Source organism: Centroberyx gerrardi, chromosome 7 (assembly GCF_048128805.1).
Source record: "Centroberyx gerrardi isolate f3 chromosome 7, fCenGer3.hap1.cur.20231027, whole genome shotgun sequence".
NCBI classification, from domain to species: Eukaryota; Metazoa; Chordata; class Actinopteri; order Beryciformes; family Berycidae; genus Centroberyx; species Centroberyx gerrardi.
Window position 1 is genome coordinate 24781431 of NC_136003.1, and position 144179 is coordinate 24925609.

Below are 144179 nucleotides of genomic sequence, written 5' to 3' on the forward strand. Positions count from 1 at the left end.
TTGGAGGAGAAGGAGGGAGGGAGTGATGAGGTGCCTGGACGGAGGAGAGGGGAAAACGTTTCCACTTAACATGAGGGAATTGGCAGCCTAGCAACACAAACTAAGTGAAGACATCCCTAGCAACAAGGAGGTGGTGTTTGGCCCCACCCACCCCGCATCCCTCATCCCTCATCCCTACATCCACTTTATTCAAGGGGCTTCCACAGGGCCGGACATCACTTTCCACGCAGAATGTTCACACCCTTCAACCCCCTCCATCCCGCTAGCAACAGACTTCCTCAGAACTTTCTCCCTTTCAATTAGATTCCTCCTGAAGTCGCCTCGTTATTAGACGATCAAAGCGCAGTGCGTAAAAAGGGGTGTGTTCCTGTGTGTGTGTGTGCACAAATCAAATGGCACAAATCAACATAATGGGGGAAATTACAAGGAGAGTAAGTAATAAAAGAAGTGCGTATCTGAGAGTGAGAGAGTGTTTTGGATGATAAGGATCCTGAGAGAAAGAGAGAAAGAGCAGGAGGCCATGTTTTGATCTTAAGGGGTTTGCCACCTGTGGGACTGTTAATCACACACAGGTAAATACAGTCATTAATTACACACGGATACAGATTGCAGAGTGGTGCCCCACATCAACCCCACACCAAGCAACCATCAGTCATTAAAGTTATTTCAAGGAGATAATGACTTCATTGCAGGAGGATAGTAGACTGTGTGTGTGTGTGTGTGTGTGTGTGTGTGTGTGTGTGGCCATGGACACTTACTGTGGCCAATCTGTTTGAATGCATGGTGAAAATCTGTTTGTCTGAGATGCACATTATGGATTTCATGCAGCTAATTGAAGGAATTTCTGTTCCGTCTTCCAGTGCAGATGTCTCACACGCTCCGCCAGCCGCTACCCACTAACCTCCTTTACATTTAGACTCAACTACACATCTCAGCGATAGTCTGCCATCATCTCGCTCCCTCCTTATTCCCTACATTCAGCCAGTTTGTCTTATTAGCCTTGTTCATCTTGTCTTCCTTATGTTTAACAGCAGGCTCCATGAGACAGCCCGCGGTGCCAAAGTCTCGATGTACTTCATAAAAAAAAAAATAAAAAAAACAGTGAGAACAAAAATTGCTCTCTCTCGCAACCTTTCCATTCCTCCATCCCTCTTGTCTCTTCGGTTTGCGAGTTTCTCACTTCCACCGCACAGAAGCTGTCGTCCCCCGGAGAGGGAACTGTAAGCTCAGATCCAGAGGAGGCAGGTCAGATGGCAAAGCGTCACAACACAAATAACGCGTTGTCCCACGTCAGCGACACCGGGGCACATTTCATAAGGCAGCCAACCCTTTACCTGAGGAAAAACTCATATCCCCACTTGACCCTCTCGCCCACCAGTTAAACCCGGCCAAGCAGGAAAGGGTATAAGCCGGTTGTGGTTATCCAAACACTGATTTTGTCTGGGAGCGGTTGCGTTTTGATATTGGCTCTCGGTGATTGCATTCTCAGACTCAGTGAAAAGCTTAAAGGCCCCCGGATAGATCTGTGACACAGGTCAGGACCCCTCCATCCCCCCCCCCCCCCCCCCCCCCGCTCCTCTTGTTCAGTCTTAATTGGCTGCCATCTGACCCAGTCTCCGGCTCTTTTACGCAGCACAACTAGCGCCACGCTCTTCCCAAAATGCCATTCTTTCGTGGGGGTGGAAGCTGCAAAAGGCTACATGGAGCCAATAGATCCAATCATTAGCAAGGCAGCCAATATGGGCAGTGGTGGGGAGGGGAGGGGAGGGGAGGGGATGTTAGGGGTGGACAGCCCATGGAGTATTACCTGCACCGTCCACCTACACCCATGAGCAATCACAGCTTAATGCCAACGGAACAGCTGACTATTATGGCTTGTCTACTTATTTCTCTATTTCTGTCATTTCTTCTTCTAGCCGCAAATCTTGGACTCGGGTGGCAGTAGCTTAGCAACCGGCTAGAGAATGAGAATAAGAGCAGGGCAGAGGGATAGAGATTCAATAAATGGACAAGTGCAGAGATCAGAGGCACTGTCTGCTTCCACCACCACCACTCACCCCCCTCTCCCTCTCTCTCCCCCCTCTCTCTCCCCAAAGTTCATTTCTGTAGGGTGACGTCCAGGCAGAAATGGCAGAGTAGAGTGGCCATTGATCTAATCTTGCTTTTATCCCCTTTGCTGCCTCATTTTCTCTTTATGTCTTTTCTTTTTTTTCTGTTTTAGAAGCCAGCAATTTCTCCCTTTGCTCCAGTCATTCACTGGAATAGGAAGAGGTTTGCTGTAGCAGGCACATATAGATTCATAATGTAGTGAGGAAGACAGACAGCTTGGCTAGAAGCTGTTTTTATGGGACATACATAGAATTGTATGTTGTTTTTTCCCACTAGGGGTCCTTCCACCACAACTTGTCTGAACTTCTCCCCGTCTCATTTGCAGCTTTAAGGAGTTACAGCGGGACTCTACCTGTTCAGGTGTTTCTTGACTGGAACTTCAAATAAAAACGTACTACCTGTATGTTTATTCCGTTCGTGCATTGACTGTCTTCCCTTGTAGCCCACGTGCAAACGTAATGGACTTATTCTGGGATACATGGCAGTTATTTCAGAATCAAATAAACTACACGGTATTTTTACCCACTTAATGTTTTCTTTAAAAAAAAAAAAAAAAAAAGTTGCAGGAGAATAAGTTAAATAAACCACAGATGATTTCCCTGGTAGCCTATAATCTAGACTAGGAGCTGTGAGGCGGGCTGTATGACCTAACTCATCCAGATGAGCCATGCGTTTTGCAAGAATGAGGAAAGGCGTTCAAGTTGCGGTGTGAAGCAGCGCAGAGGGAGACGCACAGTTCACGCTCCAGCCATGGGAACTTTTCTAGACCGACTGGTGATTTTGTTTCTTTTACTGTCATCGGCATCAAATGTTTTCGGTAAAGTGGATTTTATTCTATATGGGCTATTATTAAAACTTTCACCTGCTAAAACGGCTTAGGCTTTGAGGCGTTATAGATCATGCCGCCTATGTTTTTTTCATATGTCATTTATCTGCCGGCTGTTGATCACAACTGTTCAATGTCATGATCGTAAGAGGAACATGATAGTTCATTGTCATAGTCGACTTGAGTTGTTTGTCTCTTGTCATTGCGCTGCTCGACTGGAACTGTGTCCATCTTACCTTATAAGGGAGTGAAAATACTCGGGATGTTGTAGACCAGCGGTTCCCAAACTGGGCTCCTGGGGCCACCTAGGCGGTCTGGAGAGGGTTCCAGGGTGCTCCTCGGCGAAAAGAGGATTCGTTTAATTTCACAGTAATCACCATAGAAGTTAGTACAATTAGAGAATGTAAGGATGCCTGTTTTGAAACAAAATCAACCATATGTAACATCAAAGTTAATTTAACTTCTTCAGATAGTTTTGAACAGCCGATCCAGAGCCACATCAGCTCTCTATGAGTGGACAAAGACTCCAATCTACACTTGCCAACTCAGAATAATTGTCACAGACAAAACAAACCCTTATTAACACTAACAAACTTTCTGTGTGTTATCTCATCGCCTACAGTTATACAATTCTGTAAGGTTCTCAGATGGGCTTCTTTGGGGTGTGGTCTTATCAAATCCGTGATCTATTGTGTACTTATTTAGGGGGGCCTTGACATGAAAAAGTTTGGGAACTCCTCAGAGCAAATTTCCCAGTGTTAATAGGTGCTGATTTTTCATTTCAGTGAGACAATTACTTGGAGTTTAAGCGCTGACTGGAGAGTCGTTTGTCCACTCTGAGAGCAGATATGGCTCTGGAGCAGATGTTCAAAACTAACTTAACTCTGATGGGTGTGGACTGATAGAAACAATGTCACAGTGTTGACTTTACACACTTTTACACCTCAGAGGTAGATTAACACTGAGAAATGTTGCTGTGCTCATTGTAGGTTAGTGGACCACACCTTACAGGTTGCACTAACATGGCAGGGAATGAAGGGTCTTGGAATTACTTGGAATTAATTGTCGACTTATGTAGGATCTGTGCAAGTCCGCCAAACATGGTCAAATGTCTCAGTGTTTGTCTCCTAGAACAGGAAGAGGATTAGCATCATCAATGTTTTGGGTAAATTGCACTGAGACTTCATCAAGCATTTAAATGTTTGCACTGCACTGTTGTGAAAGTCGCAGCTTGATGGTTGTGGTATCTGTGTTCATGGGAGTGGAGCAGAACTGCCGACTGATTGAGAAACTGTGGTCAACAGTGGCAGCGAAATCTCCTCGCTCAATCAGAGTTGCACAAGAGCCAAATGGGAACTGTGTGACAGATTCTAACATGCTACATGCTTCACTGTGTTCTGTCTGTGTCGGTGTGTGTGGATCTCAGGTAACATCTGCACCTCTCGAGGGGTGACCACCTGTCGACAGTGTTTGTCCGTTCACCCAAGTTGTGCGTGGTGCTCTCTGAAGGTGAGAACACCCACCACACACACACACACACACACCCATTCTTAGTTCAGTGCTGCATGTTAGAACACAAGCCCCATTTCCCAACAGCATGCCTCTTGTTGTAACAGCTATGCCACTACTCTGTCCTCCAGTGCTTACAGTGTCTGGCAGCTTTACTCACACTGTTAGTGAGGATCACATCGGTCCTCCAGCAGGCTCATGCTGAAGCCTCTGCCTCCTTCAGATTGAAAACTAGAGGTGATCGGGCCCAGGCTTCAGGACTCCTATATTTGGGGATGACCTGCCTGAGCTTGTTTTTCGGCTGCTACATCAGTATCATCTGTTAACTCACTTCCGGAAGCTTGCTTAGACTTGCTTTTAAGTCATAGTCTTTTACCAATTGTACGTTACCATACTTTTTATATTTTACTTTAATGTTTCTTGCTTTACTGACATTCATTTTTACTTTTACTGTTGATTTGATCTTTTTTTGTTTGCTTGTATCGTGCTTTCTAGCTGCATTTTGATACAATGACAACAAAATCTGACCGCAGAATTATGTTTACTTCTGAGCCACAAATCTTTCCAGCAATGCCATTGCTAGATTGTAAACAACAATTTAAAAATCTCATTACAAAGTGCAAATAATATAGTTTGGATGGAGAGGTTGTGAAACTGATGGGCAAGCCGTCTCATTTGTGATTACCACAGCAGAACAAACCGTATCAAATCATTCAACAATTCATTTTTCTTCCCCACGATACATATTGTGACATTTTTGTATTACCGAATTTCGATATATTGTCCCATCCTTATTATAATTGTTGTATGTTTACTGTAATCAAGCTGTGTTTTGCTGAGCAATTAGAGTGCTGAGCAAAAGTGACCTGGTTGTTTCATGGGGTCAGGAGTTCGGGAGGGGGGGCTCCAGCGTGTCCCGCTGTGATCTGAAGCAGAACCTGCTGGATGGGGGTTGTGAAGCAGCGGCTCTGGAGTTTCCCTCCAGCAGCCTGACGGTCCAGGAGGACGCACCTCTCAGCGACAAAGCCTCTGGGACAGCTGATGATGTCACTCAGATAAAGCCTCAGAAACTCCATATGACGCTGAGACCAGGTACGCATACACACTAACGACCTTATAAGACCAAGTACCACCTATTCACAGTATTCTGTTCCATCACCACACGGCCATCTTGGTAGGAAAATAACAGGTGATTGTAATAAATTAACAGGTGATTACAATCAAATGACAAACACAGCCAATGAGCTGTGTGTATTGTCAAGTGCCATATGAGTAGGAAATGCATGTGACGTCATGGGAATACTATGAATACACACACTTACAACCTTATAAGGTTTCCAAAGGTGGAGACTCGAGTCACATGACTTGGACTTGAGTCAGACTTGAATCACAATTTTAATTGCTTGAAACTTGATTTGACTTGACTCTGGTGACTTGGGACTTGACTTTGACTTGTACTTTGATGATTTGAAAAGGTTTCTAAAGTCTGGACAAAAGATCTTGTGTTTGTGTAAAATGACTTAGATTGAAAGTGATGAGATTTGTTCCAGCAGACGACTGAATTTAAATTCTGTTTTCTGAATTTGTATGGAATGATTGCATTTATTGAAGCTGAAACTCATGATGCTCTTACCAAGTTTTTATCCTATTAAAACCATATTGCATTGAAAAGTCCTAGATATTTTTGTTTTCTTTAAGATATTAAATTGATACTGAACTTGATTTGTTCTGACTTGACTTGAGAGTTGACTTGATACTTACTTACACTTTTTTGTCTGTAGTGACATCCTGTAGATGCATGCATCATCATCACCAAATGCTAAATCGCACACTCATCACTGTAGCCTTAGACTTAACTACATAGGAAGCTTCATATGTATCTTTTCATCTACAAAGCTGTTTTTGGTAAGCTTCCTTCCTGTCTCTGCAACATGCCAGAGCTTCCTCAAACAGCTACCGCACTAGATCGACAAGGTGGCTGCTCTGTAATGAGCCCAGGGTCAAGTCTGATTTTTGGCAAAACTGCCCTCGCTCATTATGCACCCGGGGCATGGAATAACCTACAGGATAGTATTAGATGGGAGACACTGCCCCCAATTAAGTATTTTAAACATCTTATTCAGGAATTTTTCCAGGAACATTGTAACTGCTTTTAACAGATTAGGCTGCTCTATGTGACTTGTTGTAATGTATATCACATGTGTTTATGTGTGATATGTGTAATGTGAATTTGCTTTTAACTTTTTCATGCTGCTGCCTTGGTTAGGTCTCTTGTAAAAGAGACATTATATCTGAAGAGACTTCATGGTTAAAGAAAGGTTAAATAAAAAAATAATAATAATAAATAAGACCAGGTATCACCTATACACACACTAACAATCTTATAAAACCAGAGCTGGGGGCATAACTATGACAGGCTGATTTTTAATATTATCATCACTTGAACGACGGATGAAAGGTCAAGTGATACATATTGATCTTTCTCCATCTGCCCTCTCATTCATCCATTCATCCTCTGCTAATTTTGCTTTATTGTCCTCTTCTGCTCCTCCACCTCTCTTTGTCAGGCGATGCGAAGCGTTTCACCGTGTCGGTGAAGCAGGTGGAGGATTATCCAGTGGATCTCTACTACCTGATGGATCTTTCTTATTCAATGAATGACGACTTGGCCCGCCTTCGCACTTTGGGAAATGAGCTTGCGGTGACCATGGGCCGCACCACAAGCAACCTGCGCATGGGCTTTGGAGCCTTTGTGGACAAGCCCATGGCCCCCTACATGTTCACCGCTTCTGAAGCCGTGATCAAAAACCCTTGCCATGAGTAGGTGGACAGATTATGGTTAGAGAGATTGTTACATCAGAGGAGGAGGAGTTGAGGTGGACATTTCTAGTATTCTATCTGCAAGTGCTGACTCAGATATGAGAGCTAAACGTCATTCTACTCCTGCCGTGATGAAGTTTAAAGTCTGTGAGGTTTGTCAAATTGTTTGTAAGAACTTTATGTTGATATTTTTCCTTTGTTGACTCCCTTACCCTATGGAATATATCTAGAATTCAACGAACTTGCTTGGCTCAGTTTGGGTACAAGAACGTGCTGTCGCTGACGGAGCAGGTGGGGCGCTTCACTGAGGAGGTGGAGAAGCAGCAGGTGTCCAGAAACAGAGACAGTCCAGAGGGCGGCTTTGATGCTGTCATGCAGGCAGTGGTGTGCAAGGTATAGAAACATTTAAACAGACACACACATGCATACTGAAGAGGACTGGGGCCGCCTGTGAAAAATGTATTTGAGTTCTGAGTTTAATCTCAGAATTCTAAGAATGAAGTTAGAATTCTGAGAATCACATGTGCCCCTAAATCCTAATTCTGACTTTAACCTGAGATTCCGACTTTAATCTCAGAATTCTAATAAATTCTTCACATGTGGCCCTAATCCTCTTCCGCACATGCTCACCGATGTGCATAACACACATAGAAACATGAGCATGCACGCACGCACGTCGTTCTTCCCTTCTCTCGATGCTTTTGTCTCATCCTGGCCTGTGTCTGTCACCGTTAGGAGAAGATCGGCTGGCGTCCGGACGCCTCCCACCTGCTGGTGTTCACCACCGATGCCAAGACTCACATCGCCCTGGATGGACGCATAGCTGGCATCGTCCATCCCAATGACGGCCTGTGTCACCTTGACAGTAACAACAATTATGACAAATCTACTGTTCTGGTGAGGAGTGTTTGTATCAGAAATTAAGCTTGTGTGAATCTGCTTTTGAGGAAAACCATTTAATAAGATGCTTGCTGTGTCTTTCAGGACTATCCCTCTTTGGCACTCATGAATGACAAAATCTCTGAAAATAACATCAACCTAATTTTTGCCGTGACCCAGTTCGTGGTGCCCCTCTACAAGGTAAACACACTCCAATGCTTGTGTCACAGTGTGCATTTATGAGTTATTATTGCGAAAACTGCAAAAAATTGGGTCATCATCATGCTGCTGTCATATCTCCATGGTCTCTCCGCCCAGAACTACAGTGAGCTCATTCCAGGCACAACTGTGGGAACGCTGTCCGAAGACTCTGGGAATGTTATTCAGCTCATTAAGGAAGCCTATGAGGTAAGGGTGTGGTTAAGGCCATCTGTGGCAAAATGCTTTCCCAAATTATCAGCTTATGGTACAAATAAATGCCACCTGTGTTATCTGTTACTGTATCTTTACTGTTTTGTGAATCTCTGGTGAATTGTTTAATCGATTCGTTGTGAGCAGAAGATCCGCTCTAAGGTTGAGCTGGAGGTGGTGGGAGTCCCGGAGGAGCTGTCCCTGTCCTTCAACGCCACTTGCCTAAATGGAGAGGTCATCCACGGACTCAAGTCCTGCTCTGGCCTCAAGATCGGAGACACGGTAGCTACCTGTTTAGACGATGACCGCTGGCACAGCTTTTAACTAAAGTGTAGGGCAACATGGAAAAACACACAAACAGATCACAGACACTTTTCCCCCTCAGGTGTCGTTCAGTGTGGAGGCTCAGTTGCGTGGCTGCCCCAAGGAGAAGAGCCGCACTTTTACCGTCAAACCTCGGGGCTTCAAGGATTCCCTGGAGATCACAGTGGACTTCGCCTGCGGGTGCAACTGCGAGGCTCAGGCCGAGGCCGACAGCCCCTTCTGTAACCAAGGCAACGGGACCTACGAGTGCGGTGTGTGTCAGTGCCACCGGGGGCGGCTGGGCCCACACTGCGAGTGTGCAGAGGGGGACTACAGCCCGTCCGACGATGTGAACTGCATCCAGAAGCCAGAGAGTCCCGTCTGCAACGCGAGAGGGGACTGCGTGTGTGGACAGTGCTCCTGCCACAGCAATGAGTTTGGTCAAGTCTGGGGCAAATTCTGTCAATGTGACGACTTCAACTGCCTGCGCTTCAAAGGGGAACTCTGCTCCGGTGAGTAGATACACTTCTTTCTGCTAGATACACTTCTCTCTGCTAGATACACTTCTCTCTGCTAGATACACTTCTCTCTGCTAGATACACTTCTTTCTGCTAGATACACTTCTCTCTGCTAGATACACTTCTCTCTGCTAGATACACTTCTCTCTGCTAGATACAGTTCTCTCTGCTAGATACACTTCTTTCTGCTAGATACACTTCTCTCTGCTAGATACACTTCTCTCTGCTACGATTAGTGTTTTGATGTTCTCAATCTCTTATCACTGCACTGCGAGTTTGGCTATCAACAATCTGACACGCTGCTCTTTGTCTTTGAACTAAATAATTGCTATGAGAGCGTCAGTCACTGGCCTTTTCTTCATGCTGAGAGTTAGCAGGGAAGATGAGGTTGCCCTTCCCTTCCTCTTTCCAGCTCCGAGGCCTCAGCTGACCTCACTGGAACTTGCCGCGCCTGCCGCTCCCGCTCACTCTCAGTCTCTAAACACACCACAGTTAGTTTGCACAGTTTACTGTTACTTAGCTTGACAAATCAAAAATCCACCTCAATTCTCAAACATAACATTCCCTATTATGGCAGCCCTCACTTGCTTAAAAACGACATGTAAATATTTACATCTTTGTTATTGAGCACAGAAAGTAAATGTATACAAATGACCAGTGCTCTCTCAGGCTTGTAAACTGTGTGTGTGTACTCGATAAATGGCTAGTGGGAAAAACACAATTACCGCTTCCTGAACTTGATTGGTGTTCTTACCACTCACAGCAATGCGGCATAATGTGCTATCACTCCCTATTACAAGTCTGCACAGCTCACCAAGCAGTTACTCAATCACAGTGATAAAACTTTAATAGGTTTTGTCATTGGGTAATTTAATGTAACAGCAGTTTGGGCTTGTGTGTGTACGGAGGGGGGCTGAGCAGTGGAACAAAAGGAACAGCTAGTCCTACACTCTTACATTAAGGAGAGCAAACTTTAGTTTTTGCTCACTCACTCTGCAATTTCTGCAAAGCTGGAATATTTAGCTGACTGGGAAATTTGGATAAAACAGGGTTATGATGTTTCCCATCAGCACACACAAAAGCAAGTGGGAATACGAGAGTCTCATGTTATAAAAATGTCCTACTTATGCGTCTCCAACGTAATAAGGCCGCCAAACGTTTGAGTGAAAACGTGCCGTTTCAGCACAATAATAGAGTGTGGTTTTCAATGAACCCAAAGAGGAATCCTTAGAAGACGGCTGTCATCGGATCTGATGACAATCTATGACCTGACAATCTGAAATAGCGTGTATTTACCCGCCACAGACCCATAAGAATTTCAAATTAAGGGGGTATCTAGGGGCAATATATACTTTTTTTAAAATCCAAAACTAAACAAAACCAAAGGCATCAGTTTTGAGGGGAGCATGGCAGGTCAGGCGTGTGCTGGCAGGTTAAAAATTATCCAGGAATAGGACGTGCTTATATCAACAAGTTTAGAGTCTTTTTCAGTGGGATTGTTTCGCAGGTATTGAGGTGTAGTGCTATTTTCATTTAATGACACCTCGGGTTCACACACTGACACCCGCCCACCCACAAATACACACACAAGTCCACAGAGCTCAGTTTGAGACTTGTGCCTCCAAGTCGCCGTGTGTCTGGATGGAGTTGTGCGGTCGTGACGTCACTGTCTTTGAAGCGCGAGCGTCCCTTGGCCCCAGCTCAATTGGAGCTACCATGAACCCCAGGGCCCCGAAGAGCTGCAGCGCTCCCACGTTCCCTGTGGGCGTGTATTTCTTCCTCTGCTGCGGGGCTGTGGGACTGGTGCAGGGGCAAGGAGCAGGAGTCAGCAAGCACACCCCCAGGGCCCATGAATACGAGGAGAGAGAGAACAGGAAAGTTTGCATTCCTCTGCTGGCACTTTGCCCCTTCTCTCTCTCTCTCTCTCTCTCTCTCTCTCCAGCTTGTCTCCACCACTTGATTCCCCTCTCTCTCTTCATGTCTTCGTGTCTCTTGCCGTCTAACCGTTCTGTGTTTTATTACACTGTACTGTCTTTTTTCCCCTGTTTTCATGGGCCCCATGTTAACCTCCTCTGAAGCCCAGGCATGTGATTAATGGGCAGGATTATAGTGCAGCCTCAGAGAGAGGGGCTGATGATATAAGCCCAAAAACTCCCCTCTTACGTCTGTGACTCAACTTTACAACAAATAAGGCAATGAGAACAAGACAATTACTCACTCACGTCCAGCTTAACTACTCTACACTGCAAAAAATGTCGATCTTTACAATACAATTAGTCTCATATTCAGTCTTCTAATGATTGTTTTTTTCTTAAAACAAGTGAAAAATCTTGCCAACAGAGTGAGATAATTCCACTTGTTTCCAATGCAGTTCCGCATGTCTCAGGAATTCTCTACAGTTTCAGTATCTTGAAAAAAGGCAGAATGAGTCATATCTCTCCACCAGTATCAAGAAAATAACAAGAAATGTCTTGAAACAAGTTGATTTGCATTGGAAACAAGTGCAATTACCTCACCCTATGGGCAGATTCTTGTTTTATCTTGAAAAATACGATTTTAAGACTCAATACTACATTAAATGAGTTGCTGAGGTGGATATTATTTGCAGCGTAGGTAGAGAGAGAAAATGAAGGATGTTTGCCAAAAAAGGCAATGTTACTACAGAAGGGGACACAAGTTTTCTTTTGGCCATGCTGTTGTATACTTCACTCTGCGCAACAGTTATGATATGTGAGACTGTTAACCATTAACCAGTGAGAGCGCCACCCTTGACCGTTTCCAATCCCTCCACCACTATAAACTTTATCTAAAAGCAATGACACAGCGATGGGGCGACGGGGGGGTAACTGGAGAATTGGATAGAGCAGGTTGTTTCTCTTGAGCTTAACAATAGCAGATGATTGTTTTGAGCCTTGAGACCCTTGGACCCTCTGTGATATTTCACGACCAGCCACTCCCCCGGCTGGGCTCTGACTCACCCATTTTGCTCTTAGTCACTCATTTCCAAATCCTGTTTGGCTTCCTGGTAGGAACCCTGTTGTCTCTCGGGCTGTGCCAGTGTTTCTAAGGTAGCTCAACATGCTGATGTGGGCCGTGTCTCTGTAATCTGGGGTCAGACGCACGCCCACAGACTCTGTCATCACACATCTGTGTCACTGTGATAGTTCTGCTAGCATGAGCTGTCTGTTGTAACTCCTCTTCAAAGGGAGTCTAAGCAATAGCCTCCGCCAGGAAGTGGTCACCACAGTGGATTGTGTGCGTGTGTGTGTGTGTGTGTGTGTGTGTGTGTGTGTGTGCGTGTGGGTAGGGCAGTAGGAAATCATCAGTGTGTATTTTTCAGTACAAAACATTTCTCCCCTTTGTCTGAAGACAGGAATGATGAAGTGATACATCTGATGACCCCTTTACTTTAAAAGTAACTAGTTACTTTACTAAGTTACTTACCTTAAAAACTAACAAGTTACATTACAAAGTCACTCTTTATTAAAAGCGACTCATTAGAATACTTTTGCGTTACCCATTTCAAAAACATGCTGTAGCAATATGGCTTGTGCTGTCGAGTGTGTTGTCAATCATTGTTTTAAAATGCAATGCAAGACTGTTGATCTGTTTTTATAACAGTGAACCAATCTCATTTATATCAAGCACATTTTGTTTACGATTTTTCAATCAGCAGCATGTTGTCGTTTTTTAAATTTGCACTATAACAAAAATGAAACAATATGAAAAAAAAATAGGTAATGACATTCTAATTTTTAAAAGTTAGTGAATATGCATTATAAAGTATTGCGTTACCCCCAACACTGGTGATGTCATGGGTTTTTAATCCCTACTCATATGAACTCACACACCAGCACTCTTGCCCAGACATGCAAAATACATTAAAAAACACTCATGTTCAGGGAACCAAGACCAACTCACAGACATTATGGAACTGAAACAAGGAGAAAAACACTCTCAAACAATGACTCATGTTGCAGTTGTGCAAATACATTAGTTTGCTCAGCCCCACCTATGTGATTATGCACACTGACAAAAAAGGTAATTGAATTTTACAACTTTAATACATGCACTTGAATTGGGAAAACAATGAATAGCAAATGAAATTTTGAAAGACTATTAGATTAACCTTCTCATCCTTTTCCACCCCTGTGCAGGCCATGGAAAGTGTAACTGTGGGTTCTGCGACTGTGACTCAGGCTGGGAACGAGAGAACTGCAACTGCTCCACCCGCAAGGACACCTGCACGTCCAGCATCGGCCTGTCTGGCCCCGGCCTGCTGTGCAGCGGCCGGGGCCAGTGTGTGTGCGGGGTGTGTGAATGCACTCAGCCCGGCGCCTACGGAGCCACCTGCGAGAAATGTCCCACCTGCCCCGACTCCTGCACTATAAAGAAGTAATTCCTTTACTTTGTGTTTGGACAGACAAGAGTTACAGAGGGTGGACAAGGGATGGTGAACTTTGGTAGTGCCTTCCTGGCCTTGATATCGAGGGCTTGGAGCCAAAGGGGCGTAAGTGTGATTTTGGGCGAATATGAGTATTATATATCAATTGAAAGGTCTCAGTGAGATCTTTTCAGTGCCAAAAGGACACAACTGAAATCATGACCCATAAGTTTTAATTAAACATAAACTGAAAGTCGTAACAGTAAAAGTAGGGTTTTGTTTGCTGCCAAAAGGGCGTAACTGCACTTAGGCCGTTTTGACACCTAGCAAAACCCCACTTTTGACACTGAACAAGCATTGTGGGTAGAGGATTCTAACAGCACTTAGGTCAACTCAAAATGCATGCTGACGTAAGTAATGCTAGCATGGCAGCATGATCACATCATTTTTAGTATCCTATTCATATCCTAATTCATATTCTAGGTCAATATTAGATGAATGTAAATATGTTAATATTCCCATGAAATACTTAGGTCTATAGATTCAAAATGTTATTTTATAATGTTAGGAGTGTGAACTGGTCAAGATGAGCTCTGGTAGTAAGACTGCTGGTAGCTGAAGTTCTCCCTCAGTGTTATGAGGTGTTTTACAGGTCTTTGAATGTGTCCCAGGACACATCAATAAGTGATGTGTCCTGGGACACATACAAAAATGTATTATACTAGCAAAAGAAAAAAAAGTTGTAGTTTAGAATCAAAAGTAGTTTCTTATGTCTATAGAGGTTTATTAAAAAGGTTTATTAAAAGTTTTTAACAGAAAAAATGTATCAATCAATTTGATATGTTCCATGTAGCTACAATTTTAAAGGCCTTGGTGAAAGTTGCTGAGTTACTTCAAGATAAAGATATTCATTCTGATCTTGTTTTATATTTCAGTGTTGATTGAAGTGTAATTGCTAGATTTGTATTAAAATGAATGTGTTTTACAATTGTTTACTTACATACGCCCATATTCTGCATGGCTGTATTGGGACAATGTTTGTGCCAAAAAGGCGTATTTCACTCTTTTGCCATTTTTAAAAAAGTTAACAAATATAATTCAACTTAAATTGTAGCAGTATTGTTTTTATAGTAATGCTCCATCTGATAACACAAAAAGTTAAAATATTGAGCTTAGTATGTGGTAACGGCAGCTGATCCAAGTTTGATCAAAAATTGTTTTGGCTCTCCTGTAAAATCTACTATAACGCAGTTACGCCCCTTTGGCTCCAAGCCCTCGATATATAAACCCCAAATTGGCGATTCTCTGTTTGGTTGAGACAATTGGAGAATTTTATTTTGTTCTCTCTCCATTCACTGCCATTATAAGGCAAAACAGGTCTGAAAATCACACTTTTAGCACATGAACGAGCGCGAACAAAGCAGATCCTGTCAATATATTAAAAAAAAATAGTAACCTTGCTGAAATTTTTGTAAGTGAATCGCTTTCTTCATGGTGGCTCAGTGGTTAGCGCTGTCGCCTCACAGCAAGAAGGTCGTGGGTTCGAATCGCCGCCCCGGTCCTTTCTGTGTGGAGTTTGCATGTTCTCCCCGTGTTTGCGTGGGTTTCCTCCCACAGTCCAAAGACATGCAGGTCTGGTGGAATAAAGACCCTAGGCATGAGTGATGTATATGATGTAGTTAATGATATGAAGAACGTATACGACTAGAAAAGCATCAATAGGCTGTACAGTGGGTGTAACGGTATGGCGTTGTGTTTGCAGGGACTGTGTGGAGTGTAAACACTTCAAGAGAGGACAGCTGGCCGAAGACAGCAGTTGTAGCAGAATCTGCAGAGACGAAATTGACCTAGTGGATGAACTGGGTGAGAACTTTTCCATCTCTATTCTCTCCTCACTACATACTACTGTTGTTGTTGTGATGCTTGATGTTTTGTTGTTGTTGATTACACACACCGAATGCCGTTAGAACCTTGAATACCATATTGCGGTCAAAGAGCAGCACTGTCCAAGTCTTTGAGCTGCATTATATACTCTTTATATGCTTAAACTACAATATTTTTCTTACCTTTGTTTGTTGTTTCTTTTACCATCTGTATCCCACAGTCTTCCACTCTGAGAATGCAGTGAACTGCACGTATAAAGATGAGAACGACTGTGTGGAGCGCTTTCAGTATTACGAGGATGAAAGTGGCAAATCCATACTGTTCGTGGTAAAAGAGCCAGGTAAGAGCGTCTCTGTGTGTGTGTGTGTGTGTGTATGTGTGTGTGTGTGTGTGTGTGTGTGTGTGTGTGTATGCATCTGACAGACACACAGACTGACAGAAAACTGAAGATTAGCAGCTAGATGCAGGGAGAGGCTTCATTATTAGCTGAGAATAGCATGTTCTGTGAATGTCACTGTCATCTCAGTCTGCGTCTGGCAGGCTGGAGCGGCACAGGAACAGCGTGTGCATACGATAATGGCTGGTTCTCTATGGCAGAATACACCCACCGGCTAGTTTACCGCCGCCACAGTCTGCAGCACCACGGAATGATCAGATGTGGTGGAGACGATGCACCGAATCGTTGTGCAACAGGCTCTCTGCCACTGCGTTTCAACACAAGCGATTGCTTCATTTCACGAGTGTGCCAAGATTGTCTTCATAATGCATCACTGGAAACAAACTTCACCTGAGATATCACCTATCATGTCTCACTTTGTCTTCTCACTGGCTTACTCTCTTCTGTATTCTTTCCTTTTTCCGTATTTCCTCTGCTCTTCTCTGTACTCTCTCAACCTCTCCTTTCGTATCTTCTCCTTCCCCTCTCTCTCTCTCTCTGTCTCTCTCTCTGGCCGCCTTCCTGTCTCTCCTCCACCAGACTGTCCTAAGGGTCCTGACATCCTGGTGGTGCTGTCGTTGGTGGCCGGAGCCATTCTGTTACTGGGCCTGGTCGGCCTGCTCATCTGGAAGCTGCTGGTCACCATCCACGACCGCAGGGAGTTCGCCAAGTTTGAGGAGGAGAGAGCCAAAGCCAAGTGGGATACGGTGAGAAATGCTGAAATTTTGACAGCGTGCAGTGACAGAAAGACTGAAGATTGACGACTGGACGTCCCTGTCGAGAGGGGGGCAAGCGAGAAGATGAATTTCTCCTTCAGGGATCAGTGGAGTATCGTCAAAAAGAGCAGAATAGGCTGCCATCTGATGGAGAAAATCTAAATTGTCCTTGGAAAAGTTGTGTATCAATGTGAGATTGAATTCAACAAATCTTTAAATGACTGTTTTCCCTCTGTTTCCATTTCCCAGGGTAACAACCCCTTGTACAAAGGAGCCACCTCCACTTTCACCAACGTGACGTACCGAGGGAACTGAGGACTAAACGCAATGAGAAAAACTCAGGGGTCTGCGACAGAGATGCAATGTAGCAACACAGAAATAGATGGGATGAAGAACCCTTTACACTGTCATGTGACCAGCTACTGTGGATGGAATATGGTGATTGTTGTCAACAAGACAACAATGCTGTAATTGTACATATTGTAAAAAAAAAATAAAAAAAAAGTATTACTATAAACTACTCAAGTGGGTCACAAACATGGTTGCCTGCTTTTAGGCTATATGGCCTAATGTGGCCATGTAGCCTAAAATAGCCTGGTCTATATGGTTTTTTAAGTACTGTACATGCAATCAGGAGTCAATTAACTTACATAACTGTAAAGATAGAGCAGATGTTTTGTGGCCATAAATTAAGAAAATAATTAGAATTTATAATGTTGCGAGTAGTTCACAGTGTTGGAGTCTGACTGTTTGAATTTGACCAGACTGTTAGTTTGAATCTGTCCAGTGTGTTATCACTCCAAAGTGACTGACTGAGAAACTTTCTCAAAATATATTAAGGAGAGAGGGAAACTGCTGCTGTTTGAAAATCTGTCACTTTTGTATTTGTCTTGGGAGGCTTTTCTATCTGTCAAAATTAGGACAAAATGCCCACTTGTCGTGTTTTTATGTCGTTGAAATGCCACGGTTTTAAGTTCTGGTACTTGTTTTGCTCACTTGTTGAAATCCTCTCTCCTGCCACCCATGTTTGGTGTATTTTTTTTACACTAAGGCTTGTTTTTGTGAAGATGTTTGAAATGCGTTTTTGAAATAAAACTATTAAAAAGGCGATGAGTAATGTTCATTCTTATTCAGCTGTTGCAGGATATACCAGAAAACTTGAATGGATAGAAAAAGGAAATGCCTGATGAATCACATGAAAGTCATCAGTATAAACAAGACGTTTCCCATAGAATTTTAAAAATGTTACCATGGAAGTGAACAGTGTCCCATGGATGGATGCTGTGTGCGACTCAGTGGGAGGAGATTGGTCACGATGGGCTCCCGTCCTATAACTGTGGATAATGAACGTACTCCTTTTGCATCCCCTATGGGACATGAAAGCTACAATGACTTATTTCCGTTTCTCTCGCTTTCTTGGTTGCATTGTTCTATTCTGTGGAAATGGCCTAGTCATTGTGTTGTTCTCTGTTTTACGCTCTCTGTTTTTAATGATGTCTGGGCGTTAGTTCCTCAGAAAATAATGCTTTACAATTAAAACTCAAAACTGGCACAGAGAGGGAACTCGTAAGATTAATTTTGCATGACTTCACCAACTTTTGTGTGACGCTTGGGGCTCCTTTGAATTAATATCAAAGCTTCTTTTACCCTGTATTCAGATCAGAATCGCAGAAGCCTATATAAAAGGTTAACAGGTCGAAAAAGAGTTAAAAGTAACTTAAATTTGACAGATCTGAGATAGAACTATTTCCCTCGTTCTAAAACTGTATCCACTCAGTGAGAAGTCTGTCTTGATAATTCACTCATCTAACGGTGATGATGTGGATCAACCATGATGTCTCACTGATGTCATAGCTCCATTCAGACAGTCACCATGCTGTTTCATAGAGCTCTACACAAAAAACACTGAAACTGTGCCTTAGAAAATTATTATACAAAACACAGGGAGACAAAGAGCTTCAAACACAAATCCCCCTCATGGACCACGACAAAGTTACTGCTGGGATATGCCTCCCTCTACTGTATGAACACTGCATTGATCATCTGCTCCATTATTGAAGTCAATCCTAAAATATGCCGCGAGTCCCTGCGCAGGTCGTTTTACTGTTAAGCACTATAGCCCATGTGTACAGAGCTGGATGACCGGTCTAGTCGGACTATGGAGAATTAATTCATAGAAGCAGAATTTATTATTTAATTTATTGCAGTCACTTTGTTGATGAACATGTTCTATGCTGCCTTAAAGTACTTCACGTAAGCTTCGACTTTGTATTAGTTAGTCCTGAATATGTCTTGTCGTGCATTCTGGTACTTTTAGGACCCTGTAACAAAAGTAGATTTTTTGATGGCTGGTGTCTTATTTCAGAAATCAAGCAGCATCAAGCAGCGGCTACTTTGTGTTTAAAGAAAACAGAAACGTACAGCAATTATTTACACGCCAGTTGTACTTACCGCCTTGTTGAAGCGTTCATGAGCGCTCACCTCGTCATTACAATTTTCCCGACAACACTTGAAGGCAGCACGCGTCCCTTCCGCCGCGTCAGTCCAACATGGCGGCGCCCCATGCCGTTGTTGGAGTGGAGGGAGAAGGCAGGGAAACTGGACAAATTCTGCCAGATTCTTCTACCGGAGAGGTGAAACGACCTCAGTTCGGGACTCGTTTCCTCACCGACCCGCGTCAAGTCTTCCAGCACAACGCATGGTCGGTACAACATGAAGCCACAGCAGGACAGATGCTGCTGATGTGTCTCTCTGTCAGAGCCAGTGTCTCCTGGCTGGGAAATTAACATTAGTTCAGCAAGTCATCCTTCTCTTACTTAGTAATGGACGCTATTTTGTTGAATTGCCGTTAGCTAACTATAGGCCGAATTTATTTGGTATAGTTATTGATTGACACTTAACAGTAACACTTTACTTAACAGTAACCAATTTTGGCCTGGGAGTGAAAACGTCCAGGTGAAACTGGAATACATGGTTTGGTTCTCTGGTAGTAGGCTAGTTACACCGATATATAGTACAAACTATATTAACAATGTTGCCTTATCGGATAAGATTGTTTTCTGAACCGTTAAGACCCTCTCTCCGATTCGTTATACATATAATCCGCTGAGCAGCACTTGAAATCTGTTCTAACCGCTTGCTACCGCCCACTACGTTGTATTAGTGGAAGATGATAGTGGGAATAACGGGCGAACCACTTATAAAAGTTGACATTTTATTGAGACATGTGCTGATTGACGGTTTATATGTACGCCGAATTGAAGAGTAGCTCCTAGGGATTCAGAAAATGTTTCGAGTCATATTTTATGTGGTATATACCTTTGCCAATACGCAAGGCAACGTCAAATTTGCCACATTTTAATGGAGTTTGGCGTAATATTCTCTTAACGCAATAGAGTATGACAGTAGGACTTGTTTCACATTTTGGGCAAAATCACAACCATTTAACAAACTCATTAATTTAGCACTAACTTCGTGGTGGGGAATCTTTGCTGATGTTTGTGTGGCTACTAACCAAACCATGTATTCCAGTTTCACCTGGTCCACAGACTAGTCTCAGGTCAAATAATCATCTGAACATCACATGAAAATAACAGGAATTATCACTGCATGTTTGCCCAATTGTCGTTGCTGTTATTTGCTGTTTTCCACCAAGTCACTTTACCCACAGTAGGTAATGTTCTGTTGTCAACAGGGACAATGTGGAGTGGACAGAGGAACAAGAGGCAGCTGCTAAGAAGAAGGTCATAGAAAACAGTCAGCCGCTCCCTGCACAGAAACAAGGTTGTTATTGTAGTTTAGACTCATGGCCCATACACATAAATAAATCATCTCAGAGTATGATTGGCATTAAAGATCAATTTTAGTCACTATTGGGTCCTGGACAGTGGGACAGCATTCCTCAATTTTGTATTTGCATTAATTTTCATTTCAGTTTTCCAGTTGTTTTAGTTTAGTTTTCATGTGATCAGTGCTAAAAAAACATGCACAAATAGACCTAGTCATTGCTGGAGAATTAGAATATCCCTGCTGGGCATTAATGTATTCACTGCAAATGTGGCTCTTATTAATTTCTAAATGGTTTTCTTCTGTAATTGGCTTTGGCCAAACAACTAAAATGGAAAATAATGCTGGATGTCATTTGTTTTCTATTTCAGTCAAAATTTGAGTTTCACAATAATCTGTTTCATGCTTTGCTTATGCTTAATATTTGTTTTAGTTAGCGGTATTAAACATGGTTTGAGATAAATATATGCTAATATATGTTAAATTACCACTCACTCAAACTGTGACTTACTGTTTTTGCAGAAGAATACGACAACCGGGCGAATGAGTACTGGAATGATTTTTACACAATCCACGAGAATCGTTTTTTCAAAGACCGTCACTGGCTCTTCACGGAGTTCCCGGAGCTCGCCCCGCAGTGTTGCCTCAACCACGAGTCCCGTCCTGAAGTCTCCGGCACAGACGACAATCAGCAGCAGGACAGTCTGGACCACGAACCAGGCAGGGAGGTCTCCTGTCCGCCTCACGACGACGGTGACTTCCCCGGCTCTTCTGCCACATACCGCATCCTGGAGGTCAGAAATTAGATTGGAGACGTTCTCCCAAGCAAGTTAGACAAACTTTTACCATAAGCATTGATGACAAAAAGGCAAAAATCTAGGTGGTAGAATTCTTGCCAGGATTCATTCTCCTGAGACAACAGCTACTTTATGCATTTAATGTTTGTCATTGGCTGGAAAATGAAATGGAGTCCACAGAATTAATGCGATATGAATTGAATTCACCTGACAGGTTGGCTGCGGTGTCGGCAACACTGTTTTCCCTATCCTGAAGACCAACAAGTGAGTGCAGGCAGGGCATTTCCATGTATAAGTTTCAGTCCACGTTTGATAATGACACACATTTCTTATGATGCACACTTCAAGCTCTAACTGCAGCGTCGTTTTTTTTTGCAGCGACCCGGGACTCTTTGTTTACTGCTGCGATTTTTCCAGCACCGCTGTGGAGTTAGTCAAGGTGAGAGATGAGGGAGAGGGGGGAGGAATGAAAGGATGATGTGGCTGATAGATGTATTCATCAGTAGAGCTGTGGGCTAACGGATGAATTAACATCGGCCTTCTTGTCATCAGACTAATCCGGAGTACGACCCCGGGCGCTGCTTCGCCTTTGTTCACGACTTGAGTGATGTGGAAGCCAATTACCCCGTCCCCGATGGAACCCTTGATGTTGTCGTGCTAATCTTCGTGCTATCAGCTTTGCATCCTGACAAGTAAGACCCCCCCCCCCCTTCCTCCCTCTTTCTTCTCTCTCTATTTCTTTCTTTCTCTCTCCGCATTTGTCACTGAATACAGTTTGTCTGCTGATTTCAAAGTTTCCCCCCCTCTCTCTCTCTCAGAATGCAGGCGTCCATCAGCAGATTGGCTCGGCTGCTGAAGCCCGGGGGAGCGATGCTGCTCAGGGACTACGGCCGCTACGACATGGCGCAGCTCCGCTTCAAGAAAGGTTAGACTGAGACCAGGCCGCCATGACGCAGATCTGTGCAGTTCCAGTGCCTTAAAAGACAAGTTATAAACTGAAACGCCATCATAGATATGTGTGTGTGTGTCAAATTGTGTTGAATGTTGATTTAGATGTCTGGGATTTGTTGTAGAATAACGTTTTTCTTTCCTCCTCTTAGGGAGGTGTCTGTCGGAAAACTTTTATGTCCGCGGTGACGGGACACGGGTCTATTTCTTTACTCAAGGTAAAAACTGAAGATTAGAAATCCTGTGTCCGTGTTTCTAAATATCTATGCGTATATGTATTTATTTTTCAATTGTTTTTGTCTCCAGATGAGCTCCATGAGATGTTCTCCGAGGCAGGGCTGGAGAAAGTGCAGAACCTGGTGGACAGGAGGCTGCAGGTGAACAGAGGCAAGCAGCTGACCATGTACAGGGTGTGGATCCAGTGCAAGTACCGCAAGGCTTTCAGTCAACCGCCGGAGACGCAGGGCTGAGCCCGGAGGAGACGACTCGGCCCGGTTTCTCCTCAAACCACGACCCGAAACCAGGTGCTGGAACTCGAGGCGGTGCTGTCTGAGGATGTAAGGAAGAGACTCTACTGTGGTTGAGATAAAGGAGCTGGAACTGGATGACAGTGTATCAGCTGCTATAATGTGGATGGAGTTGTTTTATGGCCGGCGTCCTGATGGTGCTTGCAGCCTCCCTGACTCAAAAAAAGTGAAAATGACAGCTGATGAGTTCAGTAATCTGGGAAAAAAAAAAGGGCTGGTTACCCCTCGTACGAATGTTTCTATTCAGCCAAATGTTATTTGTAATGATCTAGTGTTTTAAAACAAATGGCAAGAGACCATCACAAACCTTTCTTACCTTCAAAATGAATAAAACTGTAAATCTTCACCCCAGAATTTTCCTTTGGTACTTCAAAAGTGCACTCAGATTGATGCCGTGTTTGTCTGAACAAAGGAATAATCACCCATCATCTCATGATATGCTGTAAAGTTCAAGACATTTACAGTCAGTTATACACTATCAGTGATTAAAACCAATGTGGTACAATGTTTGCGCAATTATTTTGCTTCCAATCACATGCTTAGCCTCTTGAACTCCTGTTGATATGATGGAATGGATGCTCTACAATTGGCATCTAATATGTAGCCCACAGAAATTATGTATTTTCGCCATTTATTGGGAATATAATGTAAATGTGTGGATATGGTCATCATGGGTATGGCAACTTTCTGATAAGTGATCATTTGTCGGGTGGGTGGGCGCTGTTTAATTGTATTGTATTAAAGGATTTGCCATTGGTCCAGACAAGAGATTTGGGGGCAGGCGTGGACTGAACGAAGGTGAGCAGCCAAATACTTGGAACAATCTCACGAGAAAATATGAGATTTTACTGATTATTGTTTACATTGCAAAAACATGAGAACCGAACCGAATCGATCCGGATTAAACTGAAACGATTGCAACAACAGAACTTCCGTGGCAGATCGGTTTTTTTCCCCCACGGCCAGGAAGGCGACTGGAGCCGAACTTTGTTTTGATCGAGCTGAAAAACCCGGACCCGAATTCATCTCACAGGGGGAGAAAAGACAGGGAGTCGCTTAAAGAAATCATTTATACCGGGAGAAAAACGGAGAAACTACAGGGTCGCCATTGTGTGGAACGAGATAACCCGACATAGGCACGGTATGGTCCTCGGAGAAAGGAATGTGATGGTGGGGATCCCCGCCTAAGGAGTACAGAAAGGCGGGTTTGGGATACCCGAGGTTCTCGGGGCCTCCGAGGGAATCCTCCGTCGTCTACTGTGAGCCACACCGCGCGCTCCCGTGTCTTGATCGTTAACAATCGGCACGCGAGGGACGCGGCTGTGGATGCGGCCTAGCCTGGGAGGGTCTGCTGAGCACCGGGGAGACAACGGGGACTATTTCAGGGGCAAAAACAGGCCCTCCGGAGGACCGCGGAGATATTTATTACAGTAAGTAGCCCGCTAGGCTGTCGAGCAGAAAGCGGATCTGTGCGGCTCTCTCGGTGCTGCCTGAGCCCGGGCGTCGTGGCACGACAACCGAACAGATTGACAACACAGAACCGAGAAGATGCTTCTTTTTGACAGACGAGTGTTAGCCTGTTAGCTAACTAACGCTAGCTAGCTGAGGTGTGTGGCTGGTGACATTATTCACTGTGGTGGACAATAGCTGTCAGGTCTGTTAGTTGTATTTCTTTACCTAAGTAGGTAATGATAAATGGCCAACCTTAATCAACCTTTGTCTGGTTTGGTACCTGACAAAATCAGTCTGCTAGCTAACCTTAGCTCAGATTGCAATGGTAACTGGTAGCCAACATTGGCAAGCTTGTTAGCTCATTTCTGTAGCTAGCTTGCTGATCATTCACTGATGATGTTTCAGGTCGTTACGATGGTCAGCATAGCTGAGCCAACAAGCTCATGTCTGAGAGTACAATCATTATGAGCCACCATTTATCCCTAAATGTTAAACAAATACAGCAAGTTACTCTATTCAGTTAATGTGTACAAGACATAGGTGGACATAACAGTAAACGTTGGGCGTGTAACCTTTGCCCAAGCTAGCAAGCCAGGCACTTATTGTCTAATGTGGCCTTTTCCATTGCTGTGAGTATACTTGGCAGTTCCACCATTAGTGACCTTTCGTAACTCCAGCGCCATGTACGCCTATAACGTCAGGGCTTTATCACATGATGCTATAATTTTCCAGGCAGTGACTCTACACATCTGGCCTACATCTTTGATGTACATTCAATATCCCACATGAACTGTCTTTTTGTCCAGATTGTGCATTTTAGGGTTACTGCTTATTGGACACACATGATATTGGCAAACATCTTCCCCTATTGTCAGGCTTATTGATGAGTCACAACAGGAATTTTCCACATCCATATAGCTAAAAACAGCCATGACTCATCACAACCAGCACCTTTCGAAATGGTGATCTGTCACTCCCACTGAAATATACCAGACCCTATAACCTCTTCCTTAATCTCTCTCTGCTTTTGTCTCTGCAGCCATGATGGAAGAACTGCATAGCCTGGACCCCCGACGGCAGGAGCTGTTGGAGGCTCGCTTCACTGGGGTCGGCGTGGCTAAGGTTTGTGTTACAGTAGATGTCGCGGAGGTGGAGCAAGGGAGCTCCCTCCTGTCAAAGAGCTCATAATCACAGATTTTCTTGATTACACATTTTCTTTGTGTCTGTCTTCCTTTCTTTGTCTCACTCTGCCTCAGTATCATTGTGCTGTTTGGCCTGGACAAGCCTGGCCCCACTCCTTTTTTTGTCTCTGTCTCTGGAGAAGGTTGAGCTGTGTCTGTGTTTTTTGGCTGGTGTGATATGGCATCTCTCCCTGGCTCATGATGTAGTGGCTGTGTATGCAAGTGGTGATGCCTGCCAAAAAGGCCACAGACAGGACAGGGGTGGTGGGGGGGAGTGAAGGCAGGGGAGGAATGCAGAAATAGTTCTTGACCAGGTGTGAGTGGAGGCAGCATTTAGTCTTCCGCCTCTCTAGCTTGCTACATGGATGGAGCTGCCTTTGCGGAAGGTGATCTTGGAACAGTGAGGGAGCGAGAGTCAGCGCCAGGAGTGGGCCCTGTGCCAGCCATAGGCAGAGCTGAGCCCAGAGCATGGCATGGCTGCTGCCGCAGAGAAAATGGCGGCTCCCACTAAGGCATCATGCCACAGCCGCCCTGTATGACAAGAGATGCAATGTGGAGGGGGGGAAGCGAGAGAGAAGTGTGTCAACAAATGGGCTAGAGAGAAATATGGGTTGGTGGTCTAAAAGCCCCTCGGATGTCACAGAGCAGCTTAGTGTTTTTTCTTGACCTTGAACAGCCCCGTGGCACTGCTGCTCTCTCTGTCATCACTGAGTTGGCATAAAAGTAGCGGCGGGGGAGGAAAATTGATATCCTGTGAGGACAAAGAGCTAGCACACCTTTGGTAGTGGAACAGAGAGGGGCCTGCTCAAATTGTTGGAAAGTGCATTTCCCTTTGAACAAGCCTGATCAAACAACCAAGATTTTGTTGGGTAAAAACAAGCTGTCACTCTTGGATCTAGCATCTTTCATTGGCTTTCTCCGGAGACAAAAGAAAAGAACGGTTAAGACCGCAGTGAACGGGAGAAAAATGGATGACATTATCTAAAGGTGACAGACAGAGGGAGGAATACATCCCCAGCAGCATGCCTGATGTTCAGCCATTTTAGGAGGGTTCAGTGAGAGAGCTCTTGTGTGCTCTGAATGACTAAGTATCTCCCCCTGATTGGACAGTGCCTGCTGAATTCTGATGTGATTCATTTGACTGACAGGCATCACCTAGGGAACCGGCATTAGGACTGATATAGGCCTAGATGCAGTGTGAAGCCAATGGTGACGGTGCTCAGCCAAACCTCCTTATCTCTCCCTCCGTTTCTCGCCCCTTTTTTCTTTTTCCGATTTCCAACTCTGTTTGTGTTCCCTTACCGCTGCCTGCAAACACAACAAATACATGTTCCAACACTGTCTTTTGTGCCTCCTTGTATTAACTGTTCCTTTTTATGTTTTTTTAATTTATATATTTTTTTTTTTACTTAACAGGGCTCAGGTCAGAATGAGTCATCCAATCAGAGTCTATGCAGTGTGGGCTCTCTCAGCGACAAAGAGCTAGAGGTTAGTCTCTGTCTGCCGCGTGCGGAACAGGATTTTTTGATGCCAACCATCTCGCCACGCTACCTTATTGTACATGCAGCCGAGTCACTTTTTCCTCATTACTATTTTGACAGACTCCAGAGAAAAAGGCGAACGACCAGAGAGCGAGAAAACGGAAAGCAGACCCCTTTGACAGCAGCCAAGGTGAGATTGCCGGCCCCTCTTCTGTGATCCTCTCATCGTGTATCCCGCGTTCCAGCCTCTCTCTTACTCTCCACCTCTGTGTATTTCAGGCAAAGCAGGAGCAAGGGGACATAAAATTAGTGATTATTTTGAGGTGAGTGGCAGCAAGTCTCTTTCTCTGTTTCTGTGTGTGTTGTGTGGAGCATGTATCCAGCGGAGTTGACGTCTTCTAAAAAGTTTGCTTCAGTATTAGGTGCATAACTTTCCATCCTTTCTTTCTAACAAAAAGGCCTTATGTGCTTTTTTTTTTGTGGTCCAGTGGTTCTCAAAGTGGGGTCCGGTGACAGTTTATTTGCCTATAATTCAGTAGAAATGATCCCAATCCCACAATAGACAGTTCTACAATTCAACACTAAATCTAGAACAATAAAAATCGTCTGGGGAAAATCTTTTAAAACAGGGGGGAGGGGGACAATGTCATGAAACAGTTTGAGAACCGCTGTTTTTTAGTCATTTTGGTCTTTCCACTGAATTGCTTTCTGTCTCTCCTGTCTTGTTTGTGTGTGTGTGTGTGTGTGTGTGTGTGTGTGTGTCAGTTTGCGGGAGGTAGCGGGCCTGGTACCAGTCCCGCCAGGGGGATTCCACCAGTGGTCCGCTCTTCCCCACAACACTCCCTCTCCAACCCGCCTGTCACGGTGAGCATGTTCACTCTCTCTTTCAGCTCTCAGCACTCTGTCCTGCCATTCTCAGCTTGTTATTAACTTTTATAAGTGAAGTTCCTTTTTTTGGTTTGGGAAAACTTGATGTGGTCTGTGAACACGGTCTATACAGAATCTAGAGCGTCTGTAGTTAAGTTTATTTATAAAGCACATGTAATACTATGATCATTGACCAAAGTGCTGTTGAAAAGATAAAACCAAGAAAAACAATGAAGACAAGGAACACAGAGCAGAAACAGTAAAATAACTTTAACACAGACAAAGCAAAAGTATAGAAACCGGTTTGAGACAAGTTTTGAATTAGTCAATTGTGGGGATGGACCTGATTTAATGGAGGAGACTATTCCACTGTTCCTTTGGTTTTATGTAAATGCCATTTTAGTTTTAGAGGTCTTAAAAGTTTGCAGTTTCTGGTGAGAAATCAGCCTAGTCACACAGACTTATGTTCTGATAGGTTCTACAGTTGTTTTTCATTTTCACGCTTATTTCATTTGCCAAATTGGTCGTATATTCTATTCTAACTGTCTTTAAAAGCTCTTTAAAGTGTCTTAAATTCAACATGATGAAATATGCAGACACCCTAAGTATGTAAATAGGTTTTTATTGGTTGGATGTGTCTGCCTCCTAGGTGCAGCAGGGAAGCCCGTCTTCTCTAAGCTCGGCCAACACAGAGCACTCGTCGTGTTCGCTGAAGCCTGCCGCGCTTCACATGCTCCACAAAGCCACACAGGTACTTGACATCCCATCAGCTAGCTGGCCATTTATGTGATTTAATACTGCAGTAACACCCGAGAGGGCGTTCTTGAAGAGTTGGCCTAGAAACCAATAAATTGGGGGAATCATCAGCAACGCATTTGCTAGATAGAACTACCTGTCATATTTCTGTTGTTATTGATACCTGGCATATAACTCTTTTTTTATTTTTTATTTTTTTTTCTAAATGATCAAATCTTTTTTTCCTCACTGTGCCCTGTAGTCTGACCTTACCATAGAGAAACTAACAGCAATGGAGAACAACAAGAACTCTGACCTGGAGAAGAAGGAGGGCCGAATAGATGATTTGCTGCGGGTACTAATCTCATTACACCTCCAACCGTTTGCCATTATGTTTTACTTTGAGATCATGTTCTCAGTCTTGGTTTTTACACTTAAGGCATGTTAGACTTGTCACATTCCTTTTTATCTGTGTCAGTACGTGTATAAACAAGCTTTACTTATGTTCAAGTTGTTGTTGTTTTTCCACCTAAACCTGCTTTTTTTCCTGCTTGTTGGTATGTTTTTTGCTCCAGGCAAACTGTGATCTGCGGAGACAAATTGATGAGCAGCAGAGGATGCTGGAGCGATACAAGGAACGCTTAAACAAGTGTGTGACCATGTCCAAGAAGCTGCTGATCGAGAAAGTATGTTCTTCTGATAGCGTGATGACTTTATGTTATTTAAGCTATTAGTTCCCAAACTACAGGGGTCCTTGAGGGGGCGTTCCAGGGGGTCACAAGCAAAATGAGGATTGGAGGTTTAGTTAGTAATTTCACTATTATTTTTATTAGTTATTTAATTACTAGAAGTCGGCACTAGGTGAGACTCCATTGTTATCTCCCCTTCGCAGAATGGGGTCTCTAGGACAAAAACACTTATTAAATGGGGGTCTAAAGCACCTCTACTTGTTGATTTTTGACATGGAAAAGTTTGTGAATCCCCTGATTTAAGTCACTTGAGATCAACAATTGTTGGTCGCCAAGAGATTCAACCTGACCTGTTTGTGTTTCTCTGTGCTCTTCCTCCAGTCCAAGCAGGAGAAGATGGCGTGTCGGGACAAGAGCATGCAGGACAGACTTCGACTGGGCCACTTCACCACAGTAAGACACGGGGCCTCTTTCACCGAGCAGTGGACGGACGGATATGCCTTCCAGAATCTCATCAAGTGAGGATCTCCATGTTATAACTTTAAGCTCCTTCTCCTTTCTTCTACACGCCCTCCCTGTTAGTCTGGCCTGTTTTTTTTGTTACCATGCTGTGGTCTTCAAGAGACAAAATTGGACTATTCAGAAAGAATGAGGCACTTCATTTGTCTATATGGGACGGTGTGGTGGAGAAACATACCATGCCTGTTCTGGATTGTACAGTGTCTAATTAATTAAAAGGAAGTAAACCATTGTTCATAGAATGAAGCTAAAGGAGCGCTGCTTTGCTTACCAAGTTTCAAAAAAGGTGCTCGTTGGAGTCAAGGTTTAGATATCAATAGACAGAGAAGGGAATACAGCTCATCTCTAGTGGCTGGGATGGCTGATCCTCCAAAAAAATTCCAAGGCACACTTTTTTGCTGAAAAAGTTAAAAAGCCTTTATTGTATGGGCTACGCCAACGCGTTTCATCAGCCCTGATGAAGACTGTATAGTTGAAAGGTTTTCCCTTCTCTGTCTATTGATAAGTAAACCATTGTATTGGGAAAATGCAACTTAAATATAAATCTTAACATCTTAGCTGCGATTTTTCACAAGACTTCCTTAATCATCTTCATATGTAAATGAGATTCAGTGACATCACACAACAGGAGAACTTACTTCTGGGTTCCTCATCTATTAGTTTGCATGGACTAAGACTTCCTTAATCATCTTCATATGTAAATGAGATTCAGTGACATCACACAACAGGAGAACTTACTTCTGGGTTCCTCATCTATTAGTTTGCATGGACTGCTGGGATACCGTGATGTCTGGCTAAAAGCGAGCTGAGCTCACATTCAAACAAACTGATTATTAACTAGGTCTATTATGTCATCACCACAAATGTGCGATAGAATCTGTACTTATTTCCTCTAACATAATCAGAGCTGAACTGAATAAGGAACTTGACTGAACAGGCTCTGACTTCCTCACCACATGTCCGCCCGTGTGTTTCCAGACAACAGGAAAGGATCAACTCCCAGCGAGAGGACATTGAAAGGCAGAGGAAGCTGCTGGCCAAGCGCAAGCCGCCCTCCATGGCCCAGACTCCACCGCCGAGCCTGGAGCAAAACAAACGCAAGAGCAAGACCAACGGAGCAGAGAGCGAAGCGTATGCTGTTTTTTATTTGTTATTTGTCTCCTCTTGGATGTCAGTGCTGTTTTTTTCCCCCTTGCATCCATTTTCGCTCAGGCTGGTTGTGTGTCCTCACAGGTTATCACAGGCAGAGTACCACGAGCAGGAGGAGATCTTCAAGTTAAGACTAGGTCATCTTAAGAAGGTAATGTCTGACATGTTTGTTACTGATTGGCCCAGAGTGGGACTGCATCACTTGTGGGGGAGGACATGTTTACTGCTTACTGCTGACTTGTTTCCAGTCTGTTAAAAGTTTACTTTTTTGTTGATTGCACCACTTTTTGACCTTTTTGTTTTTCTGTCTGTCCTTTCGCAGGAGGAGGCAGAGATCCAGGCGGAGCTGGAGAGGTTGGAGCGAGTGCGGAACCTGCACATTCGCGAGCTCAAGAGGATCCACAACGAGGATAATTCCCAGTGCGTTTTATGCTCTTTACCACTCCTAGATGCCCATCGTGTTGGCTGCACTGGTGTGTCTCTGTGCTCTGTCTAAATAGGCAATTTAATCATTTTTTTTCTCCCCCCATGCAGATTCAAAGACCACCCTACGCTAAATGACCGCTACCTGCTACTCCATTTACTCGGACGGGGAGGTTTCAGTGAAGTTTACAAGGTGGGAGCGACTTCATATTTCCCACAGATAACCTTATAGGCAAAAACATGCATTTTGCATAGTGTGATGTAGGGCCTTGTGAAATTTTTGTTTTCGCAATGTTTCCTCTGCTGTGCTTTTACACTCAAATGTAATTGTACGCTGTTGTTGCTCAATATGTATATGCTTACAGTAGACATACAACACACTTATCTTTTTCACCAAGTATCTTAAATCATAATGAGCACTGATATTATGCGGCTGATTGATGTGTGCCAAAAAATATATATTTTTTGGTGAATGTAAACCTAGACCAAACCATTTCATAAATCAGAAAGAGAAGAGACAGCATTAGGCTTTAGCCAAAAAGTGACACACACACACACACACCCATACACACATACATATACATACATACACAAAACACTTCCAACACACAGGACTGGTCAAAGCTATTCACAGATAGTCTGAAAGTGACTGGAATGGCTGCACATACTTTGGAAAATACTTGCGGTTGCTTGTTACATTACGTTGCAACAACATTTTGAAGTAAATGATTGTGCCAGATTTTGAGAGTCATTCCAAGAAGCTGCTATCATCACTGTAAAAATGATGAATGAGCGCAGCCCTTTAATGTGCAGCAGAGTCTCTTGGCCATCACAGCTAGAGCAAGGTTGTGCCAAGTCTAATTCCTAACTAATAGGAGATGCTTCTTTTCCAGGCCTTTGACCTAACGGAGCAAAGGTATGTCGCAGTCAAAATCCACCAGTTAAACAAGAACTGGAGGGACGAGAAGAAGGAAAACTACCACAAGTGAGTGTTGTGCTATTTTTAAGCAATACCGGCTATTTCCATCATGAGTGATATTCAATTTCAATTCATGTACCCATTACATTATTCTCTGCATGTATTGTTTATCATTTCACTTTAGTGAATTGCCACATTTAAAATGAATAACTGAGGTAAAATACATAAAATGTTAATAATGGTCTTTCTGTTGCAGACATGCATGCCGAGAATATAGAATTCATAAAGAGCTGGACCACCCACGGATAGTCAAACTCTACGACTACTTTTCACTTGACACTGACTCGTAAGTCCTTTCCTTTCAAACAATTGCCTGCCTCTTTAAAATTTAAAGCTCATGTCAAGGCAAAATATTTTTAATGAAAACCAGCACACTCATTCGTCAGTGTGGAGCTCCTGACTGTCTGTTTTGACTGGATGTGCTAAATCTTGCTGAAGTGATTCAGTGCCTCTCCCTTGTTTTGGAACAGGTTCTGCACAGTCCTGGAGTACTGCGAGGGCAACGACCTGGACTTCTACCTGAAGCAGCACAAGCTGATGTCAGAGAAGGAGGGCCGCTCCATCATCATGCAGATTGTCAACGCCCTCAAGTACCTCAATGAGATCAGACCGCCCATTATCCACTACGACCTTAAACCTGGTGGGTCTCCACGCTAAAACGGCCATTGTGCCATTAGAGGCATGTTGTTGTTTATCAGTTGTCTTTGCACAGCATAGTTACCCGATGACATTATAAGCAACATGTCTCAGCAGTAATTATAATTAAGCAACAAGTGGGTGGTGGAGTGAGGGGGCATGCATGATTGGAGTGAATGAAGCTACATTGACTTTAAAAACTCCATCTGTTAACACCAGAGTGCTGTGATAGGACAGTGTTGTTGTAACGAAGATAATCGCTGAACAAAATATTTAATTCATGCATTGACTTAGACTCTACAGTTAGAAAATAACCAAGCTGCTTCCTAGTATATGGATGTACAGCGCACCAGACTCCAGTTGTTTGATTCTTGTGTGACTTCTATCGTACTGCCTGGTGCTTGTGGCTCTGCACCGCCCTAACAGTTCATTCTGTAATTCCCCTAAGTAGTGCGCATTGCAAAATGTGTTGCACATGAACATCCAGGAGCAACACCTAATAAACCACTTGATGCACTGCTTTAGTTATTTTAGGACAGCTAAGAGGGTTTCACTCCACTTCGTCTCATGTCTAACAACGCGTCTTAGCTGTTCTAAAACCAGTCAAGCACACTTGTCAAGTTGCTTATTGCTTTTATCAAACAATAGCTACAACAAACAACGAATACAAATGTTCAGTGAATCTCATTTTTATTTTTTAATTGGAAATAATTCAGTGTTATTCTTCTGCCAAGTAGCATAGTTCTTGAACAGTAGCTGAACAAGGTGGTTGTGTATGCACCAGTATGCAGAATCAGAATATAAATCTGAGCTACAATGACTGACTTCTTTTTTTAACGCCTGTGAAACCCTTCCTCGCCCTCATCAGGTAACATCCTGCTGGTGAACGGCACCGCCTGCGGGGAAATCAAGATCACAGACTTCGGCCTGTCGAAGATCATGGACGACGACAGCTACAACTCTGTGGACGGGATGGAGCTGACATCACAGGGAGCGGGGACATACTGGTGAGCTTTACACCGGAATATGACACTCTGCCGCAGGGGTGCAATCATCAACGATATGATAAATTGTGCTGTTTATTTTTACCGCGGCGCCTTGATCTTCAAGGGGCAAGTTGAGGTCAGGCAGTCAGGGGTGAGACGGTGCACATCGAACGTCCTCACAGCAGAAAATCATGTCTGCTCTAAATTGAGCAGCATATAATGTAAAAAAGGGGATAAAATTATTGTATTATTGTGAAAACTTTATTATTGTGAATGAATTATGAATCTTCACAGCTGCAAGATATATGTGTGTATATTCTCTTTGCATATGCAAATGCAGGTGACATGACATCACCCCACAGGAGAACGTACTTCTAGATTCTTCACTGATAAATTTACATTGACTGATGCAGTTTAGTGATTGGTTATCTGTTATGTTTATAGCTAAATCTCTTTGTGATCATAAGGAAACACATACTCTAGCATTTTATAAATAAACACATTGTTGTAGAAGTAGCGCTTCTATTTATGTATGTATGTAATACTTGGGGCTCCATGCTGCCTAAATAATGCAGACTGTAATTCACCTAAGTAGTGCGCATTGCAAAAAGTGTTACACACGAATGAACAAACAAACCAACAAACACACAGAGCCCGACTCTCACTGGGGTTCTCAACTAGGGAGCCGGAGAGCTGAGATCACATTCAAATAAACCGATGATTAAATTGGTCTATACATCATGGCCCCAACCGCGCCGTGGGACTGGACAGAATCTGTGATCATTTGGTTTGTTGAATGTGATTAATTTTACTTTTGCTCCCTTTGTCACTTTTTAGGTATCTGCCCCCAGAGTGCTTTGTGGTCGGGAAGGAGCCGCCCAAAATCTCCAATAAGGTGGATGTGTGGTCGGTGGGAGTCATTTTCTACCAGTGTTTGTATGGCCGCAAGGTAAGAGACACACTTCAAAAAATATATCTAGTCATTTAATCTATTATTGAGTCTTAGCATTTTATTTATTTACAACTGAAAAAAATCTGCCAATGGTTCCAATGCAAAACAACTGGTTTCAAGAATTTTTGCATCAATTGTTTTTTTTTTTTTTGTTTTGTTTTTCAAACCAGATGAGTGTGTGGGCTCTGCTTTGACTCATGATATTAACATTTGTTTCTGGAAAATTGAGCAAGTGAAACTTCATTGGGAACAAGTGGAATTATCTCAACCCCCATTGGGAGAATTTTCCACTTGTTTTAATCAAATAAGATTTCAAGACTGAATATGAGACTAAATGACTTGTTAAGATTGACGGTGCACACACACTGATTTAACTGTTCATATTTAGTTTATTCATTTGGTTCACCCTTCAGATAATTGTCAGTTGTTTGAACAATACTTGACCTCCTTTTCTCTGCCTCTCCAGCCCTTCGGCCATAACCAGTCCCAGCAGGACATCCTGCAGGAGAACACCATACTGAAGGCAACGGATGTGCAGTTTCCCCCCAAACCAGTAGTCACACCTGAAGCTAAGGTACTGCAATCTCTCTCCTTACCGCCTTATTTTTGTCTATCCCATTTGGCTGTGCATAAAATTCTCTCATTCATATTTAATGGCCTCCACCTCCATCACGTGTTTTCACATATTTCTCCCCCGCACAACATTTCTGTGGGTGTCAGGCGGTGAATTGAGATCAGTCAGTCAGACATGAGACGCTTCACTTCACTAAACTTGAGCGCTATCAAACTTCAGCATGGTTTACAACACATAAGATCATCACTTAGTACAAATTGTATGTGTTGTTTACTCAATAAACGGAAGTAAAAGACCTATGAAAATTTAATCTTCACACCACAGCTATGCATTTTCATGCAACTCCACAATACCATCCTTGTATTCAGAGAGAACTACCTTCCATCTACTCTGACAACTCATGTTAACAAATGATGTGTATATACTTTAGGAAATGCAATTCACAGCCCTGTCATGACATGGATTATGGCTGTTTGCTAGGGATGGGAGGATATATATCGAAATTCAATATACACTCACCGAGCACTTTATTAGGAACACCATACTAATACTGGGTAGGTATCAGCTTTCAGCTCAGTGTCAACCGGTTACCAAAGTGACATCCGCCTCCAGGTTCGACGTGTTGCATTCTGGGATGCTTATCTGCTCACCACAGCTGTAAAGAGGTTATCTGAGTTACTGTCGCTTTTCTGTCAGCTCCAACCAGTCTGGCCATTCTCCTCTGACCTCTCTCATCAACAAGGCGTTTCCCTCCGCAGAACTGCCGCTCACTGGATGTTTTTAGTTTTTCGCACCATTCTGTGCAAACTCTAGAGACTGTTGTGTGTGAAAATCCCAGGAGATCAGCAGTTTCAGAAATACTCAAACCAGCCCGTCTGGCACCAACAGCCATGCCACGGTCAAAGTCACTGAGATCACATTTTTTCCCCATTCTGATGTTTGATGTGAACATGAACTGAAGCTGCTGACCTGTATCTGCATGATCTTATGCATTGCACTGCTGCCACATGATTGGCTGATAGGATAATTGCATGAATAAGCAGGTGTACAGGTGTTCCTAATAAAGTGCTCGGTGAGTGTATATCACAACACAAAAATGAAACTGTGCCCATCACAATTTCACAAGCTCTCCATCGAAACTATATTATTTGCACTTTGTAATGACATTTTTAAGTTGTTGTTTATATTCTAGCAATAATAACAATACTTTATCGATGTTGAACTTTTATTTATAACATCATATTGTGGTTGTATCGAATTGGGAACTCAAATCGTATCATGAGATCAGCATATCGTCCCATCCCTACTATTTGCACTTTTTACAATGTGTTCTGAAATCATTTTTATCTAGCCAGGTCTGTCTTGCAGAACCATGAATACGCCATGAGACTGTACAGAACCTGTATTTGCTTTATTGTCCAATCATTCCACTCTGTTCCCCCTCTCTCTCTTCCTCCAGGCCTTTATAAGGCGCTGTCTGGTCTACCGTAAGGAGGACCGCATCGATGTGCATCAGCTGGCCAGTGACCCCTTCCTCATGCCCCACATCCGCAAGTCGGTGGCCTCCTCGGGCAGCTCGGGCATGGCCATGGCCTCCACCTCCAGCTCCTCCAACAGCAGCGCCTCAAACTGAGCCCGCGCCCCTTAACAGACTGACCGAACCGATTGGAAAGGGTGGGGTGGGGGGGGGGGGAGCGAAGCCCGATGGCGTTCCTCCTCCCCTCCGCGAGCATCCCACCTTGCCATGTAGAGCCCAAGAGAAACTGCTGGGACACCGGCAGGGGGTGGGTGAGGAGTCATGGACAGGGTGGGGAGGGGGACACCTGTCGCCCCTCCATCCCCCCTCATGTTCCACCCACCCCGACCTACCTGTCCTTCTCTCCCAATGGGGCGGCATTGTTCTGGGGGTCAAAGCCCTAGACGACTCACACAGCGAGGAGCGAGGCTTGGCGCTGCGTTGATGGTGTGGGGGGAGAAAAAAAGTGGGGTTCAGCGTTTTGGGATTTTTTCTTTTCCGCTAAAAAAAAAGAGAAAATAAAAAGTACAGAACTGCTTCAGCTTGGCCAGATGGAAAGGACTGTTGAAGGCCCCATACACACACATGCACACACACACTTCTACACACATGCATGAACCATTCTGGTCCAAGGTAGTCTGAACTCCCTACGTTCACAGCTTTGGGTTGTACTCGTCCCCCCTGAACCTGACTGAGAGTACCAGTCCAGCCTGTTATTGTACTGAACCTAAATATCTACGGCACTATGTCATCCAGCCCGCCCGGTCTGGGACCCCCAGCCCCACTTAAATTCCAGACCCAGATAGTTTGTGACGAGGACGACAAGAAGCTACAACCCCCCCACCCCCCTCCACCATCCACCCATCCACCTCCCTCCCTCACGTCTCCTCGTCGAACTCCTGTGACCAAAGCTTATAACTTCCAGTTGGTGGCAGTGTTCCACCTCCAGTTTTTATAATGAATGGTTTTAGAGTCGTGTTACTTGATATGAAGTGGAAGCTGTTGACGAATGATCCCTTTTACATTTTTTTAAAAACTTTTCAATTTAACCAGTTTTATGGAGAAAACTCTTGTTTGTGTTTTTCAAGTTGCCTTTAATTAGAACTGTTATTGTTTTGAATTGGCCCCCTACCATAAACACACATATTTATTTAGGTATGTTTGAATTTATTTTTTGGCCAATAAAATGCAAGGGACTGGTTTACCTAATAGTACTGTTGGGGGGAGATCGGGCCTTAGCAGAGAGTTGCATAAACCATTAAATACTATTGGTTAAAACTTTGTGTTCTGTGGTCTTGGCTTTTATTAGACTGGGTTTACCATCACTGCTTTCTCTGAAACAGTGTCTTGTGCTTACTACACAACTGAGTACACCTGTATGCACGTGTCTGTATTTCAGTTTCTCATTTTTCAGACTGGATTAGTGCAAAACTGACTTTACTGTATAGAAATTGAAGGTATGGTCAGGAGAAGACTTCCATTCAGTCCGACCAAGATGGGGAATATTGTTCATTTTCTGTATTCAAATCTGTTATTCTTAGATAAATCAGTATTTGCATGAACAACTCCCCTCAAATTAGGAGCCAGGGAACTGATGCCACATTGCCTGGCGCTGCTCCATAAACAATGAATAGGAAGCCGACTTTGCGGGCTAGTACAATGCTGTTGCTGTGCCAGCAGTCAGAAAATTAGAAAATCATCCTAGGTGCTGCCTCGTTCCCATTTCCTTTCTTTTCCCCATTCATTTCCATTACAGATTACATTTCATCTTCATCACCACAAGCTTCCCTCTTTCAGGAGATGAACGACGACAGTAAAACGTTCACTAATACAAACATTTAAACGCTGACATTCATTATGTTCCATTAAGCTCACTTGTAGTGGCACGTCTTATAAGATCAGACATAGTTTCATCATTCTACTGTAAGCACACAAAGTTGCGTGCATGTGAAACTATGTATGAAGGGCAATAAATTGAACATTTTAGAATTGGACCGCATAATGTAGCAACAGACCTCAAACATTCATTTTTGCATTCTTTATCTGTGTAGATGCCAAGAAGCTCTCACTTTACACATACATGTCTATCAAGGAGTTCAGACATCCAGTTTTTGTCTTGATTTAATTTGTCCTTATGAAAAAGACCTATAGCAAACATGCAATAAATATTTAGGATACTAGATAATATCATGAGTGACCTACAAGTCCCCAAAATTATAGTGATACCATAAAAAATACCAAAAAGTATGATAAGGTCACTATAAAAACTCTATTTAGGAGCTGACCACAAGCCCTTATTGGAATATTATATGAATATTATAGGGATTTTTTGGTTGGGGTAATTGCGCGTCACCAAGTTTGGACTCTTGATGGGTCGGCCATACTGACCTCTTTGGGTTTCTGACATACTTGGCTCAGCTGTGGGTTTATGCATATGGTCTAACATCAGAGCAGATGTCAACATTGCTGCAGTGGAACTTTACACCGTGAAGAAATAAACTGATAAAAGTTACGCAAGGATAGAGTTTTTGTAGGGGAAGAAAAGCAGGAGTAAATGCTTTTCTGAGAATCTAACTTTTTAATGATGGTTGTGACGCCTTATGACGTTCACCGGCTGGAGGTCAAAGGTTACCCACCTTTACCTGACAACGACCTTTTTCGAGGGTTTGGTGCAATAGGGGCGTAAGTGACATTTTGAGTATTTATATTTTAATGGAAAGCACTTCTTCTTGAGCTTTATCAGATGGTCATAAGAACAGATTTGGAATCACAAACACAAATAAAGGGGGAAATCCAAAAGACTGCAAGTTAAAACCCTGGATTAAATTTGGTGCAAAAAAAAAATGGCATAACTGCATTTAGAATATACATTTTCTGAATCTTAATCTCTTTAAAAGTATGAATCTTTCCCATGTTATGTTGTAAATTTTTAAAAAAAATGATGCAATCATGCATCATCAAGTTTTGTGAAATCACAGTTTAAAAAAAAAAATTTTTTTAAAAAGAATGAAATAAAGGTTTTGTCCCAGGTTTCCCCATCTGAGAAGATTTCCTTCTCTATATACTGTAGGAATGAATATACCAGAGTGGAGAATAATCATCCATATATATTCTCTCACTAACCCAACTTCTAATGAATGAAATAAGTGTGAAACTCAACTAATCCTCATTTTAGTTGGGGGGGGGGGGGAATTCTCTTGGGGGCCCCTGGAGGTCCCCGGACCCCAGTTTGGGAACCATTGAAGTGGACTACAAACACTGACGCCACACAGTCAGTCAGTCAGTCAGACAGACAGACAGACAGACACTCAGACAGACAGACAGTGTGTTGACGCTGCTCCATTCATTTCGCTCTCATCTGACTCAGTGGGAGACAGACGGAGCTCTAGTGGTCAAACTCGCAGCCCAACTCTGCATTTATCCGTCCCGAAAATAAAACACTCTGTCGGCTGTTGCAGCTCCGGGCTCACAGCTTTTTGTTTTTTTGTTGTTTTGTATGTGTGTGTGTTGCAGTTGTGAGCATGCAGGACAACGACCGCCACCGAAACTGGGATTCAAGGAGAACATGGACAAATCGCCAACATTTATTTTACAAATGCACTTTATATTTATTCATCTTTAGTCTGGAACTGAAGAGGAGCGTTGCGGGTGAGGAAAAAAAAATACCAAACTCTCGCTGCATTTTCATTCATGTAAACTCGAAAACCGGCCAGAGCCTGAACCTAATTTGGATGCTTATGTTTTAATAGCGACTTTTTCAGTCAGAGTTGGCATTGGCAAATTGATGCTGAAAGGTATTTTTGACGTATCTGTTTTGGGTTTTTTTTTTGTGCTGGATTTGATGCCTCGGTATGCCACGAACCAAAAAGTCCGAATAGTGAGTGGAACCAGATGTGGAGGGAAGGGGAGGAGGGGGGAAGGGTCTGCTGCACGGCGACTTTTCCTATTGTGATTTCTATTTATGCACAAAGTTTTCTAAAGTCTGCAAAGGCAACTCATCCATAGGCTTCTTTCTTTTTTCTATTTTTAGTGCCGGATGTTTTTTTGTTAGCCTACATTGTAAAACTGGTGTGGACTGACGCTGCATTTGGCACCCTGCGGGCAGATGTGACCTTTACATCCTGTTATAGGCTGCAATTAGCTCGTGCAGTCCGGTCCACACCATCTACATTGACCACTGGATATTATGGGATGTAGCGGAGGGTAAACCCACCTAAAACTCAGCCTTGCCCACCTTTTAATTTGGGGAAGAGTGTTTAGTGTGACTAAGTATTTTGGTTGACCAAACATTTATGAGGTAAATTCAAAGTAAGTAGTGTTAAACTGAATGAAAAGAAGATATATACATGTTGTTTTTTGGAGAATATAGTTAGATTTTTGGTCATATTGGTGGATGTGATGCCTGTTGACAGTTTTCATAGTTTACTCACTTCTGTATTTATCTGACAGTGACCTTTTGCTTCACCACTGGAGTGAATAAAGGGAAGCGAGTTGCAATAGGAGTTAAATAATGAAATCACAGTTGATGTGTTTTTTTCTTTTGCGAAACTCTGTTGGCACAGAAATTGGGTCAGAAGGAATATACAGTATAGTGTGATGAAGTGGTAAATCAAATCTGGGTAAACTATCACTCTAGTCTGTGATCATCATAAGGCAAACAGCCACTAAATCAATTATATTTTCAGCAAAGCATTAATTTATGCTTTTTTTCCCCCTTAAAAAACCCAATCCTCCTATTTTCCATCAGTCTGATACTACTTAGAATGATTTCTCCTATGAATTTACCTCATGAAGTTTTCATTTCATCCCTGTCAATATCACAAATTGCCAGAGACGCAGCTAAAATAATCTGGAACTGCTTCTTGACAAGGTTTCTAGATTTTAAAAGACTAGTAAACGACTGCCAACACATTGTCATGCTGCTGAAGTTGAGGGATCCATCGGTGATTTGAATGGTCAGCTTTTGCCAAACTGGATAAGAAGCAATGGGGAAAATGGAGTTTTAACATTTGGAAAGCATCTATTCTTTGACCTGGGACACTTTAGTCTGTTTTGCATTCATTCACCTCTGTTTAACCCAATCAGAACGCCCCCTAACATGCATTGTCACAGTAATCATTCCATCATTGCAGAGAAAGATTAAGGAAAGATGGAAAAATGTACACAGGAGGATTTATATGGCTTAAGAGTACTTTCTTGTCTGGTTCATGATGACTGGCAGCACTGCAGTACCACAAAGCTTATTTGGGTGTAAAAGTTCAGGCAAACATTGTATGAGTTTACAAAGCAAGTCTCCCATTCAGCGTCAATGGACTCAGCTCCGGCTCTGCAGTGAATCTTGCTTCTCTTGTGTTCAGCTTTGGAAGGGAGCAGTTTGTAAATGTCACACAGAATAGCCTGCTCATTAGAATAACATTTGAAATGTTGAATTGAGTGGTATTCCCCTTTAACAGCTGAATTGGAAGTAACTCTCATCTCAGTAAGTTTCAAAATTTTTATAATTTACCAGTAAAATGTAGACAGCGTTGAACTATAACCACCATTATACTGTGCAGAAGTGTGGGAGTCATGGAAACTATTGACAGTGCGCAGTTGTCTTTCTCTCTCTCTCTCTCTCTCGCTCTCCCTCTCTCTCTTCCCTCTCTCTCTCCCCACTCTCACACACTCTCTGGTTTGTAAATGAGATACGCAGTTTCACAGAGGTTCGAGCTGAGTGTGTTTCTGACTGTGGCTGCAAAATGCAAATATGCACTTCTCTCAGATATCCCATCCGCTCTCTCCCTTCTCCCTTCTCCCCTGCTCCCATACGGCAGGTCTGGCTGCCTCGGAGGCCAGACCACCATAAAACACCAAAGAAACAAACACAACAGGCTGGAATTTCCTGCCTATTTGTTGGTTGCCGTTTTATAACACTGACCAGTTAAAGGCCTCGTTTTCTTTCTTTTTTTATCTCGAACATCTGTCAAAATACGAAAAAAGGTTCCCGGGAAAAGTCTTTTGCCTGTTTAGCTCGTATCTGCAGTCTAGATTTTTGAATTTAACATGAGTAGACAAAGCAGCGTGTTGCCTATCTCATCTCCAGTTCTGATCTGGAAGCAGCAGTGAGTCACGATTAGCAGTGACCCACGCCGATATTGAAGAGTTGGCTGAAATGTGAATATCTCAAGCCAAATAGCACCCAGTATTGGTTAGTCACCCACGATCCAAAGTACTGTCCTCCATCCCGTTAGTGTCCGCACCCAACGCCCACTCTCAGGGAAACCTGGTCCAGAAGCTGACCTGATTAAGGAGGTGGAGATTCTGGGAAGATCTGCCTCTCTTGGCTCGTGTTGCCGGTTGTTCTTGGCCGCAGGTTTAAGCCTCTCTCTTTCGGCAGGAAACTGGCTTCAGAGCCGAGAAGGGGTGACAGGGCAGAGGAGAGGGGGTAAGAGTGGATGAGATCACAGCGGGGGAGCTGTTGTGGCTTAGCTTTCACAGGGCTCAATGGCTTAAAGTTAATCTGGAATTCTGCACTCTCTCTGATTTCCCCGAGAGTTTTCCCAGATCAAACATCGAGTCATATCCCCTCCAGACTGGAATTAAATCTTCTGTTGGTGTTACTTCTTGGTCTGTGCAACTTCAGTTTCAGGTTGTCTGGAGGTTCAAAGGCATTTGCCAGGATATATTGTGACATTGCATCACATTAGTGCTGAACCTATATGAGCATAATTCACATGCTGGGTGAATTCACAGCATGATGTAATTGATTTTACTGGCTTGATTCTGACTTAAAAGGATTTCTGTGGCCATTTTTGAAATGGCTTTGATTCTCATCATGCAAATGACAAAATGGCATCAGACTGATTTAATAGCATTAAGCCTTGTTACCAAACTGCTGTGTATTCCTAAAACAAAGTCAGCATTGTGTAATATACTAGTAAATCAAGTGTAACATGGCTTTTATTTGTGATGAATTGAATCTGAGCTAAGAGAAGTCTAGTATATCAACTTTTTTTCATACGTTTTATTGATTTCTGTGGCATAAATCCTACTGTAATTGCGTAGCAGGGGTAATTACTTAACAACAGAGAAGTGAGGACAAGTCTTCAAGGGTTTGATATAAAACTGTATAGGCTACTTTTGGAAAATGTTGAAATAGTTGGGTGCAGATGACGAAAACCTGGGAAGTCACTGAATTGAGAAATACTAAATGTGACAGAAATCAATCGGGACACAGACTTCTTTGGATTCAACCCTCTGATCGTTTTCGTCCCTTGACACTTGACTGGATGGATACACCAGACAGTGAGTTTCCACAGAAACAGGTCTTCGCAAGCCGTTTTTAATTTCAGCCTGCTCTGGATTATGTTGCTCTAATAGGAGTGACTGGAACAACGGCCTCATGGAAAGACAGTCTTGTCACAGAAGCCATTGAGATGCTTCCTGCTACTTGGACCCTGGTGCTGTTTTTTTTTTAAACTTTTTTTTACTTCCATGATGGGATTTAAAGATTTTTCCACAAGCCTATCACTGGCAGGCAAAACGAAAACTTCTTCTGATTTGAATCTTTAGTGTGTGACAATTAGCTGACAGTAAACAAGCCTAACAACAGGGTGCTACAGAGATGGGTGGCTTCGTAGCAGAGCAGGGTGGTAATTATATCTGATTACACTGTTCAAAGCTCTGCCACCCGGCGCTCTCAAGAGTTCTGCCGAGCCGCTCAGCCATTGTGTTCTGTAACTGCATTTGCAGACTTTGGGGGAAAGCTACCGACCCACAAGCTGACGCTGGTCCTCAAGAACCCGACCACAGAGTGCGAGAAGAGGGACGTGTCGATCGTCTGCTCCAGATTACAGGGATTTTCTCGAGCTCTCGACGAGACTCCATTGTCTCAGTGTCCGTAAAAGCAGCGAGGGAGGGGTTCTGAGCGCTGTAGCTGATGCACAACGTGGGACTGTAGCTCCAGCGGGCCGCCGTCTGAGTGGACTGAAGTACCCCCCCCCATACGAGAGCCGTGTTTTTCAACCAAATACCCAGTGATCTTTCCCACCTTCCCCGCTTCCTGGCCCCTCGCAGGAGCCCGCGGAGTAGGAATGCTGAGGGTCTCACTTTCTCTCCTCTGGATCCCAGGTCTGAGAGGAGGGACCTCTGTTTATTTTGGGGATTTTCTCAATTTAGAGTCACTGCTGCACTCCCTACTTGTCTTTCTTTCTCTGTCCCTCACACACACACACACACACACACACACACACACACACACACCAGTATATTCAGTCCCAGATCGCCTGGCATCTAGCTTCCCCATCTCCAATCCCTTCAAGGAGGAAAAAAAAACTAAAGAAAAACAGGAATGAGAGAAAACCACATTTTTTTTTTTTTGGAAAAGGTTGTTGGGTTTTGTTCCTGAAATTCCAGTCACTGTGGCTGGAGTTCAGCCACTATTCTGAATGTGTTAAGTTCAACAATTTTTTTCACTCAGTCATCATTTTGCTAATGTTTTATTTATTTTGGTTAATACAGCACGGTGGAAGTGTATATGAGAATACTGCAAGGCTTTGTGGGTAACACCTTGCAGGCAGCTATGGCTCCACAGAGAATCACACCGCAGCATATTGAAGTAAGACCTACCAAATGAATCAATCTACAGTAGTGTGAAGTCTCCCTCCAGCTGCGGACTGAAACCAGCTATAGGGTCTCTAGATTTACCCAATTCACCCCTGAGGATCATTAAAGTTTCATCTAATTAATTTAATCAGGAACTGTTAAAATATTCAGCGGTATCAGGCAAGGCGCTTCCTCACCAGAGGGTCACTCTACAGTTTCTCATGATAAAGATCCTTATGTAGTTGTCGTCCCTCAAATCCTCCAGCGGCTGCTCTCTCTCGCTCTCTCCGCAGTCAAACCGGCTCAAATATAGAACACAAACTGCAGGGAAAGAGGCGGGAGGCCATTCCAGGTCAAACTTCGGGAATGGGGTGAATTCCTGAGACTCGGTGCATGGGGAAATAATTCGACTGTGATTGCTAACCTTGCATTAACGGCCACACGAACAAACATGTGCAACCACTTTTCACAGTTCATTGCACAATATCTCTGAAATTACTTACTGCCTAGACCCCCATAACATACGTGTGTATGGGCTTATAGGCGTTTCTGAAGGGAGGCCGAAGGCTGAAATGAATTACTTTTACTTGTTTTTGTTATGAATGATTTCACAGAGGATTATTACCATTGAAGTGTACTAATGCAGGGAGATCAGAGGCTCCAAATCAAACTGATAAGCCTGCTCTCACCCAGCAGTAAATCCATTAATGGTGATATTGATTGGGTCCCTGGTCTGTTCTCTCTCCACATTAGCCGCTAATATGGAATCCTGTTTTCATCAGCAGTATCGACTGATGCCATTGTTCCCCTCTCTCTGCACAGCGCCGCTGGACTCTGACGTGTTTGCTTTCTTCCATGAGGGGGCCCAGGGGTGCCTGGGGGTGCGGGATCACTCCCTCTTCCTGTCGGCCTCCTGCGAGGGAGACGGCCAGCGCTGGAAGTGGGTGACCCGGGGTCGCCTCTTCAACCTGGGCTCCTCGCTGTGCCTGGGCCTGACCACAGACAACTCCAGCTCCAGAGGGGACAAGTCTCCGCTGGGGGTGTACACCTGCGACCGCGAGCCTCCCAGAGTGCGCTGGATCTGGTACTGTGGCCAGGTGCTGGAGAGCCTCAACAACTACCTGCCCTCGCCCGCCCCGCCGGCCTCCGGTAACGCCTCCTCACTCTCCCCCGTTGTCAAGCCGCCAGCAGAGGGGCTGCAGTGGAGGCTGTACGGCGACGAGCAGGACCTGTGCTCCAGAACATACCGTGGTAAGTGTAATCAAGACGAATTTATTCCATCACTAAGCATTTTGGTGGTGGGTCTGTATCTGTGTATGACCTGGAATCTCTCCAAACTCCCATTATATACTTCCAGATAACTTTACTATTAGATTCCCTTTGAAATTCCTTCATTTTTTATTAATAACCCTGAGTTAAACAACATACATATCTCTGCTGACGGGTGAAAACATTGTATCTACCAAATGTCAACTTGTCAGGAACTATGAAAAACAGCCTTGTTTTTAGATTGATCATCATGCATTTCTGAATTTATCCATTGGGGTTTTAAAGGGTTTCATAACTAACAAGGGGTTGTAGAACTTTCTCAACCTTTAGAAGACCATGTAATCCTTCAATTTAAGTTAAACATGATACACAATCCACAGTCCACAGTCAAATGGACATTAAATGTCAACTGGTACGTGTTCAAGTCCAGGGACGTGCAGAGAGTTCTTCAGGGGCAGGTGCTCAAATGAAAAAAGGGGCGTCTACAGTGTCAAACAGTCTGTGGAAGAATCTTTGTTTTAGGAGTGCAGCAATGCGGTGTTGTTACAGCCTATCTCTTTACTTTACTCATCTGTTATATTTGCTTCCATCTCTTGTCTTTCTGTCTCACTGTCCTCTTCTTTCTCCCCCTCATCTCTCTGCATTTCTGTCTGCCTGTGCTAAATATTAAATAAAATAAATTAAAAAAAAATATATATATATCTTAGTGATGAATACTCAATTATCTTATTATATTTCTATCATAATAGTACAAGCTGAAGACTCTAAACAAAATGTAACAATCTTCATTGAATAGATTTTAAGATAAAGTCACTAAATCTGTTTTTTTCCTTGCATGATGAAGGTAAGTTAGCTGCCCTGCCACCGTCTGACTCCCCAGTCTGCCTCTCCCCTGTTGTCTTGAGTCCCATAGCTGCCTTCTGCTTTACTTTCTCTTTTACTTTCGCGCTTCTTGCTTTCGAGGGCGTCTTGCAGCCACTCTCTATATAATATGTCAAATGAAAAAATAATGTTTGCAAACGAGAGAATCTGGGCTACTGGGCTGAGAAAGTCAATATTAGCAGCAGCATCAAACTAGCTAGCAATAGTCAACGACGTCCACATGTGAGAAGGACAGAGAAAGGGGCAAAGCACTGTGCAAACAATTCATTTGTGTTTTGCAGTTGCTCAAATACTTTCGCTCGTATCGCTACAATTTATTAACTATTCGGAAAATGCCTAAAATAAAATAATAAATTTAGATCGGAAGGGGCATTTTGTTCAATTAAGGGAAGTCCATGCTCAGTGAAGAGAGTGATTAAAAAAATAAAAAGTAGAAAGAGAGAAGAAAACATGAGGAAAGAAAACCAACCATTGTAGTTCACCTGTAGTCACTCAGTGATGCAGTGATCCATTCATATTCCTTCCCTGTACTTTGTGTTGGCTCAGTGAGGCAGATGGTCTTTCTGTTATGGATGCCACAGCTGTATCTGCTCAGATGGATGCACCAAATTGTTGCTTCCAGGGCATCTTTGAGGACAGCGGGCTGCCTGCCAGGAAGCAGGAAAGGAAAACATTGCCGGTGTTTGTAAACTGAAGTAAACAGGCAAAGTGTCCTTGCCCTCAAGTATATTTGTATTTATATCTAGTTTTCACTCTCGCATAAAGTCTAACCGTGGTGGTTCGCAGCTAAGCCTCACTTCCACTGTTAGTACCATTCAGACCAATATCAAATGTCAGGTTTGTTCATTGACAAACGGCACTGCAGGGCTCAGTCATCCGTAGGAGTCTCTAGTTAACAGGCTCTGCTTGACTGCAATTAAAACCAGATCTACCATAAACTTAAGACCAGAAAATCTCCCTTTGCTTTATTCTTTATCCTTCCTCTCCTAAGTTTCCTTTACTTTTTTGTGGCCGGGGAACGGGTGCATTGACATTTTTAACTTTAAAGCGCCGATCCTCACAAGTTTCTTTGTGAAGTCAACACGCTGCTGGAGAGGAATGCCTCTGACATTAGTCAGCCATGGAGCCGCTCCACTTCAGCCAGCCAGCCAGCCAGTGGTGGAGCAGAGAGGGAAGACAGGGAGGGAGCTTTAGAAAACTTTCCTCCCTCCTTTAACATGTCTGCCCTACTTTCCATAGGGCTGGAGTGTTTTGGTAACATTACAGATCCAGTCTCGCTCTCTCCCTCTCTCTCTCTCTCTCTCTCTCTCTCTCTCTCTCTCTCTCTCTCTCTCTCTCTCTCGCTGTCTCTGTCTCTGTCTCTCTCTCTCCCTCTCTCTCTCTCTCTCTCTTTCCTTCTCTCTTTTGCCCTTTTCTTCACACCCTACTGTACTGGTGGAATGCAGAGAATATAGTGGCAACCTCTGGGCATTTTGTCAAACTGCAGCAATCAGATTAACTTGGTTAGATAACTTACGTTTTACTTACTTTTACTTGTGATCTCTCAAAGATCTTGCTTTGGAATAGAAACCTAATCATTTTGGTCTTTTTTTTTGTAAATTTATAGCTGTTACTTGTGTCATTTCATAATGAGGGAGTTGTTTTTAAGAGATTTCATAAGAGCTATTTTTTTCCGATGACTTGATTATTTTCATTTGTTGTTTACTTCTCCTGGTCTTTTGTGAAAATACCTTCTGCTGACCAGAAAAGTCCACTGTTTGACCGGTTTACTATTATAACTGTAACATCATCCTCTGTTTTCACGATGTGTTTGATTATACAAGTCACTGAGAAAACAGATACGGTATTTCAGTTCAGGAAAGTTCACAGCGTTAACTTCAGACGGCTCTAGCGAGGCCCGCATTCACTGCTGCATGCTGGGACTTAAAGCCTCTCTCCTCTCCGCCGTTTGCCCCCCCCAGAGATCTACACCATCCAGGGGAACTCTCACGGCCGGCCCTGCTACCTGCCCTTCCTGTACGACGGCCAGTGGTTCCACAGCTGCACCAGCATCGGGCGCGAGGACGGTCACCTGTGGTGCGCCACCACCTACGACTACGGCAAGGACGAGCGTTGGGGCTTCTGTCCCGTCAAGAGTGAGTCACCGCTTCGCATGTTCGTGACTCCGTGTCCTTACGCCCACTCAGCACCACCTCCCGGCTCATACTGTCGAGACTAGGGAAGCAGCCAGAGACTCAGAGCCACACATTTCCTTTCACTCAACCGTCCACTTTGCTCTTATTTCCTCCAGTATCTTTTTTCCCCCTGATCTAACTGACTTTTTATCTTCTCAGGCAATGGCTGTGAGACGTTCTGGGATACTGACCCGCTGACAGACAGCTGTTACCAGTTCAACTTCCAGGCTACGCTGTCGTGGAGCGAGGCTCGCATCAGCTGCCAGCAGCAGGGGGCAGACCTGCTAAGCATCACCAAGCTGCATGAGCAGACCTACATCAATGGTGAGGTCCATGCGCGAACATGCACACCTACGTGCAGAGGCATAATACTGAGGCAAAAGGGAGGAATGTTGCGCTGATGTGTTTGGAATATAAATAAATGTCCACTTTGCTGCTCTCTGTCACCAACTGTAACACAATAGTGATTTGACATACAGACACCTATAAACACCTGGTGTCACGTGGCATCTTCTGGCGCAGAGAAAGTAATCCGTTTTACATTTCCAGCAGCAGCAACAGCGGCTCATTTGGAATAAACAGAAGAGGAACTGGGTAGTTAGCATGAGCAGCGACAGCCACCATGGCTGAACAGACAAAGAAAAGAGCGCCACCTACAGAAACTCAAACTGTACCAAGAAAATCGAAGGAAAAAGACGTCACAGTACTGGACACACTGTTTGATTGACAGGTGATCTCTGGGAAGTGCAGTGCAGAAACACCACAGCAATGAGCGCTGAGCACCAAAGACGTTGCCAAAAACAACAACAGGAACTCGCAGATTCACACTTAAAAATCGACGTCTCATGTCATTTTTCATGAGGCTACATAGAACTGATCCAATTCCTGAATCAGTAGAATATATTCTATAATGACCTATTTCCCTGGTAAGACTATATCTGTAGGGTGAATACTGGTGTAGTTGTTAATACTCCTTGCCTCTTCTGGATCACATACTGTCGAAGGAAAACAAGTGAGCAGCTAACTTCATAACCACTTTTCACTCACTTCCCTTCACCATACAGCCATAAACTTGGTATTCCTGGATAAAATCTTCAATTTCTTCCGTTGAAATCTTACATCAATAATCACATAATTTTATATGTCTTGTGAACGGTGAACTTGAAGGGATTTTTTTTTGCCTTTATTTGAGTGAGTGATATTTTATAGTGTCTGAGGCAGGTGTTTTCCTGCTGTTTCAGGCTTACTGACTGGCTACAGCGCTGCTCTGTGGATCGGCCTCAATGACCTGGACATCAACGGAGGCTGGCAGTGGGCAGACTCCTCGCCGCTCAAGTATCTCAACTGGGAGCCAGGTGAGACCGTAAAAACACCACAACCTCCCCTGTCTTCTGTAAGCATTATAGCCTGCATTTGCGATCCTTTTTAAACCTTTATTTACCCAAGGAAGGCTGACTGAGCACACTTGCTTATTTTTAGCAACACCCTGCTTCACACTCACACACACACACACACACACACACACTTGGCAGCTGCCCAGTGCAGCCGCAGTGTTTTACTGTAGGCCGCTGGAGAATTTAGGGGGTTAAGTGCCGTGGTCAAGGGCACTTCGGCGTTAGTACTGTCTCGAAGAGCTTCTTTCCTAACTCCTGTCTCCGATTCCAGACCAGCCAAGCCATGCAGAGGAGGAGAGCTGTGCCGTGATCAGGACTGAGTCATCGGGTCGTTGGCAAAACCGGGACTGTACTGTAGCTCTGCCATACGTCTGTAAGAAGAGGCCCAACGCCACGCTGGACCCCTTCACCACTGGTCAGTGTGTAGTCACACTAGATTAAAAATTAAACAAAAATGCACCAACAACAACCGTGCAACAGAGCCAGATTTCATTCATTTCGACTTCTTTGTGTTGGTTTTGGCAGAATGAATCCCTGCTCCAATTTGAGGTGTTTTTTTTTTTTTTTTTTTTCATCTCTGTTCCCCCACAGACTCGTGGGCAAATGATGAGAAGTATGAGTGTGACGTGGGTTGGCAGGCTTTCCAGGCCGGTTGCTACAAGCTGGCTTCAGAGAAGACTGACTGGGACACAGCTCAGAAAACCTGCCAGAAGATGGAGGCCAGCCTGGTCAGCATCCACACCCTGCCTGAGCTGGAGTTCATCACTCGCAACCTGAAGAAAGGTGACTTGGTCGTGCTTTTTTTATATATAACCATTCACTCTGAACAAGAGCCAGAAACGAAATGAAAAATCCTCTCAAATCTGCTTCGTCTTCTTCACCTTTCTCTTGTATGTCAGTTCACTGGTTCTGTGATTTCCTGCTTGCGGCTTCTACCTTGGTTGGACTCCTGCAACTTTATTGTTTTTATAGCTCTATGTCTGCTGTAAAGGGTTTCCCACTGGTCATGAAATTTCTGGAACATCTTGGGAATTCTGGGAAGTGTATTCCAGACAGGCAAAGTCAGGGAATTTGATAAATCCTCTGGGAAAGTCAGGAAAAATACAATTGTTTCTGGCATATTCCTGTAAATTTACAGGAATATGCCAGAAACAACTTGGATTTCACAACTTGTTTTGCACATTCACTGCATTAAATGGTGGTTTTCAGCTGTTTATCTATATTATGTGCTCACTTCTCCACAGCAGTCCCAAGTGTAGTGGAAACTAGACTGCTCATCCCTTTAGAACTTTTCTCAGCTGAAAAACAACATATAAACCAGGAAGGAATACATTTTTTAGGTCATGGATGCGCTCCAACTTAGTTGTGGAACCTCATGGAAAAGTCATGGAATTTTACATCAGGGCCACAGTGGGAACGCTAATCCCATTTTTAACTCTATTTCTGTCTTCCCCCAATTGTCTCCCTAACTCTCCTGTCCCATCTGTGTCTCCCGTCAGACGTTGAGGAGCTGTGGATCGGGCTCCACGACACTGATATGCAAATGGACTTCCAGTGGACCGACCACACGCCCGTCATCTTCACCTACTGGCACCCGTTTGAACCCAATAACTTCCGCAACACCCAGGAAGATTGCGTCACCATCTGGGGACCCGTGAGTGACCCCTGATCCCCCCTCTCTGACCTCCCCCCGCCCCCGGAGTCTGGCGGTCTTAATCTCCTCACAGCCACGGACTCTCACTGTCAGCGAGCCTCCTCCGTTTGTTTATATTCAACAGCTGTGTTCTCTCCCTCTGTTTGTGTCTTGCTCACATGTGCAGGATGGCCGCTGGAACGACAGCCCCTGTAACCTGACTCTGCCGTCCATCTGTAAGAAACCAGGGACAAAGAGTGACGGGAAGCCGCAGCACAAAGAGTGCAAACAAGTATTACTCGTTTTTTTCCGCTCGTTGCATTTGCTCCTACCTTTTGTCATTTTTTTCTGATTTGTCTTTCTCTGTAGAATTCTCCTCTCTCTCTCTCTCTCTCCCCTCTGCCCTCTCTCATATATTTTCGATGTTTTATTAGAGGTTCAAGCCCCAAAGAGCTGAAAAAGCATGCAGAAGTCAACCAAATGTAACCAAACAGCAAAACTTGGAGCGTTGAGCCAATCACAGTGAAGGGAAAATCCATCCCCGGATACTCCCTCACTGTTATATATCATCAGTCTGTGATGTTCAGTGCATTCCAGGAGTTGTTCTGTGATGAAGTGTTGTAATTTACTTTTTTGCCGCACCCACTTTCCCTCAACCTGTCTCGTCTTCTTCTTCAGTTAGTGATTTCCTACATTTCCCAGAATGCCTTTTGACAACTCCCAGAGAACGGACGTGAACTAGTTGCACTCAGCTGTTGACTGTACATGTAGGTGGAAGAGCAATAGCAATAGCAATAGCATGGTTACAGCAAAAGCATGGCAACGCGTCCCTTGCTGCGTTGCATTCTGGTCTATTGAGGCTACTGTTGGTGGAGAAATTGTTATCTCTTCGTCTTCTATGATGGATATTTGAAAACCAAAACCCGATTTTTACCATCAATGTTTTAGATTAGAGAATAGAGATTTAGATCAAACTCCATTGTAGCTGCGCTGGAAATATCGTGACCTGATGTCGCCTTGTCTATTTGTGGCCAGTTATCTGTGGGAATAAGAAAAATACACCACCAAACAACAAAATGGGACCAGTGAAGTGTTTTATGGTGGATTTCTCCTTTAATGCTAATATAAAGAAGTCCATACATATAATAAAGTACTGTTAGATATCCTTATATCTATTCAAAATTGCTATAACTGTCAATTGTTTTACTTTTAACACCCCGCAGTTCTCGACCCTTGGCGGCATTACATCTTCAACGTTGGCCATATTGGCTTGAACCCCAGAATCACGGCTGGCAGCCCCAGTGTCTTTGTGTTTCCTCTATATATCTCTGTCTCTTACTCCATAAAGACTCTATTCAGATCTCCTGCAGTGTCCCAGTGCTGCACTTCCAGCTGCTGACAGTCAGCAGTGGCGCTGGGGGCAAAACTATTATTCTAAATATTTCAGCCGTTCCCTCACCCCTGACCCCTTTTCCCAGCGCTCCCCTCTGTCTCTCACCCATCCAGCGCTCCGCTGGTCCGCCCCCAGTCTGTAACTGTAGCATCAATCACTCCCTCGAGGCTAGGAAGGTCACCAGACACCCCAGCTTCAGACAACACTGACCCTTGACACACACGCACACACGCACACACACACTCACACACACACACTCTTCGCCTTCCCCTGACACACTTTTACAAACCAAGAAAACACTAAGTACATTATGTCTATTTAAATGCATTCAAATGTGGACATATTGTATGTATTTTTTGCTTAACAAGTATAAACACACATACAGTACATGCATGTACTTGGACACTGCCATACTTTTTACCCACATGGTGAATTAAATCACATCTGGAAGATCCATCTATCTCTGTGATTTCACAGTCCATAATTTTCTCCATATTAGACTTTAAGCCTCTCATACCTGAGTTTTTACTGCTCTTGCCTGACCATCAGTGAAAAGTGCTAACCTCAGTATCTGATCTTGATACAGTGGCCGTTGTCAAAGGCTGAATGTTTATGCTCTTTAAGTTTTTCTGTAATGTGTCACATAAGGGATAATAATGGTGAGGAAAAAATCTTTTGCTACCATGTAATCAATGAGCACAAGTCTTTTGTCTAGCACTGAATGTTAAACTCTTTAAAAAAAAATCTTCCATTTGAGATCATTTTGCATCAGTCTCCAATGCAATTCCATTTATTATCAAGGATAGTCAAGAATATCAATAATAATAATAAATTATCAAGAATTTCCTTGAATCAAGTGTCGTTTTCTTGGTAGTGATCCGTATTTTTCTGCCTTTCATCAAGATATTGGACTGTTTCTGGAATATTCCTGGAATAAATGAAACTGCATTGGAAACAAGTGGAATTATCTCAGCTCATTGGCAGAATTTTTCACTTGTTTAAACAAAAACAAGACTTTAAGACTGAATGTGAGACTAATGACTTGTTAAGATGGACTTGTTTTTTTGCAGTGCATCTTCCTTCTGTGTGTGTTTTTGCATGTGTGTGTCAGAGCTTTTAGAAATGTTCATGTGTTTGCTTGATTTATGATGCAAGTGATCCAGAGTTGAGGGACGTGGTCTCAGCTGTTCTATTTAACAAAGAGCTCTGTATGTATGGGCCGTTTGTTTAGTGTAATGTATCTTTGCATCTCTCCCTGGGGAGCGAGGCATCATGGGTGGTCACATGACAGGGGTCAGTTGGCACGGCGCACGCTTTGGGCCGGCGTGGCGGTGCGGTTTCTCCTGAGCAGATGAGCACACTTCACACAACATGTGAAACAACAATGAGAAAGAGGCCGCTGCCCTATTCAGGATCATTTCACCACATTATATCCAAACTAGTTACCCTATGCAGTGTTGGGTTCACTCAAAAAAGCGATGTAGTCTCATTATTCATTACATATTTCAAAATAATGCTATTACTATGCTATTACTTTACTTATTACGCCCTGGGAGCAGTAATTTGTCACACTAGTTGTTATATTCGTATCCATTACACCTCCAAAATTAGTGATTACATCCTCTCTTACCATCAAAAATCACAATAACTCAATTTCCTTCTGTGTTACTGATCAGGGAAACCAAACAGCGTTGATGTCCCATGTTTTTGTCCTTATCCTTTTGCTCGATAAAATCAAAGTAGCGGGGATACTTCTACCTGAATCAAGTAAAATTCACTGCCCGATAACAATTAATTCTGACAGAAACAAATCTGGGAATGGTGGTGGGATCTAATTTTTCGGATAATTCAACTTCAATCTGATATTTAGATCGGTAACTTTTTGATCGGTAACTTTTATTATCGCTGAAATTGAATCGCTCATTACTGGGAAAAGTACTACTATTACTGTTATTATTTCCCTGCCCCGATATGATGTTTTCACTGTGAGACAGAGGGAGGGAGGAGGGGAACGAGGAGACAGTGGCTGCTAAGAAGATATGAGTTTCAGCAGAGCAGCCTTCCCCAGCAGCTGGAAGTCTTTGAGGTTTCTGTCTGGCTGCCAAACGTGGTTGTGCAAAAAGCCTGAGGTTGAGCCGATTCACACAAAGCCGTGCACTAACTGTCTCTCACTTTCATATTCGCGCAAGATCTCACCCCTCCTGACCTTTTCACGTTGGCGGCGCTCCTCGCCTGTACACGTCCGCAACGACATGAGCTGGCAGCGGGGATTGAGGCCAGGGAAAAGTTATTTCTGTGTGCCTAGACTTGTTCTCCTCACTCTGCATTGTGTTACCGTCGGCTGGTATAAGTGGGCCGGTTTCTGTTTTGACTGCATAAATTGCACGTATCTTATTTTTTTTTCTGAAAGACACCATTCATTTGGCTTTTTTCAAACCTCATTTAATCCGGCCCAGAGCACATTTTTATAGCAGTAGTATGGGGGGATCAGTTACAGGGAGAGGGATGAGGCTTACATGCGCGCACATACACACACACACACACACACACACACGCATACACATAGACACACAAAACCTAGTGAGTCAAATGTTATTTTCCATATCCTGATCATCCTTTTCATGCCTTAACTTTCTGTAAAAAATCACATTTCAAAACCCTCTCAAAAGAAGGGATTTATTTTACACTCTCGTCCCCTCTCCTCCTCTCCTCTTCTCTATCCTCTCTCCTCCTCTCCTTTCCTCTCCTCTCCTCTCCTCTCCTCTCCTCCTCTCCTCTCCTCTCCTCTCCTCAGGGCTGGAAGTGGCACAGTCCATCTTGTTACTGGGTGGGAGAGGATCTGCTCACCTTTGAGGAGGCCAAGAAGGCCTGTGAGGACAGTGGAGCTGGGCTTGTCACCATCACCAACAGGTGCGTACAGCAGCGCTCACATGAACACACACAGTGATTAAAACATTGTTTCGTTAGCGCTGCTTCCCTGAAAGACCCTTTCGTTCGTTATTTAAAGGTTTGAGCAGGCTTTCGCCAGCAGCCTGGTGTTTGGTCGTTCTGGAGACTCCTTCTGGATCGGCCTCCATGACCAGGGAAGCCCCGGCTCGTTCCACTGGCTCAGCAAGGACGAAGTGTCCTACACCAACTGGAATCGAGACCAGCCAGGTCGGTATTACCTTCCCCTCTCTGAACGTACAGCATGAGCTACAAATCTGACAATGAATATCTTACAATGCACATCTGCACATCTGTATATATGACCCACTTTCCATCTGGCATTAACATGCGTCCTGGCTGAACGTATTGGAATCGGACAGAGTAGAAACGCATAAAATCCAGATGTAAATGCCTCCAAGACAGATTGAAGATCTGATCATCCAAACCACCTGCTGAGGTGGACAGAGAAGCATTTGGCCACATTAACAAAAAAAAAGGGTAAATGCAATGTGTCTCCAAATGACATATAGGAGCAAGGTAACTTGAAATAAACTTTAGGACACAGTCAAAAATGGATTGTCAAGACAAGGTGTTTAGTGTCAGTTTAAAGGACGTAAATTTGTGATGTGCATGAGAAGTCGGATTTCAGTATGCATACTGGTAATGCATTTTAATGCCAGGTGTAAACGGGGCCTTTATTAGCTTCATCTGTAGTTTTTTGTGATAAAGTTCTGTACATACGTACTCTATGTTCTTCCATCTGTCTACCTGATAATGTGAACAATTAATGCACACTTGCACATCCACTCCTAATCTCTGTCAGCAAAGATGCTTTATCTTTATTTACCTGTATAGTATTCTCGCCATATCCTCTTGTTAGTTATTATGTTACCTTCACTACTCTGTATGTGGTTCTATTTATATCTATATCTTTCTTTCTGCTGCTGCAACAACTTCATTTCCCTGAGGGGATCATTAAAGTTTCATGTAATCTATAACTAGAGATCTTCAATTGCCCAAAACACGAGGCCCGTTCTGAATGAGAGCCATGTCTGCAAACCCTCGATTTGATCCAACTATGATTCAACGGGAGGAAAGTTCTAAACTCCCAGTCTGGATCAGTCCCAGGTGTTTTCAGATTTGCAGCCAAAATACCCAATCAAAACTGCATCCTGATATCTAGATTTGGCCCTAAAACAGCCTTGATTAGCTGAGAATATGCTTATCTAAGACAACCATCCGCAGTGGTTAAAATCAGCCAGCGAGGTATGTGCTGATGTTGATTTCTTGTATCAAAAATGGACCAATTTATTGAGGAAATTGTAAACCATTGGATTTTCTCTTCTAACAAATAGATTTTGCAGCAGCGCAGGGATGAGGCAGCAAAGGGGGAGAATGCTCCTTGTAAATTCAGGGCTATCATGGATTTTCTGGATACAAGATATCCATAATGTTCAAACCAGACCTGGAAATGTAGCGGAGGACTAGTCTGGACTTGGGCGAGTCCTCTGGCTGCACTGATAGACCTGAAGATCCCTATGAACTGTCTGCTCTCTGCACAAAGTGTAGCTGTAGTCTGTAGTTGTTGTTGCAGTAGGCTTGCTCAGTGATAGGTAGAAAACAAATACTCAGAAAAGAAATTATATGTGCAGCATTTTAACAATAAATAAAGACATATATAAATAAATACATCAATAAATCATCACCACATTCATTTTGAGACATTAGTATCATTGCTGTACACTCATCATGTCCATCATCAAGAAGACTGGCAGCCTCTACCAGTCTCTACATTGTGTTTTATATTGTGTAAAATGCAGTGTAAAATGGGATTTTGCAGGAAATCTGCAGTATTGCTTTATGGCACAAAGGGAAATTGCTTTACGACACAACACAGGAATTGTTTTTACTTTGCAAATAATACACAATTTTATTCCAGTCCCACTAGTCTAACTGCGTGGTTTTCAGCTACACAGCTTACCTTGTCTTAATGCATATTGGCTGTTATCAAGTGCAGATATCGTCTCTTATCCTTCTTCTTGCTCGTCAAAACAAACAGAGCGACGCCAGAGAGGAAGGAGGATAAGCAGCAACAGGGATTACAGGAATCTTGAGAAACAAAAATGCTACAAATAGCACATTTTATAATCTATTGATTGTCATAATAGCGAATGGCTTATCAAATTGGCTGTGGGGGTTTTTCTACAGATTCCGTCTACGCGTCACTCCTCCATTTCCGCCGGTTTCATCAGTGCCGCCTCCCTCCTCTCACCTGCATTTCACCCTGTATCTATTTCAGTCAACATCCATGGCGGCTGCGTTTCCATGGCGACGGGCCACGCAACAGGTCTGTGGGAGGTGAGGGAGTGTGCGTCATCGCGGGCCAAATTCATCTGCCGTCAGAACCAGGACGCGTCTCTGAGCCCCGAGCCCCCCGCGCCCCAGCCCACCCCCAGCCTCACCGGCTCCTGTCCCAGCGGCTGGAAGAGCAACAGCAACCTGCGCTACTGTTACAAGGTGCTGCACCACGTTACAGCCAGTCTCAGTCCTAGTCCAGTGCTGAAAGTGTCAGATTGTAGTCGTCATATCAATTCAATTTAGTCAGTTACTCAAGGACTAAAACGGCATAGGATTCTACTCATCAAAAATAATAACCAGTGTTGTGGAGTACTTTCACTACATGTAATTAGACTACTAGTTTATCTACATTTTGCAGTAGTTTGGTTGTAGTTCAGTTCATATTTAGAGTGTTTTTGTCATTTTGAGATGTAGTGAACTACTGCAACTACCAACTATTTTTGGCTATAAAGGAAAAGAAAGGAATTGTATTTTTTCATCCTTTAAATTTTTTATCATCTTACTTTTTGTCTGGCAGACAGATGTCTGAGTGAAAATGTATTAGTGATGACCATGACATCCAAAAGAAAGTCCACATTCCTTGCACTTCTCCCTGTGATGAACCCAGACAGGAGTATTTGGGTCGTGTTTACGTCCAGACTTTAGTTTCTGTCAGGCAGCTGTCAGAGAAACACATTAGAAACACAGTGAACGTTCCTTGCACTTTATTTCAAATAGGACACAGTTTTTGTTTACATCCTAATCAGTGGCATCTTTGCACTCGCATGATTTTGTATTATATGACCTTGCAGATGTAGATATGATCATTTTTTACAAGCAGCAACAAAAGTACATTTCAAAAGCATATTTATCTTTGCTGGAGTTGAACTTCTTCTAGTGGGAAGGAAATGATGAAAACTGTCCTTTGAAAATATCTTGCCCACAGATCGTAATATTAGAGTCGATGAATATACGGCTGCTGTAGGAACATTCGCACCGCTGCATTAGTGTTGATAGAATTCATAATATAAACTGCGTTCACTCTATTTTCAACATTGCCATGATAATCGCAGCGTTTTTTTCGTTTCATCTTATTTTCATCATTAACGGAATGAAATGTAAATATTTATAACGGTGTCTCCCGCTGCACTAGCTGTACTGGTATTGGCTATAATTGTGTCACGGTACAGAATTTCTATTCGTCATACTGATTTGTAATAAATTTATAAAACGTTTGTCAGCATTCGTCATTAATTTTGTGATGAAATTAACACTGATTTCAGCTCAGCGGTAGTGATTCATGGTGTACGTGGCCTCAGCGTTGGTACTGCTGTTTTACATATTGTTTCTATGTAACTCTCAAGTCAACCGTTTATGAAACCCTGAAACAATTCTAGCATAATATTCCACAACTTGCATGCATTTTCATTTCTAAGGCCTACATCAAAACCAAAAGAGATCAGGTATTTTCCAATAAACTTTAGAATACCTCAGTGGAGGAAACATGATTAGCTAAATCTGAATCTGCGTTTTTAGGCACATCCCAAAACTCATTTTTATAAACTTGCATTTACCCTAATAACATGGTACTGCTCTTATTATGCTATCCAAGCACTGCTGATTTGTTTGATGAAGTCTAACATGGTTTCAGAATACTGCTGAGTGGGCCTTGATGCACCAGCAGTTTCAGTTGTCCTTTTAACTCCAGTTTGATGATGTACTTAGCGTTCGCCGAACAGATGAGTGGACTTTCAAGTCTATAGTGCTATTATTTTTATGCAAATTTGTATTGTTAGGATTACATTACTGTTAGGCTGTCTCGTGCTTTTTCTCCTCTGCTGAGCAAGCCTGGAACCAGCAGTACATAATTTCCCCTTATTATAGCTGATGGCTTCGTTAATATGATTTTTGCACTTTCCATGCTGATATTATTATTATTAGAAGGAGTAGTAGCATTAGTAATAGTATTAGTATTAGTAGTAGTAGTAGTAATAAGAGTGGTAGTAATAGTACTACTACTAGTCGTGGTAATAGTAGTTGTTCTTGTTCTATATATTATTTGTGTTACATTGTTACTGGACTGTTGTTACATCTGTATTACCTGTGTGCAGGTGTATCACTCGCCCCAGCTGGAGCAGAAGCTGAGCTGGCTGCAGGCTCACCTGTTCTGCCAAAAACATGGAGCCAACCTGCTGAGCATCGGCGGCCCGGAGGAGGAGTACTTCATCCTGCAGGTCCTCCACGAGGCCTTTGGGTGGGTGTGCACCTTTGACCCGTGGATCTATGATGATGATGAACTTTATTCTACTGTTGCACTCATTCAGAGTAGAGTATCCACGGGTCTGCGGGTTAAATTACTCTAAATTTAAGGCCTTAAAATGTGTTATTTTTTCCATGTAATGCAGGTTTGGGTTGAAGTTTCATTTTAATGCAACTATAGAATTAGATAGTGGTTCTTTACATTTGGTGATATGTAGTCAAGGCAGAGTTGGAACGTGAGGCAAACAAAATAATTATAATAATTGAGTGCAATGATGAAGATGTGAATGGGACCAGCAATAGTGTCAGTTTTCATATGGTTTGTTATATTACTTTCACCTCCAGTTGATCTCATTCAGTTTAACCCACATGCATGTCCACTCCTAGGTTAATGCAGGACAGGGTTAATACAATACACCAAACATGTTGGACATCAGGTCCCTAACCATTCCATTCCCTGGAGTTGTTTTTTTAATATTGCTCATTTCAGAAGAATGTGCACTTGGAAATAGTGTTAATTTGGTCTTAAATCCAATTCCAGGTCGCATTAAAATGTCTTAAAAAATCTTAAATTTGGCTTTCTGAAACCGTTCATTCTAAGTCACTCAGCTATAAGCCTAAAATGTAAATGTGATGATGATGAGATGATGATGATGATGATGATGATGTGGCCCGCAGGGAGTCGGAGGACCATGAGCAGCACTGGTTTTGGATTGGTCTGAACCGCAGGAACCCCATGGACAATGGCAGCTGGAAGTGGAGCGATGGACTGGCTGTGAGTCACGATAATAATGTCTGGTCGTAGAGTTACAACCTACCTGTAAACAAACTCAAACGTTACAGACACTAATTCAAAAAATGCTTGTACTTACGAAATGATCTATCACTTAAACACAGCAGTGTTTTTGCTGAGTCTAACACAACGTTATTTTACTCTCGCTCTCTCTGTGTCTCAGTACACGTACCAGAACTTTGGCCGCTACTACTACAACATCCGGCAGTGTGCTGCAGCAGATCTGGGCACTATGACCTGGCTGGCCATGCACTGTGACTCTGAGCTAGACTGGATCTGCAAGATCCCCAGAGGTGAGACAGCACTGTGTAACAGCACCTACATGCACATTCAGAGAGAGGATAATACTGTATATGACACACCTTCACAAACGGGGCAACCTCTCGCTGCACTAGCTGTACTGGTATTGGCTATAATTTTGAATAATGAATATATGCTGTGGGGTGTTTTGAACCTCTTGCATTATGTATATCATGAAACCTTTCCCTTTCCCTGGTGTTTGTGTTTTCAGGTAGCGCTGACGTGGAACCAGAGGCCACCGAAGGTCAGTCTGCCAACCAAACCTTTCTTATTGTGAACATAACCACTACTGTTCAACACAACCACTCCGCGTGCTTTCATTCTCTCCTGAGGATTCATTTCAAAACCCTCCCACTATTCCTCATCACTCTCCTTCTCTCCTCTCTCTCCTCTCACCTGTCAGGCGCCGCTTCTCCAGAGTGGGTGGGCTTCCAGGAGGCTGAGTATAAGTTCTTCGACCACCGCACCACTTGGGACCAGGCCCAGAGGATCTGCTCCTGGTTCGATGCCTCGCTGGCCTCGGTCCACTCTGCTGAGGAGGAGGCCTTCCTGGCCAACACTTTACGCAAGGCACTGCACCCCTTCAGAACTAGTTCAGCCTCGTTTGTAGTGAGAGTATCTTTCAGAGCAACGCATGCTGTTATAAATCCTCAGTTCTGATTGTCTGAGTCGCGTTCAAAGCTGCCTCATAACAGATAATTTAAATATTAATGCACTCACTGAAAATCACCACTCATTATGGTACTTTTGTGTTGCATAGCAACAATGTTGTGCAGCTACTGTTCAAGGACTATATTACTGGGCAGAAAAATAACATTTACTTGTTATTGATTAAAAAAAAAAAAAGATTTCCTATTACAGTGGTAATTTTATAAAAGCTTGCATTGCAGCTAACCATCCTACCATCTTTCATAATCTGTAAAACACCCCATTTCCCGCACATGCTACTCTAATGTGTAACTCTACACCCATCCAATCCTCAACTGCAGTATTCCTTTTCTGTTGACAAGCCTTCTGAGTTTAAAAGTCTTCCCTAACATTATAAGCTGAGATGCAAAGAAGTTTCTCCAAACAGCTGCCTGTATCTGTGGCTGTGGCCTAGACGAGCCTGTTCATAGTTTCTCTCTCTCACCTGCAGATGAACAAGGTGGAGGGCGATAACTGGTGGGTAGGGCTTCACACCTACGAAAAAGACGGGCGCTTCCGCTGGTCAGACCACTCGGTGCTCAACTACGTGTCCTGGGCGCTGGGCAGGCCGCACCCGCTCAGCCGGGACCGCAAATGTGTCCACATGTCTGCCAGCAAAGGTAAGAAGAGACTGTCGGCCTTGGTGGCTGAAAACTCGGAAGACAAAATCACGTTATACACACACACACACACACACACACACACACACACACACACACGTCTGTATGTTTCACTCCTAAACAGCGGAGTGGGCGGATCAGAAGTGCCACTCGGACCTGCCTCACATCTGCAAGAGAGTGAACGTCACCGGCACCATTCCCCCAACGCCGTCCTCCCCCCTCCCCCCATCAGGATGTCCCGACGGCTGGTCCTCCTACCAACATAAGGTAGATGTCTGTAGGCTACAAAACACCAGCATCTTGTCTCACCATAGCACAGCACTCCCTCTCATCCCCATTCAGCTCCTCCTCTACTTCAGTGTCTCCATATTTATGCTGCTTATGTTTATTACATATTTAACAAGTATATTCTATGTGAAAAGTACATGATAGTTTGAGCAAGTCATGCACCTACTCCTGTCCTAACCTGACCTACTAAACTGAGCAGTCTTTAATTCATCTATACACGTGTGAAGGTGACATTTCTACCTTCTGCCTCTGTAGTGTTTCAGAGTGTTTGGCCAGGAGGAGTCAAACCGCGCCACGTGGTCCGCAGCCAAGCTCATATGTGAGACGAAGGGAGGCGTCCTGGCAATGGTGCCCAATCATCTGGAGCAAGGTAATTACAGTAGAATAATACAGTAGAATACAGCCTCCATGAAGTCAGAGCTGTGGAGGTAGTGGAGGGTGAACTTAAATGTAAAAAAAAGTTAAGCCAATTCTTTATTTGCGGAATAGAGTTTATCCACCTTTTTAGGCTGATATGAATCTTATATGAAGAAAATGTGTATTATTCATCATAGTGAGTAGTGTCAAACTGATGTAAGTTATATGAGAATTGGGTCTTTTGAGGGGAAATAAAGCATAAATAAATGCTTATGGGTTTTAGTTTATAATGGTGGATGTTTGCCTTATGATGATCACAAACTAGAGGCTATAGATTCATCTTTATATTTACAATACGATATGATGCAATACGATACGATACGATACGATACGATATACTTTATTGTCCCTGTGGGGAAATTAGCCTTGAACTCACAGTGCTGCTGGTTCTCTACACAACAACAGAATACAAATCAACAACACAACATATTGCACACTCCCAAACAGAAGGCATAGCACTAAATAACTAAAATAATAAAACATGACATCCATCCATACATCCATGCTTCAAAACATAGAAATGCATACATTCACACATGTTAATATTTACCACTATAATGTTATATAATATTTACCACTACATCACTGGCCCTAAGTGTCTCTCTGCACCTATACACCAACACAGATACACACACACACAGCCAAACAGTAATAACATGATTGATGTTGCTCCCCGCAGCCTTCGTCACCACCCTGCTGTACAACGTCAGCGTTGACCTTTGGGTGGGTCTGACCTCAGACTCTAAAGGTCATTTCCAGTGGGCCCAGCGCGGCCTGCTCAGCTACACCAACTGGGCTCCTGGAGAGCCGCTGGACAACAGCGGGCCGCTCCACAACAAGAACCCGGTACTCACAGCTCCTTCCTGTCTCTGCCACTGCTCAGTGCTCAGGACATGTTTCCAGGGTGCGATTTGTAAAGAAAACAGATGGGGGGGGATATTTTTGGAATGCATTTTTACCGTGTCATATCTTACACAAGTAGGTATGAAAAAGAACGAGCACAGATCCTGTACAGGCCAACGGTGCGTGTGTTCAATTCAATGCATTGAAGCACAGCGACACAGTTATCGGTTAAATTACCTAATATCACAAATGTCACTTAAATACCACAAGGTGATAACGTAACCTACCGTTAAAGTTTGTATGGTGGAAGAAGAGCTATTATCAAGTTACTGTTCACAAATCCTGTTACTAAAGCAATTTGTTTATTAACAGAGTTTGGAGCAAATTGTGGAATTGTTTCACTTTCATTTTCACAATGGGACGGGGGGGGGGGGGGGGGCATGTCCCCACCTGTGATTAAATTTAATGATCAGAGGTAGGGAAGTCAAAAGCAGAAACCCCCCCCCTCATCCCCGGCAAATCGCACCCTGCATGTTTTTACCTTCACCAGTCTTTGTGTCCAGTTTGTATCGTCCTGTTTCATTTCGCTCTTCTGATGAAATCACTGTCACCTCGCAGGGAAACTGTGTGGTGCTGATTCATGGGAACCCAGAGAAGAACACCGGCATGTGGGCGTCCCGGGCCTGTGAGATGGAGAAGCACGGCTTCGTCTGTCAGAGGAAACAAGGTGCAGCATTCAGCCATATCACTAAACCAGGAGCTAGTATCAACAGAGCGTGTGAAAGTCTGACTGGGAAAGGCACAATTTTAAAAGGATGAAAAAAGGGCCGATGGATAAGACTCCTCACTGAAAGCCATTTTAGTGGCATCTTATTGTATTTGATCATTGGTGATAATTTGGGTTTTATGTAGAATTTATGAATTGTTTATATTGTATATGATAGTATTTGTATATTACTGGTCTGTTGCTGTTTTTATTGTTATATTGACTCACAGACATTGTGCTTCAACTGCCGCTCATGCCCATAGCCTTCTTAGACTAGAGAACCACAATGGAAATAAGTCTTGGACTTTCTTGTGTTTTTATCCTCGATTGTTTTTTAACTAGGTATATTACATTGTATTGTATATGTGTAACTTGTTTTTAAAATGATCAAATAAATCAAAATCAAATATCTACCCTAAAACAGTAGAGCATGTACAAATGTGGTAAGTTAGACAGGACTGACTCATCTTTCTGTGTCTGGATCGGCTGTTTCTTCAGACCCCGGTCTCCCCCCGGCCCCCGCCCTCATCCCCTCCTCCCTCTCGAAGCCTGTGGAGTTGGGTAGAGTGACGTACCGGCTGGTGGAGAAGCGTCTGGACTGGACAGGAGCTCTGCACATGTGTGAGTCTCTGAACGGGACCCTGGCCACGGTGAAGGATCCCTACCAGCAGGCCTACCTCACCCTGCTGATCAACAGCCTGCGCCGGCCGGCCTGGATCGCTCTCTACAACTACGGGGTGAGCTCACGTCTATTTCATCAATGGAGTCACAAAAAATAGAGTGTAGGATAATTGGCAGTGAAGTGTAAGCTTAATTTCCATGACTCCATTTCTGTGTGCGGTCTTCAGGGGCAGAGCTTCACCTGGCTGGGCGAAGAAGAAGTGACGTATTCTAACTGGAAAGATGGAGAGCCCAATCAGATGGCTGGATGTGGCCACATGACCACTACTGGGCAGTGGACTATGACTCCCTGTGATGCTAAGCTGGACGCTGCCATCTGTCAAATTAGTGGTATGTGTGTGTGTATGTGTGTGTATGTAAGATAAGACAAGATTAAACTTTTGACTATTGATCCCTGTGAGAAAAGGAAATACAACATAAGCAAGTACAACGTAAAAATAAGCAATAAAAATAGTAGAAATAATGAAATAATAGAATATAAACTACAGAATATAAACAGTTGTGGGGTCATATAAACATGTGTTGCGGACAAGTGGAAAGTATGGGAAAGAAATGGATTATGAAGTGTGTATGAACACAGTTTTATAAAGAAAAGGTGTTATAAAATATACAAATATTGTATGTAACAAGTCTATATGAGGCATGCATTGGTATAGAAAGTGTTGTGGCGTGTAGATGTGCATTGTAAAAACTAAACACCATACCAATATATTCCTATTACAGATACAGAGACAGCATATGTATAGAAAGTGCGACTGTGGATATGTGCATTAACTTAAACATTAAAGTAGATTCAGATGTCTTAATCCCTGCCCCTGCTCCCCTCCTCCCCTGCCAGACGAGCCGGTGGTTCACCAGTGGATCTACCCCGGCCAGTGCCCCCACTCTCTGGGCCAGTGGGCGTGGGTGCCTTTCAGAAACCACTGCTACGCCTTCAACCTGCAAAGTCTTAAGCTGCAGCAGGAGGCACACACAACCTGCAAGAAAGGTAAGGATGGAAGACGGTCAGAAACTCCTCCTTGTCATACATCCACTAGTCAAACTCTGCTCTCTGCAGCTCATGACACTGAATTGAAAAGTGCATCACTTCCGACCTGCTCCACTATAGACGTCATTGACAAAATATGTCGATATGTCTAAATTTAGACATGTTTCATTGAGCTTGCTTTGAAATGCACTGCACCATTATTAAAACTTAATGTATGATGTATATGATCAATTTCGCTCTGTCTCGGTTTCTCTCCATCTTATGCTCTTTCTCTCTTCTAGTGGGAGCTGAACTTCTCTCTGTCTTGGATGAGACGGAGAATGGATTTGTATGGGAACACATCCAGAGCTACGCAGAACAGGCACATGGAGCTTGGCTGGGCATCACCATGAAAGGTACGGCAAAACATTTCACCTACAAGTCCCATCCACCGCTCTCTATGGAGGAAAATGAACAGCCATTAAAACTGTGAAGGCTATTTCATGAGAATCAATCTGATATGTTTACCCTGCCAGCAATGACAAGCTTGGCAGGTAATTTTATTGTGTGTCCAGACTTATCAACTTTCAGCATTTCTTATCCAGGCTTATCAACTTCAGAATATTTATAGTCAAATTATCTTACTCCGCTGGCAGATAACTTTGCTAATTTTAATAAATTTGACTTCAAGTTGTTTAAGACAGTTTATCTTGTTTCTCTTGGAAATGTCTTGAAACAAGTTGCATTATTCTGAAAAAAAAGTTTCTATTTATTTATTTACCAGCAAAATTATCTGCAAGTGCAATAAGATAATTTGACTGAAATATCCTGAAACATCCTGTGAATAAACAGAGAAATTTCAGCTAGAACATGATGTGTTATATCAGATCCACTCAGGATGAAACTAAGGAAACCCGTTGTGCCTGAGTGAGTTTTAAGCCCCACTGAGCCGGTGTGCATGTGTTCCTGTGCTGCAGGTGGCAGTCTAATGTGGAGTGAGGATACGGAGGTGTCGTACACCAACTGGGAGGGGCAGGGCACCGTCCTCAGCATGCTGTCTGCCAACTCCTGCTTCTGGATCCAGAGCAACACTGGCCTGTGGAAGCCCGGCTCCTGCAAAAACCGCACACACGGAGTCATCTGCAAACAGCCTCGCAGTAAGCAGACACAGTGAGACCAAGACAAGAGCAAGTCCAGTCCTACTCAAGACCAAAATAGGCAATAAACAGTGTACAATTCTTTCCAAATGTAAAAATAATGCTTAAGGAGTTTCTTAAGGATCGACAGAGATGTAGATCTATCTGCAGAAACTCTGTACTTAGATCCTTCAACATCCAACTAATCAATGCGTAGGATTTTGACTAATCAATGCATACTATACACAGGTGTATATAATCCCTTAAATTGTTCGTAGTGCTGGGGAGAAAATAAGCGAAGGCTGACCAGGTGGAGAAAATGATCTTGGAAAATTTTTAGGCAGGCAGGAAAAAGTCGAGTCAGCATCCCATAGTGGCCGAGACCAAGACAAGGAACAAGAAAAGTGTTCTGGAGACTGGACTCAAATCCAAAGAGTCATACACACACACACACACACTGATGCTCTCATTACTTATGCATACATTAGTGCATTTAGAACTTACTCTCAAATACTACAGGAGTCCATTTTAAACATCTGTCTCTTCTTCTATTTGCAGGTGCCAACGCCTCAGCTGTAACCTGTAAGTGTGACTATTCTGTTCAGTTGTTCATGTATCTTGCATATCTGTGTGTTATAACATGAATCCATGAAAGGGGGATTAGCTATTCGAGTCCTGACGCCCTCTTCCTGTCTCCACCCAGTGGCTGGAGACCACCTCCCCACTCTGATCGTTGTCATGGTGACGGGCCTGGTCCTGGTGGCGCTGATCGTCGGGGTGATCTACCTGTACCGCCGGCGGGGCATCGGGGCCCGGGGCTCCTACGAAGGGGCCCGCTACAGCCGCACCAACTCCACCCCCGCCGAGCAGGCCGAGAAGAACATCCTGGTGTCGGACATGGAGCTGAATGAGCAGCCGGAGTAGCAGGAGCCACGCCAGACGGACTGACCCGGGACCGGCCCGCGCCCGGGAGAGGCCGGTGTCAATGTGCTGACTCAGATTCTGACTCTGACATTGTGGCATTTAAATTTTTCGTTGTCCCTTTTTATAAAAACAAACAAAAAAAACAAACAAGATTTAAAAAAAAAAAAACGCTGAAGGGCTGTGTAGAGCGCAGCAGATGTCGATGTAATTTTTAAATAAATGACGCCCCGCCCTCTCGATCCCGCTCTCACCAAGACTCAACAGCATTCTGTCAAGACAAATCAGATCCATCCGTTTAGACAGCCTTTCCCCCCAAAAAAGGGGTTTATGAAAACCATTCATGGATCGTATGGGAGGTTTTGTTGGTTGCAGCTGGAAAAGTTTGATAGCACGACATAAAATCAATGTTATGAAATGGATGACTCCTAGCTGTCTGCCGTGGTGCCAAAGTGAATTTTTGTTCGATGTATGTTTCCTCTCTTGTTCCCTTTTGATCGCCAGGTCTATAAAGTAGGCACAGATATCCAAAAAAAGACAATCAGAACTACTCTTAACTAAGTAACCATTCTAACCAAGCATCCATCTCTGTTATCTAAATATCCACACAATCTCCTTCAGGACCAAATAATTCTCTGTCTTTTTTTTTTTTTTGCCATGACAGTATTTACCAGAACTTGAGGTGCGTTTGTCGGTTCATTGTGTTGATTTCATTTCTATTGATGTTGATTTGTTTGTGGGGTTTTTTTCAGTATCCGTGCAGCTGTAGAGGACTGTTAATGATGATGCATGTGTAGTTTTTGTGAGTCTGCCTCTCTCCTCTCTGATCCGACACGTCAGCACCAGCTGGCTGACAAGCAGAAGAGGAAGAAGTCCAAATGTGAATGCGTGGAAGGCGACAGGGACCATTTGCAGTGGTGACCTCAAAACGTCCCGGGACTACAATGGCAAAGTAGTGGCAGCACACTAGCATTGCGCACATAAGTAGGACTTGGGATTGAAAGCTGTTCTTAAATAGACCTTTGTCTTTTTTTTTGATACAGCAGGACTGGAGAATTGTCACCAAATGATCAGACTTTCAGCTTCCACGGCTCTGTGTACGTTTCAGCACTTTCTGCTATTATCTTGAGCTGATTCAAACCTTATTTTCATTCACAATCATTCACTTGTTTTTAGGCTTTATCAATAAGGTACAATAATCGCTTCCATGATTCCTAAGTTTGTTTGTTTTGGCTGTCTCTGCCACCGTCTGGAGCTGATTCAGCATTTTTTTTAAGCGCAGTCATTCGCCTGTTTGTATGCATCATGAAAAGCATCTGTAATTCGATATTAGTCTGGTTCATCATTTTTATGGACAGGCATTCACTTGTCTGTATGCATTATTACTAAGGTATTTCTTTCTTTCTTTTTCTTTGTAATGCAGGTTTCATTATGTGTTTTGGTCTGCAGTGCGACTGGTAAAGACATTTGGAAATTCTCCTTGTTATGTGGGATATTTGCCAACAGTTGAACCTCTCATTGCCCCGCAAAGGAAAACATCCCTCATGTGAATGACGCAGTTGTATATATGAGATCCAAAGAATGTTTGAAAAAGCGAATTCACCCCGTCTTACGAGAAAACCTCCTTTACATTCTTTTTCTACGTCATTTTAAGATTTCGCATTTTGTCGGGGAAAGGGGAGAAGGGGAAGCGTAGTGACCAGAGAGAAAGGAGAAGGAGAAAAGTTGATTTTCTTCCCCCTCACACATTCCTTGTCCTTCAGTTCCTGCCTGTGAGTGGATTTCTGTATTCCTGCTCGGAGGAATGCTTTGGAGCTGATTCAGTCTGAGGCTTTTGGTGTTTCACTGAGCTGCTGTGAAAAAAAAAAACAGCCCCCCCTTTTTTTTTTTTTTTTTTTCGCTCTGTGAGTTGGACTAAGATAGAGGGGGGAGGAAGGAGGAGTACGAGTACGTGTGTGGTGTGTGTGTGTGTGTGTGTGTGTGGTGTGGTGTATGGTGTGTGTGTGTGTGTGTGTGTGTGTGTGTGTGTGTGTGTGCAGTCTCCAGCTGTGGAATGTTGAGTCGGCAAGAAGAGCTCAGTGGCACGTCTGGAACCAATCAGAGAGGAGGAGGGCTCAGGGCCATGAGGGGTTAGGAAGAAATTGAAAAAAAAAGAAGAGAAAAAGTAGAAGGAGAAAAGGGAAAAAAGAGAGTGAGGAGGAGTCAGGGACGTACGAAGAATGGAGGGGGGGGTGTAGGAAGAGAGAGAGAGAGAGAAGGAGGTAGGGAGGGAGGAGTGTAAGGGAGCGGTGGCTCTTCCTAGGCTCACCCTGTCCTCTGCTGGTGGTTTGCTATAGCAGCCTCCCACCGTACACAGTAGGTGTGAGCTGAATGTGAGCCGGTAATATGGATGTAAAGGTGCGATGGCCCTGGTGTTTTCCCCGGGACATCATGTGTGTGACGTGGGGGGGGGCGGCTCTTGTCCCTGTGAAGATTAACTGAAGCACCTGTTCAACCTTTTGAAAGTATTTTGTGTCGTTTTTATATGAAATGAATAAAGTCTATGTTCACGAAGCCTCTGCTGTCACAGTTATTTATGGGTTTGTTCCTCGACCTCAATATTGACCCAACTCTTCTGTGAGGATATTAACTGTCACAAACTGAGGAAAAACAGTAAACATACTATATGATTTTGACTTTGTGTTAAAGAGCAACTAAACACCAAACCCAAATCTGTGTAAAGCCTGACATCTGAAAAAACATGCTACTGAAATTGCCATCTGCTATTGGCTGGTCTTTGGTGCCAGGTGATGTCACCACCTGTTGTAGTCTAGAAGATGACATCACCTGGCAGGTCTTTGGTGCCAGGTGATGTCACCACCTGTTGTAGTCTAGAAGATGACATCACCTGGCAGCAAACATGAAGCCAATAGCAGATGGAAGTTTCAGTAGCATGCTTTTTACCATTAGATGTCAGGCTTTACACAGATTTGAGTTTGGTTGTTTAGTTGCTCTTTAAGTTTCTTTGTTTTGAATTATACAGAACGGTGAACTGGGAAATGAACTCATTGACACTATAAATGTGAATTGTGATGTTGAAGATCTTCCACAAGAGGGCGCACCTCGTCTGCTGTATTGGACGTTTCCCCCAGTCTGATGCCTCACCTCATTTCCTCTTCTGTCTTCTGACTGACTTGTCCATTGTCTTGTACTGTTATGAACATCGGATGTTCTGTATTGTACAGATTGTCTACAGAAGTACACAGATAACCTACATCCACCATTTTACTGCTGTGATCCTGCATTGCAGAAGGAGCGAGAGCCAGAGTCTCTGCTCCTTGCCCATGTTGATACAAATCCCACATTCAGTTCCTTTGATTGCATCCATGTCTTGAATTTAACTGTTTATGCAAACCCATATGCTTCATGGCTTTTGTCTGAATAGCTGCTGCCAATACAGTTGCTTGAGTCAATCAGCATTGGCTGGTTATTTGACAATGTGTCCAGCTATGGCCAAATACCAAACTAGTGGTGAATCATTCTCCATTTACAAAACAGTTTGGACAAAGACACTGTCTAAGTTCAGTATTCACAGATGGCAGGGATCTGTTAACAAATACAGTTTGAGCCACAAACAGCAACACAGGAATTGTGCAAGTGGTGAAATATTTCTGACCACAAAAATACAATACATGCATTTGTTTAAAACTGTGAGTTGTATGAGAATTGCATGCTTTTTGGGTGTTGTGGTCATTGATTTCAACTTGCCAATGACAAATTACTACAGATGTATGAGCAATTATACCAAACATAAATTACACATTGTGAGAAGCATTTCCTGCTCGCATACACATATGCATCTCATTTATCTTTCATTTAGAGCTTTGTGACAGGATTTCAGGTCCGTATGGCTCTGCCTCATGTGGCAGCGTCTGGCTGCTTCTCTAATGCGCTGGGAGTCGGTGTGATGACTTCACCTACACTAAGACCCCAAAGGCCGAGGCTGTCATTGAGTCAGTCTATAGCCACACACTGTGGTGGCTGAGACGTGTCGAACGGACTGCATATCCAAAACGCTTTGCTTTTTCGAAGAACACAAGCGCATTAACGGAAAACACAAATGCAAAAATCACAACACAAATGCAAAAGCCACAACATAACAACGGAAGTGAGCAACAACGGATGTTGACAATGAAACGGGCCGACTATTATTGCCGGCGGACTATTATTGCCTGCACATGTGGAAGAGGAAAGTTCTTGCCCGTTTGAGAAGTAAGTGAAACGTTGTTCGCTAGCTAACTATGATTACTATCGCTATGTGATTGTCACAAATGAGCAATGTTGTTCAATGTGCAGGCAATAATAGTCCGCCGGCAATAATAGTCGGCCCGTTTCATTGTCAACATCCGTTGTTGCTTACTTCCGTTATGTTGTGGCTTTGGCATTTGTGTTTTCCGTTAATGCGCTTGTGTTTTTCGAATTTGCAAAGCGTTTTGGATATGCAGTTCATTCGACGCGTCTCGGCCACCGTACACACCGACCAAGAGCTCCATCCCCTCCATCCACCAGCTGGCCAGTGTTTGAGCAGGTAGACGGTCTCGACATGGAGACAAGTGAACATATTCTACTTAATGGGAGGGCTGGGCGGCTTGTCCCCTCATCCTCCCAGAGTCCTCCGTCTCTGCGGAAACTACTCCATCACAGGCAGTAAATTGCTTGTTATTCAAATCAAACTAGGCTCTCTGTAATCCATCTCACTTAGGATGAACGTCACAACTCGCCCGACTGCGTGCCTCAGGCCCCTCGGCGCGGTTCTTCCAGGGGTTATGTGCTCTGTCTGTTGTTTGTAAGGTTTCATAGCCCACCCCCGTCTCCCAGTGTATCCTTGAGGAACTCCACTCTTTCCTTGAGTTTCATTTACTCTTCAAACGTTACATTTCCCTGTCTTTTGAATCTTGCATCAGTCCTGGTTATAGCTGTTCTGACTGAGCTGTGTAAAACATCCGCCTCTACCAACAGCCTTATTTGCATGCCGTGTTAATCAGCATTCCACTGGTGGGATAGTCTACATACTTCTTCTTAGGCTTCATCTTAGGCTGCATTGTACTTTAATGGTTAAGCACTTTGTCGCCCTCAATATTTATTATAAGGCTTGTTATGTTTCTTTAATATTTCAGGTGCTCTCCAAAGTATCACACTGGCAAATCTATTTAAGGAAAAGAAAACTAATTTAATTGACCTGTTTCCCTGGCAACGGCTGCAGGAAATTTTAAAAGTGTATTGTATAGTTTGTAGCTAGGGTGTGTGTGTGTGCCTGTGTGTGTGTGTCCACACCTTTCTGCCCACGTCGATTCCCTCTTGACATTGGCATTTACATCTGAAGTCCTGTCCATCCGCCTGAGATGTTTCCTCGCAGCAGTTTCACCGCCTGCTTTCCACATGACTCTTAACATCTTAATGACTGCAATTTATTAGCAGTCTTTACCAGCAACAGAGGCTGCCTTGGGTGCATTGCTTATTTCCACGCACTGTTCATTTCCTCATTTGATGCTGCAGTAATGGCTCCGATACATCAACGAGGGGGTTTGTGGGCAACATTAAGGTGTCAGAGTGAGGCGAAAGGGGTTTAATCATAAGGAGGATATCACGGCGGCCTGCGGGGTCGTCGTCGCAACACGTACACACGTTGCCTGAGGCGTCTTGAATGCACCTGTCTGGGGTGTTGGAGTTTAAAGGCAGGCGGCAGTGGAGGAGGAGGGCCTCGGCTCTGGGAGGAACAGAACCAATATCATGGTTTCTTTCCTCCGCGCCTCCTCGGAGACACTCAAGTGAAACCTTTCATGATTAATTAACCAACAAATAGGAGACGAAAATCAAACGTCTGTGAACTCTGCGAAAACAGCTCACTCCTAATCAATATCCTCTTAAGGTGGATGTTTTGATGTTCAGATCCCGCTCTTCTGTTGATCTCTAACCGCTGTTTATTTCCCCTCCTTCCACTTCCAAGTTTTCTTCCTGTCTGGGGGGGGGGGGGGGGAGGGGGGGGTCGGCGCTGCAGGTTTGAGGGAGGGGAACCAGGGGGAAAGCGCCGTTAACAAGTGAAATTAAAAACCCATTCACTCTCTCCTCAGTCATCCATTTGGAGGCTGGCCAAAGGAGAAGCAGCTGTTGGCTTGGCAAAGAAGGAGAGAGAGAGAGAGAGAGAGGAGAAGCAAAAAAAAAGTGAATATAAGAGCGAGAGTTTGGGAAGGAACAGGATCCTGCACTCTTCCCTCTCTCCTCTCCTCCGAACAGCAGCGGTGTAATGGGCTCCTTTGAAGAGAAGTTGCCTAATCAAAACTTCCTCTGCACCCAGTCCTGCTGTTGGCACATATAATCAATTGCTTTTTATGCCTCCGGTCCGAACCCACGTACACGAGACAGCGAACGCCCCGTGTTTCTAACCGCATGAGCGTATGGTAATTTCACTGAATTGCCTTTCACAAAACAATATGTGCTGATGAAGGTCTGCGACAAAATACCATTCAACGCAACAATAGTAGCGATGGACGCAGTTATGTTACAGCCCTCCGTCCCGCCAGGTGCTGCTTTTCATGCACTCGTCACTCCGCATGACGTGTCTTGCTTTGTCGCATGGGTTGCAAACGTGTCAAGGACTCTTAGAGTGTCAATCAGCGTCTTTGTGTCGATAAATAGAGAGGGGAGTGTTAACGAGAAGGGTCCATCTGCTGGGAAAGTCTGTCCTCCTCGGTGGGTCTTTCTTGAAATGAAGGAACAAGCTGGTTATCTATTCCTCCCTCCGCCTAAATTGGCTCTTTGTAAATCTATTAATGAAAAAGTTTGTGAAGTAGCGGTGAGATTGCTCCACAAGGGGGGACAATACTATTATTATGCTTGTAAGTAGTCTCGGTGTACTTGCACCGCGGCGTTTTCATTTTATACCGAGACACTGCAGAGACGATGATGTCCCCGCCAGTGTTATGTTCAATGCTAAGAGCTCTTGTGCTGAGATTGCTGCTGCTGCTGGTGTGTCATCACGCCGTATGACAGGTCTCTATCCACCTGTTGTCATCGCTGGATGTTTGTCGTGGGTGAACCCCTCTGAGCTGCGAGTGTGGAGTCAATACATTCATCTCCTCTGCCAGTGGGTCGTCTGGCGCAGACACACCCGACATACCCAGAGACGATGCACCGCACACCCACCGCCCCGGCCAAGAAGACCCCCATCTGGAATCGGCCATTGATTTTCAGTCAAAATGATTCTTATGCCTGTGAAAACAACCCCTGTGTGCCAGCTCTGTTAGAATGGGGGATCGAATTCCCTAATCTTGGGCCGAATCAAAGCCTATACACACTTCAAAGTGACTGGATCAGCACACAGATACACACAGAGCAACTCCGGAGCAGGAGGGAAAAAAAAAAAAAAAAAAGCTTTGCTCTCACTTTGCTGTCCAAACTTATTTTAACTCCCATCTCTCTCCTCCCTGCCCGTCTCTCCGGTGGGTTTGCTTTGGCATTGTGTGTGTGTGTGTGTGTGTGTGTGTGTTTGCCATGATGGACAGCGGTAAGAGAAGACACGGAGGGCCAGTCGGAGGGAGGGTGAACACAGGCAGGTTGTTCGGGGGGAGGCGGGGGGGCATGGAGGGCTGGAGGCAGGGTGTGGTGCGGTTATCTCCTCTGTGCAGATGAGAACATGTCTTTGCCTGCGGGATGCTGCTCTTTCTCAGGCCAAGGACAGCATTCGTGTGGTGAAAGGGATTATGGGTACGCCGTTCCCAGTCCCCGCCTTGGGGAAAGTGGGATCTGCGCTCAGTTGTCTTGTGTGTTGGCCATTTTTCAGGTATGTAATTAGCATTCTTAATGGGTCTAATTAGGCCTACACGCTTTGTGCTAATTTAAAAAACAAACCCTTTTATATACAGATGATAAATCGATAGGGGAGCGCAGATTTAGACAGAAAAAATGACTCACTGTACACAGACAGCTGTGGATAGAGTCTGACTAACAACTCTTATTTATGTATCACACATTTTGAGATTATTGATTTCTCATCATGTGTCCATTTTCCTGCCCTTGAGACTTCATGTGTGTTCCACTGTGTTCGACTCTTTTGCTGCAACAGGAGCGCTGTTGTGTTTTGTGTCTTTTCCAATTTCTCTCAAAGGTGTCTACAGCCAGCCACAAAATGAAGTAAAGTGAAATACTGTGGCATGTGTCGGCTCCGGTGACAGGATCACTTTACAAGGTGCCCACTCTTCCACCTGCCTGATGATAAGTCCTTACTGTAAGCAACAAAAGGCGCCATTATCACCCCTAACCAGGGACAGGATTAGACACGTCCTCATTTGCATGGATTTCCACCCCAAAATAATAATAAGGAGGCACAAATAAGGAAGAAATAGAGACAAAAGGTGAAGTTAATTTATGGAAAGCTCGGCTGCTCCGCTGCTCACTGCTTTGATGCCTAATCCCTTATTAACCCCCACAACATCAGGCGTACACACGTGAACATGCATGTGCACACACACACACTCGCAGCACACACACACACACACACACACACACACACACCTTCAGGAGTGTAGATTCCTGAGTCAGGGGAACAAGGTACTGAAGCCAATATCACCCCTCTGGGAAATAAAGATAGGGAGAAGGTGCAGGAGGAGCGAGATGAGGCTACGGTGAAGACACACCACAGAGCAACAACCCAATCCCACTTCTGTTTACTCGCGCTGGTTTCCAGGGCGATGGCAGGAGGCTCTGCTTTTCCTGCGGAGGCAAACCCCCTCCACTTAGAGAGAAGACAGTTCTGCCCTTGAAAATAAAATGTTGTGGGGAAACATGTTCCATTACTGAGAACACTCTTTGTGCAGCAGATTTCTCAATATATATGGTTTGTGCCTACGTGTGTGTGTCTGTGTGTGTGTACATGCATGCGTGTGTGTGCGTGTGTGTGTGTGTGTGTGTGTGTGTACTTGCAAATTAGACAAACTGTCTTGTAACCAGAAAGTTGCTGGGTCTAATCTCTGCACCGAAAAATAAATAAATAAATAAATAAAAAATTCGGGTTAGGGGGGGAATCAAACAAGCCTCTCTCCTTAAAAACTACTGTTGATGTGCCTTTGAGCAAGACATGAACCACTCAGTGACCATCAGTAAATTACTGTGGTTGCACTCGTAGCAACTCCCTCTCCCTGCAATTAGGCTGTAACTATAAATGTAGCCCTAGTCTACTTGCTTGGCAAAAAGAGGGTTAAAATGTATATGCATCTGTAACCTATAATTGTGTCTTCCTGTGTGTGTGTGCGTGTGTGTGTTTTCACTCACTGAGTCACTGCAGAGTTTTTACCTCTGTGAAGCAGTAGGCATAGGCGGAGATGAGCTCCATTGTTGGCATAAATTGCTTGGCCCAGCCAGGCTGCCTCTCCACCGGGCATCTCCCTCATATTGATCGATCTAATCCTTAGCTATAATGAGTTTCTCTGTCTGAGACCAAGGAGTGGGCCGGGCCATGAAGTGGAGAGCAGAGTGAGTGGGCGGAGGTGGAGAGAGGAGGGGTATTAATGGTGGTGGTGATTAAGGAAGAGGGACCTGGCCAGTAGAAGAGGTTGAGACACGGAGTTATGATTGATGAACTCATGATCTGACAGCAGAGCAGCAGAGTTATGGTTCAAATCACAGCAGATGTGATTTTATGAGGCAAACGCTTCGCCCCCATTCATTGTCTATGAGAGGTGAACGACCGCGTGGCATGACGGGATAGGTGTCAATGTGAATCAGGCCTGTGATATGACAAGAAAAGTTGAAAAAATATATATATTATGCTAATGAGCATCAATCGCATTTGGGCTAAGATCCGGCTTTTAGTCCTATAGTTACACTTCATCTTTGAATGGAAGATGGAAGACAGAATTAATGTCAGAATTACTGTCAGCTTATAAAGATCCTGACAAATGAAATTATGTATGGAGGAAAGTGGCAGAGAGAGTCTTACTGATGAGAAACGGTACCAGAAAGTAGCTTTGAATATTTTAGCTGCTAACTTTAGTTTGAAGGCTAAATAAGTAGGCTGTTAGCTTGGTAGCCTACCTATCACAACCAAATAGCTAGCCATTTAGCTAGCTAGGTTAGGTTTTCCAGACATACTGTATGATTCTGGATTATATTTGGGTAAAATGAAATCAAGAAAATGCTAAAATACAATGTTAAACAAAACCAATGCTTTTCCCCAACACACACCCAGTGAAACGCCCACAAGCGCCGACGTTTGATAGCGCGAGGCGACACAACGCAAAGTGCTCGCACTTGGTCTGCATGTACCCTACTGTTAGAAACAAAGCTGCAGAGAGATGAAGCCGGAGAGGTAAAATTGAAAGGTCGTGTTGCTTTCCTTCCTGCAGAGACCAGAGAGCCGCAGAGAGGAATGACAAAGCTGAGGGTTTGAGACAGAACAGAGAGGAGAAGAGAGCGGATCTGCCTGTAGTTCACACACACACTGTCCATCACCTCCCAGAGAGCCGGCGCTCCGCACATCAAAGTGTAAGACATGAAGCTTTTTCGCTGCACTAGGAGGAGAACTGACTCACTCTGTGTCCAACAAGCCTCGACGTCTAGGTCTTTCCTCTTCGCTTATCATCAAGGAACTTGTAAGAAACGCGAAGCCTGAATGTAGCCTGAAGTTTCCAATGATGTTTGAGAACTTTCACCTTTCTACGAATGGGTTGCTATTCCTATCTTTCTTCTAAGTCTCTATTAGCTTCTTCATAACATAGTTGGAAGGCCATTATCTGAAACAGTGCTGCGTCTTTAGATGCTCTGTATATCATCCCATGGTCAAGCGTCTTTCTGTGGTTACACGCAGGTCCAAGTCAAGTGCATAATCAGACCGCCATCCCTCAAGGCATTTGGCCCCGCGTGACACAGGAGTCACTGTGAAAGGCTTTCTTTGTTGAGCCGTGTCATCATTTGTATTCAGCAGGATCAAAGTCTCTGCGACCACTTTAAAATTTGTGCTGTGGCTGGTGTCGCCGTAGCTGTGAATGACAATGTCAGGGGCTGCAGAGGAGCCGCGCATTTACATAGAAATGGCCCTCGATATGAATGTGTAAGGAATCAAATGAAACTCCACAATTTAGGATTGTGTTGGCATGTATCTGTTTCTGCCCGCCCGCCCACCTACCTGCCTTTGTGTGTGTGTGTGTGTGTTTGTGTGTGCGGGTGCATGTGTGTGTTTGTGCGTATGCGGTATGAATGAATCATTTTGAAGCCTCTCTCTGCACGGGGAAAGGTGAGCTTTCATATGTAATGCTTTGTGTTGATGTCGGTGTTATGGCTCTTTTGTTCACTACATCAGTTACTATGTTACTCATCTTATTTATCGTGCAAAACACAAGGCCTCAAGACGTGCGTTTGTTAAACTGTACACTTCAGAGACTGATGATGTCTTGATCTGTACATCCACATTAAAAACCCATTTGTTCCACTGGATGGTCAAATCAGCTTGTAATCCTTCAGGCCTGCCAGGCGGCTACATGTCACAGCTTGGCCTTTATCCTCTTCATCACTTGGAGAAAGGGTGTCAAAACATAAACTGATTACACTGTGGTCATATTGACATCCGCCGTCTTCATTACTATGGCAGACACACAACAGAAAATCGATAGGGTCGTTGTAGACTTAATAAAGGTAATTTCTCCACGGTGCTGCTTCATGCGGCGCCCAAGTATCAAGCTTGATTCTTGGGTTATTTCATCCTCCTTCAGCGTTCAGTTTGTTACAAAAAAAAAAAAAATGCAGGATGGATCGATTCACGAGTCTATTAAAACTTTCAGAAGGGGATTGTGAAAGAGAAAGGTGAAGGCTTTGTTTTAAGATTTCAATGAAGCAGAGATTTTCCATTGAATGGCCTGCTTGGTCCGATGGATCGGACATTTTGTTTTTCCACTTTAGGTGGAAAAACAATGTGAATGTGAAGCCGATGGTCACTGGCGGGCATTTCACCATCCTCTCTCTGAGTATTAGCCAGGTTGACCTTTACTTGCACTTGTTTATATACCTCAGTGTGTTTATATATAACACTATATCATGTTTCACTGTATATATGTTGGTACATTCTCTACATACGAGTCTCTGCATTCATTATCTCTGGACACTTTTTCTGTACGTGTGCTCTCACCATGCCAAATATGTTCTGTAATCATAATCGGTTGGGATAATGAGACCAGACATCAATACAGACATTGTCACTTTTTATGTAAATCTGGCACCTCCATCTCCATCTGGAGTTTTTGATAAGGCAGACAGCCAGTAACGCACATATCCAAATCTTCATGTTCTGTACATGTTATCTACAGCTGTAATTTGAATAGATTTGACACGTCTACATGCCTTAATGACAATATCTGTACATACATGTGGCCCTCTGTGGCCCTGTTAATGTACATATGATATTTCATGGATATATGCTGTGATTTCAATATTGTTTCATTCATATTCTGATATTCCCCTCACTAATATATTGGATATATATTGATGTTTTCACATTCTTTTTGTCCTAGAAAGTTCTACTGTTGCTTTTTTGCACATCCTCTTCATACGGTAACTTTTTGCACACTTTCATGCACACATTTATAATTGATATGCTCTAGTGTTGAAATCAGTTGCGTATGTTTATATGACCCCCATTTGCTATGTTCCTCTTAGCTGTATCCTTTTACGACTTGCTGCTGCAACGGCCCAATTTCTCCACAGGGATCATTAAAGTTTCATCTTAATCCATTTATTTGTCCAGACCAAGGCTTGGCATTCTGGCTGCATACAGTGCTTTGCTCTGTCTCTTTAAAGGGAGGTAATATTGCCCCAAAAGAAAAATTATCCACCAGAGAAAAAAATAGGACATTTCTGCTAAGAGGAGTAAAGAGACAGCATTTAAATGACTGTCACAGTGTGGACAAGAGGCTGGATAAGAAGCTGGTTAAAAAGGATTGTCTAGGCTGGTGCAGCCTCTGGCAAGAGATTATATTATAAATAGAAAACTGTGGTGGAGCTTGCCTCGCAGCCATGCATCAGATCAGAGACAGTTTCAGTCGGTACACTATTAAGATAGTTTGCGGATTAAAATTCTTTTAAAGTAGGATTTGGGTCTGTTGGAAGTTTCCCTTCCTTTCCACATGGACAAGCAGGTTAATCTGTTGTAGTTGGAGCGCAGCAGCCATGGTGCGTCTTCAGGAGCCGCTTCCAGCCTTTACTAGGGATGACGCAGCTGTTTCGGCTTGACTAGCAGAGTTGTACAGAACTTCCTAAACCAAGCCTAGCGTTTGTACCTGGGAAAGGTTCAGCCTTGGAGGATGTAATGTCTTATTCTGGATCTACTGCGGGGCAGGTCGACCGGTCTATGTCGACATAAAAGCCTCCAGCTGGCCCAGGTAGCAGGACGGAGAAGACAGAGGCCTTGCTCTGGCCCGGGGCATGTTGTCAGCGCCTGCCCCGGGTCCCTGCATGTCAACCTGAGCCTTGCGTGTTTATCATCTCATCTCTACCGCCATGCCTCCGATTTAAAGCGCTGCTTTATGAATTTTAATGTCCACTCCTGATCTTGACCCACTGGCTAGACTGAAAATCTCTGGCACTAAAACACTGACATACTTTCCTAGCATATGCATGGTGTCCCAACAAAACAGACACAGGGGAGTAACGCTCGGTGCTGTTTGCTAAAAGCAAGGTCTGTGTTGAATTATTGAGCGGGCATTGAGAGGGAGAAGGGTGTTGAAGTATGGAGGTCAAAATTCAAAGAAAATAGAAGACAATTTAGAGTATGTGCTGGGAGAGTTTGCTAGCCTAGATAACATGGATAATAGACTATTTCCATGTATATTTCCATTATCAGTGTGTTTTTTGTTGCAGCGTTATGCTAGTTTATCTCTAAATAACTAGATCAAATGCAGCATATCAATTATTAGCTTTCAAGGTAATAATTTCAACTCTGTTTAATTTGATATTTCAGAGGGAACAAACAGCAATGCAGATATTTGAATGAAGGGCACAGCTGCTGATAGGACATAGTGTATTTGTGCATGTTGTGTGTGTGTGTGTGTGTGTGTGTGTACAAGCGTGCAATTACCAGTGGGGTGTAAATGGGCGACCCGCCTTCACAGAGAGGCAGAGTGACACTAGTGTTTGCATCAACATACCTATCCCAGCATGCACGCTGTCTTTATCCACACCATCCCTCACACATCTAACAACACACCCAACCCCTAACACCTCTATCTCTGCCTCTCTCTCCTCACTCGCTCACTCACTCCTCATCTCTCACACACGAACCACACATACACACACACACACACACACACACACACACACACAATTTGCATGGAGCACAGTGTCTGGAAAGCCAGTGAGAATCGGTAATGTGATGCAAATCAGCCTTTTTTTGTCTCGTTATTAAGTGACGCTGAGCCACTGGCCGGCCCAGCCAGCACATCACTGCCCCCTGACTCCTGCCTTTTCAGTTTGAAGGCTGCGTTTACTCACCTTTAGTTTCTGTCTGCTGGCAAAAGTTTAATCCCAGATTGACACCCACACACCAGAATGCAAGGTGTGAATACTGAGCCGTGTCCCTTAACGCTTTGTATGGCGTGTGCTGCACTGAACTTCAATTGGCAGTTTATCTTTGCATTGTCATTTGCTTGGTTTGTTATATGTGTGGGTGGGTGGGCAGTCATTACATGCCTATATTAAGCGAACATGCGCATGTGCGGATGTTCACACAGGCCTGTATTTTCGTCTAAAGACATACATGCTTGTGTGTGTGTCTCGGTGTGTGTCTGAGTGCTTCATGAGCGATCCTCTCGACAGGCCGGCTTATAATGAGATCCCTGGGGCTGAACGCAGGCTGCCTGTAAAACAACAGATGTGACTGGACTCACTCAGCCTCCTTTCCCCCCCCCCCCGATAGCTGACAGAGCTGTCACTCAGCGGGAGAGAGGATGACTGACAGGTGAGGAGGCCACTGGTTTAGGGCAGGAGCTGGGTGAACGGCGGGGGATGGAGGAGGGGGGGGGGGGGGGCTCACCTGGGCTGACACTTGATCTAACCGCTTGGCGCTCTCCAAACAAAATAGTCTGGCTGCTGAAACATCCCAAATGTCAACAGCTCTATCGCACCAGAGATGTGATGATGATGAGACCTTATACTTCTGTTACTGATGCCATAGTTCAAAAGCAAGCAGAATAATCTGACATTTAGAAGGCATTTGGAGAATTTCAGATAAGGTTTCACCTCTAATCACACAGAAAATGACCAGTTATTAATATCTGAAAATCCTGAAAGGTTGTCATAGCAGCTGTAAGCGGTGCAAATGAAAAACAGATTCCTCATGCATTTGAAACAGAAAATGAAATATTATTGCATTCTTCACTATAAGCGAATCCTTAGATTTGATTTAACATGCCTCTAACACTTTGGCTTCCACAGGCTAGCACTCTGACACATACACAAACAGGAGAATTAATTCAGGATGCGATTTTTCACCAGTCTTTCTTCTTAAGACTCAAGAAAACCAGCCTGGGGAATTGGCAAAGGCCCCCAGTCAAATGTTACTGCAGAGTGCCAGCACCATCACAATAGTGGTTCTGTGTGAGAGAGAGAAAGAGCAGACCCACACACACACACACACACACACACACACACACACACACACACACAACATCACTTCTGCTCCTGGGCAGACAGCCACTGCAGCCTCTCAGTCAATAGGAGTGTATTGTGCTGTGGCTGTGCCTCCTCCAACAGGAACCTGCTGCAGAAACCTGTTACTGCGTCGTGTGGTGAAACACACCAAGCAGGCTGGAGGAAACATCAACAATTAGCTGATGGGAGGGCTGGGCAAAACAAGTTGGGTTTTATGAATGGAGGTTTATTATCATCTAATATAAAAATAATAGTAACTTTATATAGCACTTTACTAAAAATGGTTCACAAAGTGCTTTACAGATCAGAATAAATTCAAACAAGATGATACAGTGGCAATGAAAGAACAGTAAGCAATGACAGAGAAAGAAGAAACAAGTAAAAGAAGAAAATAATAAATGCTCTTACATGTACTACCAGTCAGATGTTTGGACACATCACATTACTCTTTATTTTTTACAGTTTTCCACATTTTAGAGTAATAGTAAAGACATCAAAACTATGAAATAACATAAATGGAATTATGCAGTGACAAAAAAAGTGTTAAACAAATCAAAACTATCTTATATTTTAGATTCTTTAAAGTAGCCACCCTTTGCCTTGATGGAAAGGCAAAGGCTTTGGAAATAAATTCATACACAGGATCAACTTCTCTATTTATATTTGTCTAAAAAAAACACATTTCAAGCATTTAAGCATAAGCCTTTAGATCAAAATGGCTTTAAGATAATGAAAAACATAGAACATTCAATCAGGTGTGTCCAAACTTTTGACTGGTAGTGTACTTCATAAAGCTGTACTGATACTACTTGTGATAACCAAGCTCTGACCTTGGCTTTTGTTTTTAAAAAGTATATTAGCATTTGTAGTGCAACAATATGATCTAAAATATTTAAGGGTACACAGTACAGTTAATCCCTGTGCTGAGGCTCCCTGGTTTCTTTGTGAGACAACATGTCATTAGCAAGATAATCAAGCTTGTTCCCATTATCGCTGCTCATTTTAATGAGCTGTGCACATCCGCAGCACGGCCTCCAGAGATGTGCCATCAGACAACAAGGCCCATTTTTCTCCTACGTACTCTAATTCGCTGTTAATGTGTCTAAATCAAGGACAATAACACAACAACATTTTAATTTCAGTTTTCTCAATACATATGTTAACTTTGGGGCATGTATAAACAAGGCAATTAATGGTACTCTTTCGTCCGGGAATGTGTGCAGGTTTGTGTTTGGCGTGGGTGTTTTAAAATGCTGCGTTTCTTCAATAACGGCCCCTAAGTACAACTACTCCATATCTGCTGCTCCGTTGCCATTCGATCAGCAGACACTCGCTGGGTAGAGTATATTTTACAGGAGAAATATGCAGCATCTCCATCATGAGAGAAGGCTATGATGCGTGACCTGCTTGACTCCGTTGATGAATGATTTATCAAAAGCACACACACACACACACACACCGGCGTTGGTTCTAGCTAAGGCTGCGGACGCGGGGAGAGGCAGGCGGGGAGAGGAATAAGACTGAGTGCTGAATCTGAGAGCAGGATGTGAAGCTCCAGATGGTGTGTGTGTGACAGGTGTGAGCGTCACTGGGAATTACACTACACTTGTGATACTCTGACTTCGCAAGGTGTGATATTTCAACTCTAATTTCAGCTGCACATTACGCTGCTCGAAGATTGCCTTGAAGTAACGTGAATGGGTTTTGGAACCAGGAAAAGTGGCACAACTAAGCAGATCGCTGTTTGAAGATAATGCGATTTAAAATACACAATAAGGGTTTTGCAAAGCACCAATTCGATCGAGATTTAAGTGTTTGCCAATCAGAGTTTGTAAAATGCACTTAGAATTTTTGGTACACCTGAGAGTTACATGCTAAAACAAGATTTGCATATCAGCCCTCCATAAATCAAATTTCCAATTCTTAATTTCAATCAGTTAATTAATTATAATAGTTTAATTACAGATATTGTTGATGTAAGTGCCATAACGTCTCACTGGGATTTGGCTAGAATGGCGCGCAATTAGGAGTTACACTGCTACTTTAATGCTATTTTTGCTGTTAATTCCAACCAGAATACATATGTACTTTTCTTGAATAATACTAAAAATCTCAGTATAAATGTGCTGTAGTGTGCAGACATTTAAAAAAGGAAGGAAGTGTCTCCAGGTTTTTATTAGTTCTGACAGGTGTCAGGTGGAAACACTCGGATTCTTGGTTCAAAGCACTAAATTTGTTGGTGGTATATTGTCTCAGAAATGTGTGTGTGACTCGGTATAGAGAGTCTCCAAACACTCACCATGGGGTGTTTTCAGAAACTCTAACTTTTGATTCCCTTCAGTTGGTGGCAGCTCAGTAGCTACAACTGTATGGGTTTCAGAGCGCTTTCTTCTCACACTGCACTTCATCACTATTAGCTTTCCTGCTTCCAGTGCCATTATTTTCTCTCCATTTATTCCCCCCCCCCCCTCTCTCTCTCTCTCAGACACACACAATAGCACTTCTTCTCACTTTGCCCCTCTCTTCCTCACCCCTCACCTCGCGCAGCCCCGGCTCAGGTGTTTAAACTCTCTTATTTTGTAGACGCGGGGCGATGTTGCAGTTGCTATTATCTCCATTTTTACAGGCCATCTCTCCTAACTCTGTGTTACACTACTTGATCGGGCTGAGAGGAGACGCCAGAGAAGACAGAGAGCGAGAGAGGAGGGGAGGGGAGGGGGAGAAGGTGGTGGAGAGGAGAGAGGAAAGAAGGAAAAAAAAACGCCGCAAGTGTTTACCATTGCTCTGAATACAAATTGCAGCTGTCAGAACCACAAACCGAGTGATATTAACATTTGGCTCAGACAAATATGCTCTCTTGGCTTAAAATATAGCCGGCGTTTTCACTGCATCTCCATCTCAAACACCCATTATAATTGACATTAATTCAGTGTTAGCAAGCTGTGAAAATGTAATTTCCAGTTCAAGAGCTCCAATTGGAGCTTAGTTGAAGTGGAGAGCATTAGACTGTCTGCTGAATTGGTTTTGCCTGGCTGAGATTGCCCCGGCTGCTCTGCTGAGAGGGACGGGTTAATAGATCGACGGCGGAGGGAGGCTGAGAGAGTGATAGGGATAGAGTGAGAGAAAGAGAAAAGAAAGAGCGGGAGTGTGGTTATTTAGAGGCGAGGTGGAGGTAAAGGAAGAGCGGAGTGCGGAGGTGTGAGGGGCGAGTGATTGGCTTGATTTCCCCTGTGTGTCTGTCATCATTGGGGAGCTGCTCCGGCTCCGTCAGCCAGCCGGGAGCGCGGCTGCAGCTCCTAATGCCGCCGCTGCCTACACCGCACAGCTATTTGCAGGAAGGCGCTGTGGTTTTATGGTCAGATTTATTGGTCATCATTGCCTTTTTGGAGGAAATGAATGAACAGAGGCGAGAGGCAATTTCTTGTTTGGCCTTCCCTTCTTTCCTCTCGCCCGTAAATGCGGTGTGGAGATTCGCTATATTGTGTTTATTCATGCTGAAAATCTTTTATTAGGGCCTTGTTTAGCTGTATTTGCCTGTTGAGTGTTTGCCAGTTCTGTCTTCTCTGTCTCATCTGCCGGCTTACTTTTGTTGCCTTGTTCTTTGTATTGTCTGATTAATTTTGCGTGTGTGCGTTGCCTGGCTGTCAGCTGCTTTTGTGCTGTTGTGTTTTAAAGTTTTGCGGGATTTGTTCTGTTTATTGCCTGTCTGGTTGCTCCCTAAACCATTTGGCTCTGCCACAGTCTGTGTGATAGTTGGACGTCTCTCAGGACTCTTCACAGCTAACCGGGCAACGCTGGCACGTCTTAGTGTTTATGAGACAGCGGGCATGTGTTTGGTCCCACCTGGCAGGGGGAGATAGAGAGGGAGGGGGACGAAGGGCTCGAAGGAGTGTGAATGAGAGGCCTGTTGTGACGCTGTGGGGAGCGGGCGGGCATATTGGAAAGCAGCAGGTGCTCAGCCAATCTGGGAGGCTGCCGGAGCCCCCGACACAGCCGCCTCAAAGGAGGGAGAGCCTCTGATTGGCTGCGGATCAAGACGGACAGGGGCAGCGACCACGGCGCATTGCCAAGGACCCAGTCAGGGTGCACCTGGCCTGGTGTCACATGACCGGAGATGTCTCAGACAGACCCTGTGTGTGTGGTGTCTGTGCGTGTGTGTGTGGTTGCTTTGAAGTCCTTGGTTCTAGCTTGTTTTTGTTGTGACCACATGGGGAGAGGAGGCCCGGCTCCTCCTCTCAGGAGAGCCAGTGGGAGTGGGGTTGTCTGTTTGCCAGTCGCCATAGATGGCTGCTTTTCAGCGGAGCTCGGATGCCTCTTTGTTTTTCGGCTAATTTGATTTTATTCTCACATCTCTAATCCCTCTGGGGGAGGCCGGTCAGTGTTCAGCCTCTCTGCTATTAGAATACCAATCAAACACCCACCCATACCGAAAAAACACTCAATAACCCCACGCCGAGAGGAGCCGCCTCTTCATCTTGTGTCTTTCGAGTGTATTTCAGAGCGTATACTTGCAAACCAGCAGAACCATTTGGCCACAGAGTCTGACTGCTGCTGCCCATATATTCCACACAGGTTTCTGAAGCACGGGCGGAAGTAAATAAAGCATTAGGTAATCATTGTGATGCCGGTGTTGTCAAAACACTATGGCTGGCCTCATTTGTCATGAAAATACCGGAGGAGCGCACATGCACGGCTAATGTGCAAATGTATATTTAATAGACCTTGATCTGCGACTCCGGACCTTTTAAAAAGCATGTTCAACCCTCCAGCTCCCTCATGATACTAAATGGGTTTTTGAGGAACAGCCACATGCAAGTCAAGACAGCATGGTTCCAATTCGCAGTGACAGCTTGAAGCAGCGGTGAGATTACACGATCATTGATTATGCAGCGGGAGCCTTCAGTGCTGTATGGAAAGGTTATGATATTATGGTGCGTTTGACGTTGAAATCATTCATGTTCAAGTGCTTGAGCATCGTTTTTCCATCCCTCCAGAGGGACTGAACCAGATCGAGGCGGAAAGGATTACTCCCTCCATGATCTCTCATCCGTCCAGGATTTCTCCTCCCTGATTCTTGGCTCCTGGACTTTTCTCCTTCACCCTGAATGACCCCTGACTCCGGCGGGCCGTGACCCAGGAAGAGGAAATTACCCAGAGGAAATAGCCCCCCCCCCCCCCCCCCCCACCCCCATGACTGCGGCTGACCCCTGTCTCTGGCTCGCGAAAGGAAAAACTACAGCCGTTATGTCATAATTTCTCAGCCTCAGCAATAGAAGCCCAGAGAGGAAGACGAAGAGAGATAAGGGCGAGGGAGGGAACAGAACAGGAAGATTGAGTAGGACAGTCTATTGTTGAGAAATTGTTCGTTTTTCTGTGTCAGGACAAAAGAGAAATCAATGGCAGATATTGATGTTGAGCTCAAGGCTCACTTGCATCGTTGCGGCTTTGTCACATCTCTTTCTCCCTCGCTCTCTCTCTCTCTCTCTGCTTATTTGTGATTTTGAAGCTGTGTGGTGACTCTGTCTGTGTCTGTGTGTGTGTGTGTGTGTGTGTGTGTGGCAGTCTGTCTTTCTTTGTCTCAGGATGACGTCACAAGCTTGTTTTTGGGAAAGCTGAAATGAGTGCGTTGCTTGCATCAGCATGTGGAAATTCATCCTCAGTAGAGCTGGAGAGATTAGAGTGTTTTTGGCCCGTTAATGTTCGGTGTAAAACACTCACCTGTCACTCAAGACGTTCCTCAGTGTCACTTTGGGATCCGTCGAGTCCTCCGTCGCTGCTGTGACCTCCTCTGTGAAATTCAGTGACCCGATCCTCATTCTGGAATGAGCGTTCGGGGTGTGTGTGTGTGTGTGTGTGTGTGTGTGTGTGTGTGTGAGTGGCAGCCCTTGAGCAGATGGCAGAAGGACGCCTCTGTGTCAGTGACACAGAGCTCAGCACCATGCCCATCACTCACCTTTGTAAATAATTAGTGTAGCTGCTGTGTGTGAGACAAAGAGACATTGTGTGTGTGTGTGTGTGTGTGTGTGTTTGCCTCTGTGTGCACCCACAAATGAATGTAATACATGCAAGTTGTTTTTGCATGTATATGTATATGTGCATGTGTGTGTGAAAGCCTGCATGTGTCTGAGTGTGTGTGTGTGTATGCAAGTGTTTGTGCGCGAGTCTGTGTGTTTCTGTGTGTATACGTATGTGTGTGTGTAGGTGTGTGTAGGTGTACACATGCATGCTTGTGTGTGTTTGGGTCTCGGTGCATGCGTGTGTGTGTGTTTGTGTGTACACATGCATGCTTGTGTGTGTGTGTGTGTGTGTGTGTGTGTGTGTGTCCGTGCACAGATGAGTGTGTTTATGTGTCCAAGTTGGTTCCATCTTTCCAGGCTTTTACCATTAGGCAGTCAGAAACCCAACTGATTTTGCAATTTCATTTTCAATTTCAATTTAAAAGAAATATATTTTTTGAAAAACACCGCTCTTTTGTTTGTTAACTACCACCAACCCACTCAGTCAAGCCATGCAAGGCTATTGCACATAACTTGTAGTGCAATATTTTCACTTGACTTTAAGCTCAGTTTCCTTGCCACTGCACCAGTTACTGTGAGAGAAGAAAGGAAAAAATAAAAAGCAAAGCTACTCAAGTGGTACAGACGAAGTAAAGAGAGAGGAAAATAGAAGCTTTATTGACAACTTCTATCAAAGGATGACCTGCTGCTAGCAGACAGTATTACTGCTGCCTCTGAGCTCAACGAGCTCAAACGCTCGCTCCACTGCACCAACGGTAAGAGTGATGGTGGGTGATGCTGAGAGCCAAGGGCAAATAATATTAGAGACAGTGATAATAATGATGAGGGGGAGGAGGATGACCAGCATCAGAACATGATGAGTGACACAATGTGTGTATCATTCTTTTCTCAGTCAGGAGAGATCACGGTGTTCTTCTCCGGCTCCTGCATGCACTTTGCTCAGCTCCAACTTTTAAGGTAATGTACAGACAGGATGGATTGCAAAGGGTTAGGTTAGGATTTAGGGGGGCCCATGCTTTCCTCTGCCTGGGGCCCCCAAATCACTAAGTCCGCCCCTGTGCTGGATCTCAGCTTTTCATTATCTGTCCCCTTGTCGTCTCTGCTCATCTTTCTCCACTTTACTTCCATCCAGAGTTGTTGTGGTCGGGGTTTTCAGCACATTAATCTCTCATCACTGCATGTTAATTGCTAAAAATACATGAGTTCTCCCTGTTTCCAAGATACAGACCTGAGTCCAAGCTTTCGTATCTGCAGTGATTACCTTCAACTTACATCGCCATCATCATTAGCGCCCACACATGTACTACACTACCTGTTCATGTAATGTCCTCTTTCACACTTAGATCATATGTGCACAACTGCTGACGGACACTAGCTTGCACACACACACACACACACACACACACATACACACACACACAAACAAACAAGCAATTAAGTTTGAAAATCTGAAATTAAATCACAAACACGGGCTAATTTCCTTGGCAACGGCACAGTGAACACATCTCCCCTTGTAACTGGCCATTTAGTATGAGCCTGTGTCATTGTCTTAGCAAAAGAAGTAATCAGTGAGACAGAGATAAAGCCCGAATTACAGAAGAAAGGGAGACAAAAAGACTGGAGAGAGGGGTTGAAAGAGTGGGAGAGTGATGGGAAGAGAGAGACACAGAGAGAGCGAGCCAAGACCCTTGTGAATACAAGTGCTAGATGTATATATCTGTAATCTGCTTAATTTTACATGCTGTTTAAACAGGCAATCCATTTTTAAACACTTCCATTTTCCTTGGCAAGCACATTCTGTGCCGAGGGAAGAGAGCCCTTTCTTCGCTGCCGTTTACTGTTGGGCTCAGGCTTAGACACTGAGCAGAGCTGGAAGCAATAAAGCCATTACTCTAATGTCACAGTAAAGCCACATCAATCATGGATACACCTCTGTATCTGAAAACATTGTGTTGAATTTGTGCAAAAGCAATCTAAAAACAGCAAAGTGAAAATCTGTTTCCCTCTGTGTTTTACTGTTCTTCTGTCTGTGGGAGGCTCAAAGTGAATTTTAACTCAGATTTAGATTCGTGATGATGATGAGTTTGTCTAGCTTGTGTCTCAAAAGCAGGCTTAAAGAAAAGCTTGTGGTGTACATCTAGCACTTTACTATTTCTATCATTTGTTTTCCTGCATCTCAATCGCTCCTCTGCTGCTTCAGACCCAGCTAGACTGAACATCTTGGGATATATACATCAAAGTCTCACATCTTACATTGCTTATATAAAACCACTTCACATATCGACAGAAATATCAATGTGAACTAAGTGGTTTCTGCTTAAGAAAATAATTTTCTTAGTCCTTTCAGACAATGATTCATGGCAGCCAGTTCCCAGAAAACACTCGATTTGAATGAGCTCAACAGGAAGAACGCGGAACATGTTGGAAGTGATGACTGCATGCTTTTATTTTACCCACGGAGAACATCAAGTGAAAACTGCTCAGCTAGACTAAATTTTCAGGGACTCATGAGTCATGACAAAGCTTATTTAATCAAACGCCCCATGCCCCGAATTATACCACAAAGCCAGACAAAGGGAAATGGCTTGTAAATAATGGACAATAGTGGTACGGTGAGGGAAATAAGCTAAGTTAAAAACACACTGATACCGCCATTCAGCCTGCCAACTGTCAGCTGCACACCTGCAGCTCTAACAGTCTTCAGCGCACTACAGCGTACAACAGTGACACACACCGACACAACACAAACTCAACAAACTTAAACACGCACTTGTTTCCTTGTTTGTAATCTCCCCAGTGTGAGATGCGTTTGCGGTTCTGGGCCGTTGCGAGCGGTCCTGTGACTCCGCCTGGCCAAGCCTCCTCCGCTGAGGCCCAGAGACGTGCCAGGCCCTGATCCTGGCTGCAGGCCTGCCCCGGGCTGTGTGGGGCTCATTTATGAGCCAGGACGACATTCTGATGCGGGATCGCAACCCCGCTCCCCACTCGCTCCCTCATAACCCACTCCGTTTGTTTCCGATTCGGCTGAAAATTTCATTAGGAAAGCCACCGACCGTCCAGGCAGGCTCGCTGCAGGAATGTGAATGAGTGAAGGAGAATCTAGCCGTGTTTTGTTTCTTTCCGTCTCTGTCACTGTAATGTGTCATTTCTCTGAGTAGAATAGAATAGAATAGAATAGAATAGAATAGAATACCAGTCAACAGTTTGGACACACCTGATTGAATGTACCATGTTTTTCATTCTCTTAAAGCCATTTTGATCTAAAGGCTTATGCTTAAATGCCTGAAATTTGTTTCTTAGACAAATATAAATAGTGAAGTTGATGCCTGTATATATATTTCTTTCCAAAGCCTTTGCCTTTCCATTAAGGGAATAAAAGATTCACTGTTTCTGGCCGTTCAGTAAGGAGGGGTCAGTTTGGCAAGACCAACTATTTATATATGCCAAGAGCTCAGTACAGAGCTGATCTACCACTCTGTAGTGAGAACTTTTGAATGAACATGTCCTTACACAATCAAAGCCAGTCATCTTGGTTTACTTGTAGCCTAATTAGTAGCAATATCACTGCCATTTCCCCTGCTGAGTCAGAAAATACCTATTTAGCATATCATTTTGTGAATAATACCCACTCCATTATGAAGTATGTCGAAAATCAGAGTGAGAAAACAGTTGGTTGGATGTTTCTTTGCTGTTGTTGGTGGTGTTGTTTGTAGCTGATGGGCTGTGCGGTGTAAAGCGCTTCACTCAGCGGGGGAGGCAGTGATTTATGTGTTGTGCAGGACGGAGGCTACACATCTTGCTGACACAAGTCACACATCAACAGGAGTTATGTCCACCCAAACACAATGCAAACTCTGAAAATGGACCAAAGCTAGGCATAAACTAAGCTTTGGTTATATACCACACACACACACACACACACACACACACCCACCCCTCCGGGCAGGTCCCTCCTTCGCTCGCTGTTTGTTCATCTGTTCCTTTTTGCCCAGGAAGATATGTATGCATTGCCACGAAGCATAAATAAACATGGACACACACAAAGACACACACATGCACACACACACACACACACACACACACACACATACTGCATATAGACACACAGGCACACACACATACTGCATATAGACACACATGCACACGCATACACATGCAACACAAAACAAACAAACCACTGCACACTGTAAATAGTCACACTTACACACACACAAGCAAACAAAAGTGCCCTCCCAATTTATAGAAATCAGCAGCGTGCCTATTTCCAGTTTGCTGGGTGGAAAAACACTAATTAGCAATAAGTGTTTTTGCTTATTAGCAGATTGTTTCTGGACATTATGTTTCTTGTGAATTAATGTGGCCCGCAGTGCTCGTCTTATCAGAAGGACACAGACTGATGAGCTGAATTGTCAGTCCAAACAAAGTGAAACAGAACTGAATGAGGATGACTGTGTTTTGTGTGTGCATGTGAGTGTGTGATAATATGTATGAATTCGCGGTCGTGGCCTCGAAAGGTGTCAATCTTTCACTTTAAATTTTTGAATGACTGATTTCGATGATATTACAGTCAGCTTTAAAACCCTGCTATAGACACGGCTGCCTTTTAACAGCAGAGGCAACACATAAGAACCAATTCTACAGCAGCAGTCCACATAACAAAGTTACCATTCTGTTTCTTGTGCTGGCCTCTGAGCCTCAAAGCAGACGCTGCCAACTTGGTGATGTGCCATCCAAAACTGGCAAAGATGGCTTAGCTGGAATTGGATTGCGGCCAAAACATCCCTCCCCTTCTGAACTACACATGCTCGCAGAACAATACACAGCTGCGCTTGCAAAGCCAACGCACAGTCAGATATAATATACAGACACACGCAGGTATGTAGGCATATGCACACACACACACATTTACAGCAAGTTATTGAGGGCTGAGGGCGGCGTCTCGGTGCGTCCCGGCTGAAAGTGAGGATGCCGTCTAAGTTTGAAGACTTGCCTACAGTACTGACATCCCAGTGTTCTGAATACCAACAGCGAGATCAGGACAACATTAGTGACCTTTCATAATGCGGAGCCAGGCGAGGCAGGAGGAGGCGAGGAGAGGTGGGCAGCCAGGAAAACACACTCCAGCCTCTGCATCATGTTGGAGTGCATGCTCAGGGCTACGCAGGTCTGATTAGGAATGGCTCAATGGCATTTTCTATACCAATATCTCCCTGTCTCCTCTCTCTCCCTCTCTTTTTCTCTATGCCGTCCTATTTTCCTCCTCCTCCCTCTGCTGCCGTTTCCTCCCAAGACGCTACCATACTTTTGATTTATGAGTGTGTTTGTTTTGCGAGTGCACTTTCGAGTGACTCACACCTCAGCCAGGTAACTGACAGCGGGTCTTGGACATCGGCGAGTTCATTAACATGCTGGAGCATCACCAGCCACGGTTGCCATGACGTCAGCGTTTCTGTGGAAACTCATTCGGGGACCAGGGTCAGATTCACATTCTGCTACAATCATATTACTATTCATCTCGCCTAGTTGTCAGAGAAGACACTTTGAATATTCCCTTGAACATTTTGTCTGTTTTCTGTTCTCATAATCACCATAATGAACAATTACCATTATTGTTACTCGCCGTTGATGATAAATAGTGGAACAGTCTGAAACAGGTTTTTTAAACGCCTGCGGGGCACAACTGTCTGCATTTGGAAATGAAAACTCAACAGCAGTGAGAGGTGACAAAACACCTGACTGGCTCTCTAATGTGTGTTTAATTGTCCAAAGCGAGCTCATATTGTATCAGAGAGCCTGCTACCTCAAGCGAGCTAGAGCGGGGATTTCAACAGCAGATTAGTCAGACTGACAAACCTGTTCTGTGATACACGAGTGGACATGGGTTTTATTACGCTATAATCACCTCTACTGAGCCGGTGAGAAGCTGAGAGACTTTACTCCCCAGAGAGACGCAGGATGGACTGATGACGAGCGTCTCTCCCTCCCCAGCTGACAGAAAATATATTGTGGTCGTGCTTCGACAGCTGTGTTGCTTACTCTCATATCGGAAGGTGCAACGACAGGATCTGTAATAATCAACACAGCTGCCCCTCCTGAATGTACATGGTTTTACCTACAAGCAATTAAAAACAAGCCCATTTTCATTATGAGGTTGAGTGACTCCCTTATGCATGGCAACATGATTACATGATTACATTTGTAAGGCAGGAGCACCGTGGGGCTTGTGACGGGAACGTCGGCGGTTTGAATCCCCGCACCCACTGGGAAAATCTGCACTGGGAAAAAAATATCCATTTTAGGCAAATCTAGACTAGTGTAGGTTCTTAAAATCTTATTTTTATTAAAACAAGTGAAAACTTCTTGTGTTTCCAATGCAAATTAACTTCCTTTTCTTTTTGTTTTTCAATCAAGTGACATTTTCTTGATATTAGTGGAGCGCTCCGACTTATTTTAAGATATTGTTACTTGTATTGACAAAATTCTCAAAACTGCATTGGAAACCAGTGAAATTACCTCGCCCTGTTGGCAGTGGTGAATTAATAATGCTTCCCCTTCCCTCAGCAGCTGTCAGCGAAGTGCCCTTTAGTAAGGCACTGAACCCCCAACTGCTCCAGTGGAGCTGCTCAGTGGCCGAACAGTACCAAACCGAAAGGGCATCTCCCTGATGTGAGTATGTAAATGTGTGTAGCCCTGCCCGAAACACAAGAATCCCAACACTACATAAATACTAAAAATGTGCCCTTCAGAATCACAGATAAAGTTAGTTTATTTTCCGTGGACGCCCTCCAAGATGTCTATCAGGCTGCAGAAGTTGAGAACCCAAGCATTAGATATACTCTCTGAACTACCCCATCTCCTCTTATCAGACCTCCTCTCGTACAGCTCAATCACACAGGCAATTTATACACAACCTCTAATCCCTTAGAGAAATGTGTGTGCATCCACCTGAAAGCAGATGAGGGGGGAAAAACTGGCTTCTACGATATCAATAACTCCTCCCATCAGTCAATCCCTCCCTGACCTCCTTTTGATGGGAAAAGACATAAGATCTTTTTCTCTGCAATAAGATGCTGGTCCCAGAGGCAAATGCAGACACACGCTCGCACAGGTACACAGGCACATGCAGATAAAGACACACACACACACAAACACCCAGACAGACTATAGGAAAGCACACACTCACACATTTTAATTAGCAGCACTTTATTCCATAGTGCAGAAAGCACTAAACCGTAGGCTAATTAATCTCCACAGTCTGTGTTTTCATTGCTAAACCACCTCAGGGAGACGCCCAGGTTGGTCTCTACTTTGTTGAGTTTATCTGCTGGGAAACAGGAAACAATAAAGTTGAAAATCTTAAGAGGTAACAGGGGGAAGGTCCTCAGATTAATATGCTGTTGAAGTCATTTGGCTGCGCGGTACACTGATGGTCAATTCCCACACCGTGAATGTGGAATGCCAACCGTTATCTTCGATATTGGCTTTTTCTGTGCTTGTGCGTGTGTGTGTGTGTGTGTGTGTGTGCTCAATTTGGTCACACACTGCTTCTCATTACAAATCATCTCATGACTGTATGCAATTTGTGGCTCTCCTCTGTAGCCTTTTGTGAGCAGACAGGCCGAGTACTGTCTCTCTCTCTCTCTATCTGTTTCTCTCTCCACCATTCCTCCCCTGTGTGTCTCTGTCAATCGGTCTGTCTCTCTCTCTCTCCCAGCCACTTCTGAGGACATAACCCCGTCCAAAACATCTGCAAATCGTAACTGCCCATGGATGACCATGTTCTTCCTGTGCGGATGACGTCGGCTCCGGCCGCTCGGCGATGGGATGACTGGGCTCTCTGTGTTTGTCAGAGCGGCCGGTAATAGCACAGAGAGGGGAGGGGAAACTCAAGAATGCAGAAGCAGAGCGTGAACCCACGAAGGTACTTCTAATCCTCCTGGCGTCTCGGCGGTAAAGGGCAAATGGCTGATCAGATTGCTGAAATCGAGGCTAGACATCCTGCAGTAATAAACCTGCCTGCGAGTGGGAGTAGATTGTCAAGATAAAGTCAGATGCAAGTTTAATTTCGCAAACAATGCAGCGGCTCATTTGTCTCCATCTTCACAAGATGTGCATGTCTCTGACTGCGTCTGGATGACTGCTTCATTTGATGGATATGGAGGCTGATGGGGAAATGCAGCCCAATGCAACAGAGATGATGCCACCCAAACCCCCCAAGTTATAGCCACACACACACACACACACACACACACACACACACAGGCACCACAAGACTAATCCTCTTAAGTGTCAGTCTGAACTGTAGGGGCACAGCAGGTCTTGTGCCCCTGCTGTGGGTGCTGGCCTCATTTCCACTGCTCATTTCCTGCCCAGGGCAACACCTTCCCTGCTCCTGTGCGACTCCTGTGTCCATCCCCCCCCAAAAAATGGCCCACCTCTTTTTTTTTCATGCCTAATACTCCCCTCGCCACCCTCTGTCACGTTCCACTTCTTCAGCTTGCTTCTTGTCTTAGCTTGTTTCTCTTGCAGTCTCCCCCAATTTCTCTGTCATTTTCTCCATCATTCGTGCTCGTCTTTTGCGTGTGTGTGTGTGTGTGTGTGTGTAGCGAGGCTGTAGGAACAGCTTCGTTGTCAGACGGCGCTGGCATTTATAAAGGTAATGCATTCAGTCACTGGCAGAGTGTTATGACTTACTGTGGAGCGGCTGTCCACTCCCGCCTCCAGCCAAACGCTGTCAGGACGGAGCAGCTTGCCTACTGCAAAACACTGCAGTCAGATGGACAGAAAGACCTGCCGCCTGACAGGCAAACTGTCTGCGCCCAGACTGACCAATAGGCTGCTTTTACAGATGCAGCTGAGGAAGAAAATAACTGTCAGGATCAAGCGAACGACAAAATTGTTCTCTGCGGATGAAAGAGCTCACATGTCATGCCATCTGTCGTATTGAGTAGACTTGAAGCTCCTGTACCAGTATGGATTCAGTCATTTAGAAACACTTTGTCTTTGCTCCGGTGCGGCCGCCTTGCAATTCAAGTTTGTTTTTGCCGGCAGAGCGGTCTGCATGTTACCTTTAAGGACTGACTCATTCCTGAGGCTGCAGTCCTATTTGACTTGGCAGGGCAATCATGAGGCCACAGAGGTGGGTAGTAATGCTGGAAATGGCCAGTTGATAGTTACAGATGTGGCATTCACAGGTTAGTAGAGGAAACACAAGACCGTCGAGTTTAGAGAACAGATTGAGCAGTACGGACAATTAGTTTGCTCCTCCTGAGCATAATGGCACACTTGGTGACAGTTTGCAATCATCACATAAATTACATCTCCGATATCATTTAAGAAAATGCAATTTAGAAACAAAAACTTCAGCCGGGAATTCTCCTCTCCCTATGCAGTCAAGCTGTTGCTTTATTTTAGACTCATTAAGTGAAAATACAGCAAAATAGCCCTAACATTTTACCGCTATATTTTCCACAAAGAAACATCTTTAAAATAGCGACAACAGCAGTAACTTCAGTGAATCAAGTTGACACGGTTGCAGTTGATGAGAAAAAATAGTGTTAAATAAAAAAAAAAATAATAATAAAATAAAAATCAGATATGTAGTGAGTTTTTCTAGAATGCACTTGTGGTTGTAATACTTGCACACACCTTCACAATATTAATTTCAATCCTTGTTACAAAAAGCTATTTCCAACTCTTGGCTTTCATAGTTCAGTTTATCCCATCGTACATCTATTCACTAGAATCCCTTTTCAGCATTACTGTACATACAGGTTTTCCTCTCAAATATGGCAACAGGGAGCAACTTCAGAGAATGCAGCTAGGCAACAGTCACCATGTCCGCTGAGCAACAACACGCTTCATCCCCAGCCATCCTGATTCAACATGGTCCTCGCATCCACTTCACTCTCTTCACCATGGCCGCTGTGCCATCCTCTTGTTAGAGAGGTTGCAGGAAGTTAATTCCCCTTTAATACCCAGGACTATACTGCACTTCCGCTACCACAGCTTCCTCACGTCCAGAGGGTCAGTCCAATTTGCCATCATTTCAAAACAACACAAATATGTAAACAGCTTAGAAAATATGCGCACACACAAAAAAAATCCAAAGCATTTGTTTCCACAACGCAGTGTTTCTTTTTTCCTTATTCCTCAGCAGTGCAAAAAATGAGAATACGAGGAAAAAAACAACGAAAACAAAAACAATAAATAGAGTTCCTCTGTTATATATTTCTGTGTTTATGTATTTATATATATATATATATATATATTTATAAAGATGGGTCTCTACATGAGCACGCAGCTCTTGGCCCGGTCCTTCCTCATGGCCGGGGCGGGGTCCAATTGCTCAGTCCGGCCCGGTAGGGGCGGCAGGGGCAGCTGCGACACGCGCTTCAGGCCCCTGCGGGAACTGCTACGCTTTAGCTGGGGCTTGTGCGGCCGCCGCACCGACGCCAGCGTGGTGATGTGGAACACGTCCCGGACGCTGTTCTCCGAAACCTTGGAGGTGCACTCCACGTAGGCCACCGCCCCAATCTGTCGAGCTATCGTGCTGCCCTGCAACACGGAGAGAGACGGAGCCACACGTCACATTCACCATCATCATCATAAATACCATCAGCATCATCTTGTTTTACATCGGGGTTTTTTGTCATTCAAGTTTTTATTAATTTGTCACATTTTTAGAAACAAAAAACAGACAAAGATAACTGAGGGAACATTAGCACAAAACAAAAAAACAAAAAAAACTGGGAAATAATAATAATAATGAAATAAATAAATAATTTAAAATAAAATTAAATTAAAAGTGGCAGTCAATCAAGGCATCCAGTCAGGACAGAGGCTATAAGTCCCCACTTGTTTTACATCTTCACCGCTCATCCTCGCTTTGCCTTTTCTCTTCTGAGTGGTTTTTGCCTGTTTTTTTCTTCCGCTGCTGTACTTGCCTACACTCTGATAGAAATCACTGACCTTGACAGAACAATGTCAGAACGCTACTTCTGACAGCACCACAGTGTTGTTTTGTTTGTCTCCTATCCTCGGGCTTTTAGCGGCCCTGTCAGACACATGAGTTCGCTGCACATCAAGGTGCGGTGTTGCGAGCGCTTTGCAAAGAACACGAAATTCCACGCCTCGCGCCCCATCCTTCGCCATACCACCTTCACCATCTTCAGCGGAAGACTAAAGGCAGACAGAGATGTTGATCTAAACATGTCTGCAGACAAATGAAGCTCCTCCATCTGAGGCATGAATAATGTAGATGCTGTCTCCTCGGTCTGGCGCTGGCTGACTCTATGGCACCAGAGCGGGAACAGAGCAGCACACAGCCCATTGGGCCGGTGGTGACACTGTCTATGCAGCTATTTACAGAGGAGAGACAAAACTCCAGCAGAGCTCCTCCAGCACCACAGCTCACCCCAGAGTAATGTTATAATATACCCAGTTCATTGAGACTGTAAATTGTTTGCTTGAGATCAAATCAGAGAGCCAAATTTAATTTTAAACTCCCCTGGCCCTCCCTCGTCTCTACAGTACAGGCTTCTGCTCCTGTTTCACGGTTAGACTTTAAACCCGCACTCGCGCAGGATCCACACACGCTAAGGTTGCGACAGACGAGACACGACTGCATTTCCCATGACCCCTGGATCGCATGCTCTCCAACACAGAGAGCGCTTTTCATACCCGGCGGACCCGGTTTGATTATTATCAAGGCTGTGCACTGAGCCACATATACGTGTGAGAGGCAGCAAAGTCCTCATTAGGTGTAACGGCAGATTTAGATTCAGGGCGGCGTGGGGGAGGAGAAGGCCGAGGTATCGGGGAGGAGAGATTGTCGTGACAAGCAGAAAAGCTCGATCAGATCTCAGGCAGATTAGTGCGGAAATGTCTGGAGTTCAGCCGGTGGTCACTCTCGCCTGTGACTCCTCAGCTCCGTTGGAATTCAATTTAAGATCAACAATAGGATAACAACACAAGCTATTGGATTAGAGCAGCAAAAAGTTTATTGTGCAGAGCTTTGGCATCTGGTGTGTGACACACATTCTCTGGCCATGTTAGGGGGACAAACAGTAGCTGCCTCAGACAAAAATAGTGACTGAGAATGAGCAAAACAATAGCCTAATGTAAGCCCGGCCACAAACGGTCCCCAGCTATTTGACATTAGCTCTGTGGTTTGCCACTCTAGCCTTTGTTTATGCATCTTATTTACATGAACTGTCTTTTTTGTCAGCTGCTGATTTTTTCGGCGGCTGCCTGCTTTTAGCCTCCAGCGAGCTTTCAGACGGCGGTGGAAAAAAAAAGGCTTCTTTGTTCTGAGGGCTTTTGTGTGGCGCTGAAAAAGCCCCTCCACTTTGTGTATGTCTAACACGGGAGAGCGCAAAATGAACACGCAGAAAGCTGATTAAAATTCACGGATTTACAGAACAGTTTATCAACCCCCATACCCCCCTGCCCTCCCCTTACCCCCCTCCCCCTCTTCTCCCCGTCCCCTTGGCTTAGAGGTCATGGCGGCATGCGATAAAAGGGCTCACTCATTTATCAATGTCCGTTTTTCTATTCATCCTGCATTTTGAAAATCCCTAAATCTGCATGAATATTTCATTTCAGGGAGAAAAATGTGTCCCTAGACATAAACTCCTCCAACCACCCATGCCTCTTCCCGGCCCCTTGCCATAAGCAACCTTACATCGCTGTCAGCAAATTACGGTCAAAACGCCAACCCCAGCAACATGTCCCGAGGGGTTTGGCACAGCTCTTATTCTACGGTAGTTGATTGTGTTGAGTGAGCCTCCTCTCACACTCCCCTCCTCTGGGACTTCACTACAGAAGCAAACGCCGCTGCTGATCCTAGATGGAAAAATCGCACGTTATTGCTGGATTGCTTTCTAATGTCTTTTCTGCGTCCTTTGTTGTTTTCAGACCCCTTTTCCTTTCCCTTCCCTCTTCCTTTCTCCCTTCTCTCTGTCATTATTTATCCCTCCGTTTTTTCCTCGAATATCCATCATGCACTTGTCCTCACCTGTTCGTGGGTGACAGGGATGAGCCGCTGCTTGGAGAGTTCCCTCAGGGTGCTGACGTCTGTCCTCATGTCCAGCTTACAGCCCACCAGCACTACCTTGGCATTGGGACAAAACTCCTGCGTCTCCCCCTGCCACTGTGGACACAAGGAGACAGAAATACATCAGTGATTACCCATCAGTGGCTATGCTAAATACTGCTGAGGCCAACGCAGGGCAGCCTGTATTGACGAGTGAAATGAACTGAACACTGAAGACCTTTACCCTCTCTGACAATGAATACTTCAGCTTGTGGATGGTCTGGGATTGATTCACTAAGGGGGATTAATGCTCTTTTTGCTTCATCTAAGTCTCTTTATAAAAGACATTAGTTCAGTTTAAGGGTCAAAGTGAAATTAAATGTCTTTGTATATAAAGTCTTATTTCAGCATCTTCTGATATCTGTGTTGCTGAGATTAAATGAGTAGATGAGGTTACTTTTGCAGAGCAGTTACATAACATACATTATGTGTGTTATGTTACTAAAATGGATGAAAATTACACTTTTATTGCACAAGCTAAAGAACAATGTGAAATATGACTTTATTCATGATAGCTTGTTTCAGGTTTCTGCAGTATCCGATTTGTTTTATTTTCCTCACATAGCCTCAGTCAACAAATCTATTTCAGGTTCTGTACAGGAAAGGTTGAGCAGTCCTCCTTCAAACATCAGCCCGAGATTAAATGTCACTGCTGAAACTCAGCTGAACCAACATACTATCTTTTCTCTGCAACACAAATACCGAACAGGAGATCTGAAAGGTTCAAATATTCCAGATGCCATGTGCAGAATGTGAGGCCGTGCATTCATCCTTCAAGTTGAACACAACCTTTGACCTTTCAAGCCCATCCCTATTCTCTCAATACCACCCAATCGAAGCGTTTGATTGTTTAACCCTCACTCCTCTGACCACCTCCCCCAGCTGTCGTCCAGTGACCTTGGTGACCCGCTAGTCCCTGGAGGTCAAGAGTCTAATTTGGGACGGTGATTGTGCAACAGGTTTTCCATGTGCCCCCAAAGTTTCAGAGATTACCAGGGCAACAGCTAGGGGTCAGAGGTCACGGCAACCCCCTGCCAGGGGATTCATGGGAAAACCAAAAGCCTGACGGTGGCTCTGCTTGCCCCTGTTGACAGTGTGCACTGAGGCTTGCGAGCGACTCGTGGGTTAAAAAAAAAAGGTGTCTCGGGTTAGATCTACAAAGTCTGTGGGAGCGTTTTAGCAGCTCCCTTCAGACCACTAAACACGTCAACAGGCCGGCCGTGGGAACGTCTTTAGCCCACAAGGGGAGCAGTTCAAAGGGAAACACACACACGGCCTCAAGATGAGAGACCACTGAAGGGCACAGGCCTGTTTTACATGACACACATGCACACAAACAAACCTATTAAGAGGGGTGTCTCCGCACATACAATGGGCATTACACAATATGTGTGGCACACACAGTCTGCCACTGGCTATAAAAACATGACCACAGTCAACCACCCCACCCATACCATACCACACTTTGGCCGCCACCCTGCTCAGAACTGTACGCCACCATACAAATGCTAACTACCAGCATCTGGCTGCTAATCCTGCATGAAACTCACATTTTGAATTTTAAATGCCCAATGCCCCACAGAACTGCAAGGTCTAGGACTCTTAAACAGGCTCTGCAACAGCTTCTCTTTGATTGGGCTGGCGTGGCTAATTTGCGTATCTGATATTCCACTCTAACCCAAACCCAGCCCGGCTGCAAAGCCTCTCCTCCCATTCTTCACTCTGACCCTCCATTCCTCAGAGGGCCAGGGGTCAAGTATCCCTGGATGTTTTGATGGGATAAAGGAATGGGAGGCTCTAACCTCTGTGCTGATTCGCTCTTTTGTTGAGCTATAAAAATGCAAGCTGCTGGCTCAGAAATGTGAGTGAATATAAGGTGCTGATGAGGAAAAACTGAATTCTGTCGGTTAGTTTTCCAGTGTCAAAGCAAACGTTAAATGCTGATCCAAAGTGTTGAGAAGAAGAGATAGACTGACTGAAAGCACTGACCTTCTTCATGACACTGTCCAAAGTCTCTGGGCGGCTGATGTCAAAACAGATGAGAACTGCATCTGAGTCAGGATATGCCAGCGGCCGCACGTTGTCGTAATAGGAGGAACCTGTGGACACACAATAACATACAGCATAAGGTCATGGTCTCCTCTGAGGAATTCCTCTGTGTCAACCTGGTTTTAACCTGATTTAACCCCACGAGGTTCTTCATCCTCACCATATGGCTGATTCTTTTAATTAGAAACATACTACACATCCCTGGGAGGTAATTTAAAGGTCATTAAGATACAGGTATCCCATTAAATCTGGGACGATGACATGCACTTGAACATGCTGCGGCTTCAATGCGCATGCTTGCATTCTGTAAATGGAAATGAGTGTTGATCTTAACAGCTGTGGGCAGATGTTTGAGTATCTTGGTCTCTTGGGTTTTAACACGCACGCAGCTGTGGCCTCTCTTTATCGCAGAGCTCAGGAGGAATGGTGAGGGGTTACTCAGAGAAGCACACACACACACACACACACACACACACACACAAACGTGAATTATAGTGAGCTGTGGACCGGAGGACTTGTGCACGCAATCCATAATCATCTCAAAACGACAGCGAATGCCAGCACAAAGGCCAAACTAAAGGTTGAACCCCTTAATTCTCTCGCCTCGTCCCTCTTCCCGTCTCTCTTGCAGATGGTCTTTTTTTTTTTTTTTTTAAATCTCCCCTTTTTTCCCTTTTTCAACTGTGTGAGATTCGCATGCATGCACTCACACACCTCTCCTCACTCTCGCTTTTCATTTCTGTACCTTGATCAAATTTGAAGGCAGAGTGGCGCCTCTGTACTTTCACAAGCCGCTCTGTTACACGGCTCCTGCACTCTTACTGCTCTCATTAGGAGGCTTGTAAAAATATCTGGTCTCTCTGGGAAACGTGGCTGCGGCTGTGGGCACCCACTGCACCCACCCTGCCTCCCCCCTGCCTCCCCCGGGAGCCGGTATGGACCTGAACTCTTACATTTCGATAGCAACAGCACCCTGGCTGCAGAAATGAAAACTCACAGGACTGGAGACTAAGCATTAGATTCTACACCTACGGCTGCTAAAAGGGGGCATATATCTGTGAACCACATAGAAGGGCACTGCATTCTTTGGTATATATAAATATCCCCAATCTTACGTTCACTGCCTTGTTATTCCAGAGGGTCATACCAAGTGACTATAATAGTTATAGATGATCCTCATACTTGCTGTTACCATGCTCTGAACCCGGCCTGACACAATGGCCTCCCAGCCTGTTGAAGTGCTGCATGCCTTTGTCTGGAAGGGTAAATGGAGTCCGCACAATGGCTGTACAGCCTGTTTTAGCATCACTATGTTCTCTTTGTTAATGATGGAATGAGACTACAACAATGGCTGCACGCGGCCCGTAGCCCTCGTCATTCAGCTGGCTGTCCCAGCCTGACCTCCCCCCCCCCTCCCCTCTGAGAACAATGCAACAGGCTCCCTGTCAGAGCATCGCAGGCTGCATATTGAAGATTGATGGCTTTTGTTAACTTGAGCGACTAAAAGAGTTTGTAGATGAAATTTAGCTCTGCAAAACTCTCTCAAGGAAGTTGTGCAAAATCTTTCATGACTCTTTCACTACCCATTACAGTTTTTGTTTGTTCGTCTACTTTCTCCGCCCGTAGCTTGCCATCTTTTCAGAGTAACATAAGAGGAAAGTAAAGAAAAAAAAAAGTAATTTCTCCCTACACCCTACAGGACACCATCGGGAAGTCATACTTCCCTCCCTGTCTTATTAACACAACAAGATTACTGGTGTTTAGTACTGCTGAGAGAGCAGGGCGAACACACATACACACACACACACACACACACACACACACATGCAAACACACTCCCCAAAAAGCCCAATCACACGGATGCCAGCTCCACCAGTCAGCAAAGTACATTGTACAACAGCGAGCCCTGATTGGTAGTGGTCACACATGAGGTGCTGTAGCTGCTGAAGTCGGTCTTTAGTATGTATCACAGTGCAGCAGGCCTGTACTGAGGTTAGAGCTGAGGAAGAAAAGAGACAGAGCATGGGAGGTGGAGAAAGGACAGAAAAGATTTAATGACTTTGACTGCGGGGTGAGGGCAAGGTGCAGAGGCATGCGAGGATGAGAGGAGAGACCGGGGAATTAAAGTGGAATCCAGATGAAGGGGTAGAGATGTCAGACGAGGGAAAGTTGAGACAATGGCGCTTGTTTGACTCTAGAAGTAATTAGAGGCTGGAACGAGACCTTTGGGATCAATTTGTCAATCCCGCAGATCAAAATGATTGGCAGGCCGCGGTCACGGCAGGCCTTGTCACAGCAAAGCAATTCACAGCTCTTCTGCCCTGAGCGACAGGGAAGCTACCTCAGCACTTTTGCAAAGTCAGAAAAAAAAAGTCCTCTGAGGGAGAGGAGGTGGAGAGGAGAGGGGGAGAAAAAAAAAGTGCTGTGTTTAAAACAAGCCGAGCAGGCACAAATAAAAGCCAATCACCATAACCATCAAGAACAGGAGGAGGAGGAGGAGGAGAGGAGAAAAAAGAGTTTTCCCCGATTGTAAAATATATCACCTCCACTGCCTGAAACGCGCTCGCCCACCTACCAGCTTGAAGACACGACCGGAGATAAAAGAGAATGGAGCTTTGGAGGAGTGGAGGGGGGTGGAGGGGGGGCTGTGGGCAGTCGGTGTTTGGGTAGGTAATGAAAGCACTGGACTCGGCAGGACAGATCAAATAAAGAGGTATGAGAGCTCTGGCTTGGCTATTGGTGGAGCTGGCCTGTGCCCATCCACTGTGAGGTGGAACAAAAGGTCAATTGAATTTCAGACAGAGGCAGGATGAGATGGATGGGGCAGGATGGGGAGATACAGCGAAGGGGGGGGGGGGCACCGCCTGGCAGGCCCACCACAAACCATCACGCCTGGCACTTCCCCTCCCTGCCAAGGAGTGGGACCCTGCCCCGCCGTGCCAAGGACAGGCATAAAACACCGCTCACAAAACCTCTAGCTTTAGCATTAGCCTGATTTAGCACCGGCGATCTCTGCGAGCGGAAAGTGGATTGCTGTCTTTATTTCCACGGGGCTAATTAGAGGCGAGCAGCGGCACGGCGTCGCGCGGGAGGCTCTCTGAGCGGAGGTGACAGAGGTGGGAGGAAAGCGTTCCTCAGCCAGCCGTCAGTCGAGCTTCATCAAAGGCCACAAATATCCCAGAGGATGTCGAGGCGGACAGGAACTTAGTGGAGCGCTAATGTACAGTAATAAGGCTTGAGGGTTTTTTGGTATGACTTAATTTATGCCTCCCGTCCCCTGACACGTCGACTCCCCCGTAGGGACGGTCTGCAGATTTCTCTGCAACATGAGTGTCAGCTCACTAACCGCTCATTCAAATCCTCCACCCTTATGTAAATATTTCTGTCATAGGAGGAAAAGGATTCTAAATGAAACCAAACAATAAAACATAAGTGTTGCAATTTGATAGAGAAAATCTGGCAGGAAAGCTCAGACTCAAATTGAGTGTGCATCAGCATTTACCAGTGGAATAGAGCAAAGCTTTCCAGTCCTTAGTGCATCACTCTGTACCATCACAGCATGAATTCTCTCTCTCTCTCTCTGTTTGGTGCATGCTCAGTGCAGGAGCAGCTGAAAAGCAAACCATTATGAGTGAGGGGGAAAGAATAGCCTTTGCCTAGAGGCTCTCTGATGTGTTCATGCACATATGGCAGGGAGTCCATAGCAACAAACAGCATCATTAGGCCATGTACACACTCTGGAAAACAGCCATGCACACAAACAACAGCCATGTACAGGCAGGGTATAAAGGAACAAACACCCTCTCAAACATCACCAAAGAAAGAGATGGAATGGTAGCAGTGTGATTGAGTTAGCCGCAGCCTATAAACACAACACATTTAACACCACATACACTGCTTCTTTTTTCTCTCCTGCAGCTGTTTTCCTCTTGAAATCCACCTTCAAAGCAAAGGCAAAACATTTCAAGTTGGGGTGGCCGAGTATCGTAGCAACCTGGAGGGATGCAAATGGCTTCATTGTGAGGCCCTGAAAGGAAGTAAGGAGGAAGAGAGCAAGAGAGCAGGAGAGAGAGGGAGTCGGGAAGAGAGCGAGGCGAATGTGGAGGCTAATGACTTTGGTGCATTGACGGTTAGAGGTGACTAAAAGGAGAGAAGAAGAGGATTGGGGCTCCATCTTTTAAGAGGCTGAGCAGACTTTTTCATTACTGAAGGTCCAGTCTTCAACAGAGGAACTGCTCCTCATTCAGGGCTCCACTCAAATAGAGATAAACAGAGTGTGCTGCCAAACACCCTCACAAAGGAAGTGTAGTTACTTTGACCCTGTGTACTGCCATCCTGGTATATAAGACAGCATATGTTTTATTGTGTCTATAACCCTGCACAGTATTTTCTTTTACAAGCCCATATGCACAATCCAATACAACCTACCACAAATGGCGCAGCTGACCTTATTCCCACAGCAGCCATTTTGAACTTATGTCAAACTCCAGGTGGGAAACTCTACCTGGGATATATGGCATACAAAACTAACTTTATTTCGACACAGAAGTGAGGACTTAATATAGACCTAACAGTTACCAAATTAGCTAGCGATCTTGGGAACAACAACTACAGCGACTGCTTGAATTTAGCAAGGAATTGAATTTCGAGTAGTTTCCCATCCCTAATGTGATATAAGTTAAAAATGGCTGCCATTATGCACGTTTGAAATATAGAACCTGCCAATGGGAAACAATCTTTGCAAATCCAACTCAGATTCAGATTTCACCATCACTCAAATACAAGCCAGATTTGATCATGTATAAACATAAATAAACCATGTAGCTTTGAAATACATTAAACACTCATGTTATCTTCCACGTCCTCAATGAATTTCCGAGTGAAAAATTAGTTCAATCCAATCAAACAAACACAAAGTCTGTAATGAGGCGACCACAGCAGGCCTTCTGCTCTGGACTGGGGCTTTACATAGGTGGCATTGTGCAGTCTGACATATACAAGACTGTATATCCCACCCACACACACACACACACATGTGTACGCACACATGCGGATAAAGCTGTTGATCTGTAATAGAGATGGCTGTGTCAAGTTTTCAAAGGCATTAGCACACAGCCGGGACAGTGGAGGTGACAGTGGGTTAAATGGCCATTAACCTTCCATGTCTGCAGCCTTCACACCGGGGATATTGATCAAAGCCCCTCTGCTTTCCCTCTGGAGGAAGTGCAGCCTTTGAAGGGCGTTGAGCACCTTCAGCGGATCAGCTCAGAGCCGCGCTGTGGAGGAGTTAATGCCTGTGTCTGTCTTCCAATTGCAGGTTGAAAAGCAGAGGCTGGCCGCACCACTGACAGCACAGGCAGGGGACAGAGCAGCACTGCTGTCTGCCTCCTGCCGGCCCCGGGGGTATGGAGATGGAGTAGTGTGTCTCTTTCTTCCTCAATCCCCCCTTTATACCCCCCCACCACACACACACACTCATACCACCTGAGAAATGGCTGCGCATTTCATCTCCTGTTGTTTGATCTCGGTGTCTCTCTCAGGCTCTGGTTCATGCTGTGCTTTGCTTTCATTTTTCTTTAAAGATCACTGTTTCTTTTGTCGCTCTACGCTTCTGTCTATCTATAAATTCCCCTCTTGCTGAAAAAAAAACAAAAAAACAAACAAACACCAATCATGTCTCTACTTTGGTTTTCCCCATTCCAATTTATTTGAGCATCGACTGTCTTACTTCAGAAGATTCGGTGTGTGTCGGTGAGCTCCTAAGTGACGTAATTCATTCCTGGGAGATCTTGTGTGTTTGGATGTTTCAATACAAACACTAACTTTTGCATTTGTTTGTATGAGGAAGTCAAGTAGCTGTGAACGGCTGCTGGCTGTGTACAGGGAACACACGCAGATCCTGTTTTTTTCTCATTTTTTTCTGTTTCTGTTTCCTCAAGCTCTGCGCCTCTCACACCAAGACCACTGAGTCCTGTCAAAGCAGCAGCAGACTGTTTAGACAAGACACACCAAATAACACTGTTCAAAAAAAGACAAGAGCTAGTTAAAGAACACCAGATGCGCACTTTTTGTTCTCTTGCACAACCTCCTTCACCACTTAAATCCGCCCGTGTTCGACCACGGTTCTTCCTGATATCTCCGACACAGGCTGTAAGTCTTATGATGTTAATAATAATAATAATAAACTTTATTTATATAGCACAGGCACATAAGGGGTTAGTAGATCTTTGATATAATTAGGGGCCTGGTCATGTAAAGCCTTGAAGGTCAACGGTAAAATTTTAAAATCAATGCGACAATGAATGGGAAGCCAATGCAGGGAGGCCAGAATTGGAGTTATATGATCTCGTTTTCTTGAACCAGTAATAATCCTAGCAGCAGCATTTTGAACCAATTGAAGGCGAAAGAGGGAAGCTTGAGTAATACCTGTGTAGAGGGCATTACAGAAATCTAAACGAGAAAAAATAAAAGGTATGGACAACCTTGTGTAAATCCTCAAAGGATAAGAAGGATCTAGTTTTTGAAATTAACTTAAGTTGAAAGAAGCATGATTGAACAACCTTCTTAACTTGGTCATCAAAACAAAGGCCAGAATCAAATAAAACACCCAAATTTCTTGCAGTTGGCTTAATGTTATGTGATAGAGCTCCAAGATTGCAGGCTATCTGACTGAAAGACTTGGGTGTGGCAAACAAGATAATTCCGTTTTGTCATCATTAAGTTTGAGGAAATTTTGAGAAGTCCAGCAGTTGATATCAGAAAGGCAGGCGGTAAGTTGAGTTAGGCTGCTATGATTAGTGGGTTGTAGCGGGACATATAACTGGGTGTCGTCAGCATAGCAATGGTACTGTACATTATGCTTATTAATGACCTGACCCAAGGGCAGCATATAAATGGAGAGAACAGTAACGGCCCCAAGATTGACCCTTGAGGAACGCCATGAGTGAACTGGGAAACAGAAGATGAGGAATTTCCAACAACAACAGAAAAGGTTCTATTGGACAGATAGGAGCATAATAAGTTGAGAGCAGACCCTTTTAGACCAAACCAAGTTTCAAGGTGCTGTAGAAGGATAGAGTGGTCTACTGAAGGCCGCACTCAGGTCTAGCAGGACCAGAATGAAGCTTTCACCTTTATCTGCAGCAAGGAATAAGTCATTTGTCACCTTGACTAGGGCCGTCTCAGTACTGTGTAGAGCTCTAAAACCAGACTGATAGTTATCTAAAGTGCTGTTAACATTCATATAATCAATTAGTTGAGAACAATAACTTTCTCCAACACCTTAGACAAAAAATTAATTTTAGAAATAGGTCGGTAATTGCTCAGAGTGAGCGAGTCAAGATTAGGTTTGTTTAACATGGGTTGCACAATTGCATGTTTAAAGGAAGAAGGAAAAATACCAGTGGCCAAGGAGCAATTAATAATTGATAAAAATGCAGGGACTGACAGTACGCAATACGTCTTTTAAAAGTTTAGGGGGAATAATATCAAGCTGGGAAGAGGATTTAATATGAGAGACAGTGGTTTCTAGGACTGAGAGGGAAATTGGCTGGAATTGAGTCAGCACTGCACAGTTTGAGGGGGGGACAGATAGGACATGCATGTCTGAAACGATCTGAGTCCTAATATTCTCCACCTTTTTAACAAAATAAGTCAGGAATTCCTCCACTAATTCAGGGCTGACTTCAGTATTAGAGGTGGAGGAACCGCTGACAGCAGAATCAATAACCTTAAATAAAATTTTGGAGTTAGGGGAATTGCTGGAAATCAAACTGGAGAAATAGGCTGATCTTGCCTCTTTAACAGCAGTCTGATAGTTGACCATGTGACTTCTTAGGATGTCTAGGGAAACTTGTAACCTATTAGCCTTCCATATACGTTCAGCTTTTCTGCATTGTCTCTTGAGGGCCTGAGTGTGCTCATTGAACCAAGGAGAAGGATTATGCTTTTTCTTTCTGATTTTAAGAGGAGCGATATGATCAAGGATGGAGAGGCAGGTAGTGTTGAAAGAATTAGCCAGAGCTTCCGGGCACTGTTGCTGCATAAAAGAGCTCGAGGTTAAGGTATTGGAGAAGGCTTCACAGAATTTACTGGCAGAAACAGTATTAAAAACACGTAACAGAACAGTGGCACACGGCTTACTAGAGAGAGGAGATAAGGGAACATTAAAAACAATGGCTTTATGATCTGAGACATAAAAGTCAATGAGGTTCATATCATGTTTGTTTTTGATCTGGTTGCTCAACTTGATCATGTGAAAGCAGTGCAGGAGGACATGTGAGGTGGGGGGGGGGGGGGGAGGTATTTTGAAACCAAGAAGACCAGTTGGACTATCCAGTTTCACTCCTTAAAAGCGGGTGTGTTGGTCAGACAAAGGGCTTCAGGACTCAGGTTGTGAACCCCCTCCCACGCGGCGGGTGGAGGAGCCACGGCTGTATAGGGATATCCAGAAAAAAGAATTCTTTGACCAAGTAGAGGTGATTGCCATGCTGCAATGGATTCTGCTCTGAAAAGGCCCTCACACACACACACACACACACACACCTCTCTCTCACACACACACATATAGAGGAAGCATTCAAAATTCAAATTCATATCCCCTTTCACCTGTAAGACAGCAAAGATCGGATCCTTTATATCCATTCCTCCACATCTTTCACTCTCAGATTCTCTCTTTTCAACTGGGAACTCGTGTTCCCAGTTGAGGATTTTCATTAAAACTTGTAATAACATTGACTGCACCTTCTCTGTCCGTCGCCGTCTGTCTAATATGAAAGAAGGGCCGAGCGTATTCAGGCAGCTGCTACGGGGGATATGAAAGAAAAGCTTGCGAGCGGAGAAGGCCATCCTCTGCTCCATCGACTCCACTTCCTCCAGTGCATAACCATCCAAACGCATCCCTATCATGGCCCTATCTATCCCCGGCCCACTCTGCAGCCCCCCAGGGAGGCCGCCGGGAAGACATGGCACTACTTCAAGTGCAATTTCGCTTCCACAAAAGCGGCGGCAGAGAGACAGAGAGAACATCGGATCTTGTTTATAAATAAAGTCATCCATAAATGATGGGCGCTGTGGAGTGCGGGTGAGTGGGGCGGAGAGGACGCAGGTGGGGGGTGAAGGAGGGAGGTGAAAGACAGCCTCTCCCCCCCTGTATCCTCTTACGCTCGGCTGGGTCGCAGGCGGACGCCGAGAGGGTTTCGCTCCTACGGAGGTGGGAGGCCGGAGGGATCAAGCGCCGGCTCTGGGCGGGGGGGTGGGGGGGGGCACGGGCAGAATCAGCCAGCGTGGCTGTTTGAAGTGGGCTGATCAAAGCTGGCGCCGCATCGGGTTCTGTTGCACTCGCCAGAGGGAGCGGACCAGGAGAAAACACACAGTCCCCGCACAGTTCCCTGGGTGGGTTTTGGTGTCTGCCTGAGTGACTGAATCACATGCTGCTATTGCTGAATGGATAACAAATACCTAGTTGAGTGTCAGGGTGAATTACTGTGTCACCATTTTTTGTTAAGCCAATTTAACAGAGAGACAGGAACATATGAGAGAGAAAAAATGCAAGAAATGGACAATTCTTGAGAGAAAACTGAATCTTTTGTGTCCTGTCATTCACAAAAAAGCTTAACAATTCAAGTCCATGTGCCCTTGAAATGACTCCATTTAGGATCAATAACTTCCTACTGTGTCACTGGATTCCATTGCATCGGGCCATGGATCGCATTACTACGGGTCACTGAAGGCAGAGGTCACAGCTTTGGCACAATTAAAGCAAGCTCCCAGTGTCTCCCAAAACAATAGACAAAAACAAAGCATTACATCCCCTACAGGACGGCTGTGTATGTGCTGAGTGGCATATGTACATGCGCCTAAATGTTTGGCATGAGAAAGTGAAATAAGAGTGCTGCAGCGGTTTAAAAGCGTGACACAGTCCGTGTTTGTGTGTGTATCTGCTTCCCAGAGGACCGAGTGGGTCAGGTCCCATGGGTGCCACCAACAAACCTGACCCACAACACAACACAAAGCCTCGAGGGAGGGGGGCAGTTGGGGCGGGGGAGGGGGAGGGGGCAAAAGGGAATAGGCACAGATGTACGCTTCTCCTTCTGTCTCTTCCTTCTGTCCCCTTTCCCAGTCTTCAATGAAGTGAACACTTGCTCCTCTTATACCATGCCCCCCCTCCCCTAACAACCCCCCCCCCCCACCCCCACCCCACCCCACCCAACCCTTCCCCATTGGTCGGGGCAGCTGCTGTGTTTCCCAGCCTCATTGTGTCCCAACTGCAACCCCAAGGCCCCTCATCGGCCCCCATTACGCCTCTGGTCAGCTGAGACACAATAGGAGGGGTGACAGGGTCATGGCTGTTGGAATTCCCATACACTAAACCCACTCAATCACACACATACCCACACGCATGTAAACACACACATATATATGCACACATGCACGCACACGCATCTCTTTCGCTCTTGCATCTCTCTCTCCCTAGAATATTTATTTATAGCGATTTATTCTAATTTCTGCCCTCTTGTTTCTGTCCATCTGTCCCCTTTTATGCAACAAAACTGTGAAACTTAATTTTCTCATTGTCTGTCAGTCATTATGATAGCCTTATGCTGCTGTGCTAGTAGTACAGCGTAGCGAGGCTTAACACAGGGCTTGTAATCTGAGTCAATGAGGGCTCATCAAAAGCTTTAAGTGCTCTTTTTCTTTTGCAACATACCAAAAGACTCGTGCTCCTTTTAATTCTGGCCAGCAAATGTTCAATCCCTAATAACTAATTATTGTGATTATTCCATTGGCATATTAAGTAAGTAAGAGCCATATGCGGGCTATCAGCAGTGTGCAGAGCCGTTCAGCGGTGGACATGCTATTTAAGCAGATTATACAGTTTTGCCTGGCGTTCAGCAGTAAGCTGACAGTACATGAGGGGTGAGATACAGTGAAGGAATGTATGGTAGAGCTCGGCTCATGGCTGTATCCATGGTCACACAGGCTCCTCTTACAGAGATAAGAGATCATAAGGACTGGGAAGTTGCATGAGAGATCCATTATCTTGGGCCGCCCAGAAGCTGCCATGTGCCTGTTTTACTGTTTATAGACGGCCGGACATGTGAGCAGCTCGGGACGTTGGGTGTGTGCCTGTGTGGTACAGGTGGCAAGCTGCATGTGTGTGTGTGTATGCGTGCCAGCAATGCGTGAGTATAAGCATACTGTATGTGTGTTTTCTGTGTGCCACCGAGGACGGCAGATATTGTGTGTGGTAATTACAGCCTATGTGTTCCTGTCAGTGTGGCTGGCTGGCTCTCATGCAGCTCCTGCCCACCCTCTGCTCAACGGAGGCCCTGACTACAGGTCAGCTCAGCCCCGTGCTTCAGCAGCCGCCTTGACTAATGGCCTATCAGAGATGGAGACCGCAGACGAGGGAAAGAAAAAGGGGAGGGGAAATAAATAGAAAAGAGAGATCATTTTCATAGCTAGCAGCCTGGCAATCCACCTCCGGATAAGAGAGTATTTTTCTGTTCTAGTTTCCTTCGTGTTTTTTTTTTTCATCTTTTCGTTCAGAGTCTTACAGCTGCTGTAATGTACAAGCAGTCATTTCCCCTTGAGCATGTTGACCCTTCTTGTAATAGCATGTGATTCAGACGGTGCTGAGCTCCAGGGATTGAGCCATAGCTGCTCGCCTGCCCAGGGCGGGCGAGCAGCCACCACAGTCTCCACAATGTCACACAAAGCCACTCGGAGAGGCAGGGTGCAGCGGAGTGGCAATACTGCACAGTACAGCCTCACTTATCCAAGCTGTTTGGAGCTGGAGATCATTTTGTTGTAATGCCAAAATAAGTGCACACATCTGTATTCTGAATGCTGTTCCATCTGATTAGCAGTTTAAATTAATTTATCAATGAGGAAATTCCAAGAATTACTCTCAATCAGTGGAATATATTTTTTTTTACATTGCCACATTTGTATGTTCATTCCTGTGCTAGGGACTGGTCAGCTGAGAAGTTTATGGTTTGGATGAATAAAATCCCAGGCTATGTGCTGTCTGACTGTGTACAATTTATAATTGTACCACACAAAATACTGCACATCCACTGCTACCACACACAGCGCCTGCCGTTTGATTTCGACTATGTAAAAGCACTTTGTGGATGCCAACCAGTGACTGTAATCCCTGGAATTATCAGGTGGAGCCTGCCAGAGAGGCTGCAGGCTCATCCCAAACCTGCCGCCGGGGGATGAGAGCTGTGGAGGGGCAGGAAGGAATATATTCCCTGTGAAACCCGCCGTCGAGCCCATAGGGCCTCAGAGGAGAGAACGGTTCCCCCCTCCATCCAAAAATACCTTCACAGGCATTCCAGTACTGTCTGTGGAGATTGGAGACCTGGCACAAAGGCACAAGTTTATTTCCAGCTCCAACATGGCACTCACGTCATTTTATGTCCAACTGCATTATTAGCGACTGCTCTGTGTCCTTCAACCTTTCTGAGCTCAACTACAAAAAAAACTAGCACTTGTCATATATGACATGAAAAGGGAAACTTCCATGAATATTTTACAGTGTGTTCTTTTCACAGATCCAATGCATGTTAAGTGCTCTAAATGTTACGCCTGACATGCCTTTTCATGCGCTAAAAATAGCATTGGCAGCAGCCTCACCATTATCGGAAAAGAGCCTCGTATATATGCTGGCACTTATGTGATACAATAGATACTAAGACACTTTACAATACATTCATGTGCCATTTATGACACTTTATTGGTGTTATAATGAGTGTGTCTTTATATACGCATGAATTGGATGTGGTGGGTTGGGGAAGAGGGCCTTTCCTAACTTCTATGCGTCATCCAAAGAAGAGGCCACAAACGGTTATTTTCGATTATTTGGCCTACCTTGCAGTATCTTCTGTTTACTCATTACCCAACACTGTCATGCAGGCGTTCGTTCCCGACACAGGGGAGTGCCTTCGAGCCTGCTATGCATCATCAAAACAGGTTTTCGTTTAGGCAGTTATTGCCCTGGGCTGGTTGAGCAAAGAGCAGCAACGGCTTTCAGGGCTTGGGCTCGGCGCATACATGAAGGCTTGTGAGCAGCAGCTCAAAGGATGTCATCATCCTCCCTTCAGGATGCTGCTGACAAAAAAATAAACAAAAGATATATTTACACTCTGTGGTTAAATATGTGCTCTGCCGTTTCAGCAAGAATCATTACCTAAACACTATCTCATTCTCAACTCGGAGAAAAGCAACACTGAAGGAAAACGAGAAACCTTGGTTTTTAATCGTTAACCGCGGAGTCTAACATTACAGTAGTGAATCGAAGAGTAAGGCCAATTGTAGCAGCCAGTCAATACTCATATAATCCTACTTTAACCCTCTAATCGGCGCGCTCGCTGCTCAGATCACGTCAGGCCCGCCAGGACTTTGTGAGCATCCTCCGGCTCCAGCGAGATGTAGGGGTTGAGGGCAGAGGGGGGGTCTGTTGGTTTTATTTCTGCTCTGCGTCGCGGTTGTAGTTCACTCACTCTCTATTAAAGATTAATCAAGTGGAAAGCGTTGAGGAACGGAAGGCCCTCTGAACTGTGCGTGTTTACACAGGCCTCTGGATGCCCTACTGGTCCAGTGCGCTGAGAATGTGGGGCTTAAAGAGCATATAGACACCAGGAATGTTGGAAAGTCAGTGTGAGAGAGACAGAGAGACAGCCAGACTGTGATACTCAGACACTGAGTGAGGTTCTGGGAGTGGAGGATCATACTTGCAGTGTCTTGTTATCGTCTCTCAAGTCGAAAACAATCACACCTAGGACTGTGAAGACACAGACGGGTCTGCTGTGAGAAGTGGGCCACATAAAATCATGAAATATGTCTGTCACAGAGGATGACTCAACAGAAAAGGGGCTCTGACATTACTTGTGAGTGGTAATCTCTTCAAGTAATGATCCGTGACATTTTCAGGTAAATAAATGTCAGTTTTTCTCCCCTGTATCGCTGATTAATATAACCTAATAGAGATTCAACCTATACCCAGTTATGAAAGCTTTTACATTTGCTGTTCTAAACACCTGGTGTCTGGTAGGTCTTTCCTGGGAAAAATCTCTTGTGCATAGGAAGTGATGCATTTTATGTTTACAGTTTGTTTGGAATAAACAGAAGAAGAACTGGGTAGTTAGCATGAGCAGCGATAGCCACCATGGCTGAACAGACAAAGAAAAGAGCGCCAGCTACAGAAACTCAAACTGTATCAACAGAAAATCCAAGGAAAGAGACGTCACAGTACTGGACACACTGCTTGATTGACAGGTGATCTCTGGGACGTGCAGTGCAGAAACACCACAGCAATGAGCGCTGAGCGACAAAGATGTTGTCAAAATAAAAAATAAAACAAGAATCTTGCGGATTACCACTTTAAAGTACACTCCGGCATGACTAACCAGAATATAAGAGTTCTAGTTTTCATATGAGAATCAGGTCAGGCATCAGTAGACCGGAGAAGGGAAAGAGAAAGAGACGTGACTGTACTGCTGTAGGAACTTTGGGGAAACCCAGCCTGTCATGACTTGGATGTTGTAAGAAACAGGCCTCCTGCAGCACGTCATGGGGTAATACTCTGGGGCTGGAGGGAATCTTTCCCAGGCAGAAATACCATATTGGGAAGAGAGGAAGAGGGAGATAATGTCTCAACCCAGACTGGCTGACTACCAATGTGCCAGTCTGTGAGCAGCAGCAGTGTTCACTAATCACATATTATCACCCAGTCACATTGACATTTTGACCACTTACAGCTTGGACTGCTTTATATGTCAATTAAGACATAGTTACATGCAATGCTGAAATAGACCATCTATCACAACATATACACTCTCTCTCAAACAGACACACACACACACACACATACAATGACTTTTTCTCATTTGAATTCCATTCAATCAGTTTCTAATTGAATTAATTCTCCAGATGGTCCTGAGCTGAATGCGGGGCAGAATACAAAGCAGAGCTGGATGTTGCCCCCTGGTCCCCAGAAGCCATAAGGCCTCCCTGTTTCTGTTTATGCTTCTTAAAATAAGCATCCCATTCATTTAGAGCTGCAACACAAACACACACACAAGCGCACACACATGCACACACACACACAGTTAAGCTCAGTAATGACCTCAATTAGATAAACACCTCACCCCTGTTCTCACCCATCTAGACTAGACCTTGTAGAAGAAACAGAATTAATGAGACCGAACTAATCAATGGTCTACTTCCATGCCGAAACAATGAATGCTGGGAACATTGTTAATGGCAATATGCGTCCACCATGCCAGAGGAGTGTGAATGAGGCCAGGCACGAGTTGTTAAAGCAGCCTCACCTTGGATCGCAATCAATAATGCCTTGCAAATGCAGTGAGCCCACAGCGGTCTGACATCCTCAGCAATTAAAAGGAAGACAGAAATATATAAGAAGAGAAAAAAAAAAAAGAATTATGGCATATCTGTGTCGGAAAAGGTTGTGGCTTGTGAAGGGCAAGTGGGGGATTGACTGATGCAAATGTGTCTTCAGAGCGACTGCAGCAGTAGGTTCGGATAGAGCAGTGGTTCTCAAGCTGGGGGTCGCGAGACAATTTTGGGCGGTCATGAGATGGGATAGGAAAAACACATTTCTACTATACAAATGTGTAATTTTCCTGATTTTTCTCTAATTTTTGCTTTTTGTCTTGCGAAATACTGAATTATTTTCAGCCTCTAGGCGTCCTCTGATAATCAAATGAAGGCAAAATCATTCTTTGGTTGAGCTGCTCGCCACTCTGCATATGCAGCCTGTGACGGGGGGTGGGGAGGTCGTGAGTAGGCATCACTTCGGTTTATGGGGTTACGAGCCAAAAAGGTTGAGAACCACAGAGATAGAGGACCAGCAGCTGGACTGGAGGAGACACTAGAGCCTGGGCATTAAACTGCTGCTGCTGCTGCTGCCAGGGTACATGAGAGAGACAAACAGAGGAGGAGAGGGAGGGAGGGAGAGCCAAAGGAGGGGAGTGGAGGAAGCAAAAAAATAAATAAAACAGATTCAAAAAGAGGAAAGATAGGAGACGGGCTATTTTATTTAGATGAAAGCCTTTTTCATCTAAGTGTGAGCCAATTAATTTTCTTGTTGAGAGAAAATATGAACATCTGTGTTTGCTATGAATCAGTGAATAATAGTGCAGGCAAGTACCTCAGAACACACACACAACACACGCACACACACACACGCCCTATGGGTAGGGTGACGTCATGTTTGTATTGGGGTGGGCGGCTCCTGGCTGAAGAAAAAAGACCAGGGGTGGTTTAGGGGTTTAAAGATGGACAGAAGCACAACACTCCCACTGCATAAGTAGGCCCTTCTGGCAAAGAGATAAGGAACTCCTCTAAGTTGCGGCCCCAAGCCCCAGAGGGCCCCGACCCCTGACTGACAGGCTCAAGTAGATTTACTCTCTGGGTCAACATGGGGTCCAAGAAAAAACAACATTCTTTAGCTGAATGACCATATAACATAAAAATACCCCCTTGATCCATCCGGAAGATACTTTTAGGTTTGGGAATGTTTATGGCAATGGAAGGAATTCCCCCTTGGGAGGCTCCCATGTTCAGTCCTCTAACGTCAAAGCCAGTGATGAGGTAGACGAGACTGTGGGACTGGCCAGCCGTGTCATCGGTCACAGGGCTAGCTAGAGCCTCTGATGGGATGATGAGATGCAGAGTATCAGAGTAGCTCGCAGCAGTAAACTCATCCATCCTGACAGGCTGGGGATGAAAGTGGAGCACGGCATTCTGCAAAGATGGACATCGCTCAAGTAGAAGGAAGCAAATCCCAAGGATGCTACTTACTGCCTGGTCTCCATAACTGCTTTCCCAGTGAGGAGCATATCCATGCAGTAAAAGCCCATTCACACAAACCCATTTACCAGACAAAGGAGGGATGATTAGTTACCAGAGGAAGTCTCTATTTATGGCACAAGGCTGCTGTTGACTTGGATTTCTCTGTGTGAAACAACAATCAAAACTAGAGTTCGACCGAAATGGGTTCTTGAATGTTGATACTGATATTTTTAGACTGAAGTCACCGATAGCTGATATTTTGAGCCGATATTCAGTATCTACAAAATTGTATCATAGCAATTGCAGTGTCAGGATGGAAAAGCCTCTGAAACAGTATTTAGACCATCATGGGACACCAAAACTCTCCACTGAAACCCAAACTAATGGAATTCTTTAAGGGTTAGCAGCTCTTTAAAGCAGGTTGGCCCACCGGGGAAAAAAATAATTAATTTACAAACAGAATCGAAACAATTAAACGACTAAGTAAAATGTGCAAAGAAAATAAAACTTCATTGCAGGTTTGACAGTCCAGGGAGGAACCTCCATCATATCAGCAGTGTCAATATATCACCAGTGGACAATATCAGCCGATATACATCAGCAAACCCATACATCGGTCGAACCCCAATCAAAACACACTGAAACAGTTGAGATGTGTAAAGAGCAGCTAGGGGTCCCTTCAGGCCCATCCTGTCTGAGTTACACCCTCCAACACACACACACACACACAGTCGCCTGACCCCGGACCAGAGCATGGGAAGAGGCAGCCACACACAGCGAGGAATGCAAACACTCGAGCACTGACAGACATGGCTGGCACCGAGGTTTACAGCAAAGACAACAATCAAAAATAGCAGATGCCCCAAGCAAAAAAAAAAAAAAAAAACGTCCATCAGAAGTTGGCTAGGTCAAAGCAATTTGTCAAAGAGATGACTGTTGGGAAAGTTGGGGGGGTTGAGGCAGCCCTCCCACGGCCGCACCGGGGACAGGAACCATGGTGGCGCAGCGACAGAATTGATTTGATGTCAGCCTTTAAGAGATGATGCAGACACAGATATGAAATTGTCTTACCTGACGTGTCCCACATATTCAGCTCGATCCGCTGCTTGTCTATCTCAAAACTGGCTGTGTAGTTTTCAAAGACCGTGGGCACGTAGTTCTGAAAACAAGAGACGAGGTTTATTTTTGTTATCCAATTAAGGGGACAAGATAAGCATGTGTTTATAGAGACTCTACACTAGCGGGAATAACATACTTGAAATGATTTGCCCATACAGAAAAGCACTAGAGTATTGGTTAATTAAGGATAGGCTACATGTACAAATATAACAGCAAAGCTATAAGTCCCTATATTATAGAAATAGTATAATGATAGGCTACTATAGGAGATCAAGAAAATGCCATTAAGTTTTTTATTATTTTTATTATAGGAATAGATTTTTCTTTGCTCAAATAATGTAGCCACAGGCGTGACTGCCAATAACCACAATTCTCCCTCTCTCTGTATTGTTTAATTTCTCTCTCCAGGCAGGTGGAATATGTAACCTGCTGAATAAGTCCAAAAGTTAAAGTGTCCAGTAATGCATTTTAAAAGAAATACTGTGGTGCTGCATGCTTTCAACTCATTCATAAACTCCAGTGTCTGGTCTGATCTCACTGCCTCCAGATGCTTCAGATTAAAAAAGACTCAGTTTGGACTTTTGACAGATCACCTACCTCTGGATAGCAGTCCTTGGCAAAAACGTGCAAGAGTGCCGTTTTACCACATTGCGTGTCCCCGACCACCACAATCTTGCAGCGGCTGCCTAGACTGTCCATGTTTTGTCCGTCAGAGGTGTATTCTTGACGCGGGGACGGGTTGCATTCACCATCCGATAAGAGACGCGGCGGAAGGGAAGAGTGGATGGGGAAAAACGCGCAAATACATGCGCCGATCCGGTGCGCTTTATCCGCCTCCTCCTGTCCGACGCGCAGCCCCTCCGGTCCCACTGAAAGACTGTGTCTGACTGATTGGCTACCAAAACCACAGGCAGGACTCACATCCCTTCCAGAGAAGTCCGGTACTTTTATTACTGGCCACGCCTTCCCAATATTCACGTCCGACAAGATAGCTCACTCACTCAACTATAATATCCTTGTAATAGTCCTATAGGGAAATGTCAGTGGGACTCAATATAGAGTTTATAGGGACGATATCACACTCTTATGTTTTACCTCCTATGGTACCTCTATAATATCGCTATAATATTACTATTGAGACTTACAGTATATCTGTGGGACACAAAAATGTTATCGAGACCATATCCCACTTTATGTATTGCCTTCTATGGTATCCCAATAATATCGCTATAATATTACTATTGAGACTTAAGTCTGTGAGACTCAAAGAGTTTATAGAGACCATATCGCACTTTATGTTTTTAATCTCCTTTGGGATCACTATAATATTCCTATAATATTCCTATAGGGACTTAGTGTCTGTGGTACTCAGTAGTGAGCTTATAGAGACCATAACACACTATTTTTTTTTAAATTTCCTACTATTAATTGTTCTGTGGTGTAGGCTAAGTTTTTTGGGGGGTTTTTACGCCCCAGTACTGCATTTGCAAATTTAAGTAGGAGTAGATGGAATTGCATATTTGTAGTTTTGGTGTGATACTTGCACTGCTGTAGTTTCTGGGGACTATACAGAAACAAACAACTCAACAATGTCCTGTGTAGCCGATGGGAGCAATTTTACATGTATCGTGTATAAACCAGTCTTTGCAATATAGTGGCCACATTTTTTCCACATTGCAGCTAAAATTGAGACTGACAGCTAGCTTGAGGACTGTAACTGTAGTTCCTCATGGAAGTGCTGGATGAGCCCGCGGCCATGAGATTGTGATTTCTAGGCTAAATTACCAGTCACTTTCAACTCCTGTGAGTGTAGAGATTTGATTTATCCACTAAACAGCTATGCGATAGGCCCATGCTTCCTGTTTATATGCACCCAGGTTGTAATGTGATGATTTGATGATTGCAGTCTTGGGCTGCTGGGATGCTATAATAAATTGCCCTGCATGCGGGCTGATACTCAGGGATGTAGTGGAGGCTACACCTACTTAAACTCAGTTTACCCACCTTATAATTTGCTGAATCGAGTTTACCCAGCTTTCAGGATGATATAAATCCTCACGGGGTGCCTACATCTCGTAGTAAGTAGCATTAAACTGAGTTACTAAGTATATGAGGACAGCTTCTTTCGAGGGAAATATAATAAATTCATATTTTTTTTATGAAAATATATTTTTGTTCATATTGGTGGTTGTTTTCCTTATGATGCTCACCGACTGTATCCACCTATTTATTTACCACTACATCACTGTTAAGAATGCAGCCTAACTACTCTGCACATTATGATTTCTGATTTGGTGCCAGCATGAACACTTAATGGAGATACAATAACTGCAGCTTACCTACACAATATGGCCCATCAAATTAAGGGAGTTAAAGGTGACTGGGCTCTCTTTATGGGTCTCATTTGCCTTGTATTTAGTTGGTATTCTTTAGAAGCGCCGTCACTCGCTGAAGAATTACAGGTTTTGTGAATGAGATAATTCAATAAAGTGCTATTTCTTGCCAGTATAGGTCAGCTTTGAAATGGGTTTTCATCTTTTCTTTCCTGCAGACCGCCACTGCCTCCCTCTGGCCAAAAGATGCTATTAAAATCACAATGAGTGTAGCAGTGAAAAAACAAACAAACAATTAGCCATATAGATTTGCACCTGCAACCTTGCATTTGAGCTTGTGTGATTCAAAGCAGAAAAGCAGAACAGGATACTATACAAATATAACAGCAAAACTGTAAGTCCCTATACGAATATTATAGGTATATCATAGGGATACCAGTGAAGATAAAAAAAAATCCATAATGTACTCAAGGGTCACTATAAACTCACTATTGAGTACCACAGACACACTGTAAATCCATATATGAATATTATAATGATTTATTTGGGCTTACGTCACAGTTTTAGTGTGCACTGATATGTAGTAAAGTCCAGTGTAAAAATCAATTGTAATATGTAATATCATCCAGTATACTGTCAGCTGCAGCGACTGATATCCATCAACACCCTTTAACATTTTCTCATATGCTACTGATATATTGAAGACTGTAATAGTATTATAGTTTATAGAGGATGCAGTTAACTGGATAAGACAATGGGTTGTATGCAAGTCCATTAGAGACAGGCCTAGAGAAAATCTTATTAGAATGAGGTAATGTCTCTTCATCTTGAGGCCTTTGATATTAATATAAGTTGTACTTTTCTGATTTGAGTAGCATCCTGTTTCTCCAACAGCAGGTGGAGCCACAGCTACAACACAATATTCTGCATCCTATCAATTATAATCTGTGTACCAGCTTGGCCTAAAATCTCAGTAGTATTTAAATAATCTGCCATAATATTTCAGCTTTTGTAGTGTTTTACAATGTATTTAAGATGCATGCAAATATGAATTTAGAAAGTTGTTTTAACCACTGTTCAGTTGCATTAGGTCTAAGGCATCACTTTGTACTTTCTATGACACTTCTGAGTTTGTGGCAATACTGCGATTAGATTATGCTTTGTTTAATTAACTTGGGTAGCATGGAATATTTCATAACAATTTTCAATACGCTGTGCATTTCCCGGATTTGTTAGAAACAAGCTGTTGGTTGGCTGCAACTGCTTTTAGATCTATCACTTTGAACAGAACTTTTGGGGAATTTTAATATTTCATAAAATATTTCAACTGTTTTGCAATTCCCAGGAGAAGGAGATCTGTAAAACTGCTCTCTGGAGAGAACCAAATCAGCCAGATGTACAGAGAGCTGTTTGATTTTCTTTGGTGGTGGATGATGCTATCCCCAGATATGGGTAGGTTAAATATGATTTTACCCTTGCAGCCACTGGGGACAAGGGACACTGTTGAACTTCTGGTTGGTAAGGATATATCCATAAACTTAGACTAATAAGTCTGAATACTGGGGGAAAAATACCTCAATCAGAATCTAATTGCGAGTACCTAGAAGACCAACTGTGCCTGCAAAATAGCATTGGCATCTGGAAATTTGCTGATCTACTGTACTTCTGTCTTGGCCTGAGGCAATGCCTATCTCTTCTTCCTGTGTCACTTTTTGGAGATGGTCCATCTCTCTGAAGAGTTCATTGGACAGGACACTCACCACTGCAACACTGACATCAACGAGAAGGACGGCGTCAACATGAAGCAGGAGGATATTGTATTTTTATTCTATTTAACCAGATATTTGAAGCTGCCCTCCTCTGGATTAGCAAATCACCTCAGGACTGCAAAGCCAACATCTCATTACTGCTGCCCAAGGTCTATAAGTCTGCCGTTACTGCTATTGCCAAATGTTTGCCATATTTCCATATACTTTTAAGCTCAAACTGCTGTTTACTTGTCCATACCCAGGTTCACATTGGTCTGATGACTGTTGACTATTTTATGAACAATGTGAAGATGTGGTGAAATGCAATGTTCACTGGAAGCCCACCATCATCATTTGCTGAGGGTCATGTATAGTCTAAAAAGGAAGGGTTCCTCAAATTCTGATTTCCCTAACCACCCTGATCCGCCCACACTTCCTCTACGCAATCCTATTGGGCTGGAGTAGTGTCATCCCAAACAACAGCATTGAGGTATGATGCCTGAGCTGACTGGGGGGTCCTTGGGTGACTGTAATGCTGCTTACCTCAGTGTCTTTGTGGATTGCGTTGGCGGTTTGACGGGCAGATAGGAGGTTTGCTCATTAAAATATCTTCTCAGGGCAGAAACTGTTATGATTGGTCTGTAGGCAGTCTTGTCCTATCTGCCCCGAGCACAGTAGGCTATAAGACTCATGCTTGTTCTGGGGGCAGATTTATTTACAGTAGGTTATAAGACTCATGCTTGTTCTGGGGGCAGATTTATTTACAGTAGGTTATAAGACTCATGCTTGTTCTGGGGGCAGATTTATTTACAGTAGGTTATAAGACTCATGCTTGTTCTGGGGGCAGATTTACTCATGCCTGTTCTGGGGGAAGATTTATTTACGGTTTAAGACTCATGCTTGTACTGGGGTAGATTTATTTACAGTGGACTATAAGACTCATGCCTGTTCTGGGGGAGATTTATTTACAGTAGGTTATAAGACTCATGCTTGTTCCTGTTCTCTGCCCCCAGAACAAGCACGAGTCTTACAGCCTACTGTAAATATATCTGCCCCCAGAAGAGCAAGCACGAGTCTTATAGCCTGTTGTGCTCGGGGCAGATAGGACAAGACTGCCTCGACATCGGGGGAAAGCAAGGTGAAGGTGTTTATTTCTGCCTAAAACAAGTTAAATAAAACTAACTATGCTATGTACCCAGCTAACGTTAGCTAGCACATAAGCCGTGACCAAAGAATATGTAGCTGGCTATCTAACTGATCTCTGACCATACCAGCTACGCTAGTAACTACTAGCTAACAGCTAACTTGTTTACATAGTCAGCATACTGTTACACCTGAGCACTTGTCTCAGGAAAGTTAATAAATTGTGAATGAATACATAGAAATAAAAAACATTTGTGTTAGCTAACCTCTGTCTTTGACAATGCTAGCTCTGCCCGTCACGGTCCCGCGCAGCTCCCGCTTGACGTTTGAAATTGGCCCGCCTCCTCTCTTTTTTGATTGGTCGCCTGATTGAGACATTCATAACAGTTTCTGCCCTGAGAAGCTGTTGGTTTCAATAAGCAAAACTCCTATCTGCGTATGACGGTGCTGACTATTTCAACAGTGGAAGTTCAACACTGCACCTGGCCACCAGGTAGGTCTAGTGCATTCCCACTGCTGTTATGTCAGTGTGGCTGTGCTGAATGGTTGCATTTATGCCAGGGGAGGCTTTGATGGATATGTGTGGACTCCAATTATGCAGTGAGCATAGGAGAGATGCCAGCGCCACATCACTCAATAGTAAGTTGAGTGGCAGAAGAAAAGGCTGAAATGACCAGAGGTTAAATTGGCTGGGAGTCAGTATGCGCTCACTTCTGGCACCTAAACCTGAGCTCCTGTACCCCAGCCAGGCAGAATCGATCAGTCCTACAGACTTCATTGTAAAATTAATAGAACAGCTCCTCCACTTCCCGCATTTTAAATCAACAAATGACTGGCCACATAAAACGAACTACTTTTTCCACATGTACATTTGTGGTGGTTTCAATGGTAATGAATGTGTGCCTGTTTACAGCAGAGTGCTACAACCCTGAGACCAACCAATGGACTCTGATTTCCATATGCACCCAGGTTGTAATGAGGAGAAGGCAGGAGGCTGGTCTTTGCATATGGGAAAATAAATCAATGTGGTAAGACACAAATACAGATGCTGTTCAGAAAAAGTGTGAACTTTAAAAATATTCGACTAATGTTTCACCTTTCACTTCTCTCCTAGGTGGTTGGCTTTGGTGGCGTGTCTCCTTTTCTGTTCCCTAACCAATTTGAGAATTTCAGACCCAACTCCAAGTCACGGCACCTACAAAAGTTCTCAGACGACTCTAAATAATGAGGTTATGAGCTTGGAATCATACAGTTCTGTCTGGGTGGAGAGCAGTTCTGAGATATTGAGCATAAAAAATTTGACAACTGTTATGTACTTTCTGTCAGTCAACTAAATGCTTAATATAATAATTGTGACGATGTGACTCCTCACGGTCATCACAAAGGTTTGTTTTTCTCTTTTTCAGGTCCTTGGACACATAGTCAGAGTTTAAATATTCATGGTCTGAACATTTACTGTGTATACTCATTCCCCTATTCACATGCATATTTTCCAGCCAGATTCTAAATGTTGATTTAGGTTAATTATTTCCATCAGAGCAGTCCTGTCAATATCAAACATTTGGAGTAACCTATGCTAGCTAGGTTTTAGAGGAATTGTTTGTTACCAACTTCATCACCTTGATACTGCACCATTGAATTAACCACTTTAATGTCGCAAACAACACAGACACATAGAATACTGGTCCATCACTAAACACTTATTAAATCCACCACAGAATAATTACACAGACCATACATACCTCCTCTTGGTTTTCCCACACCTCAAAGAGTGCTGCTGGGCGTCGGCACAGTATTTATGTCATTAGGCTCTATGTGGGAAGGTTTCTGTTTTTGAGAACATGCTTATCCTTTGTTATTTTTGTTAATGGAATATAATAATGAATGGAATCCTACATATGTATATTGTATGGGTAACGTGATATTGTGATGTTGACTAAAGGTTTACCTGTGTTTTAGGTGAAACTCTATACCACCCTGGACTAGTAGAGTGGTATGTTCCTGGGAGTGGAGGCTTGATTGAGGCCTGTATTTAATCAGTCTGTGCTCAGACATGTCAGAGAGAGGTTGTGGGCACAATGCTGGATGCTGTATCCCAACTACCAGTTTGTTGATGTGAGCAATCTTAAAGCTGTTTGATTGATATATCGAGCTTGATTTGACAAAGTCTGATTAGATGTTTTTTTTTTTCCTTTTTGTATTGAACTATTCATTTTTGTACGCCATCCTGGTATTTTCTAATTTTTGATTTTCATCCTAAATAAACCGGTAAAGACTGAGCATTCTTCTTTGTCATCGTTCCTGTTGCCTAGGCCCTCATCAAAGCCACCCATTTACAATAATGTGATACTTTTATTCTTTTTGCTTTAGGTAGTTATTCGCACATCCACTAGACTTGGTACAGGTGCATGAGGAAAACCATCGAACTTGGTAAAGAGAACAACAACACATGAGTGACTAACATTTCAGACCCAGCCACTCTTTCATCAGAGTATGGTCACATCATCTCAAAATGAGTCTTTAGAGTTTGCTTCACCCCTACCTCACACAGGTGTGAGATAGCTAATTATGTAAATCAGTGTCCATTTAGATAATGGCAATCAACAATATTCTGCACTTCTACTGTTCTCTTTTTCATTATTCAATATTGTACCCATACAGAATGAAAACCTCTGCTTTTCATCAATAACAATATAGTGTTATTCTCTTTCTGCTTGCCTCCTCTCAGGAGGTCAGGGTTAGCTGAAGAACAGCAGTGTTAACTAAAGAACTGGTATGAATTCAGTGTCTTGCTCAAGGACACTATAACAACACATGAAAGAATACCAGATACATTTATATCTCTATGTAAGTAAGTGACTTTTGGTAGAAACCAAGCTACATACATACACACAGTAGTACTTCTAGGCACTATCTTTATATTTTGCAGTCCAATGCAATAATAATAGATAAGCTGCCACAGACTTAAAAGATCTCTTTCATTGCACATGATTTCATTAACATTTCTTACATCTAACAATTCATGTATACAGCATGTGTTTTTCTAGTGGTTGTTGAAAATGTCTGGCATGTCCTTTATTTGTTCTTTACAACATCTATTGTGAATTCCATTCTTTGCCCAGTTCTGATGGAAATATCTAAGTGTTTGTAGTTCAGACACTCACACACACACACACGTCCTCAGAGACCATCCAGCCTCCCTGCAGACTCAGTCTATTTGCCTGGCAGACTTGTGACACAGTACCTTATCCAGGCCGAATTACACCACCGTGCAACATTATGCATTCAGTAACCTACTTAGACAATAGAGGAAGTCTCCAAACTGCACCAGGTGTCCAAGGGAATAGCTTCCTTTAACTGAGGCTATTTCCTGTTGATGGATACGTTTTCAAAACCTTTTTTCACTGCTGGAACATGTTCTGAAATGTTCTCCTCGGCCTGCTCACAGTGAAACCAAAATAGAGAACTCTTGCCTCTTGCATGATGCTTCTCCCTCTCATCCTTTCCCAGATTCCAAGGCAAGAGTCCGAGCCATCGTCCTGATTGGGCCTTGCTGCTACATCACCACACTGGCCACTCACCTGTCAGGGCTAATGAGGAGAGGAGCCATTCTGCGTGCGCCTGCAGCATACTGATGTACACACTCAGAGCGGCTCAGTGCAGCTCGCGGGGAAGAACAGACAGTCAGCCTTGTAACATTTCGCCAGTGTCAAAGCTGATGATCAATAATGCCTGCATCCGACAGCATTAAGCCCCAGCGGGATATTGATTGGGACACTGCTGACTTGGGCCTCAGGAGTGCTGAGTAGCACTTTACGGCCACAAGGTGTCTCACCACTCCTCCTGTGGTTGCACCCGCCTGAATGGACACAGTGGTTGATGCTCAGCTCGTCTCTCAGCTCCACACACTGAATGCACAGATAGTTTAAGAGCTGGGAAGATATGCAGAGACGCTGATTCGATTTGGTGCCAAACACTGGGAGACACTGCTGCTTGCATCTGATCACAAAAGGTGTGCAACTCATTTGGCTGCTTTCCCTCGAGCCACCAAAACAGCTTACTTCCACATACTGATGATAAATGTCTTGATTTTAACAGTCGAAAACACCATGTGAGTTGCCATGCCCCATGTGTATTAGCTTTTACAATGCAGAGGTCATGCTGCCCTCAGCCCCTCCTGCTACTGAAGCTGAAGAATACAGGTCAGGTGATATCTTTTTATCGAAAGCTGGCACGATCTCAACACAAGCTCATATTTTTTATGAGCTGCCTGTACTGGGAAGTTACAACAATGAGCCACAAGCAGGGCCGAAAGTTCCTGCAAAGCACGCTGTAGAATAGGCAGCATAAACAGACATTTCCTCTGGACTCGTACTGTTCCAGCACCACAAGACTCTCTGTTTAACACAGGGCAATAAACAGTCAGAAATAAGCAAATGTTTGAAATATAATATGCTCCAAAGATGTGGCACAAATATCCCCTACTGAAAAATCACTATAATATTCCTAGAATATTCTTACATGGACTTAAACAGTGCCTGATGTACTCAATAATCAATTTATAGTGACCTTTATGGTATTTACATTTATTATATCACTATAATATTCCTTAGTAGGAAGTGTGTCTCTGGTACTCAATAGTGAATCTATAGATACCTTGTTATTCTTAATTGTATTTTTTTTTTTTTTTTTTTTTACCTCTCATGGTATCACAATAAAATCCCTATAATCATTATATAGGGACTTACAGGAATGTGATGGTGATGCAGTGTTTCCTAAAACTTTATTCTAAAATGTATTATAGGGTGTTGTTTTTCGCAAGGGTTGTTTTTTTTATATTTTATTTCTACTTCATTTGGCTCTGACATGACCATTTTTTGCAAATCACGGTATAGGCCTATCTTATAGCCCTACCCAAATAGCCTAAAACCATCCAATCACACACACACCAATCCTCGGGCTGCATCAGCTCTCTCCGTGTTTTCCAGCCCGCCTCTGTCTCGTCCCACTCACACACTCTGTCAGAGCGCGGCGTTGACAACCACTGGCCACTGATCAGCCCACTGTGTCGGGGTTTGTGTCTCCATGCAAGACTGCTGAACAAGAAGCTCTGACTCTCACATTTTCGTTTTATTTGCTAGGCAAGGCGCTAAAAGCAAACAGAAAGCACAAGAAGTGAACCTCTGAGTATTTTTTTTCCCAGACTCATCACTGTTCAACCAACGCTCCCTGCACAATGTCTGGAGAGGACGCACCTGCCCAGCAGCAAAACGCCGTGGATCAGAAGCAGGAGACCAAACCCAGCGAGGAGCCCAAAACCGAGCCGCCCAAGTCGGAGTCCCCGCCCGCCGCCGCCGCCGAGGCAGCGGCTACCCCCGCGGCGGCGGCCACCGAGAAGGTCCCCGAGGAGGAGGCGTTCACCTACCGCTCTCTGGTCCTCACCGGCTACGGCGGCTATGATAAAGTCAAGCTGCAGGTGAAGAAGGGCAAGCCGGCGCTCAAAGCCGGGGAGGTGATGGTGCGGGTCAAGGCGTGCGGGCTGAACTTCGCCGACCTGCTGGCCCGGCAGGGGCTGTACGACCGGCTGCCGTCCCCGCCGGTCACCCCGGGGATGGAGTGCTCCGGGGTGGTGGAGGCTGTGGGGGAAGAGGTGACAGAGAGAAAAGTAAGCACATCCTCCCCTCCTCAGCTTTCTCCCTTGTCGTGTCTTTTCCCCTTTGCCACAAAAACCCACATTTTCTGTGTGTTTTATTGTTCAAGTGTTTAATTGTTTCGTATGAGCTTTGCTTCATTTTTTGGGGCTGAATTGCTACAGCTGGATATGGGCGTGTCAGTCTCTGCTCGCTGTATAGGCAATGAATAGCCTTAGTCGTGGTAGTGTTATACACTGGTTAATCTGTATTGAGTTTTGTGATTTAATGGACGTGTTACACCGATGGGCTATCAAGTCTCACAATTAACCCCAGAATAACTAAAAACGAGCCATGCCTATTCTTGGGGATTCAGACATTCATTCACTGGTGCGTAAAACAGAGACAGAGCACTTCTGTCCCGGAGTGGAAAGCAACAAAGCCGGGTAGAATATACCCATGTTGTTTTTATGTCTCTAGAGGAAGATCAAAGTGATTAAATGGCATTAGCTGAGTCTGGTGAAGCCAGCGGCAGGCAGCGCCCCTCTAGTCTCCCCGACTTTCAAAATGCGCTGCCTTTGCGCACGTCAACTCCAAGTTAGGAGTCCAGCTACCTGCTGAGTGGGGCGTTGCAGATGGATTCATGGTTCATGCGCAACATTAAAGTGTTAAATAAGACTATAGTGTAGCCTCGATAAACACATGCAAATCCGTGGGATGCTTCCCAGCTTTGCTGCACCTACGCTACTGCGCTTTGATGTGCGCCAAGGCGCGGAGTGCTGCGTCAAGCCAGCCGGAGAGAGCCGTGGTAGGACCGGAAATGAGGCGATTCTGCCTTCAAAATAAAAGCAAAATAAAATTTGCCACTTCGATTTACTGAAACAAACACAAATAAAAGAATATGCACGATATGAGAACATACCAAAAATATGAAGTATGTGCAGTATGAAATAAGTGCAAATTGGAAAAGAGGAAATGCCAACCTATAGCCTATGCAATAAAGGCCTACAATATGTGAAATTACAGCATATGCAATGGATTTGCAAAATGTGCTCATATTCAAATTAACTGCAGTTGTGACACAGCTAACATGAAGTTGTTTTCCCAAATAGTAGGCTAGACATTCTGCCAAGCTGCCTGCAACATGTTTATGTGATAGGCTACTGAGTCTTCCTTTGTGTGTTTTCGGCAGCCCCATACATATATGGCATTCGTATAGGCCTATGGCTGTGAATGCAAAAGTAACAATTTCTATTTCATTTTCTATACATCTCTCCTGAAGTGTAGTCTTTACATTTACTTTGGGGGTTTTACTTTGAAGAGTATGACCGGCAACATCCGTTTGTATTCTGGCTGGCTTGACGCTGGTGGCGGGGAGCGGAGTCACCGACGCCTTTTGTTACCGGGAGCGACGCTGGCGCACAGACGCACCGAGCGGAAAGGGCGAGGCGCGACACAACAGACAGCATGGTGTGAGAAATGTGATCAGTCGCTCTCTTTGTCAACAGATATCGCTTCTGTTGTGTTCAGAAAATATTTGCTTTCATCAATATGCCGCGATTAAAGCTCAAACCCGCACGTCCCCGCTCAAACAATTAAGCCAAGTCAATTAGAAAATGAACAAAAACGTAAGCGCTCATTGTTTAAGATAGCCTACAAGTCTTTAGATGGAATGATAAATTATGTTATGATGATTTTTTAAAAGGATTAGCTCTCTCTTTCTTAGATAGCATGATGAGTCATGTGTAGCCTATACCGGTTGCATGGCATCACCACGGTAACGCCTTTATAAGGAAATTAGACTACCGACCTATACACATTACACATCAGACAAGGATGAATCACACAGCCGTTGTTGTAACATACCTATACCACATAATATAGCTATTTTCTCAGTGAAAATCTCCGGGTAACACCATGCTGATCCTTCAACTTGTGTGATGAGAGTGCAGAATCAATGCATCTGACTGGGAGTGGCCCATAGGCCGGTAGAGTGTAAATCCATTGGATGTGACAGAAAGGGGCATCTAGGCTGAGTAATAGGAATATTATTGGCCCCAGACAGTCCAATAGCCCCGAGACATCATAAAAGGGTACGACCCCGGTGTTATTAAATACTTTATGGCTACTTTTCACTGTGTCAGTAATGTCGATTGGATTTAAAGGTCACGCACACACACACACACACACACACACACACATGCACTTTGTTATCACAAGGCCCTACACTTCCCTCATCTCCTCCCGGCCCCTAGCTTACAGAATTAAGAGGCAATCTTCCTAATGGATCGAGATCTTGGAGATCTCTCTGTTTTGGCAGCGAACTCAGAGGGAATGTGCTGATCCTGATGGCACAGTGTTTTTGGGAGGCTCACTACTCACTGCAGCTCTCTATCTCTCTCTCTCTGGCACACACACACACACACGCATACATGCACACATATAGGCCTACACGAACAGCACAAACACATCTGGGTGTGTCTGGAAGTTCACATGGAGTGTACACAAACGCTATGAACACATTAATCCCGTTTAAATAATGCAATACAAATATATGTAATTGAGTAAAGTGTGGTCGACAATTGTTTCATATTTCACATTTTACTATATTGAACCTCAACTATTCAGACGCTATATTTATACAGCGTAATACTACAGTGACCTCACCCGAAATGACCTAAGGAGGAGTGCGGGGAAACGGTGTAAGCGAGAGAAGAGGGAAAAGAAATATCACAAATTACACCAAAGCTCCCTTGACACTAAACATCAGCAGTTTTTTCTCCAGACCTTTTTTCCCTTTTTTTTTTTCTTCCTCTCTCTTGGTGAGTTTTGGTAGGATCTGACCCATATGTTCTCAATTACCTCCCTCCGGCCCACATTGTCAGTCTGGTATTTCCTCCATCCCTCCTTCCCTCGCTCTATCCTTCCCTCCTTCTATCCTACAATCGCTTGATCCTTCCCTCCGTCTGTCTTGCTATCACTATGCCTCTGTCATTCTATCATTCCCTCCCTCTATCCTTCCCTGCCTCTATCCTGTCTCCTTTCTTTCCTCTATACCTGTCTACGCTTCCTGACATCTATACCTCCCTCCCTTTCTCTTTCCTTCCCTCCCTTTATCCTTTATCCTTTTTATCATCCCTCTATCCTTCCTTTTCAGCATGGTCACAACATTAGTAGCATGCATTTATACACGGCCTGTTGACAGTTGGCCATAAACTACTGAGTAAGAGAAGAAAATCAGATCCTGAGAGATTTTCCAAAAACGTCTCTCGTTCTCCTTGAGCCTGTCCAGAGTGTTTTCACTCGATGAATCCTGGAAAATTTTTGAGATTGAAAGCATAGAGTTGCATCAGGGCCACAGTGAGAATAGAATAATGCCATTTTGTCAGCGCGACATTGTGAGTGATTTGACAGCTACAACAACATTGCATTATTAGCGTTGCAGTCAAGTGCAAACAGCAGCATCTATAGCAAAGGCTCTGGCAGGCTTTATGTGAGCAGGGTGTGGCCTTTTATCCTCACATCACTCTCACAGTGTTGTTGAAGCAGAAGAACACCTACACTGACACTGGAGAGATATTATGTTTCCTTTTAATTACATTTACAGGAGCCATGAGGGCCTGGTGGGTGTTAACTTTTAACCTTCCTCTTTCACCTCGACCTGACTCTGAACACTGTATCGGAAATTTCGCTGAGGTTTTTTTTTTTTTTTTTGGTTGAGAATTTTGTTTTTGCTGAGATCATCAAAGCCACACACAGCAGCTGACTTGAGGCCTGCATACCCCAAAATTGAATCACCATCTGATTAAGTCCATTCATATACAGCTAACTGGAAGCGTCTTTGTTCAGCAGCAAGCAACCCCCCCCCCCCCCCCCCCCCCCGCCCCACCCCCCCGCACTCCTGTCCCCGACTGTGACTACATTTGATGCAGTGGCATGAAGGCCGAGAAAGGAAATGCAAGAAATAAGAAGGGGTGGGTGGAGGGGAAAGGGGGGGGGGGGGGGTGTCACACTGTGAAGATGTTGTAACAGAAGTGTCACAAGGCTTGTTCGTCTGGCCTTGAGTGTTTCGTATCTCGCTTGTGTGTGTGTGTGTGTGTGTGTGTGTGACAGTAACTCACATGCCTTACGTGGGCACAGGAGAATGAACTGCAGATGCATCTGAAAGCGATGCATGAGTCATGTGTGTGTGTTTCCTGTAAAGCCCAACTCCCCCGCCTATCGATTTGTGCCACACTGTACCCCCAATTACACCAGCGAGGCTGATGAGTTTGAAAACTCAACAAGAGGAAAAGGAAAGCGAGAGAGAGAGAGAGAGATGGAGATGGCGATGGAGAGAGTGAGACGGCATGAATAACAAAGGGAAGGAGAGAGAAGTAGCCAGCAGTGAAAAGTGAAAGTATAGTTGGAAAATAAACCAAATGATTCAGCCTGAGAGAGACAGAGACAGAGACAGAGAGAGATGTGGGTATGAAAGAGCGAAAAAGAGAGAGAGGGAGATCTCTCTAATTGGAGTGGATAGACAGCGAGGCGCATGGCTCCCTCCAGACCATTAGAGAGGCCCGGGCGGAGCGGGTTTGTTCCCAGGAGGAGAGAGCTTGTCTTATGCTCAGCCATGGGGAAGAATCTGGCAGGGCCTCTGATGAGTGGAGAGGAGCCAGGGGAGAAGATGGGCCCCATTGTCCTGTCTCGCTGATGAGGAAGAGGGGATACGGGACACTCCTCGCAGAGGGAGGGATGGAAGGGAAGAAAAGAGGAGGAGGGAGGGAGGGGGAGTATAGACAGAGTGAGACAGTAAGGGGGATAAAGAAAGAGAAAGGGATGAGCGTCAAAGGAGGCGGAGAGTCTCAGACGCAGACAGGATGAGACAGGGGCAACGGCGAAAGGGAAGGAAGACGCTCTGAAGGAGTTAGAGGAAAAGGAGACAGGAAGTGAAAGAGAAAGAAGGGAAGAGAAAAAAAAAGTGAGGAGAAGGGGAAAGGGAGGGGGGGGGCGGAGGGAGGGAGGGAGATCTGCGCCGAGAGTGGTGGACGAGGAGGAGGAAGAAAACAGGAAGAGAATTTTAAATGCTGCGGTCGTCTCTGTTTCCTGTGTCCCTCCAGTGGCTCTCTCCTGATTGGGTAGCGGTGTGGTGGAGGGGTGGGGGGGCTGGGGGGTGTGTGAAGTTTACAGCGAGGCTCTTCCAGTCGTGAATCAGTGGATCATGCTCTGATAAGGACACTTTGGGACCAAAAATAAATGACATGGTGGTGGTCCAGGGGGGGGTAGAGGAGGAGCAGTACAGGCAAATTCCACAGCATGATGCATGGTCTTCTCTGCTGCTGAGACTTTTATTGACGTCACCGGTGGCAACTGTCTCCATAGTGTCTCTGAAAGCATGGGGCAATAACAGCTAAAATCCTAAACGATGATCTGATATGATGACATGCTATCGTATAAAGAGTAGATCTTTATTGCATGAATCCATCCCCTGGTCACCATGTCATATTTACAATATAGTCAAACCTCACTGAGCAACCTGAGTCCAAGATAATATATGTGAGCCAAAGATCATATATGTGTTGGAAGATGACTTACTGGTTTTGCAAAAGTGGGCGTTAACCCTTGGGCAGAGCATAGCCGTGATCTTATTTCCACCACTTTTGCCCACACATAACACCATTATGATAGATGTGGTACAGACCTGAGGCAGAGTTGTTTTTCCTTAAAAATCAAATCATCACAGACATGTAAATTTTAGCTCTGTTAACCTGTTTTTAAAGGAAGATATCTGCATCTCATAACTGTGTCTCACAACTTTTCCATGAGTGCCAGTAGATTGAGAGCACATTCTGGTCTTCATGCTTTACAGTAACATTTTCAGTACCCGGAAATAGGGACAGAGTGAGAGTCCTTTTGCTTGTTCCTCCTCTCAGCCGGTGTCTTCCTCTGCTCTCTTTCCCAGGTGGGAGATAAGGTGCTGGTGCTGAACCGCTGCGGTCTGTGGCAGGAGGTGGCGGCCGTGCCGGCGAGCCACACCTTCCTCATTCCGGACGGGATGAGCTTCGAGGAAGCAGCAGCCCTCCCCGTCAACTACGTCACCGCCTACATGATGCTGTTTGACTTCGGCAACCTGCGGCCCAACCAGAGCATCCTCATCCATGCTGCTGCAGGTAACGGAGCAGGGAAAGAATTTAGGGTACAGGAATGGGTACACAACAGACAAACACCTTTCAGGACACACTCACACACACACACACACACACACACACACAACCCCTCTGGTACTTCATTCATTCTTAGGCTGGGATCAAACTTAACGCATATCCCATGCATTAAGTTTGATCCCAGCCTAAGAATGAATCATCATCAATGAAGCATCACTCTCCAATGGAAGTTCATTCATTTCAAACAATGCAAGTTGGATTAATTATACTTATGGGTTGATAACGAATGCGTAAACTAAAGCAAATAATGTTTCCCCCCATTTTGTACTAGTTTTCTATTAATATTTGTCAGTGACTCATAGTTGCAATGTAAATTTATCTTGTAACACTGCAACCGAAAGCCACGTTTAGTCAGTTTCATCTCGGTATTTTTGAACCACGAGGTTTTTGCATTAAACTCACAGTTTGCAGCAGCATAAATGCATTACGGATTAAGTGCAATACCCGCCTATAGCCTAGATCCATCATGAATGATGTGTGATAATGAAAACGCATATAATACAGCGGCTCAACACAAAGATGCAGAGTTGTGAATTATGGCCTTGAGGAAATGCCCTTGACTGTTTACAGTACCAAGCATATTGTTCTGCAGCTCCTGTTTATGCATGCCTTTTCTATATGAATTATGGCTGTTGGAGAAAATCCCACTGTTCATCTGCATGAGATATGGCTCTGCATTACGCCTCTCCAGACTACTGGTGGACTTGTGGAGCACCTGGCACCTGCAGTGAGGGGTCAAAGTTCAGAGTGAGTGGGTGGGGGGACAAGGGGGACTGAGGGAGCGAAAGCACCTGGGTTGGGGTGTGATGCGCCGAGCGTGAGAGTATTTGATTTTTGCTGTGTTTACGCGATGAGGCCAGCTGGAGAGAACGGGAGAGCGTTATCCAAAAGAAATTGTTCTCGTCCTCTCTTTCTGTCTGTCTACATCTCTCGCTCATGCTCGCTTTCTCACTCTTTCTGTGCATATGCGTCGTTGCAGTGGGAGTCAGAAAGGAATCCCTCGCTGTTTGGGACAGTGTGTAGGTGTAGATGGCTAGGAGAAGTAAGCACATTTGAAACCTACATCTGCGTTTTCTCTGGCAGACATACAAAATGACAATCACTCTCCCTGCTGAGCTCTGGGAGAACGCCAGCCCAGGTGTATTTAGCCCCTGGTATTAACACAATAGTAGGGATGGGACGATATATCGAAATATCGCAATACAAAAATGTGACAATACATCTCGTGGGGCAGAAAATTGAATCGCGATATTGGCTACATCTTATTCTGCTGTAGTAATCACAAATTAATTGGCTTGCCCATCACAATTTCACAAGTTCTCCATCCAAATTATATTATTTGAACTTTATAATGAGATTTTTTAAATTGTTGTTTACATTCTAGCAAGCCAATGCCATTGCTAGAAAGATTTGTGGCTCAGAAATAAACATAATTCTGCACAGTCAGACTTTGTTGTAATTGCACTTTTATGTATTACATCGTATAGTGGTTGTATCAGAATCGTGAACCCCATATCGTTTATCGAATCGTATCGTGAGATAAGCATATCGTCCCATCCCTACACAATAACAATGAGTGAATGAATCTGTGACAATATTGTGAAGGTGTGTAGTCTTCACAAATGAGCCCCTGACAGCTAACAGGCACATAGTCGAATCATAGAGGAATCTGTGCTCACCATGTCATTCAGCTGATGTCATTCATCAACAGACATGTCCGTGTGAAACTCATAGTGCCAGGAGTTTCTGTGCAGAGTGCTGGTGTGTGTTTGCTATAGGAGGACTTGCTGTGGGAGTGTGGTGTACTACGCTCTTCCCCGCTGGTGTAGTCGAGGCGGCGTCTCTGGTTTCTCAGGGCGAGCTGCCAGTCTTGGCTCACCAGCTGTCCGGACATCAGGATTATGAAAGCACATTACTGAAGCTATGACAAAAACATTTGCTTAACAGCCTTTTTGCCTGCAATTACAACTCCTCCTTCATGCTTTGTTTTTATGAATCATTATGCCGCTCCCTACCACTCAGTCAGGATCCTGAGAAATTTAAAGCCTTATTGTTTATAGCAGTGTAATGGTGTGAAGG

The 144179-nt window shown here is 44.3% G+C and overlaps 6 protein-coding genes across 9 annotated transcripts in view; 5 read left to right on the forward strand and 1 right to left on the reverse strand.

The window, feature by feature from the left end:
• Positions 1 to 2805: 2805 nt before the first annotated feature.
• Positions 2806 to 17896, forward strand: itgb3a (integrin beta 3a). The gene is made up of 15 exons (XM_071918054.2): positions 2806 to 2926; positions 4362 to 4444; positions 5332 to 5536; positions 7012 to 7264; positions 7495 to 7657; positions 8000 to 8161; positions 8249 to 8344; positions 8462 to 8551; positions 8702 to 8836; positions 8940 to 9369; positions 13533 to 13770; positions 15522 to 15622; positions 15864 to 15983; positions 16620 to 16786; positions 17045 to 17896. The coding sequence occupies exons 1-15, from the start codon at positions 2860 to 2862 to the stop codon at positions 17108 to 17110; spliced, it is 2376 nt and encodes a 791-aa protein (XP_071774155.2). The 5' UTR covers positions 2806 to 2859; the 3' UTR covers positions 17111 to 17896.
• A 1448-nt stretch (positions 17897 to 19344) lies between these two features.
• Positions 19345 to 23350, forward strand: mettl2a (methyltransferase 2A, methylcytidine). The gene is made up of 9 exons (XM_071910808.2): positions 19345 to 19496; positions 20490 to 20578; positions 21104 to 21375; positions 21593 to 21642; positions 21757 to 21817; positions 21931 to 22070; positions 22197 to 22303; positions 22479 to 22544; positions 22633 to 23350. Exons 1-9 carry the CDS (start codon positions 19345 to 19347, stop codon positions 22794 to 22796), a joined length of 1101 nt encoding a protein of 366 aa, XP_071766909.1. The 3' UTR covers positions 22797 to 23350.
• An 816-nt stretch (positions 23351 to 24166) lies between these two features.
• On the forward strand, positions 24167 to 38254 carry tlk2 (tousled-like kinase 2). 4 transcript variants are annotated; one of them, XM_078284430.1, is made up of 21 exons: positions 24167 to 24283; positions 25345 to 25427; positions 26903 to 26974; positions 27088 to 27157; positions 27247 to 27290; positions 27733 to 27831; positions 28484 to 28585; positions 28832 to 28924; positions 29145 to 29255; positions 29640 to 29776; positions 30756 to 30908; positions 31011 to 31077; positions 31249 to 31346; positions 31461 to 31542; positions 32243 to 32334; positions 32525 to 32614; positions 32799 to 32968; positions 33833 to 33971; positions 34788 to 34899; positions 35369 to 35476; positions 36936 to 38254. In XM_078284430.1, the coding sequence occupies exons 2-21, from the start codon at positions 25347 to 25349 to the stop codon at positions 37107 to 37109; spliced, it is 2094 nt and encodes a 697-aa protein (XP_078140556.1). In that variant the 5' UTR covers positions 24167 to 24283; positions 25345 to 25346; the 3' UTR covers positions 37110 to 38254. The 4 variants fall into 4 exon arrangements, with proteins under 4 accessions (XP_078140556.1, XP_071776126.1, XP_071777702.1 ...); XM_071920025.2 differs by having other exon boundaries at positions 30756 to 31077; XM_071921601.2 differs by lacking the exon at positions 27733 to 27831.
• A 2255-nt stretch (positions 38255 to 40509) lies between these two features.
• Positions 40510 to 72816, forward strand: mrc2 (mannose receptor, C-type 2). Its single transcript, XM_078284431.1, has 29 exons — positions 40510 to 40640; positions 46398 to 46826; positions 49688 to 49861; positions 50060 to 50224; positions 51142 to 51255; positions 51566 to 51709; positions 51886 to 52077; positions 52794 to 52948; positions 53115 to 53219; positions 57115 to 57230; positions 57328 to 57476; positions 59548 to 59765; positions 61697 to 61839; positions 62523 to 62619; positions 62801 to 62930; positions 63149 to 63181; positions 63341 to 63507; positions 64076 to 64244; positions 64369 to 64511; positions 64788 to 64902; positions 65629 to 65795; positions 66411 to 66519; positions 67057 to 67295; positions 67407 to 67569; positions 68078 to 68227; positions 68509 to 68622; positions 69184 to 69363; positions 69901 to 69924; positions 70046 to 72816. Exons 1-29 carry the CDS (start codon positions 40514 to 40516, stop codon positions 70264 to 70266), a joined length of 4452 nt encoding a protein of 1483 aa, XP_078140557.1. The 5' UTR covers positions 40510 to 40513; the 3' UTR covers positions 70267 to 72816.
• A 28513-nt stretch (positions 72817 to 101329) lies between these two features.
• On the reverse strand, positions 101330 to 125932 carry rnd2 (Rho family GTPase 2). Its single transcript, XM_071909276.2, has 5 exons — positions 125638 to 125932; positions 124993 to 125080; positions 107035 to 107144; positions 104968 to 105102; positions 101330 to 102506 (listed from the first exon to the last, which is right to left on the reverse strand). Exons 1-5 carry the CDS (start codon positions 125737 to 125739, stop codon positions 102237 to 102239), a joined length of 705 nt encoding a protein of 234 aa, XP_071765377.1. The 5' UTR covers positions 125740 to 125932; the 3' UTR covers positions 101330 to 102236.
• A 9409-nt stretch (positions 125933 to 135341) lies between these two features.
• vat1 (vesicle amine transport 1) overlaps positions 135342 to 144179 on the forward strand; it is a 25623-nt gene continuing 16785 nt past the window's right edge. Inside the window, exons 1-2 of the mRNA XM_071909311.2 lie at positions 135342 to 135929; positions 141839 to 142046. Of these exons, the coding sequence (XP_071765412.1) occupies positions 135501 to 135929; positions 141839 to 142046 (637 nt within the window). The 5' untranslated portion in view covers positions 135342 to 135500. The remainder of the gene's footprint in view (positions 135930 to 141838; positions 142047 to 144179) is intronic.

Coding starts and splice junctions, on each gene's coding strand:
- mrc2 (XM_078284431.1), top strand. CDS start 40,514: ATGCAGGACAACGACCGCCACCGAAACTGGGATTCAAGGAGAACATGG. Junction 50,225..51,141: donor TGAGCAGACCTACATCAATG/GTGAGGTCCATG, acceptor CTGCTGTTTCAG/GCTTACTGACTGGCTACAGC. Junction 68,228..68,508: donor ACACACAACCTGCAAGAAAG/GTAAGGATGGAA, acceptor TCTCTCTTCTAG/TGGGAGCTGAACTTCTCTCT.
- itgb3a (XM_071918054.2), top strand. CDS start 2,860: ATGGGAACTTTTCTAGACCGACTGGTGATTTTGTTTCTTTTACTGTCA. Junction 8,837..8,939: donor GCCTCAAGATCGGAGACACG/GTAGCTACCTGT, acceptor TTTCCCCCTCAG/GTGTCGTTCAGTGTGGAGGC. Junction 16,787..17,044: donor CCAAAGCCAAGTGGGATACG/GTGAGAAATGCT, acceptor TCCATTTCCCAG/GGTAACAACCCCTTGTACAA.
- mettl2a (XM_071910808.2), top strand. CDS start 19,345: ATGGCGGCGCCCCATGCCGTTGTTGGAGTGGAGGGAGAAGGCAGGGAA. Junction 21,376..21,592: donor CCACATACCGCATCCTGGAG/GTCAGAAATTAG, acceptor TTCACCTGACAG/GTTGGCTGCGGTGTCGGCAA. Junction 21,818..21,930: donor CCGCTGTGGAGTTAGTCAAG/GTGAGAGATGAG, acceptor TCTTGTCATCAG/ACTAATCCGGAGTACGACCC.
- tlk2 (XM_071920025.2), top strand. CDS start 25,347: ATGATGGAAGAACTGCATAGCCTGGACCCCCGACGGCAGGAGCTGTTG. Junction 32,969..33,832: donor CCACTACGACCTTAAACCTG/GTGGGTCTCCAC, acceptor CGCCCTCATCAG/GTAACATCCTGCTGGTGAAC. Junction 33,972..34,787: donor CAGGGAGCGGGGACATACTG/GTGAGCTTTACA, acceptor GTCACTTTTTAG/GTATCTGCCCCCAGAGTGCT.
- rnd2 (XM_071909276.2), bottom strand. CDS start 125,739: ATGGACAGTCTAGGCAGCCGCTGCAAGATTGTGGTGGTCGGGGACACG. Junction 107,145..124,992: donor GAATATGTGGGACACGTCAG/GTAAGACAATTT, acceptor GTGTGTCCACAG/GTTCCTCCTATTACGACAAC. Junction 102,507..104,967: donor TCCCTGTCACCCACGAACAG/GTGAGGACAAGT, acceptor TCCGTGTTGCAG/GGCAGCACGATAGCTCGACA.